The sequence below is a fragment of the Gobio gobio genome, assembly GCF_949357685.1.
Source record: "Gobio gobio genome assembly, chromosome: 23".
Taxonomy (NCBI): domain Eukaryota; kingdom Metazoa; phylum Chordata; class Actinopteri; order Cypriniformes; family Gobionidae; genus Gobio; species Gobio gobio.
In genome coordinates, this window is record NC_137119.1 from 34,489,848 (window position 1) to 34,605,741 (window position 115,894).

At 41.5% G+C, this 115,894-nt stretch overlaps 2 protein-coding genes across 2 annotated transcripts in view; one reads left to right on the forward strand and one right to left on the reverse strand.

Annotated features, from left to right (window-relative positions):
• Nucleotides 1-2,093, reverse strand: part of LOC307119553 (cyclic nucleotide-gated channel beta-3-like) — a gene marked incomplete at its 5' end in the record, with an annotated part of 15,288 nt that extends 13,195 nt beyond the window's left edge. The window contains one exon of the mRNA XM_079805895.1: nt 1,994-2,093. Within this exon, the coding sequence (XP_079662021.1) occupies nt 1,994-2,093 (100 nt within the window). The remainder of the gene's footprint in view (nt 1-1,993) is intronic.
• A 13,956-nt stretch (nt 2,094-16,049) lies between these two features.
• Nucleotides 16,050-76,211, forward strand: cnbd1 (cyclic nucleotide binding domain containing 1; the record flags this gene model as incomplete). The annotated part of the gene is made up of 11 exons (XM_079805627.1): nt 16,050-16,312; nt 17,283-17,410; nt 39,662-39,807; nt 42,511-42,602; nt 43,186-43,323; nt 51,923-52,055; nt 65,646-65,752; nt 65,915-66,065; nt 66,249-66,316; nt 68,636-68,695; nt 76,098-76,211. Exons 2-11 carry the CDS (start codon nt 17,310-17,312, stop codon nt 76,209-76,211), a joined length of 1,110 nt encoding a protein of 369 aa, XP_079661753.1. The 5' UTR covers nt 16,050-16,312; nt 17,283-17,309.
• Between the last annotated feature and the right edge of the window lie 39,683 nt (nt 76,212-115,894).

Consider the following 115,894-nt stretch of genomic DNA (forward strand, 5'->3'; position numbering starts at 1 on the left):
GAGCTGGATAAGAGAAATAGGTCACGATTTTATCCGTTTTGGGAGATGGAATCGTCTCGTCCCTGTGAGGTTCCGCCTTGTGACATTCAGCGAACTATATTGTGAAAGAATCTCAGCCATGTGGAAATGAGATTAGAAAGGGTAAAAAATCGCAAGCCCACAGCGATAGACACTCAATGGTGCCACGGGAAGCACTATCAAATGACCAAGGAGGGCTCAGGGGTTTGTTTTAAAGGTAATCAAAATAACTGATTTGGTTTAAAGTCCGCAAGAAATCCAAAATTACCCTGTTTACTTTTTTAAAAGCATCTTATTGGTCTCACTGTGAACGATTCTGTAGTGGATGTCATTTTTTTTTCTAAAAAAGCTTTTCTTTCTATCTAAATGCAACAACTTGCTTTGATTTTGAATGATATGCTCTTACATTTCAACACTACCATTTCATAGCCACATTCCAGATAGAGCAAATCAAAGATTTGGGATTCTCATAGAATTTCATTGTTAGTCCATGCTGTTAGATAGCCTGACGTCGTCATACTCAATTCTAGACAGAATATGAGTCTGATACTGCTCCATTGGGCTGTGATTATGGGGCGTGTTTCAACCGAACCAGGAAAGAAAATGCCTCTGCACTCAATTGGATAGACCCACAACCAATCAGAGCAACGGAGTAAGGGACGTGTTGAGCGACGCATAGTTGTCAACAGAACTCAACTGCACACACGCTGGAAGAAGTAGAAGAAGAAGAAGAGTGTAAACGATCTTTGCCGGTGTTGTAAAAAGAATTTAAGGATACACGAGTACTTACCAACACGATCATCATTTTTGAGAGAAATAGTAGGTGAATGCATATATGAACAAGTTCTCAGTTTCAACCCAAGCGCTCTTTGGTGATGTGGATGATTACGTTACTGTTGATCGTCTGTCCATCATTGTATAAAGCCCGCCCTGATAATTTGATTGGTCCGAACAGCTCTGGTTCGAGCATAGTTGCTCCACAACGGATCAAGTCCAGACCGAACTTCCCGACCTCAAATGTTGTGGGCGGGGCTAAGTTTGGCTTGCATCCAGGCTAGCTGTTAGATATTGTAACTGTACCTTTTGTCCCAAAAAGCCATTTTTTTCAAGCAAGCAAGTAACTTATAAATAGCATATTTTATTATAATATTTTGTTTTGCTGATGGCATTTATTTATTTATTTTTTTTAGGATTTACATTCGTCTTTGTCTGCTGCATCACAGCTAATTAACATGCATCAGAAATATTTGATTGTAGTACATGTTTTGCCAATGGCAGCTTTAGAGGCATTTATTTATGTTTGATTCATGTTTTATTATTATTAATAATAATTAATATTCTTAAAATCTTGAAATTTTGAAATTGACTTTTATATTTTTCTTTGTTAGCTGACTTTAGCAACTTAGTCATTAGTGAAGGGTTCGGGACTGTACTTGTTCATTGTAGTGCCATGAGCCAATCAAGCATTGCTGTAATGTAATTTTCTAGTGGTTTTAGTGTGATTAGTCACTTGACATTTTGTGGCTCAGCCGATTGACTCTAGAAAAAAACTTGGACGTGGAACTGAGTGCCCATGAGAAAAGAGAGCAGATTTTTAAATTGCATCATTCCAGGGTGTGAATGTAAATGTTAACGGTAGATTTTTTAAATGATAAATATTTTTTAATGTTGAATATCCTAAGAAGTCAAATGGGTCTCGAACTGCATTTTGTTTTGACTTTAATATGGAAAATGAACCTGAACTCGTAAGAGTTGCTCAGCTCTTATAAAAACATTTTAAACGCATCCAAAGGTCAGTTGGTGATCTGAAGTATATCCGGTGACCTGGTGTGTGTGCATACACTAACTTGGGTTTGTTGTCTAGTATGTCTTTACATCTGCTCTTGTCATGAAGCCAGTTTTCCCCATCCAGGTCTCATGGGGAGCTGGACCAACTGTGCTGGCAACTTACACTCACACACACACACACACACACATACTTCCTGCTCTTGCACGCTGTTCCCGTGAGAGCTTGTCTCTCTGCCAGCTCTGGAGGCAGGAAGTGCTTGGCTTCCCCCCATGCTGGCTTTGCCCATGTAGCTCTACGTCCAGGAGGCCATTGTAACAGTCAGAGCAGGGCAGTGATGGGGGGAGGGCTGCTCCAGGAACCAGCGGAAGACATTCAGCTTATTTAATGAAGGAAGCCAGCCAGCACAACCTGCTTTGTGTGCACTTTCTGAATGATTTTTTTTATAGTTCATGTATTTATTTTGCTCTGTGTTTCAGGGCTCTGACCCCTCTTCAAGACTTCACCCTTTCCCACAATCCTCCTCCTGCGTTTCCTGGGGATGTGTGCTGTACAGAGAAACATACTTTGACCCAGAAAAGTTTTCAGTGTTACCTGAAACTATAATTGGTGTAAATATGATATATATTTACACCAATTATATATATATATATATTAGGGATGCAACAATACAGTTAGTCCACGGTTCAATACACACCTCGGTTTTTAACCACGGTTTTCGGTTTGGTTCGGTTTTTTGCTATTCTATTCTTAGGCGACAAGAACAGCAAGAGACTATTTTTTTATTGCAATACTCTTTCTTTATTTTACTTAAAATAATTGAAAAACCTTACTTAAACTTTAAACTTTACTTTAAAAAAAAAACTTGTACACATTCCTAGTGTATTGTATAATATAAAATAAATATATATATAAAGATTTACACTGTCAGCTCAGAGCTGTACAGCAGCATTTAAGTATGAAATTGAATGAATAAATGTAAAAATAATACACTACATAGACTTCACTATAAAATATACATTGATTCTTATTAAAGCTACTGTATTAGTTTTTCAGTCAAGATTAGTGAGTGATTTTCTCTTTGTCTTTTGTTGTATTAACATTAAAGGGATAGTTCGTTCAAAAATGAAAATTCTGTCATCGAGCAATGAATACAGGTTTGGAACAATATTAGAGTGAGTAAATAATGACATAATTTTAGAGGTGAACTGTCCCTTTAAGGACAGCATGTAGGCTGCCTGCTGTCAATGTAAGACCTCCGTGCATCTAATAGACACACGCGATTTTACTTTCACTTTAGACATATCCAACTGTGTTTATGTTAACCGTGTGTGTATTTGACAGTATTTGCGCAGTTAGACGACTACTTAGTTCAGTAATCTCGTGTTTGACAGGCGTTTAGTGCGCGCGCTCGGAAAAGCGCATGTTAAAACCGCGCACGCGAATGAACCGGCAAGGCTTTAAAACTCATGCAAATAATGAACGTTCGTGATTGTGAATAATTACAGTGTTCCGGAGTTTAACTATACCACTAACGTGTGATGTGAATGTATGTCGCGTTGTTCAATATTGGGATGGAGGAAAATTATAGAATTTGCAGAAAAATAATGAATTCAATGCAAAACTGAAAAACCACAATTCACAAGTGCGTATTGAACCGTGAATGCCGTACCGAACGGTTCAATATTATATTGAGAATTGTGGCATCCCTAATATATATATATATAAATATATAGGGCTGTCAATAGATGCATTTAATAGTGATTAATCGCACCTTTGTTGTGCGATTAATCACACATTTATCGTGAAATTAATCATATGCCATTTATCTCATTAAACACATTCATTTAGTCATAATTTGCTATATCCAAAGCAAACGATCAGATTTAAGAGTGATTCTCACAAAACTGTATTTTCTGCAAGCTTCAAGGATCATTGGAGACTCCAAATAACCAAATATTAGGAATCTATATAAGTCTATTATATAATACATTCATACACACCTAAGCACCCATGGAAAAAAAAACATCACATAAAAAACTTTACAGAATTCACAGTGTATAGTATGTGTACAGATCAACAACAACGAGATTGTTTTCATTTTAGACGTCAAGCTGCGATATCGAACAGGACCACACAGCGACGCCAAAAAAGCTCCTAAAACAACCACTTTGACTGCATAAACCTACAATGACTAATCACAACAATGTATATATGATAAATCAAACATTGTCCTTCCTGAGTGTGTGTGGAAACAACACGAATGTATTGAAATGTTGCTGTACATGAATGCAACGTGAGATCTAGAGTGTGCACATACATGTTGTTTGTGCTAGGGGTGCACCGATCCGATATTAGGATCGGATATCGGCCGCGATACTGACAAAATAGCTGGATCGGGGATCGGAAAAATGAACAGATCCACAAGCCGATCCAGGTGTTTTTTTTTCCGTCGCAGCAGAACCTACGTCATTCGTCAGCTTCACGTGTGTGTCGCATGCTAGAAGCAACATGGAGCGAGCCAGAGAGTCGGTGTGGAGGAGATATTTCACGCTTGCCACGCCAACTAGTTCGTCGGCTGTTTGCAATGTCTGCAAAGTAACTTAAATGTTTCGAGGGGAGGTGGTATTACTGCAAAGTCAGGGTCTTTCCTGCATTGAACATTTTTTGATGGCCGCCAAAGCCTAATTTGACGAGTTATTGTATGTGGAACAGATGCTGCACTTGTGCCTGAGTGACAGAGAGACCGACCAGAGAGCTCCTCCCCCGCGCGCGCTCTCTGGGTCTTCAAAATAATCAGCGTTAGCTCTCTCATATTTCACATATTAATCCAATTCCAAATCTAAAGGTCGGAAGACCGAAACCATGTTGCACGTGACACATTCGGACAATTGTGTCTTTGAATTACCGCTGGGTGTGCATTGCGCTCAAAAAATGTTGACTCTTCTCTGACCAGCTGACATAAAGCATACTTTCAATAAACGGGAGACAAATTATATCCAGTTATGAAGTGTTTTCTGTGTGTTGACATCTTTCGCGATGTTCTAACAGACGGGATTCGCACACAACGCGTCTGCTAATGTCCGATTCGCGACCTAATGACTCCTTTGAACCGAGTCATTTTAAAGACTGGTTAGATTAGAACAACTGATCTGTCCAACACTGAACTCATGAATCAGTTTATTAATTTACTCAGAACGCATCTGAAATGAGAACACAAGTGTGCTTACCCAATTAAGCAAGAGTGGGTAGTAAGAATTATTTTTAATTATCAACAGTATTTCAGCTTATTTCTGTTGACAATGTGTAGTAAAATAAATAGGCCTAGCCTACAATCATTTAGACAGGAGTGAGGTGAAACCAGAACAAAGTTGTTATTAGCTAGCTGATCATTTTTATTAAATTGCATATGGCAGAAAATTAAGACTATTTGTTAATTTGTAATGCTACTTTTGAATATTGATATGATTATATACCAAAACAATTATCTGTAGTGTAAAAAATGTTTGGTAACTGTCAGATTACTATTGTATGTTTGACCAATACACTGTTTTTTGTTTCCACTGCTACATTTTATTTATTTAAAGAAGTTTGATTACATTCTATTTTAGATTTGAATGCACAATTGTTTTTTAAATAAATAAGAATTCAACACTTTACATACATCTGTTATTTTGTCTTAGTTATTTTTAGTTAGTAAAGTCTGGTGCCTTAGTCTCTTCAAGGAAGGTATAAGGTGGAAGATATACAGTTTATTATTAATTCAACAATAGTATCGGATCGGTATCGGGTATCGACAGATACACAAAGCCCAGGCATCGGTATCGGTATCGGGACTGAAAAAGTCGGATCGGTGCACCCCTAGTTTGTGCATCAGAATCGCGCACGCGCTTACTGTACGACTCTGGTACGTCACAAAAAATTGTGCTCTTCAGAAACAATCGCAGAATACGACAGAGCTCGTGTTTTAAAGCAAAGCACGCAATGGAATTAATAATTCACTAAAAACACAATGTGAGTCTCTATCCTCTCTGATGTCTCTGTTGTAATCAGCCTGGCCTTCTTTACATTAGCGCTATTTTGGACTGATTACTGGATCTCTGAATACTTTCCCAGAGTTTAACGGCTAAAATTGGCCTGATCACAAACAGAGAAGCAGAATCGAGTTAAAGAGTTAGAATGGAAATGTCACAGGTGCTGTAGATGCTCAGTGTGATGGTGATAAAGTCCCGACTTCTAACATCATCTAACTGCGTGTTGAAAATTACTTTAATGACAGGTTCACGTACTTCTGTAATCTATTTGCATTAATTGCGGTAAATTATTTTACGCGTTAAGGACTTAAAAAAAATTGCATGCGTTAACGTGTTAACATTAACAGCACTGTATATATATATATATATATATATGCACACACACACACACACACACACACACACACACACACACAAAGCTTGACATTAGCTTTTTTGCTAGTGGTTTTCCAAAGCTACTAACCACTCATCATTTTCACTGGCCACAATTTTGACTTTGATACCATGGGGAAAAACTGCCATATAAATATTTTAATATTATCTCCATAATTTGGCAGCAGGTTTATTAGGCTGCTGTCACTTTAAGACTTGACATACGGATCCATTACACTGTTACACATGCCTTTTCTTTCTGTTTACATTCACTTAGAACACACTGTGTTTACGTGAATACTCGCCAAGACTGGCATTTTGACATAATTTTGTGCATTTGACTTTGTTAGTGCGGCCCGCATGTTGTTCTGAAATGCACCTTTTAGCTGAGAATCTTTTAGAAGATTCTGTTCATGAGCGTTGCGCGCTCAACCCAGAATGCCCTTTGTAACATGCTGGTTCGAATATAGGCCAATCTGAAATAAGTAGCTAGGGCTGCCCCAACTACAGTTTTTTTCTTTCTTTCTAGTAGTTTAGCCGTTGTTCACGCATTTAAGCTGTTGTTCACGCGGCGCTGGGGCATCCATGTCATTGTCTGCTATATTTGCTTATTATTTATTAAATCCAGACAATTGGTTGATAAAACATTGATTAAAATTAAGATATAATTTATCCAAAACTAAATTCACTTTAAAGAAAGGCTTTCAACAACGTAATGAAGTGGTCCAAATCATTTCTGACCCCCATGTCTTCTGGCATATTGCGCATTTTATGTGTGATGTGAAATTAAAAAATACCATTATAATATTTAAACATATGAAACTAAATATGTGTTTTAATGGCAACAACAAGTTGTAGCTACACGTATAGCTCCTTTTTTTGGAATACTTTTTTTAGTGGAATATTTGATGTTGCCAGGCCCCAAGGTATAGTTTGAGACCCCTGGTTTAAGCACTATAAGCAGTAAAAAATAACTAAATTTAGTACTGAAAGATGACCATGTGAGCGCACTTTAGGCGTGAGCACAAATTCTGCGGGAATGAGTACAATTATGTGCAATACGTGCAGTCCCACATTGAAATTCAAGCCTTGTAACACCAACAATATTCATCTGGAGCAAATGAAATGAGTTGAGAGGAGGCAGGTTTGTGTGTCAACTCCCTATCGGAGAGATCAGAGAGCGAGAAAGCGCAGCTGGTATCGTGTATATATTCTGCAGAAAATGAGTGTTGGAAGCTTTCAGATATGTCCGTATCGAAAAATCTATTTTGTTTTACAACACTGCATTACTTAACTCTACCATGTTTATTATTCCAGATGCCATTTTAAAGGGCTTCAATTGAAAATTCAACACGCGAAAGTGGCTAGTAGGTTACACGCCACTGCTGAAATCCACCCACATTCGGCAGGTGTTAATGTCCGATATATAATATTTATGTATATGATATTAATATATTAAAACCCCAATTTAACATCCGTCACCATCTATTCAGCCAACAGCCATGATTATCATCTAGTGCAGTTCAGATGTGTATATCACGTGAAATGTTTAGTTTTATAGTGTTTTCTTAGAGTTTAGATCATTTGGAAAGCTCAGGGGCTTATGTGTGTGGAGAACGATTGGCCGGGTTCCCTATCAGCCTACAGTCCTAAACCACTGATGTATTTGCTGTTTAAGATGTTGTTATGGAAACGGCTGATGAGGGCTGTTGTGTATGTGAGGAGGCCAAATGAAAGCAGAGAAGGAAACCTCCTAAACTTTGTACCCCTTATGTGTCTAATTCTCAGTCCGTGGTGATGTTTGAATTCTTTCTTGATAATTTGTTTTTCTATATATTAAATGTCCAGTTCAAGGTTTTGGAGCTCAACATCAATCAACATGCCTTATTTCAGCCCAATAGTGCCTGGTGCAGCTTATTGGAAAACCATGTTATATTCGGCTCAGCTTAAGGTGGTAAAACGGATTTGTGCAATATGCTAGATGGTTTGTTTCTGGTCTAACTGGTCAAAATGTCTGGTAGTCCTGCCAGTTAACCATCTGTCCTGGAGATTGGAAGTATAGTTTCTCTACCTGTGCCAGAAAATAATTTCTTCGCACTTTGCTGTGGATTATTTTGTTCTTTTAGAAGACATTCATGATCGGATATTTAATATGTTGGCGCACTAAGAAACTAGAAACACCCAGGATTGCATTACTCTTCACAGTGGGAAAAGAGCACCAGAGAAATTAACCAGACTGTATTTTTTCTGGAAATATGACCAGCATCAGGTGCTGTTCACAAATGGTATCGCTGACGGTTCTGAGTGATGGAGTCGGGGGATAAGTGCACTGGTAAATCTCTTTACTGGAGGAGTGAGGTTTCTTTCAAGAGCAACTCTGAATATAACAACAGCTGCAGTGGAAACTTCATCATCATCATTGGAGAGGTCGAATGGGATTGGGAAGAAGGGAAAGTCCGGTTCTGGGCAGGTCAATCAAGGCTTGGTGCTTTGGACCAGACTTCCTTGTTGTCAGGCTTGAGAGCAACACTAACACTTAAATGATTTATTTGTCCCGAAGCTGTAAATGAACTCATTGACCTAACTAGCGTTCAAATAAACCAGGTATTGTCTGTTTCTAGGCTGTTACTTACTAGACTGGCCTGATTCTGTTGTTTTCATGTCAACTCCACAGCTTGCAGGAAAAAAAAATCACACATCACAATGGCTTTTGCTCCTCATATTTTTCTACTGAGAAACAGATGATTATCTCTTTTGTTTTCCTCTAGAGTTTCAGAAAAGATCTGAACAATGTTTCCCACTGTCTTCACATTTGAGCCCAAGATACCAAAGTCTGCAATTTAAAGGGATAGTTCACCCAAAAAATGAAAATTCTGTCATTTACTCACCCTCAAGATGTTCTAAACCTGTATGAGTTTCTTTGTTCTGCTGAACAACAAAAGAAGATATTTTGAAGGATGTTTGTAACAAAGCAGATAGAGCAACCATTGACTACCATAGTATTTTTTCCCTACTATGGTAGTCAATGGTTGCTCTATCTGATTGGTCTTTTGTGTTTAGCAGAACAAAGAAACTCATACAGGTTTGGAGGGTGCGTAAATTATGGCAGAATTTAAAATTTTGGGTGAACTATCCCTTTAAGGTCAAATTAAATGTGATCTCAGATCTTGTTTGTGTTCTCATATTCAATTTTAAATTATTTGGGCTTTACTATTGCGTTGTTTTTATATAAAATTTGTCTAATTATTTTCAGTTTTTATTTATTTAAGGAAATTGAGAATCATCTGAAGGAACATTCTGCTTTTTTGGGTCGGACCATTGAAAACTTTTGTTGGTGTATGTATTCAGGTTGGTTCAGTCATATTAAATTATGATTCACTTGAACAGTGTAGTTAATATTAACAAATAAAAAATTATTAAAAATATAAATTATAGATGAAAAACTTAACTTAAACAATAATTAGAAATGTTGCCTGGGCAACTAATGGAAATAGTTAAGTTTAAGTTTAACTGAACACAGCAAATTAAAATAAATTGTGCATGTGTAATAATGTTTTTCAAAATTACTTAAATTAAAATTAAATAAAAGTTAATTCAAACTATTAATAAATACTACAATGTACAAAAGTTAATTTAAAATATTAATAAATATTATAATAGTACAGCTCTGGAAAAAATTAAGAGAAGTCAATGTTAAGTGGTCTCTTTAATTTTTTCCAGAGCTGTATATAAATTCAGTATAAATACTATAATGAATAAAAGTTAATTCAAAATATTAATAAATACATATTATAATAGTATATAAATAATATTAAAATAACACTGGACGTGAACCAAACTGATAATTCAGGAGCTACTACATTACAAACGTTTTTTGGTTACCTGACAAAATTTATTTATTTATTTTTTAATTTAATTTATATTTTTATTTTATTTAACGTATTTTGTTTTAACAGGGCAAGTGAAGTCCATTAAGTCTCCTGAGCAATAAAAGAGCAACCTTTAATCAATAAAATTTTACTTTGGGATTTGTTGGACCAAACAAATGCAAAGCAGAAAGCACTCAATGTCTTTGCTTTTTAATATGATTTTATGGCAGAAATTTCAAAGAATGATTGATCCCTAGGGTAAAGCTGACAAACCTCCTCACTGTGCCTGAAATGTTTATGAGAAGCCATATCAAGTTTGAAAATGTGTTTTGTTTTGTTTTTTTAAACAATGACTTTAGTTTTTCCATTTAACAGAATCTCCTGCTAGGCGTGTGAAAGGGTTTTGTTTTCGCAGAGTTGTGATTTAGTCCAAAAAAACGTTCCCAGTTTTGATGACATACACACGTGTTGGCTGCGGAGTCTTATTTAACAGCTCTGACAGTTATAATTTGTGCTTGAGCTCTGTTTTTGTCAGGATTCGGTACTCTTTGGCTGTTAGTAGGAGAACCTCAGAACCAGCTGTGAAACTGAGACTTCTGACAGCTGCTACATGTGAGGAAACGGATCAATTCTTCCCTGTCTCTCTCACACGTCCATGGCAGCCAAGCTCTGGTTGGTGGATTTCAGAATCACAGAAGACCAACTAACTGTTAGAAGTACTTGTTTAGTTCTCTAAAACGTAATGGTACGTCTATTTTATTTAACTAGTATAACCAATAAGGGTGCATCTGCTAGTCAATCAGTGATGAAATTAAATTATTTACTCACTCTCATGCCAATCCAAACCTGTATGACTTTCTTTTTTTTCTCTGTGGAGCGCAAAAGAAGATATTTTGTAAAATGTCTTTTTTTTTGTCCATACAATGAAAGTCAATGGGGTCCAATGTTGTTACCAATATATTTTCCCTTTAAGACTAGCACTAAAACAGCACTAACCAGAATAAACCAACCTGGACCGCTTTCAGCAGGGATATAACACTGTAAAACCACAGCTATCTGATGTGCATGATGGATGTGGCATTGGACATTTCTGACAAAGCAAATATGGGAACACTCATTGCTGGATTTTACAGAGCTTGTCTATTCTGCCTTTCTTGGTGGTATAAAAAGAATGAAAAGAACAGGGACATTTCTTTCTAAATGCTGGCATGACTTTTTCCCCTCCTATTTTACCGAAAAGTGCCGCAGACAATTTAAGGAAAGACAGTGGAGGTTATCAGCAATGAGATTTGCAAGTTCAGATTGAATTGATTACCCGGAGAAGGTTTCCCTTTTATCTTCAAAGTAAAGTGGCACTTAGAATTTGAATTAAGTTTGCTGGCCATTCTGACCCCAAAACAGCTTTGTGGTGTAATGGCAAAAATTAATTCGTCGACATCACTAATAAGAGACAAACCAAGATCCAATTGTCTTTATAAAGATTTATTTTCCTTGCAAGGAAGAGCCACGGTCAAACGCAGCCGCTCGAGGCTACCTTGAGTGTGAACTGCTAAAACAAAAGAAAGCACAAACTTTTATACCCTCAACAACCCCCTCAGTAATTTTCCATACATCTGGCGAAACCCACTGAAGGTTTCGCCTTGAGCAAGAGGTGAGACAATACACAAATGGTCCCCCTCCTGTCTTGGATCTCATTTGAATTAAAAGCAAGAAACACAATGGTCCTTCATCTTCATCTAACAAAGCATGTTAGCCAGGAACTCAGATTCCAAGAGCAATAAAAGATAAAAGGGACAATGTATGGCTTCCACAGGTGAGGCCTCTTTGATCTGACTCATTTAAAACACAATAGAGAAAACAGGTCTGGAAGATTAAATCTTCTGTGATTAAATTTTTTCCCCAACAATTTCCCCCTTTTATCATTCTTTGATAACTTTCAAAAAAGAAAAATTTTAAATGTGTATATAATAAAAATAGAAGTAGTAATAATAGTCACTCATCACATTCATTAAAGCTGGGTAACAGCAACCTGTCGAGTCTTTCTGTGGCATGAAATGGTTTCTGTCACCACAAACCCAAATTACAGCATGCGAAGTGTCACTTGGTTTTCTAAACGTACAGGTAAAACCTGTTGTGATACTGCCTATCACCGCTGTGCAGTTCCCTGTGGTCGAATTCTTGATGTCAATTCTGACTCTGCAGTCAGAACACCCTGCTTTCACGTTCAGCTTCAGTCTCGTGAGCACACGCACACATCTCCTTGAACATGCATCACTCTCAATTTTGTAATCAACATGTCTGTGTGGTTGTACCGCTGCGTTCTCTTTCGAGCAGACGTTGGATGTTTTGTTGGAATCTTCCCTTGCTCGATGTCCGCTGCAGCTCTAAGCACCACCTACTGGATTCTGTAGGCTTGAAATAGGGTTTAACTTGAAAACTGGTTGGCTCAGCACCACGTTGTGCCAGTGTCTCTGCTCCTGAGATGATAACGGCAAATGATGTTTATATATCTGCTCGCACAGACGTTTGCCTCCTGCTTCTCTCTCCTCTTGGCTCCTCCTCCCCGATCACTGTTGGGACCTTTCTGCAATGGCTCGCATGCACCCACGTCGCTCTCTCCGCTTCTTTGATGGCAGTGTCGTCAGAAGCCTGACAAAAGGCCCTAGCCACCTTTCCGCCTTCCAGCTCTTCGTACTCAGGTCCTGTTTTACCACGTGATCTCCTGGCTTGATGTTGTGCAAGGGAGTCTCAGCCGGTTTTCCCCTGTAGCAGTTTTCGCCTGCACACATACACCAGACAACAGAGAAGACATTTCTTTGCAATAATTCACAATTCTATTGATGCAAGCTATTGTTTACCCCCTTCCATTCCCATGAATGGTGGTCTTCCAAAAAAAATGTCTCAAACGGGCTCAGATTTACTCAAGGCCTTTTCTCGTTTTCATGTATTTCAATATGCGTCAAAATGCGAAATTTTCAGCAAATATTGTAACCCCCTTATAAACTTCATTCATTTGAGTACCATTACCATTACCATTCCCCCTTTGGCTGCAGGCTCGCCCATGCAGCCATTTATCATAATCATTGAAAATATTGTTGGGGTAAACAAGGCTTGCCATCACTTCTTGTCTAGACGCCATTTTGCACATTCACACATCATTCATAAGTTTCCAGCCACGTCTCCACAGGTGCTTCTCCGCTGCTGTGGCAAATGCCTGGATACTCTGTAAGGAAATCAAAGCATTTGTGTTAGTTTCAGATAATAAAATGCATTCTGGTTCCTTTGACTGCTGTGCTGCCGTGGCCTTCGCAGCCGCATCTGCTCTCACGGTTTCCTGTTGAAATAAACTCTTTGTTGTTAGTTACGCTGCGCATTTAAGTCTTAACTTGAAAGTTTCCCATAAACATACTGAAAATATCCAATAAAATGAAAGACAAATCCGTATTTCATCTCTGTAAGCCGGGCTAAGTCAGTAATCACTGTCACTGCTCTCCCATCATGTTAGGGGTGTGTGATACCTACAAAATTCAAACATGCCAACTTTCTGCTATCAACCGTTTGACGACACACACATCCCTAGGCCAGACCCACAGTCACTCCTCAGAGACTAAACACTTTAGAAAACATATATGAAAAACCAACAATCAGTGGTTCTTTTGATTAATCAAAATCATAACAGACCTTTTTGGCATTCACTCAAACTCAAACTAAACAATACAAATAAGTAAGATAGATAATAATCCATCTTAGCGCCTTCAATCTCTGCATAAAACATCCTTCAGTTTACATTTTGTGCTTTGCCCACAGTTTCTCACTGTGCATCACATTCTTATCAACCTTCCTTCAGTCAGTCATTTCAACACAATTCTTCACAAACTGCCCTACTTACTATTTCCAACAGACCCATTTTCACTCATCATAGCCCACCTCATATTTAACCATTAACAAATATAAATCTAAATTTGTTAATGTTAAATATACTTCATCAAAATGACAAAATTATCAATTTGTATTACGTTCAATCAGCTCGTTCACTCATCTTTATCTCGTGACATCATACTTAATCATACTCAATACCCAATTCTTTATCAAAATCTTTTCAGCTCCTGTTATCAATAAACAAAATTAATTAATTAATCAATTAGGATTTCTTTTAAAGTACCCTTTTCTCCATGCCCTGTCCATTAAAACTCCTCTTACATCATGTAATTTGGCAGTGATTCTTATCATCAAACTTGCCACATCAATTTCTTTAACGCTGGTTAAAACCAATCTGTATTTTAAAAAGCATTCATATTTCAATATCCATTTTAGCCTAATTTGACTTTGATTGTTCACAATCCCTTTCAGAAATCCTAATTTTTATTTTTATTTTCTATTTATTTTTTTTTTGTTTCCTGTATGAATCAAAATATGTCTAGAAGTTATCTAGATATTCTTTTAGAAGTTATCTTTTTGGTTCGCCCTCCGGCCTTTCATAAATATGAGGGAGTCTCTAGATCATTTGGATAGTGACTTCGGTTAAATTGTCACTTTGTCTCTTAATTAATCCAAAGATAAATTAAAATAGTCTTCATCCATGACAAATTTGGTCATAATTACTAGTGACAGACAGAGCTGGATGTCCAATCCACTTAAAGCTCGTCCCATGTTCTGATCATCTTTTCATCAGATTCACTCAGAATAATCAACTTCCTCTAAAGTTTTTTTTGTTTTGTTTAACTTAACTCATCTGTAATGATAAAAAACACTAATTCCAGAGGTTACTGACACACTACACTCAATCATGACACATAAATATGAACTGCTCATTCTCAAGATGTGCTTTTACATGGTCTCTTAACCAGTTTCAAATATGTTCGTTCATTAGTTGTTTATTTTTAGAAAAGTCAGCTGGGTTGTTTTGTTCTGATATCATTGTTTTTGTGTAGTCTCAGCTTTAACTGAGCAATAACAGATATAGTACAATCCCTGTTTCCAGCCTCTCTCTCTCTCTCTCTCTCTCTCTCACCCAGATAATCTTTTTAACAGTCTTCTAAGACTTTAACTATAATGTTAAATTCATTAACCCTTAAATCATTAATCCTTCACAAAGTTTAGAAATTTCATAGTGTAACTTATTGTTTCAAGTTATCTTTAGTTTAGATTTCTTTGTTATTCAGACCTTCTCTTTAACTCCTTAACGTTCATGAGCACGTGCACGGGTTGAAGCGCTATTTTTAGCACGAGTGTAATGTTTGTTAATAGATTTAACGCAAAAAAACATCATTAATCTTGACAAACTATATATCATTCTAAAGGTCTAAACCTCAAGCATCGAGGACAGACCACTGTTTTTCAATGAAAAGCTTATAACGGCTGTATTTTTGCATGAATGTAAGCAATACACATCAAATCAAGCATAATTAAAAACAGAGCACCTACCTTTAATGTCCTAATTACGAGCCACACACGCATCCTCTGCTAAACATTCCAGAATGAATGGAAAGGTGAAGGTCCACTGAATAACATCCCATAGAGCATTTTAATCCAACGAAACAATAACGGTGTAATATTGATGGTTAATCCTTTGTTTACATCGCATTTCCGCGGAGCGAAGTATCATACTAGACTGTTATGCAATAAAATAATGCACCAAAAACAGTCTCCCGGTAGCATAAAGTGGCATGGGTTTATACCTTAGAATGTTACGAACAAAATACAACTAACCCCACTCAAAAACATGCAAAGATAGCCGCGATATAGTCAAAAATATCCAACCATGGCACTCGTTTTATCTGATGTCATGACGTGCTCATCCAATGATAATGTCTGTTTATCTGGAGCCAATAAAAGCATTGAATCGTCATGACTGACAGAAAATGTAGCCAATGAGCACACGATTCCAACGAGATCTTGCATGTGTATATTTGTCACATGGGCGTGAATATTTATTCATTTGAATGTGCCAATGTGGCGCAATCTCCCCACGAGATGCAGCGAGTTTGACACCCCCCACTGACAGCATAAAGCTAACGGGCTAGTAAACAAACAGACGGTCTCTTTGTAGTAACTGTTTGCTAATCTTACTAACTGGACGGAATGTATTATCCAATGGATCGTCAAAAGAAGTTTTTATTGTGTTGAAGATGCTTTATTTGAGCTCACTCGAAGCAGCGGTGTGGAAAACCATTGAGAAGAGTCAAGACAGCGATGACGGTGCTTGTTGACAGAGCTGATCCAATAACATACCGGTGAGTTGCTATGTGTAGTTGTTTATGTATATTGAGAATGTGTGTGAGAATGTATTTATTTTATTGTTTCTGTGTGTTAGAAAAAATGCAATATACCAGTATGCATTATACATATGCTGATATTTTGCATTTTTCCTAGCACACATGGGGAAAAAGTATATATAATTTTTCCCCATGTGTATGTAAATAAAACATATATATATATAACACATGTAATTGTTTATATATATATATATATATATATATATATATATATATATATATATATTGAGACTGTATTTATTTTATGTTTTTCCTGTGTGCTAGAAAAATTACAATATACCAGTATGCATTATACATATGCTGATATTTTGTATTTTTCCTAGCACACATGGGGAAAAAGTATATATAATTTTTCCCCGTGTGTGTGTAAATAAAACATATATATATATAACACCAGTAATTGTTTATATATATATATATATATATATATATATATATATATATATATATATATATATATATATATATATATATATATATATATATATATATATTGAGACTGTATTTATTTTATGTTTTTCCTGTGTGCTAGAAAAATTACAATATACCAGTATAGATTATACATATACTGATATTTAGCATTTTTTCTAGCACACACAGACGGCCGACCATCTGTGTGATTGTTGAATGCTCACTGTATCACCGGCCATTATATTGATTGTAGGACTGTGTGCGAATGTATGGGCCGCCGTCAATATGAATGCTCACTGTATAGCCGGCCGTTAGATTGATGCTTGGGCTGTGTGAGAATGTATAGGTGGCCGTCAATATGACTGCTGTCTAACCGACTGCCCATCAGTTTCATTGTTCATGGGATGGCCTGTAATTAGAGTGAATGATGACAGTGTGATTGTTGATTGAATGGGCAAACTATACAGAAATAGGACATGCAGTGCTAATTCTCTTTCCTTTCCTTGCCATTCTACAGGCATCAGGTTGAGTCTTCAGATGAGCTATGGCATCCAAGCACCAGCCAACCAGCAGAAAAGAGAAGAACGCTTTCAGATTCTTCAAGATCTGCACTTGCTGTTGTAGACCTGAATCCGCCAGTAAAAGGCCAGTAAATGTTTTTTTTTTTACATTTGCAAATTGTGTGTGTTTTTATAGCTATATATTTATATTATATTGTTATTTATATTACTAGTTATATTTATAGTTATTATACTTATATTACTTGTTGTATTTTCAGATGCAAAGAAGTTTAGCTCTTTTTTTATTAATATTTCATTTTTATTATATTTTTATAAGTTCTGTTGTACAAATAAATCACTAATACAAAGTCTTATGGTTCTGCCTATTATTTTATAGTTGAAAAAGCATTCAAGCATCATATATGATGGCTAAAACAGCTTGCAGTACACTTCATAACATTAGGTTATCAAGTCTCCTTTAGGTTTCTTGGCACCTGGACATATTCTTAGAAAAAAGCATGCAGGAACCCCATTTTTCATGATATCTTCGTCAAATTTTAAATATAAACTGATGAGACTTGTGCCTTTCAATTCATTAACTAACTGGATTCCTCCAGGCTTATTTTCATATATTTTTACATCAAATAATAAAGTGTTCATTGTAGCACAAATCATCTTCAAGACACTTCAAATTCTATAACTGTTTGTCTTTCTAAGTTTTTTCTACTTTAATGTTTGGGTAATAAACTCTAAAGTGTCTTCTTTTTAAAGATGTCTAAATTGTGCATGTAGTGCAAATTGTTCAGCAACTGCAATTGTTTTAGTTGGGAGATGTCATTTCTGGGGATGTGCCTCAAGCAGGCGGAGGGAGAAATGGAACAGACATAGTCTTGGAAAAAAGCTTGCAGGAACCACATTTTTCATTATATCTTCCTCAAACTTGAAATATAAACTGATAAGTCGTGTGGCTTTCAATCCATAACTGAACTGGATTCCTCCAGGTCTATTTTCATATATTTTTACATGAAATAATACAACATTCTGTGTAGTGCAAATAATTTTTGAGGCATTTCAACTATTATAATTTTTTATCTGTTTGAGAATTATCAACTCTGATTGCTTTTTAGTAGAGTCCCAAGTGTCTTCTTTCCAAAGATACCTTAATTGTGCCTGTAGCACACTGTTCTCAGGAGCTATAATTGTTTTAATTCAGGTAGGTCGTTTTCAGCTGTGAGCCCCAAAGTGGGGTTGCAGTTTAACAGGTTCAAAAGCCATCCTCATCTTAAAGCCATCACCATGTCTCCAAATTATCCTCTGCCATCCTAATGACCTGCAGGATTAAGACTATGATAGAGACATATTAGTTCAATATCATACAGTTTTACTAATCCAAATAAATTTTGTTCTGCTCCACAAAGTTATCAATCACAATCACAGCATGGTCTCAGCTGGCTCTTGAATGCCGATCTCATTCATAGCTCTTTTCCTTCAGGGTGTTTCCTGGCTCTCAATTTATGCGGTATTTGGTGAGCGGTATAGAGGGGCCAATATTAGGGCAGGGGCTGCTGTGTCCAGTCTTGACCTTGGCCCTTACGAAACACAGCTTCCCCCCCCAACAGAGATGCTGCTGGCCTCACAGACATCTGCCTCACCTCTCATACACACCTCACATAAAACCCCCTCCTCCTTTTTTTTTTTTTTTTATTTTTTTGGTAGGGGGTCCAAGGCGACTTATCGTGATTCCCCTGGCTTGGGTTGCCACCTGTCAGGCCGTAGGAAGTCTTACCCGTCATCGGGAACAACCACATCGTGCTCAACCTCGTCATCGCTTTGAGATCTTTGACCCTAAACAGGATCCGATATTTTCTAGAGCCTTTCGGAAAGTGCATTCAAGAGTCATCAGAGCCATCTGGTCTGCTTTCAAATTAGCAAAAACATGGAGACAGGTTAATTATAACACAACTTAATCACTAAAATCCATCATACTTCTTCAAAGACGCAACCTAACAGTGCGTGGATTACACTCAGTGAATTTAGCCAAAACAACTCTCCATTCCATTTAATGTTCTGCTACATCTGTGACTAAGGCCATCAGTTCTGTACATGGTGAAGGCTAAGAGTAGACAGAAGTTACTGGTCATATCATACATTAATCAAAATTTCAGTTCAATTTCCGTCTTATTGCCCTCTTGATGGCACCTTTTTTATATCTTAACAAATAACTGTCTATTGTGTTCACATAATGCCCTGTGCTTTTACTCATCAATATCTTCTATCATCTGTGGCACAGGCTCAGATATCAGCTTTGAGCTGGTCTGGGATCAGAGAGAGACTCTGAGGCCTTCAGGGCTGGTACACTGCATTTTCATAAACCTTTCACTCCTCACACTAGCTCAGTGTAAGATCTGGCTTTGTTTTCAAATAAATATAAGACATTTTCCTTTTAACTCTATCCTTAGACAGAAATCACATTTTCAAGTGATCATAACTTTATATTTGTCTTTTGCCCCCAAAATAAATTCAGAAGCTATAATTTTCACTCAGATTGAGTCTCTGTTACTCAAATTAGGCCACGTGGTGGCCGGATTGAGATTACAAATTGTTTATTTCAGCTCAGCACAGGCTTATCTTTTGAAACCAAAACATCAATTTCTAGGGTTTTCAACATTTTAACACCTATAGTTATTTCAACAACCCAATATTCAGTCAAATCATCATTATCAGAGTTTTGCAAAGGTGAGAAGAGCAAGAACATATTTATTATATCTTTTTCATTTAACTCGGTTAGTCAGGATTTATATATTTTATATATCTTTTACAACATGTTTTATCATCTTTAACTTTAATTTTAACCTCATATTAAAATTATCTCAAATCCTTCCTTCAAAAATAATCACTAAAGAATTTATCAAGTTTATTATTTTCTCATTTTCTTAGTGTAAATCTGTTTTATTCTTTTCTTTTTTTTTTTTTTTTTTTTTTACTGATTTCATTTACAGAATTTAGTCTGGTGGCCTGATTTGCCACACTTTTTACACCTTATGGGTGTTCAGACACAGTTACGCGCAAAATCAATGGCCCAGCTGAGCACAATTAAAACGCTCTCATCTTTAGCTTATGGAGCAACGTTCAGCAACCTGTGTGCTCCAAAAGTGGCAGTCTGTTTGAGAACAGAGCTCGCTCGAGGTCCAATAAAACAGACAATGGCTTGCAATTTATGGTGCTTTATCAAAGTTTATCTGCTTTTTCACCAACATTATTTTTAGTTACTCAAATTGTATATCTCCCTTCGGTTATGGCACCTCCCCCATTTTATAAATTAATGAATACGCACAAACATCTACACATTTGAATTCTCTTGTTCTCTCTTTGTTTGTAGCTAGTTAACTTCCAATTACAATAAAAACATTTCTGCCCATTATCTTCATCAGTCCAGCAAATGTCTTTGAAGTCAGGGTTTCAGAGCGGAGCTGCTTACAGCATTTGCTCTTGTTCATCTTACAATCTTTATACCGACTAATCAAATTACTGATCATATCACTCAAATTGTTAGCTAAAATTTAGTCAAAGTTCATACTCACCAGCGATCTTTAAACAGCTGTGGCATTTTAATTTCTCCGTTTCATTTCTCCACAGTCAATGCCTCTCACACCCAGCATTTCAGTGTCTGCTCACAGTTCTCACACGCGTTCTCACAACAGCCCATCGATTTATCCTTTTCCTTCAACTGACTCTTTCACAGCCCCAGTCCGGTCACTCAGCGGTGACACTCAAATCATGACATTTAATGAACTTCGTATACGTTGCATGCATTTCTGGCCATATAATTTTCTCATTTGATAAAATACCGGTGTCTCATATTCAGCTAGCTTGCTTTGGATTTCCCCATATTGGCAGTCTGATTCTGTGGCTTTTCGCGCTCGCGCTATTAATCTGTTGGACGTCTCCGGACAGATCTGATCTCTTCACCCAAGACCAGCCGGGCGGACACTCGCAATAGTGCCCGATTTTGTGCCCTGGTTACCTGACCGCGGGCGGAACCAACCCAATCTAGGTAATATGGTTCCCAGACCAATCTAGGTCTTATTTATTCTCAGACCAATCTAGGTCTTATTTATACCAATCTAGGTATTTAATCGCCCACGTGATTTCAGTTCTTTTTTCTACCTCGTAAAAAACATCAATTCACGCTGCATTTGCCACAGAGTCAGACTCGCCTAATGGTTTATCCCTATCAATTCAATTTTCAATTTAACCAAATTCTATAAAATAAAAAATAAAACATTTCCCCCTGAATTTAAAAAGTTTGTCTCTTACCAGAAGCGCCCCGTTGCCATCGGATTCGTTTTCTCTGATTCCAGTGTCTGGACCCTCCGGACACCCCCAGAGCAGTCAGCCCTTCTCCCTCAATTCTTCGGGGTAAGGCTGTGACTCTAAGTCCAGGATGATCAGGTCACTGTCTGCTCTCGGGGTCCAGAAGGCACATCCAAGGAATCCCAAACTTCTGACACCAACTGTAATGGCAAAAATTAATTCGTCGACATCACTAATAAGAGACAAACCAAGATCCAATTGTCTTTATAAAGATTTATTTTCCTTGCAAGGAAGAGCCACGGTCAAACGCAGCCGCTCGAGGCTACCTTGAGTGTGAACTGCTAAAACAAAAGAAAGCACAAACTTTTATACCCTCAACAACCCCCTCAGTAATTTTCCATACATCTGGCGAAACCCACTGAAGGTTTCGCCTTGAGCAAGAGGTGAGACAATACACAAATGGTCCCCCTCCTGTCTTGGATCTCATTTGAATTAAAAGCAAGAAACACAATGGTCCTTCATCTTCATCTAACAAAGCATGTTAGCCAGGAACTCAGATTCCAAGAGCAATAAAAGATAAAAGGGACAATGTATGGCTTCCACAGGTGAGGCCTCTTTGATCTGACTCATTTAAAACACAATAGAGAAAACAGGTCTGGAAGATTAAATCTTCTGTGATTAAATTTTTTCCCCAACAGTGGCTTTAACTTTGAGATAGCCCTTATCGATGTACCTCTTTCTCTGTGATTTATGTCAGTGGCTGCTCTCGGTTTAGTGGCAATTTTACCGGTGCATTCTCTGGAGATAGTTCACAGGAAAGTATTTGGTGGCTGATAAGATAGTGTTGTAAAGGTGGCCTGCTCCACAGATAAGGACCATTACAGTTATTTGTTGAAAGACAAAGCCTCTCGCTGTCCGACAGACCCGTGAAAGCTGCTCAGAGAAAGCGGCTGACCACTGATACCTCTTTGATTCGGCCATAATTGTCTCCTGAGCTGAGCAGCACAAACATGGAGAACGGTCCTTAACCCTTCTCACGGGAGGTGAAATGAGTGTCTTTGCTGTAGGCTCTTCGTGACACTACTTTTCTCTTTGTTTTGTTGAGGTTATTGTTGTTCATTCTTTGCTTTGATTAAAAAAGGGGCCATTTCATGAAACGCATGCCGTTTACAGTTTGATAAGGCTATTTTAAAAGACTTTTTTTGTGAGATTTGTAACATTGTTTTAAATAATTTAAAGGGATAGTTTACCCAAAAATGAAAATTGTCATAATTTGCTCATCCTCATGTCGTTACAAACTCGTAAGATGTTCGTTCATGTTCGAATCACTAATTGAGATATTTTTAATGGAATCTGAGATATTTCTGTACCTCATTTTTGACAGTCTATACACAGCTACTACTTTGACCCTTTAAAGAGATCCTAAAACTAATCCATATGAATTGAGCGGTCTGTTTATGAAGAGACATTATCATTTTATATGATAAACAGATTGAATTTAGGCTTTTATTGACATATAAACATTGATCAGCGAACATAAACAGAAGCTCAACTGAACCGGCTTAATGCATAAGAACAAACCTCAGTGGTTCTTGCCGAAGCTCAAACGTGCTGCGTAACACGAGAATGAACCTCATTGGTTCTTGCAGAAGCTCAAACGTGATGTGTAACACGAGAATGAATCTCATTGGTCCTTGCAGAAGCTCAAACGTGATGCGTAACATGAGAATTAACCTCATTGGTTCTTGCTGAAGCTCAAACGTGCTGTGTAACACGAGAATTCATCTCATTGGTTCTTGCCGAAGCTCAAACGTGCTGCGTAACACGAGAATGAACCTCATTGGTCCTTGCAGAAGCTCAAACGTGATGCGTAACATGAGAATTAATCTCATTGGTTCTTGCCGAAGCTCAAACGTGCTGCGTAACACGAGAATGAACCTCATTGGTTCTTGCCGAAGCTCAAACGTGCTGCGTAACACGAGAATTAACCTCATTGGTTCTTGCCGAAGCTCAAACGTGCTGCGTAACACGAGAATTAACCTCATTGGTTCTTGCTGAAGCTCAAACACGAGAATGATCCTCATTGGTTCTTGCTGAAGCTCAAATGTGATGCGTAACATGAGAATGAACTTCATCATTAACCCAAATCGAGCGGTTTGGACTTTGGAGCGGTGTAGGACATTTTTTTAACACCTATATGATGAATACAAATGCCACTTGTTTTGTAGAATGGGACGCTTTTGGAAGTTCAATATTTTTTTAATAATAATTTCCTCACTTTCTCAGCCGCCGCCTCTTTCCTGCTTTTTTCATTCCTTCTCTCTCCTTCACTTCTGCTATTTTTATTCAGCACCACAGGCTCTGTATGTACCGCAATCAGCAGATATTCACACAAAAAAAGTTCTTCAGTTTTTTCCCCCCATTCAGTGATAAGTTCCCTCCAGTTAATTAGAATCTTAGGGAGGGATTAAAGCTTGCAATTATTATTATTATCTACAGAGAATTCATAATTAATGGAAGTATATGGAAATGTCAACGAGAATCCTGGAATTAAGCCAGAGATCATTTCTTAGTCATCTTCTGTTATTCATCGGTTAGCAAAATTTCAACACAAAAAATGGTTTAGTGGTTTAATTTGGCCTTTGACATGAAATGCTGTTGTTTCGTAACAATGTACTTTTGTTAAAGTGAAGTAACATTTTATTCAGGTTTGAAGAAACTAGGATGAAAGAAAAGCTGGCTGGATGCATATCTGATTGGTTGGACTTCAGTTCCGTTTTCTTAGACTTACAATCAAAGAGAGATCTGACTTACAAAGCCTATGACTTTAGTTTCATACATAAGGCAATTCACCGTATGTATGACACTAAAGCCATTCTTTATATCTGAACTGATAAAGAAAACTCAGCCCGCCGGCCGCAGTAGCTAGTAAAACCAGAATTTTAACAGCTATTGCGGCTGGTGGGCAAAAATATTCTCCCACCCTGGTTTCCGATTAATACAATTGTCGGTAACACTTTAAAATAATGGTCCGTCATTAATAGGTAACTATGCAGGAAGTAATGCAGGACTAATGAGTAGTACTACATTAACACTTCAGCTACTACTACTAACTAATATAGAAACAAGCTTAACTACTCAGTAAGTAATATCGAATTTAGGAGATAGAACCCTGTTCAGTAAGTAATCAATACTTACTGAATGAGATTAGCCTCATTTATAACTATTAACTACTGACAAATTATAAAGAACATTATTGTGTGTCTGAGACAATCATCCTTTTTACTCTGAATAAATTCATAAACTGCATCACTAGTTACTCTATAGTTACCTAGTCACTATGCAGGAACTACTAGTGATCTGGACCATTATTTTAAAGTGCAAAAGATGGTTCTCTTACGAGAGGTTCTCTCGTATTGCGTAAGTTCCTTACGCTACGGGAAAGTATTCTTTCTTCGAGATTTCTGAAAAACCCAAAATTATCCTTAATTTTGTAACATTGTCAACGCAGTGCGGCAGCCTGGCAGACCATAGCAGGCTATTCCAGCGTGCTATTGGCTGCTCTGCTGGCAACTGCAGCAGCCTATCGGTGAGCCCGCGTGACGTGGCGACCTATGAGGGCGCTTCGCGCCCACCTGGCTTCATTTGCCTACAGGTGGGGCGTGGCCACGTGTATATAAGCAGGGCTCACGGGCTGCATATTCGATTTTCTTTTCTTCAGCGAAGCCCTTCGCATCGCTGGATCTGGAACCCGCCGCCGTGACCGCGCAGACAAGCAAGCAGAGGACAGCGCCTGAGGAAGCCGGCAGCATCGCGCCACCTTCAGCCTTCCGTGCCTGCTCTGCTATCCGGCAGCCCCATATCCTTTTACGCTCAAAGTGTTGTCGCCGCTGCGTCACACTTTTCACAAAAAGAGCCGAGCGTTGATACAAATGTCTCGTTCCACCTGCGGCTCGTGTCACGCGCAGCTCAGCTCCGGGGACCGCCATGTGATCTGCGCTCTCTGCCTGGGCCGTGATCACGCCGCCGCCGCACTCCACGCTGGCGGATGCCAAGAGTGCGAAGAACTGACGATGTCGACCCTGCGGGCTCGACTCGTCCTGTTCGAAGATGATATCCCTCCAGTCCCTGCCACGCCGCGCAAGAAGAAGCGCCGCTCGCAGCGGACTCCGGAGCTCGCAGAGAGAAGCTCGCCGGAACCTTTCCCGCCCGCTTCACTCTCGCCTTCCCCGCCCCCACCCCAGGCCGCCATTTCTGTTGCCGCCTCCGGGGATGAGGCGGATGCGGCCGCGGAACGCGCCGACAGCTGCTCCATCACGGCTTCCGACAGCGAGGACTGGTCTTCCGCGTCCTCTTCAGTCCGGGGCTCCGGACGCTCTCGAGCGGGTGAGGACGCCGAACTCTTGCGCCTTCTCACCCGGGCTGTCGAGCAGCTAGGCCTCGAATGGGCCCCGCCCAAGGTGGCAGCGCCGAACCGACTTGACGGATGCTTCCTAAACAGTCGCCGCCGTGCGCCCACCTCCAGGACTGCACCCTTTTTGCCGGAGCTTCACGAGGAGCTCGCAAAGTCCTGGAATGCGCCATTCTCCGCGAGGGTCTCGTCTCAGGCTTCTTCGACGCTCTCACAAGTTGACGGCGCGGCCGAGAAAGGCTACAACGCTATCCCTCCGGTGGAAGAGGCGGTCGCAGCGCACCTTTGCCCGCCTTCTGGTTGGCGCTCAAAGGCTGCCCTCCCGTCTAAGGCCTGCAGAGTGACGTCATCGCTGATCGGCCGCGCTTTCGCTGCCTCCGGTCAAGCTGCGTCCGCTCTGCACTCTATGGCCGTGCTGCAAATCCTCCAAGCTAATCTCCTCCGCGACATGGACGAGAAATGCTGTGACGCTGAGTTAATCACGGATTTGCGAAGCGCGACGGATCTCTCCCTTCGCGCCACCAAGACCGCAGCACAGGCCCTCGGACGCTCTATGGCCTCCCTCACGGTAGCTGAGCGCCACCTCTGGCTCACGCTCGCGGACATGCGAGAAACAGAGCGCGCGGCCTTCCTAAACGCCCCGCTCTCTCCGTCTGGGCTTTTCGGACCAGCGGTCAAGGGGATCGTCGACCGTTTCTCCGAAGTGCAGAAAACGACGCAGGCCATGAACCTTTTCCTGCCTCGACGCCCCGGCGCTAGCAATAGCTCCGCTGCTCGCCGTCCTCGTGACCAGCCGGCAACGAGCTCCGCGCAGCGCCCAGCGCGGCCCCCTTCGTCTCAGAGAAGACCGAGCGGCCGCCCCAGATCGCGCTCTTCCAGCCGTGGTAAGCCGCCTCCACCTCGGGGCCCCCGGCCTAGGATCACGCTGAAGCCCGAGCCTCCAAAGTCCTCCTAGCAAGAGGCGAGAAACGACGGTTAAGTCCCGCCGCGGCCGGACCACCGTCAAAACTCTTTTTCCTGTCAGCCCCCACCACTGTGGCTGCTGCAGATGGATTTCACGCAGCCAACGAGCCGGCAAAAATGCCTTCTCGCCTGTCAATAACCGCCGTTTTTACGGCGAACCAGAGAAATCACAAAAGTTGCATTATTTCTGGTCGCACGGCTCGCGCCGTATGTGTTTCAAATGCAGTAAATGTGCCCACTTTTCTGTGTTCACCCCTGCACACAAGCACTATAAACCCTGTGTCCCCCACTCACATAAAGCGGCCACCGGCCGCTCGAGTGCTAGAGTTAGGTCACGTGTCCGCTTGTTTGCGTCCACGACTAACCACCACACGCGCTGTCACACAGCCACTCTTAACCGGTCATGTTCCACGCGTAAGAGTTGTGCCCGCTCAAACGCGCTCACACATTTTCGCGAACATTATGCCTCAGGCGCCACGCGCCACGCCACACACCATTTATTTTCCGCCCAGGGTGGCCGGAGCGATGAGTGTAGGGCCGCACACAAGCCACTCCCCGCTCGAAGCGGCAGAGATGCAGTGTGTAGGGCGGCCAGCCATCGCGAGCGATCGGCTGGCCCACAGCACAGAGAGCGCGCGCACTGCGCCCGCCCCTCCTATACGGGCCGTCAAACCCGCGAAGCGCAGCGTTTCGAGCCCGGAGGCCGTTCTATCCCGTGTGGCGCACGCGAGAGCGTGGGAAGCCATTCCAGGTGTATCAGAATGGGTGCTGAAAACAGTGAAGCACGGCTACACTCTGCAGTTCGCTCGCCGCCCTCCGCGCTTCTGTGCGCGTACAGAGACGAGAGTGAGCGAGGAAGTAGCACATCTACTTCGAGCAGAAATAGCCACGCTGCTGTGCAAAGGGGCTATAGAACCGGTTCCCCACTCTATGAGCGAGTCAGGCTTTTACAGCCGGTATTTTCTCGTGCCAAAAAGGGATGGGTCGCTCAGACCGATTCTGGATCTGAGGCGTCTGAACAAAGCTCTTATGAAAAGATCGTTCAAGATGCTCACGACCAAGCAGATCCTCGCGCATATTCGCCCGAGAGACTGGCTAATCTCCCTAGATTTGAAAGATGCATATTTTCAAATCAAGATAACGCCGCGTCACAGGCCATTCTTACGATTCGCCTTCGACGGCCAGGCTTATCAATACACCGTCCTTCCGTTCGGCCTGTCACTAGCACCCCGTACATTTACGAAGTGCATGGACGCGGCCCTCGCTCCTCTGAGAAATCGAGGGATGCGAGTATTGAACTATCTGGACGATTGGCTCATCCTGGCGCAGTCGGAGGCCGAGCCCCTCGCCCACAGGGCAATGCTGCTCAGCCATCTGGACAGCCTAGGGCTCACGGTCAATTGGACCAAGAGCTCATTAGTGCCCACGCAATCAACCTCATTTCTGGGTTTGAATCTGGACACTGTGGCAATGTCAGCCCCCCTGTCACCCCATCGCGCGCGCCAAGTTCGGCGCATGGCTGCGTACTTTCGGCCAGGCAAAATCGCACCTCTCAAGCTGTTTCAGAGGATGCTGGGACGTATGGCCTCAGCTGCAGCTGTGCTCCAGCTGGGCTTAATGCGCATGCGCCCGCTGCAATGCTGGTTAAACGCCCGAGTGCCTCACAGGGCCTGGGCGTCCGGTGGCTTCAGGATCAGAGTGACTCAGGGCTGCGTGTCAGCCCTAGAGCCCTGGTTAGTAGCCGACTGGTACCAGAGGGGAGTGACGATGGGAGCCATCTCACACCGCAAGGTCATCTCGACGGACGCCTCCACCACGGGTTGGGGCGCCGTTTTCGAGGGCAGATCAGCCTCGGGCCTTTGGTCGAGCGAGGAAAAACTCCTACACATAAACTGTTTGGAGATGATAGCGGTAGAGAACGCGCTCAAGCAGTTTCTCCCGCTTATACGAGGACACCATGTGTTAGTCCGGTCGGACAACACCACAGTGGTGTCCTACGTGAACCGGCAGGGCGGTGTCAGGTCCAGAGGTCTGGGCAATCTGACAGAACGCTTGCTCGTGTGGGCACACAGCTCGCTGCGCTCGTTGAGAGCTGCGCACGTGCCGGGCCACCTCAATGTGGGCCCGGACAAGCTGTCCAGGGGCCTCATTCTCCCAGGAGAATGGTCCCTGCACCCCCAGACAGTCCAGCTGGTATGGCGCCTGTTCGGCAGAGCGGAGCTCGACCTCTTTGCAACAAAAGAGAACGCCCGCTGCCCGACGTTTCTGTCCAAAAGCGAGGATGCGCTGTCCCAAACTTGGCCCAGCCTCCCGCTGTATGCTTTCCCGCCGATCTCCCTATTGCCCCAGGTCATAGCGAAAATCAGGGAAACGCGCCGTCCGGTGCTCCTTATAGCACCGCGCTGGGAGAACCAGATTTGGTACCCAGAGCTGGTGAAGCTGTCGCACTCACCCCCCTGGCCAGTTCCGCTGAGAGCAGACCTTCTCTCTCAAGCAGGAGGCTCAGTTTGGCATCCCCATCCAGAGCGATGGTTTCTGCATGTATGGGTGACCAACGGATACCCGTTGACCTGCCCGAAGGGGTTATGAACACGATTTCACACTCTAGAGCCCCCTCGACGAGGCGGTTATATAGTTCTAAGTGGTCGGTGTTCACTGAGTGGTGTGTTTCCAAGGGATTGGACCCACAGCAATGTGGGGTCCAGCGGGTGCTCTCCTTCCTCCAAGAGCTTTTGGAATTGGGCAGGTCCCCTTCCACGCTCAAAGTGTATGTGGCGGCTATAGCAGCGTTCGCTCAGACGACGCTAGGTAGCACGCTAGGAAGGAACGAGCTCATCGTCCGTTTCCTCAGAGGAGCCAGACGGATGAATCCCCCGCGGCCCCCGTCGGTTCCTATATGGGATCTGGCCTTGGTCCTAGAGGCCCTGAAGGCTCATCCCTTTGAACCGCTCGAGACTGTGGAACCAAGGTTCCTTTCGCTGAAAACCACGTTTCTGATAGCTCTGGCTTCAGTGAAACGCGTGGGGGATCTACACGCGCTCTCAGTGAGCCCGACGTGTATGGAGTTCGGTCCTAATGACTCTAAGGTCATTCTCAGACCGAGGCATGGTTATGTCCCCAAAGCGATCGGCACTCCCTTCAGGGCGCAGATTATCTCCCTCTCGGCTCTGCCAGCATCCGATGAGGGGGACGGTGGCAATTTCCTCTGCCCTGTCAGGGCATTGAGGGTTAATGTCACACGCTCCGCCGCCTTCAGGCGTTCTGAGCAGCTATTTGTTTCGTTTGGTGGGCGCACTAAAGGTCTCGCCTCCTCGAAACAGACCCTGTCCAGGTGGATAGTGGACGCGATTGCAACTGCATACGCTTCCAAACACCTGCAGTGCCCGCTAGGTGTCAGAGCACACTCCACCAGAGGCATGGCCTCTTCGTGGGCTTGGGCCAGAGGGATTTCCATCCACGATATCTGTATGGCGGCAGGCTGGGCCTCCCCGTCTACGTTCGTGAGATTTTACAATCTGGAAGTTCCTGCCTTACAGGCGAAAGTGTTATCAGTTCAATAGGGCCGTTGGTTCTGCCCAGTGATTCTGCGCAGACATAGCTCACATACTGGTAGTAAGTTCGGTACTAGGCTCATGTGAATTTGAAGGAGACCGGCGGTGCCGTTCCCTCATTTACGAGACGAGCTGTTGTGAGTTTGAAGGTGACCGGCGGTGCCGTTACCTCACTCATATAACAAGATATTGTGAATTTGAAGGCGACCGGCGTTGCCGCTCCCTCATTCATGAGACAAGGTGTGGTGAATTTGAAGGAGACCGGCAGGTGCCGTTCCCTCATTCATGGGACAGGGTGTTGTAACCACCCGTCGTAAACCACCCGTCAGTTCGAATGAAGTGTCTGTATATGTGGTGGCCCGTTTTTTTCTTTACCGGCCACCCTGCCCGAGCAGTGTTATGGTCCCCGGTTCCCTGGGATACATATGCTGTATGCGAGGCGCGCACGGCGTTGACAATATGTTCCCGTAGCGTAAGGAACTTACGCAATACGAGAGAACCTCTCGTAAGAGAACGATACTCGGTTACTTAACGTAACCTCGGTTCTCTCTAGAAGAGGGAACGAGTATTGCGTTCCTTGCCGTGCGCCCCGCTGGCTTTTACGCTTCAGAACTAAGAAAACCGAATATGCAGCCCGTGAGCCCTGCTTATATACACGTGGCCACGCCCCACCTGTAGGCAAATGAAGCCAGGTGGGCGCGAAGCGCCCTCATAGGTCGCCACGTCACGCGGGCTCACCGATAGGCTGCTGCAGTTGCCAGCAGAGCAGCCAATAGCACGCTGGAATAGCCTGCTATGGTCTGCCAGGCTGCCGCACTGCGTTGACAATGTTACAAAATTAAGGATAATTTTGGGTTTTTCAGAAATCTCGAAGAAAGAATACTTTCCCGTAGCGTAAGGAACTTACGCAATACTCGTTCCCTCTTCTAGAGAGAACCGAGGTTACGTTAAGTAACCGAGTATCGTTTTTCGCTTTAAAATAATGGTCCAGATAACTAGTAGTTCCTGCGTAGTGACTTGAGTAATTAGTGATGCATTTTATGACCACATTTAGAGTAAAAAAAGACAATTTCTCACATCTCAGACACGTTAATGTTGTGATTAGTAATTAATCAGTAATTCTTTATAATTTGTCATAGTTACCTATTAGTTCTTAGTGATTCCAATCCAATTCAGTAATTATTGATTACCTAATAAGGAACTATCTTAGTCCTAAATGTGATATTACTTACTGATTAGTTAAGCTTGCTTCTATATTAGTTAATAGAAGTAGCTGAAGTGTTAATGTAGTACTACTCATTAGTCCTGCATTACTTCCTGCATAGTTACCTATTAATGACGGACCATTATTCTAAAGTGTTTCCAAATTGTCTCATAAATGTTTTCTGGAAGTGACTGGCTTGTTGACAGCAAGTAGCTTTTCTGTGTTTTTTTTTTTACCTTAATTTTGTGTAATAAATCTGTTGCATTATTTTTGTAATCAGCTGTCTTTTTGAGTAATTATCAAGCGGCAACCTCCTCCAGTTTCTCTTGAAGACAATACGGAAGTGACTTAAACTGCAATTCATAAACTGGTCACTAGAGACAGGCTCGAGAAGGGAGCAGAATCTCATTGAGCTCCATGTTAAAATGCCCAACTTTACAGCAGAAAAAAACATGTTTACAGCCTGGTACAAATTGTGGTTTAGATCTATATAGCAAATTTTGCCCTTCATGACAACTGTTCTGCATAATTAAGGGCATGGCCACTTTAGCCGCGTTTCCACCGCAGGAACTTTCCCCAGGAACTAGGAACTTTGGGGTGGTACTCGGTGTGTTCCGACCGCAGGAACCAGGGTCTAAACGAAGTTCCGGGTAAAAATGTCCCCCTCCAAACGGCCCTGCTCCCGAGGTAGTACTTTTACAAAGTTCAGGAACTTTCGGGGGTGGGACTTGGGCGCTGAACATGCTGATTGGTTGAGCTCACACAGCATTTTATTTCAACCGGCATTTTTAAAAGTCTTTTGCAAGGTTCGTTCTGCGTTCAGCAAATATCGGTCTTGCTCTTTCTGTCCGATGGCGCACGTTCGTCTCAGCCATCTCATGGTCAATGTCCGTAATAGCTGATAATAACCTACGTTGTGTTATTTTAAATCTAGCTTTACGAGCTTTCAGAATACACTTTAGTATCAGTGCTCGTCTCTTTTCCGCCGTTTTGTTAATGACCTCTTTAGTAAACCAATACATAACCAGCAGAAGCAGCGCTGCTTGAATCTCCTCCAGACTTGTTATTGTTGCAGACAGTGTCGCGCAAAAATTATTACTGTCCGTCACTGACTGGGAGGAGCAGTCGCGCGCTGTCCTACATCACCGGACTAATTTGCCTAATCTTCACGGTACTTTAGACAAAATGTGATATGCAATACCTTGTTAAATAATGCGATATTCGATATGCGATACGATATTGCTTTAAGTGAGTAAAATATATTTAAATTATATTACATTTTTTTTTTAAAAACTGAGAATGATACCATTTATGTGTTTCACATTCTTTCTGGAAATAGAAAGCATTGCTACAACTTCTGAAATTGACCAGCAGTGTTTTAGCAAAAATGTATGTCACAAATCTGACAATATAATTTTAAAATCATCGGTCACTTAAAGCATAACCGGCTGTGTTTATATGAATACTCATCAAGCCATTTTGACGTAACTGTGTGGATTTGACAGTTCGAGTGTGTTACAAGACACGAAACAGAACTGAAGGGATCACACGCTTTCAGAGAGGCGGCTTGTGCTCACGTTTCGGTGTGTGTGTCAGACGGCAGACAGCGCGAGACTGCAAGGAGTTGTTTTTCGTAAGTTATTGCGTTTAATAACTCTTTTTAATGTCAAGCAATCCACATAAGTAACAGTCGTGTGCCCAGTCTATTCTCTGATATATATGTGTCGATCATTCAGATATTGCGTGCCGTTGCGATATGCATATCGCGATATGTACATTTGCGATATTTCGATAATTTCGATATATTGTGCAGCCCTACTTTAGACTGCAGTGGAAACGCAGACAGTAGCAGGTCTGGAGGAAAAAAAGTTCCTGGTACAAATTGTACCGGGTTATTTCGGTGGAAACGGGGCTTTTGAGTGACAGGTGGATAGCCATTTATCTGTTTTCTGTTATCCGGGAGTGACGTGCAATGACGCGCTGCCAGGATGGCAACGGCCAGCTCGTCCCTACTTTACGCTTCAAAACTGCTCTTCAGAATCCTATGGGTGATGTCACGGACACTACGTCAAAAATTTTTTTACAGTCTATGGTAATGTATGAATTTTGAGAACGCCTCCTCCTGTGGGTGGCTTATTTTTCATTTTAAGGAAAGCCCTGCTTTGAAAGTGCATATTTATCAGCCAAACCAACTTGAAATATACAGATTCTTTTGAGCTAAAAATGCAACTGAAAAAAAAAAGCTTTACTTCAATGACCTTCAAATACTTCCAATTAGCTGGAAGATGGCCTCTAATTGGACAAATTTTCATTAAAAAATGATTTTCAAAAACAGTTACCACTAAACAGAAGCGGTTTGCTCATTTTGTGGAGGACAAATCACCTACATAACTTTGTAATTCTCATTAAATAAAACCTAATATGGCACTATCTTTTGAATCGGCTTGTTCTGTAGAAACCAGGAAGATCAGAACGGTCTCTTAATGACCTTAAATGTTCAAATCAGGGCTTGATCAGGTGACCTGACATGAACATTGGCTCATTCCCATCCATAGATAGATGATGTTACTGCTAATTGTATCTTTTAAAAGGCAGTTCTGCTCTCACGCCAGAAATGACCCACCGTGTAAAAGATGATATCCCATTATCTTAACTGCATAATGTGTTTCTTTTTATCCGCGTAGCTCTTTGGCAGGAGGATGGGGAATTACAAACTTGGTACACAGAGGATGTTTTGTGAACCCTGAAATTAAGACTGCCAAACTGTATGCGAGACGTTCCTGTAAATTGTAAACTCTCGCTTGTACATCTCTGCTAACGCTATTAGGACTAAGCTCTGCCGTCTGTGGAGTGTTTTACAGCGAATGCATTTGAGTTTATTGATTTGTAGTCTGGAGTGAATCAAAGATGAGAAAGTAAATGTAGGTGTATAATGCATTTGAGATGTTTGGAGACTGTTTGAGTCATTTCTGTTGTGCAGTACTGTTTGAACTCTCAAATCAATATGCTTGTGTAGTAATAGGAAGGTAAACTGACTTTCACATATGTTAGCTATTGTTTATTGGGTGATTAACAGTTAACATACTTTAAGTAAATTTTGATGTTTTTTAAAGGGTTAGTTCACCCAAAAATGAAAATTCTGTCATTAATGACTTACCCTCATGTCGTTCGACACCCGTAAGACCTCCGTTCATCTTCAGAACACAAATGAAGATATTTTAGTTGAAATCTGATGGCTCTGAAAGGCCTCCATTGGCACAATGCACGGTACACTCTCAAGACTCTTAAAAGGTACTAAAGACGTCGTTACAAAGTCCATCTCACTACAGTGGTTCTAAAATAACTTTATGGAGTGACGAGAATAGTCGATTCAGCAGTTTAGATCGCCAAATTTCAGCAGTTTGGCGGTTTGACACGCGATCCGAATCATGATTCGACTCACTGATTCATAACGCTTCGAAGCTTCATGATGCCGTGTTTTGAAATCGTCATCACTATATAAGTCGTTATTTAGGGTTTTTTTGCGCACAAAAACTATTCTCGTCACTCCATAAAGTTATTGTAGAACCACTGTAGTGAGATGGACTTTGTAACGACGTCTTTAGTACCTTTTAAGGGTCTTGAGAGTGAACCGTGCATTGTGCCAATGGAGGCCTTTCAGAGCCATCAGATTTCAACTAAAATATCTTCATTTGTGTTCTGAAGATGAACGGAGGTCTTACGGGTGTCGAACGACATAAGGGTAAGTAATTAATGACAGAATTTTCATTTTTGGGTGAACTAACCCTTTAACTATACAAACAGGATGGAATTGGTGAGACAGATGAGTTAATATCGTAAAATATTACAGAATTCCTCAAATACATTACTTATATTCACTGATGTTAGTGCTGTGGTTGGCTCACCAAAAATTTGGTCACTTCTTGGAGGATGATGTCACTCAGGAATTTACTTTTGTTTACTAAAGTAGTTAAAAATACAGGATGGAAGACACCTATTAACTGTTTACAAATTAAAATTTTTGTTTGAAAAACATACACTAGAAAAAGTATTAAACATTTTTAATATTTCATAATAAATTGCCTTTTCTATTTTTTTTTTAGAAGTGCAGTATATAAAAAAAAAATCACTTAATTGTGATAAATCTAGCAAATATATTTATTATATTTAAAATATTTGACCAGGGCCAAATTGTGATGGCTAGACAACTGGGTCAGAGCATCTCCAAAACTGCAGCTCTTGTGGGGTGTTCCCGGTCTGCAGTGGTCAGTATCTATCAAAATTGGTCCTAGGAATGAACTGTGGTGAACCGGTGACAGGGTCATGGGCGGCCAAAGCTCATTGATGCACGTGGGGAGCGAAGGCTGGCCTGTGTGGTCCGATCAAACAGGCGAGCTACTGTAGCTCAAATTGCTCAAGAAGTTAATGCTGGTTCTGATAGAAAGGTGTCAGAATACACAGTGCATCACTGTTTTTTGCGTATGGGAAGGCATAGACACAGACCAGTCAGGGTGCCCATGCTGACCCCTGTCCACCGCCGAAACCGCCAACAGTGGACACTTATATATATTTAAATAGTTTAATATTTTCTACAATATTTCAAGATTATAAACGATGGAGACATGAAAGGGTAATAACAGGATTTTTTCTTGTTTTTGGCTGGGAAAGGCTGGTGGATGTCAATCATACTTTAGAGATGGAATATTCCAATACAACACAGAATTGTTTGGGAGATTTTCTTCTTTTTGCCTGTCAAATGGCGGCTCTGTTGAGACTGACACTGATTTACCGAACACACAAGCATACGCAAACGCACACAAAGGATTGATTGATGGATTTGACCTTCATCCACCATAAGCAAACTTGTGCGCACACAGCCTATCGGCATTGTGATTACTCACTCATGCTGGCAGCAGTGTGGTCTTGATGGCTAAACTCCTCTCCGGCTATTGCGCTTGAGATTTTATCTCTTGGATGCCCATGGAACTAGAGACCTTGCTAAAACAATCATCATCATCACACTCTAAGACACTAGTTTTCCCTTAAGAATTACCTTTAAACATTATAACATGATGCAGAGGGTTTTCTTAATAGAAACTGTTCAGGTTACATTATCTAAGATGGTGCCTGTAGGACAGAATGGGTGTAAATAAGATTTTTTTGTTTGGGTTGCAGGGGGTTTGTCTAGGACATGCACTGACTTTAATGCAGATGAGACTAGATTTTGAGTCAGTTTATCCCACAGTTTTTTAAAGAATGTCTTTAATGGACTCTGAAGGTGCGATTTAATAGCTGCAGGTCGCCAAATCGTGGTTCTTTTGGTCACTAGGAGCTGTTTCTAGTAGACGGCAGTGCTCAACTGTATCAGGAGATGAATCAGTTTACCATAATATCAGTAGACGGTGAAGCCCATATAACTAGTCAACTGGTTAATGTGGATAGTTTTATTTATATATAATTATAGTTTTTCTATTTTACTTATAGACAGTTCATAACTTACGACATGACAAGACAAGATGACATGACATGACAACATAACACATTACATAACATAACGCATAACACAACATAACACAACTCATAACACAGCATAACATAACATATAACAACATAACATATAACGGCCCCACTTTATATTAGGTGGCCTAAAGTACTATGTACTTACATCAAAAAATAAGTACAATGTACTTACTGTGTTTAAATTGTATTGCAAAACACCTTTGCTGATATTGAGGTGGGATACGGGTAGGGTTAGGTGTAAGGGAAGTACCAACTGTGTAATTACAAATGTAACTACAGAAATTAATTACAGATGTAATTACATGCAGGTATTTTTTAAAATGTAAGTACAATGTAAAAACATGTATGTACACAATAAGTGCATTGTATCAAATTATTAATTAAAATGTTAGTACATAGTAGTTAAGGCCACCTAATATAAAGTGGGTCCCATATAACATAACATAACATATAACAACATAAAACATAACATATAACAACATATAACATAACATATAACAACATAAAACATAACATATAACAACATAAAACATAACATAATAACAACATATAACATAACATATTACATATAACATAACATATAACATAATATATAACAAATAACAACATACACTCACCTAAAGGATTATTAGGAACACCATACTAATACTGTGTTTGACCCCCTTTTCGCCTTCAGAACTGCCTTAATTCTACGTGGCATTGATTCAACAAGGTGCTGAAAGCATTCTTTAGAAATGTTGGCCCATATTGATAGGATAGCATCTTGCAGTTGATGGAGATTTGTGGGATGCACAAGGGCACGAAACTCCCGTTCCACCACATCCCAAAGATGCTCTATTGGGTTGAGATCTGGTGACTGTGGGGGCCATTTTAGTACAGTGAACTCATTGTCATGTTCAAGAAACCAATTTGAAATGATTCGAGCTTTGTGACATGGTGCATTATCCTGCTGGAAGTAGCCATCAGAGGATGGGTACATGGTGGTCATAAAGGGATGGACATGATTAGAAACAATGCTCAGGTAGGCCGTGGCATTTAAACGATGCCTAATTGGCACTAAGGGGCCTAAAGTGTGCCAAGAAAACATCCCCCACACCATTACACCACCACCACCAGCCTGCACAGTGTTAACAAGGCATGATGGATCCATGTTCTCATTCTGTTTATGCCAAATTCTGACTCTGGAAAAATGTTGCCTGGTCTGATGAGTCTCGATTTCTGTTGAGACATTCAGATGGTAGAGTCAGAATTTGGCATTAATAGAATGATTTCTTCAACTGTCTTCAACTGTCCAATTTTGGTGAGCTTGTGCAAATTGTAGCCTCTTTTTCCTGTTTGTAGTGGAGATGAGTGGTACCCGGTGGGGTCTTCTGCTGTTGTAGCCCATCCGCCTCAAGGTTGTGCGTGTTGTGGCTTCACAAATGCTTTGCTGCATACCTCGGTTGTAACGAGTGGTTATTTCAGTCAAAGTTGCTCTTCTATCAGCTTGAATCAGTCGGCCCATTCTCCTCTGACCTCTAGCATCAACAAGGCATTTTCGCTCACAGGACTGCCGCATACTGGATGTTTTTCCCTTTTCACACCATTCTTTGTAAACCCTAGAAATGGTTGTGCGTGAAAATCCCAGTAACTGAGCAGATTGTGAAATACTCAGACCGGCTCGTCTGGCACCAGCAACCATGCCACTCAAAATTGCTTAAATCACCTTTCTTTCCCATTCTGACATTCAGTTTGGAGTTCAGGAGATTGTCTTGACCAGGACCACACCCCTAAATGCATTGAAGCAACTGCCATGTGATTGGTTGATTAGATAATTGCATTAATGAGAAATTGAATAGGTGTTCCTAATAATCCTTTCGGTGAGTGTATAACAACAAACATAACATAACATAACATAACACATAAAACATAACATATAACATAACATAACATATAACATAACATAACATAACATAACATAACAACATAACATAACATAACATAACATAACATAACACATAACACATAACACAACACAACACAACACAACACAACACAACACAACACAACACAACACAACACAACACAACATAACATAAAACATTATATATAACAACACAACATATAACATAACATATAACAACATATAACATAACATATTAGATATAACAACATATAACAACATAAAACATAACATATAACAACATATCATAACATATAACAACATAGAACATAACATATAACAACATATAATATAACATATAACATAACATAATAGCCCCAAAGTAGTTAGATCCTTTTTCAAAAGGATAGTTTGTCCGTAGTTTAATTGCTTTAAATAATGAGTAACAGTTTTAGAGTAGCTTCCCTAACACTGGCGTGAATGCCCATTGAATAGAGTTTGGTGTTTAGTCTGCTGAAAAATGAATTTGTTATTCTTTGTGTGTTTTGCAGCCCTAGTGAGAGATCCCAGTCAGAGCATCATGTCATTTATAAACTGCTGAAGGGAATCCACAGTCTGACCTCACAGCTGGGCTCGCAGGAGCTGAAACAGATTAGTACCGTCACCACCGTCGAGACCTGGGACCGCGAACAGATCAGTGAGATATATCTACACACACACACACACACACACACACACACACACACACACACACACACACACACACACACACACACACACACACACACACACACACACACACACACACACACACACACAAAGTGGTTCATATCCATGCACTATATGCAGAGTCTTCTGAACTCATTCAATAGCTTTGTGTGATAAACCATTTGAAATGTAAGTAGTTATTGCTGAATATGTATTGTAAAGTAATAACCCATAAGACTTGGCATAACACATAAGTAAGTGAACTAATGATTTAAGAGTGTAGAAAATCACATGGCTGTTTGACAGGGATTGCCTTGGTGTCATTTGGAGATAATTTCATCTATTATTTTTCATCCACCATTTGTGCTTTTATAAAATGACTGTGCATGATTTCCCATCTGCCATTGTATAAATTAACTGTGCATTTTAGAAGTGTTCCTATTTGTAGCTCAGCAGGTTTATCGGCTTCAAAACAGTTTATCCATGACTGAAGAATATCAGCAATATTGCTCATGTTTTATTTTTTAAATAAATATCCTGTATGTGTATATGTAGGCTTCATAAACCGTATTACTACACTGGCTTCTTCAGATGCAGAGCCTTGCAAGACGCTCTCTGAAGAAGATTCTCTCATTCAAAATGTTAGTTTACATATTATATATCAGTGGCCTCATGCAACACGATCTATCAAGACAAATCGAACACATCTTTCATTGGCATCATCAGTCAGTCTTCAAGTGTTTGGATGTATTTCTAAAAGGTTGAGAGCCCAACCCCGCTTGCTTGATTTTCTATCGATTTGTTCATTCGTCTGCTAATCTGTGCTCAATAACAGCCACATATTCTTTCAGGGCCACTAAGCAAAAACATAAAGGAAAGACAATTTATGAAAGTATGAATTCGTGCCTCCACTCCAATGGTTAGCATTTTGCAAACGTCTGGTGTTTTGGAGATGGAGATTTCTTTATTGATTCGTCTGGAGTGGCGGTAATGGCTGTGGCGTGTTGTATGGCACAGATGGAGCGGGGAAGGACTTTGTTATGGATGCAAGTTTTAGCTGCAGATGATTACAGAGCATAAACACTGTGATTTGCTGTTGATAGCCGTCTGTGCCAGGCTGAAAAGTTTGCGTGTGAGGAGTGAGAGATGTTGTGGAGTCTGTTTTTCTTAGCATATATTGAGGGTTTGAGCAGGTTTTCATCTCATTCAGATCTTTGTGTCAATGTGATTTATTTGTCTTATAGATAGATTATATGAAAACTGCTCATTTCATATTGTATGTGTATGTGTGTGTGTATATATATATACACACACACACACACACACACACACACACACACCGATCAGGCATAACATTATGACCTAATATTGTGTTGGTTGAGATCTGGGGAATTTGGAGCACCTCATTGAAACTTGTTGTTGTGCTCCTCAAACCATTCCTGAACCATTTTTTGCTTTGTGGCAGAGTGCATTATCCTGCTGAAAGAGGCCACAGCCACCAGGGAATTTCGTTTCCATGAAAGGCTGTACATGGTCTGCAACAATGCTTAGGGAGGTGGTACGTATCAAAATAACAGCCACATGGATGGAAGGACCCAAGGTTTCCCAGCAGAACATTGCCCAAAGCATCACACTGCATCCGCCGCCTTGCCTTCTTCCCATAGTGCATCCTGGTACCATGTTCCCCAGGTAAGCGCACACGCACCCGACCATCCACGTGATGTACAATAAAAACTGATTCATCAGTCCAGGCCACCTTCTTCCATTGCTCCGTGGTCCAGTTCTGATGCTCATGTGCCCACTGTTGGCGCTTTCAGCGGTGGACAGGGGTCAGCATGGTCACCCTGATTGGTCTGCGGCTATGCAGCCCCATAGGCAACAAACTGATGAGAGGTGTATTCTGTCACCTTTCTATCAGAACCAGCATTAACTTCTTTAGCAATTTGAGCTACAGCAGCTCGCCTGTTTGATTGGACCACACGGGCCAGCCTTCGCTCCCCACGTGCATCAATTAGCCTTGACTGCCCATGACCCTGGCGCCGGTTCACCACTGTTCCTTCCTGCAGACCGGGAACACCCCACAAGAGGTGCAGTTTTGGAGATTCTCTGACCCAGTCATCTAGCATCACAATTTGGCACATGTCAAACTCGCCATCAACCAATCAACTTTGAGGACAAAATGTTCACTTGCTGCCTAAAATATATCCCACCCACTAACAGGTGCCGTGATGGAATTTAAATGTATTCCATCACGATATGTATTCCATATATTATATATATATATTATATATTATATATATATTATATATATATATATATCATTTAAATACAATTGTTTAGGTTTATTTCACAAAGTTGAATGCAAGAAAACTTTTAGAACCCAACAGCCAGCATCCATTTTTACATTTACTCTTTTAGGATGAGACCGGCTCCAAGTGACTGTATGACACCTCTCTAGTGTTGTTTTCCATTTTGAATCATTGTAGTTTGTGGAATCTTATTCTATATGTACATTATTTCTGCACATAACATATACAGTGATAGGATTCAGTTAGCCTCTTGCCCACCTGTATAATAGGATAAAGTGTTTTGACCCAAAACAGCTGAACCGTAACTGTTGAGTGGAGAGTTATCTAATCGAGTGTGTTGTCTTCTACCTTATTTATCTCTCCTTTTTTCTTTCTGATTACAGTTTTCGGACATAATGGCTTTTACCTGGTTCTGAAGGGCTCAGTGAAACCGTTCAGCCATGAAACCATTAAAGAGGATCAGGCAGCCTCTACGGTAGAAAATTACACCACTTGGCTTTCAGTTGTTAAGTTTAAATTGGCCCTCTGCTTTACCTAACCTTAAAAACATTACCGTGCCTACCTTGGCGATTGTTATTGACTGCCATATTCTCTGACATTCTTTTGCTCTTCTAATCTACAGCCGTGGCCAAAAGTAGTAGCAGTGACATCAATTTTGTGTTTCACAAAGTTTGGCTACTTCAGTATCTGTAGATAATTTTTCACGTTTCTAATGTATACTGGAAAAGGCTTTCAAAGGTTTTAAAGGCTTTTATTGGCAAAAACATTCCATATATGCAAAGAGTCAATATTTATAGCTTTGATCCTTCTTCTTCATAACCTCTGCAATTTGCTCTGTAATACTGATATCAGCTTCTAGGCCAAATCCTAGAATATGGTGATCTATTCTAGCCATATTAGTGCTCGGAGTTGGTCACAATTTGTGGACTTCTGGTTGTCCACTCGCCTTTTGAGGATTGACCACAGGTTCTCTATGGGATTAATATCCGGGGATTTGCCTGGCTACGGATCCTCCATTTTGAAAAGCTTTTCATACAGTTGTATTTGAATTGGTCTAGATTGCAGCCGGAGGTTCTTTCGGATCCTGTGAACCTGGAAGTGCTATAGATGGAGATGCCAACATCCAGAGTGTCCTGACACTCGAGACCTGCGAGATTCTCAAAATTTCTCGTTCTGGCTACGAGAAAGTAAAAAAGGTGCTGCAGCATGATACCTCATGTAACACAAATATATTATTGCTGAGAAATAAAAATTACATTTCATATTTATATTTTCCAATTTATTCATATTTTTAATTTTAATGTTGCGCATTAGTAACGATAAAGATTATCTACATGTAAAAATAGGGCAAATGAGAATGCACAATTAAATATTCAATTACAGGTATTATCCAAAACCAATAAATTAAATAATCTCTAATACCAGCCAATAACTAACACTATATTGCCAAAAGTATTGGGACACCCCTCCAAATAATTGAATTCAGGTGTTCCAATCACTTCCACGGCCACAGGTCTATAAAATCAAGCACCTAGGCATGCAGACGCTTCTACAAACATTTGTGAAAGAATGGGTCGCTCTCAGGAGCTCAGTAAAGGGGGGATTATGGTGGGAGGTTGTTTTTCAGGGGTTGGGCTTGGCCCGTAGTTCCAGTGAAAGGAACTCTTAAAACTTCAGCATACCAAGACATTTTGGACAATTTCATGCTCCCAACTTTGTGGGAACAGTTTGGGGACGACCCCTTACTGTTCCAACATGACCGTCCACCAGTGCACAAAGCAAGGTCCATAAAGACATGGATGAGCAAGTTTGGTGTGGAGGAACTTGACTGGCCTGCACAGAGTCCTGATACGAATAGAACATCTTTGGGATGAATCAGAGCGGAGACTGCGAGCCAGGCCTTCTCATCCAACATCAGTGCCTGACGTCACAAATGCGCTTCTAGAAGAATGGTCAAAGATTCCCATAAACGCACTCGTAAACCTTGTGGAAAGCCTTCCCAGAAGAGTTGAAGCTGTTATAGCTGCAAAGGGTGGGCCAACTCCATATTACAGTTCCCTTTCGAGGGAACTCGCACTGCATCGGGACGACGCTTTGGGGATGCTCCCTTAGCATCAGCGAATCTGAAACCAGAATGCCAACTAGGCCAATCCGATTGGCGTGCGTGATGACGTCATCGTGACGGCATACCCGGAAGTATAAAAGGGGTGCTGGAACGTAATGGCAGTTATTGCTCTTCAGCAAGCGCTATCTGTCAAACTGTCTGTCTATTTACTGTTGTATTGTCAGTGAAAGTGTGTGTGACTGAAAAATGGAAAATGTGAGAGTGTGAGAGAGTTTAAGCAGTGTGTGCATCCTTGCCCTCGCTACATGTCGGGCTCGGAGACACACCTGCTTTGTGTGCATTACCTGGGCATTCAGCATGCTCTCTAGGGAGCCGCTTGTAAGCATTACAAGAAGCTGACGCTCAGGGTGCTCCGCTCTCGGCTGGCCGTGCTCGATGAGGCCGGCCAGCCTCGTGAGCCCCGTGGATCGGTCCCGCATCCGCCGAGGCGGTGCGGTGAGGCTGGTCATGGGACTCACGGATGGACTGTCAGCGGGACTGGGACTGCTGAGGCATCTTCCCAGTCTTTATCTGACAGTTCAGATGTTCTCCTTCCCCGTGTGGAAGCCCGCGCTGCGGCTTCTTCCCCCGGGGCGGAGGACCCGATGTGTGAGCGGTCTGATTCTGAGGAATTAGACGTGCTCAGCATCGTGGCAGTCAAAGTTATAAGCACTTCTTAAATATGCAAGATTCCATCTCGCGATTGCAGAAAAAAAGGCAGCGCGCAGGTTATGGGTCTGCATTTAAAGTGAACACACGCGATCGGTGTGCATGAGATACTGGTTGGCTTAACGGCAAGTCCGTATAGTACGTTAAATCAGTATTGTCTGATATGGCGGCATTTAAGTCTGAGGATTTAAATGAGATATGATCTGACTCTGAGGAGTTAGATATTCAGTCATTCAGACCATGTTTCACCGTATTGTGTGACACTGTTTGGCTTTTTTCTCGAGGGATGAAAACCAATTGTATTATGACGGCTTGAACCACGTTGCTGAGGCAACGCGGGGTCAATGAGTCCGTATAATACAAATAAAACAGTGTTGTCTGATTAATTACGGCTACATTTAATTCTAAGGAATTAAATAAAATATAAATCTGACTTTGAGGAGTTAGATATTTAGCCTATCATTCAGACTATGTTTCACCTTAATTGTGGCTGCATTTAATTCTGAGGAATTAAATTAAAATATTATCTGACTTTGAGGAGTTAGATATATTTTTTATTCAGCCTATTATTCAGATCAGGTTGCACGGGTTTGGTGATTATGATGGCATTTAATTCCGAGGAATTGAGTGTCATGTTATCCGACTTTGATGGAGACCTTTGATGGAGACCTTGTGGCCTGCGGGACACATCAGTTTCAGGCAATTGCTAATCGCAGTGTCCGCTCTAGTGTTGTGGCCCTGTTGAGCTGCTCCCTTAGATGAGGCCCCTGCTGGCCAGCCCCCTCTCCCGGGTAGGAGCGATCGAGGTCGTCTCCCCTGTGGAGTTTTTCGGGAGTCGATGCTGTGTTCCCACCGTCTAGTACGCTTCGGGCCACATCGTTTCCCCGTGCACGCGTGCTGCATCAGCCGCCTCTAGCAAGACTTGCGGTGGTCCAGCAAACGCGTACGCACACCGAAAATCTTCCTCGATTTCGCCCTGCCGGTTAGCCGCTTCAGGGGGTCGGGGAGGAGGCTCGGTTGACACCCGAGACCGGCCTCGAGAGGCTGGTTCCCTTAGCAGATTATCTCGGCGCATGGTTATGCCTCCGAATATATCAGCTTGGGGCCTGCGACTGTAGGAAGGGGCATACAGACTGCAGTCCGGTTACCTTCCCCTGAAGTTCAGTGGGGTGGTCTGGACGGCAGTGGTCCCTGGGCAGGTTCGGGTAATGGAACAGGAAGTTCACTCCCTGTTGGTAAGGAGGCCACAGAATGTGCTCCTCCGCCAGACAGGGAATCCGGGTTCTACAGCCAGTACTTCATAGTTCCTAAGAGGGATGGCGAGTTGCATCCAACTTTAGACCGGAGGTACTTGAATCGTTCTCTGAGGAGATTCAGATTCAAGATGCTTAGCATTTCCTCCATTGTGATTCAGATCCAGTCTGAGGACTGGTCTGTCACGATGGGTCTGAAGAGGACGCATACTTCCCTGTATCCATCCTTCTGTGTCACAGGAAGTTCCTGAGGTTCGCTTTTTGGGGCAAAGCGTACCAATATCGGGTTCTTCCAGGCGGCCTAGCCCTTTGAGACTCTACACGCAGTAGCGTGTTGACGCCTTCTCAGAGAACTGTGTTCCTGGGAGTCGTATGGGATTCTCTACGTTGTGGGCACAATTGTCTCCCGAACGTATGGAGTCCATACGGGCGGTGGTCTCTAAAATGAAGCTAGGCCACAGCATCACTATGAAGCAGTTTAAGGTCTGCTGGGGCTCATTGCGGCTGCGTCCTACTGAATATCTCTTTGCCTGCTGCATGAGACCCTCACAGTGGTAGCTGGGAATCAAGGGTTTTTCCTCGGGGGGAAAACCATTCTGTATGATCAGGGTAACGCGCAGATGCCTTCGTTCCCTAGTCATATGGAAGAAACCTTGGTTTCTGTCCCAGGGGCCAGTGTTGGGAGCGTTCTGTTGCCGGTAATCCGTTTCAACAGGCGCCTCCCTCACTGGCTGGGACGTGGTTATGGGAAGTAAACCAGGTGGCTTTCCTTAAGGGGAAATCCATTCTGTATGATCAGGGTAACGCGCAGTGGCCTTCGTTCCCTAGTCATATGGAAGAAACCTTGGTTTCTGTCCCAAGGGCCAGTGTTGGGAGCGTTCTGTTGCCGGGAATCCGTTTCAACAGACGCCTCCCTCACTGGCTGGGACGTGGTCATGGCGGCCGCTTTGCGAGAGGTCTGTGGGAGACCAGGCATTTCTCCTGGCACATCTACTGCCTGGAAATGCTGGCGGTCTACAAAGCTCTGAGGAGCTTTTTCCCAGACCTCCGCGGCCACCATGTCCTGATATGGAAGTAAACCAGGTGGCTTTCCTTGAGGGGAAATCCATTCTGTATGATCAGGGTAACGCGCAGTGGCCTTCGTTCCCTAGTCATATGGAAGAAACCTTGGTTTCTGTCCCAAGGGCCAGTGTTGGGAGCGTCCTGTTGCCGGAAATCCGTTTCAACAGACGCCTCCCTCACTGGTTGGGGCACGGCAGGGGGGTTTGAGGTTGCGCCCTCTTTGCAGACTGGCGCATCACATCCTCCTGTGGTCCCAAGGGAAACTGTTGTCCATCAGGGCAATGTATGTCCCGGGGGTCCAAAATCAGGGAGCAGATATCCTGCTGAGGCAGGGGCTGAGGCCCGGGGAGTGGCGACTCCACCCAGAGGTGGTGGAGGCCATATGCAAGAGGTTCGGCCCAGTGGAGGTGGATCTGTTTGCGTCTCGAGAGACGTCCCACTGTCCACTGTGGTTTTCCCTCACGCATCCAGCTCCGCTGGGGCTGGATGCCATGGTTCAGACGTGGCCGAGGCTGCGTCTGTACGCATTTCCCCCGATTGCTCTGCTCCCGGGAGTCCTGGAAAGGGTCCGTCGACAGGGGGTCAGTCTACTTCTGGTAGCACCCCGTTGGCCGACTCGAGTTTGGTTCTCGGATATCATAGCTCTGCTAGCAGGTCAGCCGTGGGAGATTCCTCTGAGGAGGCATCTCCTATCTCAGGCGGCGGGTACGATATTTTACCCCCGCCCGGAGATTTGGAACCTATGGGTCTGGCCCCTGAGGCCCCACTTGGTGCAGAGAACGTGAGGTGGACCCAGTTAACTGCCCAGTGGCTTCAGTGCTGGAGTTCCTCCAAGATCGTTTTTCTGCAGGGCTTACCCCGTCCACACTCAAGGTGTACGTGGCTGCCATTGCGGCTTTCCACACTCCTCTGGGTGATGGGCCTCTGGGTAGGCACCAGCTGGTTGTACAATTCCTCCGTGGGGCTCGGAGGATGAGGCCTGCGGCTCGGACCAGAGTTCCAACCTGGGACCTGGCAGTGGTTCTCGAAGGATTGGCTGAGGCCCCCTTCGAACCATTGGAGTCGGCTGGACCAAAGGATCTGACCCTTAAGGTGGCTTTTCTCCTTGCCATTACCTCTCTCAGGAGAGTGGGAGATCTCCAGGCCTTGGCGGTAACGCCGACCTGCCTGGAGTTTGCCCCGGGAGGAGTAAAGGCCATCTTACACCCTAGGCCGGGCTACGTGCCTAAGGTGCCATCAAGGGTGGTCAGGTCATTGGTCCTGCAGGCATTTCATCCTCCGCCTCATGTGACGGCGGAAGAGGGGAGACTTCACCTACTCTGCCCGGTTAGGGCGCTCAGAGTTTATTTGGCGAAGTCTGCACAGTGGAGGAGATCACAACAACTGTTGGTGTGTTTTGGCTCACCTAAGAAGGGATTGCCTGCGTCTACTCAGACAATCAGTAATTGGATTGTCCAGGCGATTACCATGGCCTATCAGGTGCGCAGTTTGCCTTCACCTGTGGCTGTGAGGGCTCATTCCACCAGAGGCATGGCCTCTTCGGTGGCCCTTCTTTCTGGGGTCCCCTTGCAGGATATCTGCGAGGCGGCCGGGTGGGCTACCCCACACACTTTTATCAGGTTTTATAGCCTGGATCTCCCTACGACGCCTGGTGCTAGGGTGCTCCAGTCCTAGCTGTGCCCGGTTTCCGGCTTCACACTAGGGCAGGCGCTACCCTTCGGTGTGGCCTAGTGGGTACTCGTTCCCCAAAGCGTCGTCCCGATGCAGTGCGAGTTCCCTCGAAAGGGAACTGCTCGGGTTATGTATATAACCCTTGTTCCCTGAGAAGGGGAACGAGCACTGCATCCCGACGCCACACCTTGGCGCGCTTGGAGCGCATGCTTCAGAGCAATTACTACCGCCATTACGTTCCAGCACCCCTTTTATACTTCCGGGTATGCCGTCACGATGACGTCATCACGCACGCCAATCGGATTGGCCTAGTTGGCATTCTGGTTTCAGATTCGCTGATGCTAAGGGAGCATCCCCAAAGCGTCGTCCCGATGCAGTGCTCGTTCCCCTTCTCAGGGAACAAGGGTTATATACATAACCGAGCAGTTTTTCTCCATTGATTTGGCTCATTTCTTGAAACAGAAATTACATTCTCAAAACAACATGGACAAATCTCCAAACCACTTGGCAATTGTTCACAACAGAATAGCATTTCTCATTAATTTCATCAAATTGCAAATGTCTAAGTACATGTCTCAATGTCTCAGTACATCTTTGCAAATGATTAAGTACAGGTAGCCTACATTTAGCACAGTTTGCAAGTGATTAGATCTTTTTGATCTAAACTGATTGTTAGATTCTCAGTCTAATGGTCGTTCGCTCCAAAACGTATCAGCGTCATTTCATTGTATAAGTCATCACATGGACAACAGTCTGTTCAATTGTCAAAATTAGTCAAGAACATAATACCATGAATACCATATATGAATCCCTTGAAACATTTGCTAAATGTATTACAGCAATTGACAGTCAGGTGAAACTAGACTAATGAAGGAGGACTTTCACACATCTCAGATGACCAATCAAACAGTATGTTTACAGGTGCTGTCCATGACTGTGAATGCTGCCAAACATACATGTAAAGAGCTTGACCATGCAGAACCAGTACAATTTCTGAACATGGAGGCACCTGGCCAAGTAAATGAACAAGGGCAACTGCCTGCTCGAGGAAGAGGAAGAGAGGGGTGGGAAAGGGGAAGAGAGGGGTAGCGATGGGAAGGGGAAGAGAGGGGTAGAGAGGGGTAGAGAGGGGAAGGGGAAGAGAGGGGTAGAGAGGGGAAGGGGAAGAGAGGGGTGGGAAGGGGAAGAGAGGGGTGGGAACGGGGTAGAGAGGGGTATAAAGGGGAAGGGGAAGGGGAAGAGAGGGGAAGGGGAAGAGAGGGGAAGAGAGGGGAAGAGAGGGGAAGAGAGGGGAAGGGGTAGAGAGGGGTGGGAAGGGGGTAGAGAGGGGGGGAGAGAGGGGTAGAGAGGGGTAGAGAGGGGAAGGGGAAGAGAGGGGTAGAGAGGGGAAGGGGAAGAGATGGGTAGAGAGGGGAAGGGGAAGAGATGGGTAGAGAGGGGAAGAGAGGGGAAGGGGAAGAGATGGGTAGAGAGGGGAAGAGAGGGGTAGAGAGGGGAAGAGAGGGGAAGGGGAAGAGATGGGTAGAGAGGGGAAGGGGAAGAGATGGGTAGAAAGGGGAAGAGAGGGGAAGGGGAAGAGATGGGTAGAGAGGGGAAGAGAGGGGAAGGGGAAGAGAGGGGTAGAGAGGGGAAGGGGAAGAGAGGGGAAGAGAGGGGAAGGGGAAGAGAGGGGTAGAGAGGGGAAGAGAGGGGTAGGAAGAGGTATACCTGGAGTAGGATGTGGCCAAAGAAGACGGGGACCAAATTTATCAGATGCGATTCTACTGAGTACCCATGGGTTGACATTGAGAGAGACTGGACAGAGAAGTCAGCCCAACCTCAGCAGATATACAAAAAACAAACCTTTAAAAATGCATGAATGAATCTAATTATTTTATAAATGTGGAGAGAAATACATATTTTCATCAATATGCAGTACTGGTCTTGTGTGTACTGTTTGGTTAATATATTCATATACTTTACTCTAACAATATCTCTGAAAAAAAATCAAACCCAGATTATATAATTAGAAAAGTAGAAATTTTACAATATTACAAGTGTTTACAGTAAGATTGAGAACAGCAGCGTGTGGATGGCCAGGAGGGTGAGGACGGTAATTTTCATTGTTGTTTTTTGTGTGTGTGTGTTATATTACAGTATATTATGCTGTATACATTTTCTTTTTACTCTGATGTATGGAAGTTACTTTATGTGTGTGAATGATAATGGTTACATTTTCCTTGGCAGTATGAGTGAAATGTGTGATGTCAAACCTTGGAGGCTACTCTTACCCTAAAATCCTATTTCTTTTTTTTTTTTCAGTTTTATACACAATTGTATTCTGTTAGCTAGACAAAAATTAAGGACTGGGCTAAGACTGAAAGGTGGACATGAGGGATATTTCAATGGTCCTATGCCATAGTGACAAAACATCTAAACATTTTGACTTGCAGTGCTTACACAATGCCAAAGGGACGAAGCATTTTGGGGGCACTGACTGTTTAAATGAGAAGGAAATTTAGTTTTGACACATGAGTGAACTGTTTTGGGAGAGGTTTGAGCTTTTGTAGGTGAACCATGGTGTTGTGCCGAACCATCCACGTTATTTTGGCAAAAGCACCAAGAGTGTTGAGAATGTCCGGTCTGTTTCAAGAAATGAGCCAAAGCAATGAGAAGGATCTTTGCCATTTTGGTGGCACTGACTATTTATATGGGAAAGGAATTTAGTTCTGAAGCATGAGTGAACAGTTTTGGTAGAGATATTAGCTTTTGCAAGTGAGTTATAGTGTTGTGCTGAACTGTAAGACTGTTTTGCCAAATGATCTTACAATTTTGAGAATGTAATTTCTGTTTCAAGAAATGAGCCAAACCAATGGAGAAAAACTGTAAACCCTACGGATTAAGAATGGGATGTCATCAAAGTTCATGTGCATGTAAAGGCAGGAGTCCCAAAACTTTTGGCAATATATAATGTCTATATATATATATTGTACATCCCGATCTATTGTTTGTGTCCTAAAATTGAACCATCAATGAGACATTGTCCTCTATTTGTAGGACATCATGGCACAGGACCATCAAGTTAAAGTGTCTTTGATCCAGGGTTGCCAGCTGTACCTTCACTGGCCAAAGCTCTCCATCAACCACCTGGTCGACAGCATTCAACTAAAAACATTCCCTGCTAATCAAGGTAAGTGGGTGTCTTGATTGAATATGTTCTGTCAAAATGAATCACGGCGGCTTCTAACACGCTTTAGTTTAGTTTTGTTCTGTTGACTGATGTTTAGCACCTGGATGGCATAATGGTTTTCCTCACTTAGTACGATACTCGACACGTTTGCCCCTAAATAAATGTGTTTATGGGTGGAGAGCACTTGAATTTGATTAGAGAAAAATACAAGCTGCTCCATTACTCCACACAGCTGACTTTAATTACCAGGACGGCTGCTTTTACACCTCATTTGGGAAATATCGAAGCCCAGATATTCATTTAGGTGCATATGTTTATGTGTGCCATTGCTGGAGTGTTTAAATTGTGTTTGCATGTCTGATTTCACTAAACTTGAGCTGTAGGATGTATCAAAAGACTTTGTATGAATTCTCTCATATGCACGTCAGTGGTGTAGTCCTAAAAAAAAATAGTGGTGTACTATTACCCAGTAGCACCTCCCCCCCAAACCCCCCCCAAAACAAATGTAATAAAATAAAATTCACGGTAGTAAATTTTGTTGTTGTTGTTCACTACTAACATTTGTTTAATTAAAAACAAAAAAAATACAGTGCATTATAAAATGTGATTAATTTTCAGATTATTTTTGACCGCATTACAGTCCGGAAAATATTTTAAACATGTTTCTTTGGAATTATATTAATTGTGAAAAGTGATACATCTGAATGATTCATTATGCAAGTGGGTGAAAAAAAACTGAATATGAAATCAACGTTTCCAAATAATATTTTCTTACATTTGCTTAGGCATTAGGCTATACTATAAAAGCCAATTCTTCAAGGTTTTGGTTTGAACATTAGCTTATAGCATTATCTGGTAAAAATGTACAACAGGAATAAAACATAGAGGGAAGATGAAAAGAAAAATTCCATTAACACTTTTCTCAAGGCATGTTTGCATGAGACTGTTGCTTACTATCTGATTCAATAAGAAGTCAACTAACTTTTATTTAACATTTTTCTTTTTTTACGATTGCATTTGTTACAGTATGAAAAATGGCAACCTACACATAGAAAGGGTAGCTACAACATGTCAGTTGTAATATAAATCTATATGGAAAAATATATTCCCATTATACAACCCCAAATCAGAAAAAGTTGGGACAGTATGGAAAACGCAAAAAAAAAAAAAGAAGTGATTTCTAAATTTACTTTGACTTGTATTTCATTGAAGACAATATGAACACAAAATATTTCATGTTTTGTCTGGTCAACTTCATGTCATTTGTAAATATGCATCCTTTCCTGTCATTCAGACCTGCAACACATTTCAAAAAAAGTTGGGACAGGAGTAATTTAGGGCTAGTAATGAGGTAAAATGGTTAAATAATGATGTGATTTGAAACAGGTGATGTCAACAGGTGATTGTAATTATGATTTGGTACAAAAGCAGCATCCAAGAAAGGTCTAATCTTTTAGGAGCAAAGATGGGCCGAGGATCGGCAGTTTGCCAACAAATACGTGAGAAAATTATTGAAATGTTTAAAAACAATGTTCCTCAAAGAAAGATAGGAAGAGATTTGGATATTTCACATTCAACAGTGCATAACATAATTAAAAGATTCAAGGAATCTGGAGGAATTTCAGTGCGTAAAGGACAAGGGCGCAAGCCTAAGCTGAACAACCGTGATCTCCGATCCCTCAGGCGGCACTGCATCAAGAATCGTCATTCATCTATAAGCGATATCACCACATGGGCTCAGGACTACTTTGGCAAACCTTTGTCAAGTACCACAATACGTAGTTACATCCACAAATGCCAGTTAAAACTGTACTGTGCCAAAAGGAAGCCCTATGTTAACAGTGTCCAGAAGCGCCGTCGACTTCTCTGGGCTCGGAGGCATCTGGGATGGACCATCACACAGTGGAAACGTGTACTGTGGTCAGATTAATCAGTATTTGAGGTATTTTTTGGGAGGAATGGACGCCGTGTGCTCCGGACCAAAGAAGAAAAGGATCATCCAGACTGTTACCAGCAACAAGTCCAAAAGCCAGGGTCTGTCATGGTATGGGGTTGTGTCAGTGCCCTTGGCAAAGGTAACTTGCACTTCTGTGAAGGCACCATTAATGCTGAAAAGTACATAGAGATTTTGGAGAATAATATGCTGCCTTCAAGAAGACATCTTTTCCAGGGACGTCCATGCATATTTCAACAAGACAATGCAAAACCACATTCTGCACACATTACAAAGTCCTGGCTGCGGAGGAAGAGGGTACGGGTACTTGACTGGCCTGCCTGCAGTCCCGACCTGTCTCCAATAGAGAATGTGTGGCGCATTTTGAAGCGCAAAATGAGACAACGAAGACCCCGTACTGTTGCCCACCTTAAGACTTGTTTGCAGGAAGAATGGGACAAAATTACACCTGAAACACTTCATCACTTGGGCTGTGTTCACACTGCAGGGCTTAATGCTCAATTCCGATTTTTCGAAAAAATGCGATTTTTTTGCAAGGCTGTTCACATTTCCAATTAAATGCGACCTTTTGTGATCTCCTGTGTGAACGTGAAATGACCCAGAAGTGACCCGCATGCGCAGAAGAGTACTCAACGGTCAACGACGTCACTTGTTGTTTACGGAAGTAGCCAAATATGGGTGTCAGCATTGGAGTTCGTTTAGCTTTATTAAAGTTATTTTCGCAACGGAGCCAGCACCATTACAACCTTCTCATGTTAAGAAGAAAATTAAAAAAGAGGAGGAGAGCAAGGTTTTTTGCCATGGCGTTTTGTGGAGCAGTGGTAGCAACGTTGGTACAGAGAAACGTGTGAGTCGCAGCCAGGAGTGGTGGGATACTGATGTGAGTGGCTTTACTGATACCGAATTCGTCAGTAACTTCAGAATGACCAGATCCACCTTCAATTATGTTTGTGAGCGCCTTCAACTAACTTTGTCACGGGAAGAGACACGTCTGCGGCGGCCCATAACAGTGCAGAAACGCGTTGGAGTTGGAGAGTATTGGCTAGCAACAGGTGCGTACTTCTTTTATTTATAGTTGTTTATCTTCTCATTCCCGCCTACTTCAACGTACAATGATGACGTTTGTCGCGTATCAACGACGTCCGGGTCGGATACATGTGACCTGGCAGTTCAGACTGAAGACGCATTTCAAAAGATCGGATATGTATCGGATTTGGACCACATACCCAAGTGGCCTGGGTCGCATTTGAAAAGATCGGATCTGTGTCGTTCAGACTGTCATGAAAAGATCAGATACAGGTCGCATAAGGGCAAAAAAATCGGAATTGGGTCGTTTCAGCCTGCAGTGTGAACGCAGCCTTTGTGTCTTCAGTCCCTAAACGTCTTTTAAGTGTTGTGAAAAGGAATGGCAACATTACAAAGTGGTAAATGCTTTACTGTCCCAACTTTTTTTGAAATGTGTTGCAGGTCTGAATGACAGGAAAGGATGCATATTTACAAATGACATGAAGTTAACCAGACAAAACATGAAATATTTTTTCAAGTCAAAGTAAATTTAGAAATCACTTTTTTTTCTTTCTTTTTTTTTTCGTTTTCCATACTGTCCCAACTTTTTCTGATTTGGGGTTGTAGATTATAAATGATAAATTCTACAAGTTAGTCAAAATGTACCACACTAAAAACAATAAGCCGTGAAAAAGGTAGAATGATAGAAGTGCTAATACATCAATTACAACAAAGAATCGTGAGTTTACACAACAGCATTGGACACAGTTAAAGGGGAAGCAAACGTGACAGTAGATTATGGACTTTCAAAGCAACAAAACAAGTGGGCATACGCAAATATTGATCTTTAGAAGTCATAATACGCAAACAGCCCTGGGCAAAAAGTAAGTATACAGCGTGCGTATGGCCTCGATTACACCACTGATGCACGTAAATAAATCGGAATTAAACACAAAATCTTGTAGTCTGTTCAATCTCTGTTCCTGTCCTGGAGCTGACAAGCAGGCATATGGTGTGCTGTGGTTGCACTGAGATATTGGGCGGAGATCAGCTATCATGGCTGAAATCTTTATTTAGTTGCCGGAATCTCTCCTCTTCCGTGGCTGCATCCCATTATCCTTATCCTCCCTCCAATTATACGTCTTCTTTTGGATCTTCCTTTTTAATGAAAGGCTTCAGCTTTTCTGTACAAAGTAAATCTGTTTTCTTTCATGACACTTTTAATTGAGATCATTCCATGCTAGACCACATCTTCGAATGGGTTTTTGTGCAGAACGTGTGAACAGTTAAACACAAAAATAATGGTTCATAGATTAGTTCATACGCTAATATCTAACTCTTGACATATACATATACACACACACATAGTTTTTTTTAATCAAATTTACAATTTACAATTTATATATATATATATATATATATATATATATATATATATATATATATATATATATATATATATATATATATATATATATATATATATATATATATATATATATATATATATATATATATATATATATATATATATATATATATATATATATATATACCCAATTTGTATAGATAGATAGATAGATAGATAGATGGATAGATGGATAGATGGATAGATGATAGATAGATTATATTTTATATTATTATTAATAATTAGCCATACTAAATTAACAACTCTGATAAATTGACCCCTAAAATATTTTATAATATAATATAATATAATATAATATAATTAATATAATATAATATAATATAATATAATATAATATAATATAATATAATATAATATAATATAATATAATATAATATAATATAATATAATATAATATAATATAATATAATATAATATAATATAATATAATGAACAGAAATGGAACATGGGATCAGGGTACATCACAGGGCAGATTTGAACCTTGTGGTCTTAGAAATGTGAAATTATTAAATTTGAACAACTAAGAACAAATTACTTGCATAACTATTAGTTAGAGACCCAATGTGACTGCACTGGGGTTTTGTTCTTTGCAGAATGAAACCTGGTTGTATGTATCAGCGCTCGCTGTTTATCCGGCTCGGCTGAGGCTGAGGGTTGGGCTATCATATCATGGCTGTTCTTTATCAGACGGAGAGAGAGACCTATGGAACGAGATGCGATTAGAGAGGAAGACAGGTGTGTGGGAGAGGAGATTGATTGGCTCTTATCTGAGTGTGCAGCCGACAGCTGATGGATGGGCGAGAGCCCTGATCATTTCAGATGGCAGAGGGGTGGCTATTCTTGAACCAACTTAATCAGGAAATGCTGTATTTCATCCAATAGGCATCAACATGGTCACTTGGCATAAAACAAGTTTTCTTGTGAATAAATACACCAGGCCTGTCAATTGATTACAGATCAAACTGAATTAAATACATACTGAGTAAAATAAAATAATGATCATAAGTAACGGCTTGTCAATATTTGCCAAATGAAGATAATTCAGGCGTTAAAGTGGCTCTAGAAGTACTTAAATTGACATTTTTGGCCTTTGCCAAACACAACAATGCTTTGTTCTTTTCCACTGTCCCATGCTAGGTTTAAAGAAAAAGAGTAAAAAAAGTAAAACATGACACTAAAATTAGAAAATTTGATTCTCTGATCTGAATCAGTTCCAGCTCTGATGGGAATGGTATGGTTTCATTTAATTTTTTTAAACACTTAATTGTATTATTATTATATTTTGTTTTGTTTTATATAATATTACTATTTATATAATTGTTCGTATTATTTAACAAAATATTTTATATATTTATATATATTTATTAGTAATTAACCACACTACATTGTGTTAAATTGACAGCCCTAAAAAGTATTTGTCATCATACTGTGTGGTGTGTAGCCTAGAAATCTAGACGCACGCTAGTGGCAGCAAATCTAATTTGCAGCCAGGGTAGTCTATCAACTCTCCGTTGGCTTGCGAGCTGGAAAACCCAACTCTGGTCAGGCCAATCACATCGTGTATAGAGTCGGTGGGCGGGCTTAACATAATGACGGCAGAGTTGTGGTGGTTCCGCGTGCTACTTGTAAACAAAGAAGCTGGCGAACAGCGGTCTTTCGAATCGGCTTTGGCCGCGACTCTGGAAGACTTGGAGTTAAGCTTTTCTTTGAGAAAAGAACAAAGAACGGCACTGAAGTCATTCTTAAGAAAGGAATATGTGTTCGGAGTTTTGCCGATCGGATATGGCGAAAGTTTAATCTATCAACGCTTCACCTTCTTCGTTGCTCTGGTTGGTTGTAGCGCTATCCTATTGCGTGCAGAGGGAATTTGAAAGACAACCGTATATCCCGCCCCTCGGATTGAGCCCTGCCAATGGTGTGTTCCTGGCTTGTCAGTCTATGTGGTGTGAGCAATGTTCCTGTAATGTTTAGTTTATTTTACTGATCAAGGTATGCCCCTATTATGTTTTTTTCGGAAATTACCTTTCATGTACTGTGTAATATAGCTGTTTGTGAATGTAAAAGGTCTGTGAATCAAAGTGCATGATAAATGGGGTTATTGCAACTGAAACTGAAAACAACGCAGTATTTTTTGTTATTTAAAGGGCACGTTAGGCGGGTACACAATGCGTGTACACTCTGCTTGTTACACACACACAGGGCCACATATTGTGTGCAGCAGCACACAAACATGCCAAATATAAAAAATAAAAGGATTACAATGTAAAATATTATTATTGTGTTCATAAAGATAAAAATGACTACGTCATAATGGATTGTCATTGCATGTATCAGAATTACCTATTTGCAGTAATGATGAATATGGCTAAATTGGCTAATTATTTAACCAATCGTGGCAATACACATGTATTTAAACAGACTCGTCTATATTCCGCCATGTAAATAGCAATCCGCCGTTGTGCAAGCGCAACTGGCTTTTAGAGGGAATGGGAGATGAGACTCTGATTGGTTTATGGCCAGTGATGGGAATAACGGCGTTATAGATAAACGGTAGGGCTGCTCGATTATGGAAAAAATCATAATCACGATTATTTTGGTCAATATTAAAATCACGATTATGTAACACGATTAATTCACATGACTTTGGGAATGTGTTGCAGCCACTACCATGTAGCAAATCTTGCACGTAGCATGTTTCTGCTCGTCGTCTGATTCCTCGAAGCCAAACTGTTCCCAGACAACGGAGTTGGTTTTGCCTTTTTTGCTCATCAAATGCTGCTGTAACTGCCCTCCTTCTGCCATCTTCTGCCAAGTTTTTAAATTCCAGCGGATGATATGCACACGAATCACGGCCTGAGAGAGTTTGTGGCTTCGGGAGGGGTGGATGTGCGCATGCGCGTTTCATTCAGAACGCAAGACAAAATAAGAGTGTTCTTGTAAAACAGAACATGGCAAAATAATAGTTTTTTCTCGATTGTACTATTTTGGTGATCGTTGGGAGCCAAAATTCTATTAATTGCACAGCCCTAATTAACGGCGTTACTAACGGAATACTTTTTTTCAGTAACGAGTAATCAAACCCAACACTAGGCACGTTACGCCCAAAACACACCCATGACTCATTAAGAGAATAGATACAACCCTTTTGGACCATGAGTCTGGTGCACTGACCAATTTTTCCATTATTAAACTAGCAAAAGTGGATTTGGACACGCCCTAGTGCACCTACGCCATGCACTTCAGACCATGTGCTTAGATCGTTAAAATAAGGCTCATAGTTAAAATAGGGCCCATAGTTTCTCTGTTCTGAACTGTCTGAAACGAGTCGTCAGTAATTCCTGTCTTACTTCCTGCACAAACCTACCGGTATGTAGGTTTGTTACAGATTTGCATGATGCCAGCCTATGGTCTTCATTGGCTGCCTGCAAACAATGTCTACTTTGATTCGCCCTCAAACACTGTAGTTGTAGCTAAGGCTTGGAAGAGCTTGGTTGGTGTTGTCGAAATGCAGAGAAAACGTTTTTTTTTCTGCACTGCAAAAGCAAATCCACTTTCGCACGCAGTTCTAGGATGAGGACTTGGGCTCGAATTGATACAGTAAAACTGACACCATCGATACTGTTATTATCACTGTGTATCAAGTGCTGAGGAAGATTCAGAGCTAAAATTCAGATATGGTAATGGGCGTTCGACCAATCACAGCAGACTGGGCCATCTGACCAATCAGAGCATAGTAGACTCTCGGAAAGGAGGGGTTTAGAGAGACTGAATCTTTATCAAACCATTTCAGACACTGTGAGAAAAGAGGTGATGCTGCAATGTATAATATGAGAAAATATAAGGTGTTTTTTTTTTACCTTAAATGCCCGTAAACCTATTGTATGACACTTCCAAAACAGAATTAGGATCCTTTTAAATATCACAACTTTACAGCTCAGTGGAGGCACTGGTGTGTTTGTAGTCTCTTGTGTATTTGTGCATGTGTGTGTGTTTGGAGATGATGGCGCGGTGTGAAGTCATTCGCTTTTACACTTTCATTGCACACTGTTCAGCACCTTGGATAGCAGCACAACACGTGAACATGGCTAACAAACAGGTGTGAGAATGATGATAACTCACATGTGAACATGATGGACTCAGCATCCCAGTTCGGGGAGCATGCAGAGCAGGAAACCCCTAATGGGTTTTCCCTTTGGATGACTTCTTGTGGACCAAACTTGACCGCCTAACAACCCGTGACCACCCTGCCTCACCAAAGCCACTGTCCTCAATTGAACTTCCTCCCGAATGTGATGTATAATCTAACAGTCTTGATCCAGAGGCCAGTGCACTTCCCTGTTCAGCTGACTCTTAAGGTCAGCTAAACCTCAAACTTCAAACCATCAACACTCTCCATTACAGTTTTGCCTTCTTAGTGGTACCCAACTGCACCTATTTCTGTACTTGTTTCTGTAGTAAATATATCTTGTTTTAGAGATATAGTCCACAGTGTGGACAGATGTTTACTGATGCATCTCCACACTAACTATAGTTGTGTCTGATCTGATTTTGGCCACCTGTATGAATGTTCTCATGTCTCTTTCTCCCTTCTTCCCCAGTTGTTTTATTTTGTCCCCATGTCATTGAAGATCAGAAGTGAAATCACTGCTCCATTAGTTCATCAGTCTGGCTACTCAAGACGTCTCAGTTTGCCTCTCCAGAGACATGAGCTGTAAACTGTAATATCTTCTGTTTTACAGCAGGATCATGCCAAACAAAGCGCTGAACTGCATTACCCTGCGTCCAAAGCTGTCCTGTTCTCACTCATTCTAGCCTGGACTGCCACCCCTAGGCTATGAATCCAGTCAGGTCCAGGTTTTTCTAGCTATCTTCCTTTGCATCAAATTTGCAGTCCAAATATCCAGTCCAGCATGACTGTTTTTGATTATCTCAGCAGAAGTTTACTGATCTGTTGTTGTTTGGACCACCCAGTCATAGCGAATATTATCCACTGATGGCGTCAATGTTTAGGGTAACATTTAACCACCCAGAACATAAATTATTTATTTTTCTTTAAAAGCGATCTTCTACCCTCAACGTCTGCTTTTATCATAGGATGTAGATCAGTTCACAGTTTTATCACTTCCACTTCCAAGTTACAGGCTATAAGAACACTACCATTCAAAGGATTGGGTAAAAGATTGGGCAAAGTACTGAAAAATAAGTTTTTTTTTGTTTTTGTTTTTGAAAGTGTCTCTTATTCTCACCAAGGCTGCATTTATTTGATCAAGTAAAAACGGTAATATTGTGAAATATTACATATTAAAATAACTGTTTTCTATTTGAATATATTCTAAAGTGTAATTTATTCCTGTGATGTAAAGCTGAATTTTCAGCATCATTACTCCAGTCTTCAGAGTCACATGATCCTTCAGATTTATTTGATAAAAGGTGAATTTACTAGCCTAGTAATCTAGACGCACCCTAGCGGCAGAACGTTTATTTTGCCGCGAGTATAGTCTAGCAACTCTCAGTAGACCTGAGAGCTGGAAAAAACAAACTCTGGTCAGGCCAATCACAGCGTGTGTAGAGTCGGTGGGCGGGCTTAACATAATGACGGCACGTCACGGCAGAGTTGCGGAGGTTCTGCGTGCTACTCGTAAACAAAGAAGCTGGCGAACAGCGGTCTTTTGAATCGGCTTTGGCCGCGACTCTGTAAGACTTGGAGTTAAGCTTGGAGTTAAAGGCGGCATGAAATCAAATTTTACAATTCGTATTTTTATATTAATATTGTAGTGTTTACTATAACTGATTTGTCTCTGCACTTCATTATTTAAAAAAAATTCATTTACCATTATAATCTTTAATCAAATATGTTAACTTTCTCACCCCCATCGAAACGACCTCTCTTCTCTCCCAGTCATGTGCTATGGCGCGAGAGCGGGGTTATCGCCCCCTGTCTCGTTTCTGCACCGCCTCTCAGAAACCTGTCACTGATCGTAGCATGGTGGTTAGGTGCATTTTTCTCGGTATACACAATACCTTCTTCAAGAAGGACTTGAGGCAAAAAGAGAGAAATATATGAGAAATAGAAGCTTTTTTTTAAGTAAAAATTACTCAATATAGTCGGACGAACAGCTTGTGGTGACGGCTCGCACTGAGGAATGGGACATACGAAGGCCCACCCAAGTTAGTGCACACACACACATTAGGAGTAGTGAGTATTACACACACACACACACACTGCAAACTGTGGACACACACCCGGAGCAGTGAAGCCTAGTATGATACATAGTAAGCAGTCTCCGTCTTTAAAGGGTATATGGGCCATAATTAACCTTTGCCACTCCTGCCAATTGAGAAAATATAACACCATGAATATTACTTACAAGCCATGAAACTGTATTTCGCATCATTCTTATCACTTTGGGATTTTTAAAGTAATACTGCCGACGTATGGAAAGAAAATCTGCTGTTGGAAGAGTGTAGTTACGTAACGGAGTAACAGTTTTATGCTGTTCCACAGGACTAATTGTGTTGTGCAGTACAGAAATGCAGAACTCTGGATGTTAATGCCCTGCGGGAGGAGGCGTGACTGCGGCGTGTTCATCTAAGAAGACAAACGGCGCGTACCAGAGCCTGCTGTGATTTCCCAAGTGATCCAGACATTTGCTTTTTAATGGCTTGCGAAGACATGCGGAGTGGGCGAATAATATAGTAACGGCAGTTTTGCTCTGAAAAGAGGGAGAGTGTGAAGGATGAGATTAAAAACTCGCTGTTGAAACACGACTTCCTCCTGCCTCTAACACTTCTGAAGTGGAGGCCTGGGTTCTGTCACCGGCCAGACTAATGGACTCTGCTTGTCCCGCTCCCTGCTTCACAGAGATGGGATTTACCTGTCAAGGCTGATATACAGTGTTTCCCCCTGATGTTAAAGGCTCACTGTAAATCAATTTAATCCTCACCTCCACAAACCAACCTCAGGTTTGTCACAATAAGAAATAATCCACTGCTTTTGGGGCTGCTGCCAGAACATAGATTACTTCTGTCGTAAACAGTCTGCATCTTTTTTTTTCTCATTCTATCCTGCTTGGATCTCTTCTGTTTTACATTGAGATTGGGGAATGCCTTGCTTTTGCATAGCACCTTATGCAATGAGTGACAAACAATTAAAAGTATAGTTCACCCAAAAATCAAAATTATCCCATAATTTACTCACCCTCAAGCCTTCCTAGGCATATAAGACATTCTTCTTTCAGACAAATACAATTGGAGTTATATTAAACAATGTCCTCATTCTATTCATTTTCTGTCTGTCTAATTTATTTAAAAAATAAATAAAAAAAAAAAAAAAAAAACTGTCCTGTGTGTTCTGAGCTAGATTAACTGAGACTTGCTACAGCACTTGCATACTGTTGCCCTTGACTGTTCTAGTTGCTTCTTTTGCTCTCATTTGTAAGTCGCTTTGGATAAAAGCGTCTGCTAAATGACTAAATGTAAATGTAATGTCCTGGCTAATCCAAGCTTTATAATGGCAGCCCAAAACTTGAAGCCCAAAAAAGTGCATCCATCCATTATAAAAGTAATCTATAGGGCTCCGGGGGTTAATCAAAGGCCTTCTGAAGTGAATCGATGCGTTTGTGGAAGAAAAATATCCATATTTAAAACTTTATAAAGTAAAATATCTAGCTTCCGGTGAACCGCCTTCCGTATTTATTTAAAGGATTAGTTCACTTTTAAATAAACTTTTGCTGATAATTTACTCACCCCCATGTCATCCAAGATGTCCATGTCTTTCTTTCTGCAGTCGAAAAGAAATTGAGGTTTTGGATGAAAACATTCCAGGGTTTCTCCATATAATGGACTTCAATGGGCTCCAAATGGTTCAAGGTCCAAATGACAGTTTCAGTGCAGCTTCAAAGGGCTTTAAATGATACCATACGATGAATAAGGGTCTTATCTAGCGAAAGGATCAGTTTCTGCGAGAAACCGAGCAGTATTTATGCTATTATTTTACCTCTTAACAGACGGACGCGATCATCTCTGAGCTCAGCCATAACTTCCAGAGAGTGAGGTCAAATTAGATCGTAGTCATAGATATATCGATAGTAGATGCCTCATTCTACTGATCCGTGCAGTCGCTAATGAGGCATCTACGTATACATCTATGACATCTATAATAGAGGATCTAATTCGACCTCACTGCCAGTGTGAAAGCACCCTGAGACTACATGTAGGAGGTGGGACTGAGTTTGTGAAAGCCCCCTAAAACACTGAATTGAAGTGTTCGGAATGACATATTGCACAGTATGTTAAAAAATTTTATGTAAAACAATATTCACAGAACTTCAATACATTGTGTTTAATTCAGTAAGGCAGCGGCTATTTGCACTAAGTGAAAATAGCAGTAGGCTATTTTCTTAGTAATAGTATTTTTTTTACAATAAGTGTAAATAGTTGTTAGATACTATTTGTCAGTATTTTAGTATATTATAATTAATATTTAATTCCACTTTTTATGTGATGGGAAAAGGGAGAAGAACAAGTTTGGCAAAAGGTGGATTCGAACTTGGGTCTATCGTGTCAAAAAAATATCTACATGCTTTTGTCTGGCCATTGGTGGGCGGAGTTAGTGTAAATAGCCCGTACCAACAAGATGGGTTAATATAGACTCTCCGATTCAGTAAATAGTGTCCAATTATAGTTGCTCAATATTTATATTGGTTACACTTCATTTTAAGGTGACGTAGATTGTACTTACTCAGATAAGTACTGAGTAATATTAATTAACTACATGTATTTACTATAGAGTTAGGGTTTGGTTTAGGGTTAGTTACTTGTAATTATGCGATTATTACTATTGTAAATACAGTGTAACTAAATCACCTCAAATTAAAGTGTTGCCTTTATTTTTTGGAAGTTCAATCAAATAATGATGTAAGAAAAATATGCCGATCTTGCTTTTCATTTATCACTGTGGAAATGGAAAGTCAAGTTGAACGCATTGTAGTGTGTGGTAGATAATTCCCTGAAGTGTTCTCTGGTTGCATATATATTAGGTAAATATATATAGTATGTCATCCAGGTGCTCCATAGATACCAAAATTCTGTATATTGTATAATAACATAGAAAGCATGCATATGTTATATGTTTGTTGATATTGTTTATTGATTACAATTTTAATTTAAGTTGTTTCCTAAGCAAATTCTCACATCTGTACAGTGCTGGTGAAAGAGGGAAAGATCTGTCCATTTGTGGCCTTCATTGGACATGGGGAATGTAACATCCTTCAGGACGTGGGATCGTTGAAAAAAACTGTTGACAAAAAGGTATCAGAATGATCTTGAGGCTTCTATGCGCACAGCAACATTATACACTTTGCAAAGAAACATCAGTTCATGCATTTACTTATTTTCTTCTTTTTCTGTCACAAATAATAGTGTTTAATGCATTTTGTTCAGTGAAAAAGAGCAAAACTGTTTGAATTGCAGGGCTGCAGGATCAGATTCGTGTTGGTTGGTAAACTAGGTCCAAAGCAGTCATTTGGAGAGGTCAGCATCCTATTGAACCAGCCCTCCCCTTGTACTGTTATCACTGCCACTGAAGTTCACGGTGGAATCATTCAGCCGGAATGTCTTAAAGGTCAGTCGCTACACTTTACTGCTTCTACCTGCACAGAGTAGGATAACCATGACTTTACACCTCAGAGGTAATAGCTTTAAACTGACAAGCTCGCAGTAACACACACTGAGTCCTCAGCTAATTTAAAGCATGTGTTTTGTATTCTGATGTTTATCTGAATGAGGTTTATTTACCCATGCACAGGACTGGACTCAGTGACCACCTCTCTTATACTGCAGACTGCGCAACCAATGTGTGGAAAGCTCAGTGAGGTAAGAAAAAAAGGGGAACTTGGAAAACAACACACAGTTCAGTCATTTACGGGAGTGACAACCGCATTTACAGAATTCTACACAGTGTGAATGGAACCAAAGACCTTATATACAGAAAGACTCTCGTATTACTATGAATGGGAGAAAGTGCAACAGGCAATATGGCGAATAAGTCCCGCCTTCTAATTAAAAGAGCCAATCATCGATTGGTAAAATCATTGCATCACTGCATCTGCCGTTAGAATCTCCAGTTCCCATAGAAATATTCATTGTTCTGAGACACGCGCTTAGAACTGCGCATGCGCATTAGCTTGGCCCAGCCTGAAAAATGCAGTTTTTTGTCATGGTTTGACTGTTTAGAAACAAAACTTACAAGACAGTTGTCAGGGCTCACAAAATTCCAAAATCGCTGGTAGCCCTTTGGGCAGGCACTTTTCAGATTTTAGTACTTAGTAAATTAGTAAATTATTTTAACTAGCCTGAATAAAACCTTTTTTTTAAATGTAAAAAATTGGATAGGAGACGAGACATCAAACAAAACCATTTTTTTTTAATCACAAATATCGAAAACGGTATATAAATTAATCAAATTACAATAATCATTCATTTGGTTCTAAACAAGCGGCAACCTCCCGCAGTTTAAAGCCAGTCTTGAAGCCAATTCGGAAGTGACTTAAACTGTAATTCATCGACTGGCCGCTAGGGACAGGCTCCAGAAGGGAGCAGAATCTCATTGAGCCCCATGTTAAAATGCCCAACTTTACAGCAGAAAAAAAAACATGTTTACAGCCTGGTACAAATTGTGGTTTTGGTCTATACGGCTAATTTTGCCTTCATGACAACTGTGAGGGGGTGAATTTTTTTTAAAACTCATTCGTTTACATTATATAAAGCCTTAAAGTTCTGCATAATTAAGGGAGTGGCCACTTTGAGTGACAGGTGGATAGCCATTTATCTGCTGTCTGTTAGTCAGCCCCTCACCTCAGCTCCACCCACGTCCTGCCTCTTTGCCCATTTTCTGTTATCCGGTAGTGATGCGCTGCCAAGAGGGCAACGGCCAGCTCGTCCCTACTTAACGTTACAAAATTGCTCTTCAGAATCCTATGAGTGACGACACGGACACTACGTCCATATTTTTTTACAATCTATGATTCTAACTAGACTGAAATTATATGAATTCTTATCTTCTCCATCTTGACCTGTCTTTTTTGGCTGAGTAGAACTGTAACACCAACGTAAATCTATGCGCCTCATAACATTTTAACACACACACACTCAAACGGGTTAAGCATGATGATATGGTAACATGTTACACTGAAGTAGGCTGCTTTTAAATTAACATTTATTTGAATGCAAAATTGCATTTCCTAAATAGCCTAAACACAGACTTTACACAGTTTCCGTCACAGCAACTTCCCGAACACAAACACAAGATATTAAATACATTCAGCCCAAGCAAAGGCTGGATATAGGCTTTATTAATGTATTGTCATGTACATCGAGCGCTTCACAGTTGTTACACATCACATAAGCCTACCCAACACTTGATTCGTCCTGTTAAACTATTTCACTATAAAGCTCCCACATGTTACTTGACTTTCTTTCCTTTTGTTTCGTTTTTAATTCGGTAAATTCTGCAAATTAGTACCTGAAGGAAAAAAATAAGCGTGGTAATAAAAAAAAGCTTTGTAAGCTTTTGTAAGTTTGTAATATTTCCAATCATTATGTTGGAAAATTCTTATCAGAATAATTTCTGTTAACACAAGTGTATATTTAATAAAAGGGAATTTGACGAAACTGAGCTGAACAACTAGTTGTTAATGATGTATTTTAACATTTAATTGGAAATGTTTAATTATTATTTATAATAATAATTATAATCATTATTATTATTATAATTATAATAATTATAGATACAGTAATTCAATTCAAATAAAAATAATCAATTGATTGGTATATTATTTAATTAAAAAATTATATATAAAATAACAAAAATATATAAATAATTGTTTTATTGTTTTATTTTTTTCATTGAATTTTCAGCAGAAATAACTGTATGTTGGATATATTGTTTTCTGGCCAGCCATAATGTTTATATCAGTGCACCCCTAAAAGAAATTAAATGCAGTCATGCAACAGAGTAATTTTATTTGTATCATATTGTATTGTATCCTAAAATGGACTGCATTATTAAAGCATTCTGGGAAATGAAATGTTCTTCCAGCAAAGTCCATACAATGCAAGTTGCAGACATAAGATTGTTTCACCTTGAGGGCTGTTTGCTGCTTTTGTTTCTCATGTATGTTTTTCTTTGTGTAGGAGGAACTCATGAAGGAGTTCCTGACACAGGAGAGGATGAAGAAATGGGAACATGAGAAGGTTGTTCACTTATTCATTTTTCTTTTTGACCCTTTAACCCATAATACGATGTGTGTCCTCCTTTAGGGTGTGTTGTTCATGGAGAATGCCCAGCGGAGTGAATTATGGTGCCAAACCCTTCTGGAACACACTCTCCAAATTCTCCAAACAACTCTTAAAAAAAAAAAAAAAAAAAAAATCAAGCAGTGAGTTCATGAGATGTATAAACTGTACTTACTCCCAGACACCCGTTCAACTTTGACTTTGTTCTCAGAGACGCCAGACTCTGCCGTCTCTGTGTTCGCATGCCAATTTGCCAAGCAAGAGAGACCCACACGCTCTGATATTTCACAGCATGGTCTGGTCCTCTATGGTAAACACAAAATGCATTTGAAACACTTTTCATTTTGGATCTGTCCTCACATATACTGGACCGTTTGGCAGTCTATACCATGAATCAAACAGTACAGTTTTTGCTATATCGTTTATATCTTGTATGCATTTTCACACAATATTTACTCTTGAGAACGGCAAAAAACATGGAGGGAAGGTCCCAGACAAATCAAGACACGAAAACTTGTTATTAAGGGGTATAATGTGAAGCAGAGTTGCTGCATTAAAACATTTAGAGTCAAAACTATCTATTTTATGTTAGTTTTTAACTGAATTATTACATAATATGAAGCAATTTTTGCAATAATGCCAAACCTATCATTCATTTATGTATAATTGTATTTTTTGTTTGCATCCATTTTAAAAATATTAAGTAATGTACTGAGATGAAGTACCCGTCAGTTGTAAAGTATTTAATTCACTAGATTATCTCAAAATAGGACCTACAACATTTTTTTTTCATTTAATTTCCTGTGGAAATGTCCTATATCATTAATCATGGCACTCAAATATTCCTCTCTTGCAAGCAGGTTTCCTAGATTCCACCATCTAGTGGAGATCTCCTAAGTGTGTGTGGTCCGTGGAGCTCTATGGAGCTCCCGGTGCTTATAAAGAGAAGAGACTGGCGCTTTGTGCGTGTGTGTAAACATTTCCCAGTGAAATGCTCTGATCCTCAGAAGCGCTCACTAGAAATGTTTTTCAGATGTTTCCTATATTTTTCACAGTATATAACTGTGCCACCGGTAACTCCTTTTCAGGTGTAGCTTTAAAGTTACAGTTATGTGTTTGACAGGCTGCAGCGTCAAATAATAATATATGTCTATATTCTACCTCTATATAGTATCACTCCCTTTATATTCCATATAAAGCCTATGAGTCTATTATATAATTATGATAATGTAATTGTAATTAGATTTTGTTTCTATTGTAATAAAATGGAAATAAAATACTTATATTATTATATTATATTAATTATATCATATTACATAACATTAGTGTCTGTTCCGTCTTGATTTATGTGTAGATGGATGGATAGATGGGTGGATGGAGATAGATGGATGGATAGACAGACAGACAGACAGATAGCCTTTAAGCATTTCGATTCTCACATTCGATTAGATTCACATTAGATTTGATTCACATTCTGTCTATCACATTCGATTTGATTCACATTCTGTCTATCACATTCGATTTTATTCACATTCGATTCGCATTCGATTTACATTCCATTCACATTCGCATTCGATTCCATTCACATTAAGTTCAATTTACATTCAATTCGATTCACGTTAGATTCAATTTTAATTAATTCACATTTGATTAAATTCGATTCACATTCCATCCACATTCGATTAGATTCACATTCGATTCACATTCAATTTGATTCACATTCTGTCTATCACATTCCATCCACATTCGATTAGATTCACATTCGATTCACATTCAATTTGATTCACATTCTGTCTATCACATTCCATCCACATTCGATTAGATTCACATTCGACTCACATTCAATTTGATTCACATTCTGTCTATCACATTCGATTTTATTCACATTCGATTCGCATTCGATTTACATTCCATTCACATTCGCATTCGATTCCATTCACATTAAATTCAATTTACATTCAATTCGATTCACGTTAGATTCAATTTTAATTAATTCACATTTGATTAAATTCGATTCACATTCCATCCACATTCGATTAGATTCACATTCGATTCACATTCAATTTGATTCACATTCTGTCTATCACATTCCATCCACATTCGATTAGATTCACATTCGATTCACATTCAATTTGATTCACATTCTGTCTATCACATTCCATCCACATTCGATTAGATTCACATTCGACTCACATTCAATTTATATATACATATATACAAATTTACATTCTGTCTATCACATTCCATTCACATTCGATTTTATTCACATTCCATTCACATTCGATTCCATTCACATTTGATTCACATTCGATTCATAGTCAATTCACATTCGATTCCGTTCACATTTGATTCACATTCGATTCACATTTTATTCGATTCATTCAATTCACAGTCGATTCACATTCGATTCAAAGTACTTTTATTATTGAATGTTAAGCAGCCTGATAAATTAAATAAAAATGTTTAATGACAGTTACCAATTTTATAGAAGCTTTTTTTGCATCAGTATCAGCAGTGTTGGCCTTGTTGCAAGTACTTGGTATCAGATAAAAAACAAAGTAAGTGGTGCTGTAATGCAATGGGTTGTGGGAAATATTAGACCAATAAGGATGCCTACTTCAAAATGCCACCACAATAGTATGTCATCCAGGCATATTTCTATGAAGCACACCCTGATCCTAATCTCATGTTTTTGTTCAGATGAAATGCGATTTAGGATGCATTTATTCTTTGTATCTTCCATATGGTTCTTTACATACTCCTTGACTGACTTTGTATGAGATCCAGCCTTTCTAAACTCCCTGGAGTCATGTGACCTCACCCCTCTCTTTGCCCCGTGCGCATTCACACCTGTTTCTCATTCTCTCATCATTACACTCAACGAACAGCATACACTAAGCCAACAGAAACACACTCTTTATTAAAACACACACACATTTTTCAAACTGTTTTTGCGACGTGATTTGGAGCTTGTATCATCTGTTCCCAGTGTACTTTGCCTCCATCAAGGGTACCAGGCAGGAAAAATAGGTTAATGTAAATAGTTGCTGGTCTTCGGCAGCCAGTGATTATTCAGTTTAATGGTTAATCTGACAGATAAGCTATTAAGAGTGAGGTCTCCTATTAGTTGTCTTGATTTTATTTATTTATTAATTTTTTTAATATATATATACAGCTGATTATAGAAATACTATAGAAATAAATAGTTAGGTTAGTGCATATGTGGTCAAATTTTTCATTAAGTGGAGTACCAGACACAAAGCTATAATTATATATAACTATAAATATATATAAAAAAATACACACACACCGATCACCAGGTGAAGTGAATAACACACTCTCTTTTTCAGAGCACCTGTTAGCGGGTGGGATATATTAGGCAGCAAGTGAAAATTTTGTCCTCAAAGTTGATGTGTTAGAAGCAGGAAAAAGGGGCAAGCGTAAGGATTTGAGCGAGTTTGACAAGGGCCAAATTGTGATGACTAGACGAGGGGTCAGAGCATCTCCAAAACTTCAGCTCTTGTGGGGTGATCCCGGTCTGCAGTGGTCAGTATCTATCAAAAGTGCTCCAAGGAAGGAACAGTGGTGACCGGCCGACAGGGTCATGGGCGGCCAAGGCTCACTGATGCACGTGGAGAGCAAAGGCCGGCCCGTGTGTTCCGATCAAACAGACGAGAGCTACTGTAGCTCAAATTGCTCTAGACTAGAAGTTAAAGGAACACTCCACTTTTTTGAAAATAGGCTCATTTTACAAGTCCCCTAGAGTTAAATAGTTGAGTTTTACCAGTTTTGAATCCATTCAGCCGATCTTTGTATCTGGCGGTGGCACTTTTAGCATAGCTTAGCATACATCATTGATTCTAATCAGTCCATTAGCATCTCATTCAAAAAATGACCAAAGACACTTTCAATATTTTTCCTATTTAAAACTCGACCCTTCTACAGTTACATTGTGTGCTAAGAGCAACTGAAAATGAAAAGTTGCGATTTTCTATACCTATATGGCTAGGAACTACTTTCTCATTCCTGCGTAATAGTCACAGATCTTCGCGGCCGTACCATGGCTGCAGCGGTGCAATGATATTACACAGCGCCTGAAAGTAGCCCCCAGCTAAGTAACTTTCAATGTGACCGGCACTAAGTTTGTGTAGTTGCAGAGAAAGTTTCAGGCTTGCAGCCGATAAATTGTGTTGTGGATTTACCTGTGTGATTAGCCATGGTTCTGTGTGTTGTAAAGGGCTGTGATAGTAAGTCGAAGGTGTATACTACCACCATGTTTCACAGAATACCAACAAATCATTGCGCCGCTGCAGCCATGGTACGGCCGCGAAGATCCACGACTATTACGCAGTAATGAGAAAGTAGTTCCTAGCCATATAGGTGTAGAAAATCGCAACTTTTCATTTTCAGTTTGTCTTAGCACACAATGTAACTGTAGAAGAGTCAAGTTTTAAATAGGAACAATATTGAAAGTGTCTTTGGTCATTTTTTGAATGAGATGCTAATGGACTGTTTAGAATCAATGATGTATGCTAAACTATGCTAAAAGTGCTACCGCCAGATACAAAGATCGCCTGAATGGATTCAAAAATGGTAAAACTCAACTATTTAACTCTTGGGGACTTGTAAAATGAGCCTATTTTCAAAAAAAGTGGAGTGTTCCTTTAATGCTGGTTCTGATCGAAAGGTGTCAGAATACACAGTGCATCGCAGTTTGTTGCGTAAGGGGCTGCATAGCTGCAGACCAGTCAGGGTGTCCATGCTGACCCCTGTCCACCACGGAAAGTGCCAACAGTGGGCACAAACACATCAGAACTTCAGTGGTCTAGTGGAGTCCATGCCTTGACGGGTCAGGGTTGTTTGGGCAGCAAAAGGGGGACCAATATACTGTTTTCTATTTGAATATATTTTTTGAATATAAATTTGGATACATCCTTGACATCAAACCTACAGTAACAAAAAGTGTCTAGCAGCAAGTTTAAATATGCATGAGCGACATAAGGGTTAGCAAATGAGATAGCTACATTGAGTGAGCTATTGCTTAAGCAAGACGCTTTTTAACCTCAAGGTGGACTTTCACTGCAAGAAGTCTACTGTAAGTCACTTTGATGGTTTCTCATTATATACTTTATTGGATTATGCTCTCAAAGTACCTCTGGAGTCCCTGTTTAGAAATATGAGTATAAAAACAGTTAGTTCTGAATGAACTCAAACATGCCAGTGATCTTTGAGATGTAGGAAAACAAAAGACATAAATTAATGAATAGTGAACATAAATCATGCAGCCTCCCTAGGGCGACGTGAATGTGTGTTTACCGTCTGTGTAAGATATGCATGTTAACCTTTTTTGGCCATGTAGCATAAAGCAAACAATACTATTATAGTCAGATAATGTACAAAATATGTATAAACACCAGCGGCTTGTAAACAGTCTGTCTCTGGACGTACTCATTTGTCTTCAAGCAGACACAGTAAATCTCTGCAATCTGTGTCATGTATTTAGGGGTGTCAGACGAGAGGTTTTTAAAATGACTTATGGGCTTGATGCTAAACACATGGCACTGTGCAAATTATGCTGATGGAAAATAGAAACACTCCTGTTGTTGGACTTGATTCAGACTTTATCTGTGATATAATAAGGAAATTCTCTTTTCCTTATTATTTCACAGATAAAGTCTGAGGAAAAAGAATAGCACAGTCAAATTATCAGAAAAGCATTGACAGTAAAGACATCACCTGCCCAAAACACACCTCAGAGCCAGTGTGACCTTAATTATGACCTGGGCTGTTGTTGGGGTATCCGGGGGATCGGTGCAGGTTTGTGGGATTTCTCGGTTGAAATCGCAGGGAGCCCTAGAATCGACACCACCTTTTCCCCGCTAGTGACGGCCCTGGTTGTGACCATCTGATGCATATCACACACAAAAAATGTTGAGTGCTCATTAGAATCAACATGTTCACAATGTACTGGGTTAATATGAGAGCCTTTGAGGATGAAATACTCACTTTAATATGAATATTATGAAATAAGTTCATATGATTGTGAATTAACCAATTACTCTATGGATTTAACTAGCCACTAGCTTGTAGACTTGGGCCCCATCCACACGGAGACGCGTTTACCTGTATACGTACAATTTTGTATCGTATTAACGTTTCGTCCAGACGGATCTGGCGTTTTTGGGAGCCTGAAACTTATATTTTTTTCCCCAGAGTGGATAAATCTGAAACCGAGACCCTTGCGTTTTTGTGTGTACAGCCAATCCGTATATTTTGTGAAACACACCACGTCCTGCACGGTAAAGACAAGAAGGGATACAGCTACGGGCACTGGGCATGCACACATCAATATTGCGCCATTTAATTACTGTATTTGCATTATTGTAATGGTAGGTTTGGGGTAGGTGTATGCGTTAATAAAACACAATCTGGTAAGTAGCAAATTTATTTATAGTTATTTTATAGTGAGATTTTGCCTCACTTCCTACCACTGCTGTCTAGCCACAACTCTTCTTCTTTTTTTTGTGTATTTCTGTGGTAGAATTACAGCGCCACATACTGGTCTGGTATGTATACCACATCGTTTTGTTGGTTTCAGTGGTTTCGTGTGTACGCGGATATTTCTTGAGACGAGGGGAAAAAAAGATCGGATAGGGAAGGCTCTGGCTTCGTGTGGATGTGGCCTTGGTTGACCAATAAATTTGTAGGTAGATCACGTGATTATGTTGGTCCAAGAGCTGGACCACCACCATGCCAGCATATGTCAACTTTGACCAGCATCAAAATTCATTTGGTTTTACGCATTTGTTTACATTACACTGTCTACACTGGGCGCGAGTGGCGCAACACGACGTGACAAAAAAATCCTAGACAGTAAACTGATACCCAGCTCTATTTCTGATGTAATCCAACTGCCTGCACTACTTTTCACACAAAGGACAAATGGATTTGCAACGTTCGCTTTGTCCCGTCCAGTGTACACACACAGCCTTGAGCTGTTGCGGCGTGACACGACAATGGTCGCATCCGGTGTAGACATGGCGTTAGAGGCATTCTCAAATAATCTGGCCTTTTTCTTACATTTACCAAATTGAATCGTTCTGGGGCACTTTTTACCACCGAAAAATGTCACAATTATAATAAATTAGCCCTAATTAAACCCCCTTTTTGAGCTGATTAGACATTGTTCCACATGAAACTCATTCATTTCTTCTAACTAGTGTTGACATGATTGACAATCCTCATTGCATGTCTTATCAAAGGTTTTAAAATGTACAACCTTTTGAGAAAGTAGAATACATAATCTATTATACCATCAAAATGTATATATTCTCTCACTCTGTCTTTGTCTCTCCTCCAGAGGAAGATACTTTCCGATGCTCTCTTTTATAATGGTGTTCATCCAGGAAGAGGCAAATGGACTTTTAACAGAGGACCAAGAGGAGTAACTGGGAAATCCAAGAAGTCCATATGAACTTCAGCAGATAAAAATACTCTCACACACACACACACACACACAGATGGTTCATTGGTTGATTTGATGTTCATATACAAGCTTAAGTTCTTTCCCTGAAATTAATCAGGTGTCGCCCTATGAGCATTTGTGTTTTTTGTAACATTTATGACAGTGAAAGTTGCATGAAAACTGTTATTTTCTCCACTCTCATACTCTGTCATTGCTGCGTATAACACTACTTTTATGGATGCCTAGTCCGCTAGTAAACGTGAGAAGTCATGCAATCCCTAAATTATGTATTTCTGAACATATCTGATGCCTTCATGAAGAAAACCAGGCTTCTGAGCACATTCGGAGACCTGTCCAAATTGTTATCTTCTGTTTTCGCTGGAAGTGGATTTCTGGATCCCACAGCTGACACCCGCTCCAGAGACACAGATACTGAGAAACAGAACTCAAGGGGTTTATTTCACCACAGCATTATAATCCGTCACCTTCTTTTTCAAAAGCATTTAGTTTCTGACAATACACAGGGTTTTTGTGTACAGCTGGCTAGAGGGATTGAAATTACGGACACACAAGGATGCAATTAAACCCTCTTGGATCGTCAAAACGGGATGATCCCCAGGTGCATTTACTTAGCCCAGTCAAGGGTGATTCAAACCTGTGGGTGGCCGCAAAGATCAAGCCACATCACTGACTTCTGCTGACATCTCTTTACTTTTCATACAAAGCATTGTGCTCTTCCTGTCACAGCTTCTCATGTCAGTGTCAAAAGGACAAATAAGCCTTTCAGTTGCCATTCAGACAATTGCAGTTTACTACTACTCTTCTCAGCCCATAAGTCATCTGGGTGAATATTTGGAGACTTTTTTTGTTTCAAACATCAACATTTATAGTAAAGACTACAAAATTATCTTAAATTATTGCGTCGTGTCAACCAGACTGCCATGTCTCGCTGGCATGCTATAAACTTTATTTAGCAATTTAGTTCTTAAGCTGAATGCTTTCTGCAACTGCCTTGTGTCAACTCGCGTCTGACAGGCCTTAAATTAATAAATCCGTATGGAACCTCCAAGCCTAGAATACTTTAAGTTTGTTTAGGTTCAAGGAGCTTTAACTGCCCCCATTGGGTATGGCCAATCTCAGTTTCCTGAAGGAAAACAGCTATTCTAATTCTTTTTATAACCTTAAACTCTTATTTAGTCTACGTCTGTCCTTAGATGATTGTCTCCGACCTTAAATGACTGACCTTGCAGGGTTTCTATGATCTGGTGACTGAATATAAACTAATGTTTGTGGTTGATTGACTGGTTTTGATCATCCTGACGGCTTAATTTTATTAAGTAACTTCCGACAAAACAAATACTAAAACGGGTCATGTTAAATGTCTCAGCAGGATGCTAGATGTTTTGGGATGTTTTTTTTCCAAGTCTTCTGTCTTGGTTTTGACTTGCTAATGTAATAATACTCTTGCAGGTGAACATTCACAGCAATATTTTGGCAGGTGGAGCATGCATATTTTTCCATTTAGTGCATTTGTTTGGAAAAGGTCACGTGACAACCACAGAGAACAGATGTTAGAGATGATGTGAGGAATGTTTGCTGACACGCTTCAAATGATCTCTGAACTCTCATTTGCATGATATTCCAAGGTACTTCTAAGAATACATTGTGCATTGTACATATTCAAAACTAAATCAAGGTATTACCATGGCACCATGTTCAAAACTGTGGTGTTTACATGGTACTCTTAGGGATGTCAAAGAATAGCAAGGTTTTGTGGACATTTTCAATAGCAGTACAGTTATTTTTGAACATCCTTGGCATACCATGTAAATACTGTACATGAGTTTCAGTAGCATAATATGACCATTAAAGTATTACTGTCAGTATTTTTTGTAAGGAATGGTACTGCCATGGAACAAGAACCAGGGAATTTCCATAGTATCATGTCCAAAATGATGGTATTTACATTATACTCCATTTGAACTTCAAGGAATACTATAGTATATCTCCAGAAGCATGATATTGCCATAGTGTATATACAAAAAGCCGATATATATATATATCCAACAAGCCTTGGTAATACCATGATAAATCTCCAAAATATGGTATTTCCATAGTAAGATGCTATATTACCAAAAGTTTTGGGACCCCTGCCTTTACATCCACATGAATTTTAATGACATCCCATTCTTAATCCGTAGGGTTTAATATGGAGTTGGTCCACCCTTTACAGGTATAACAGCTTCAGCTCTTCTGGGAAGGCTTTCCACAAGGTTTAGGAGTGTGTTTATGGGAATTTTTGACCATACTTCTAGAAGCGCATTTGTGAGGTCAGGCACTGATGTTGGAAGAGATGTTGGCTCGCAGTCTCCGCTCTAATTCATCCCAAAGCTGTTAAGGTCAGGACTCTGTGCAGGCCTGTCAAGTTCCTCCAAACTCGCTCATCCATGTCTTTATGGACCTTGCTTTGTGCACTGGTGCGCAGTCATGTTGGAACAGGAAGGGGCCAAACTGTTCCCACAAAATTGGGAGCATGAAATTGTCCAAAATGTCCTGGTATGCTGAAGCATTAAGATTTCCTTTCACTGGAACTAAGGGGCCAAGCGCAACCATTGAAAAACAACCCCAAACCATAATCTCCCCTTCACCAAACTTTACACTTGGCACAATGCAGTCAGGCAAGTACCGTTCTCCTGGAAACAACCAAACCCAGACTCGTCCATTAGATTGCCAGACAGAGAAGCGTGATTCATTACTCCAGAGAACAAGTCTCCACTGCTCTAGAGTCTAGTGGTGGCGTGCTTTACTCCACTGCATCCAACGTTTTGCATTGCACTTGGTGATGTAAGGCTTGGATGCAGCTGCTTGGCCATGAAAACCCATTCCATGAAGCTCTCTACGCACTGTTCTTGAGCTAATCTGAAGGCCACACAAAGTTTGTAGCTATTGACTCTGCAGAAAGTTGGCGACTTCTGTGCACTGTGCGTCTCGGCATGCGCTGACCCCGATCTGTGATTTTTACGTGGCCTACCACTTTGTGGCTGAGTTGCTGTTGTTCCCAATTGCTGCCACTTTGTTATAATACCACTAACAGTTGACCATAGGATATTTAGTAGTGAGGAAATTTCACAAATTGACTTATTGCACAGGGGGCAAACTTTCACGGTACCACGCTTGAATTCACTGAGCTCCTGAGAGCAACCCATTCTTTCACAAATGTTTGTACATGGTAGTATCATGGTGAATCTCCAAACACATGGTATTTCTAAAGTATACATATATCCAAAAAGCTTGTACCGAGGTACTTTGGCCTTTCTTTGTCTGTGAACAGTTGCGAAAGCTAAATAGAATTGCAAAAAGTTAAGGTAATTCTCTTCACAGTTACTGGTAAATGTGCCGTCAGTGTTTTACAATGTTCAGCTTCATTTACCACAGGTCTCATGACCTCATAATTAATGTTTGCCAAACAACAGGAAGCCGATATTTCGCAGACACACAAACACACATGAACGCACCCGGTGACATCCACCATTGTTTTCCCTCTGCCTGACATGAACGGAAATAGTAATGGATAAACAATGCAATTATCCTGGCGCTGTGCCCGTCTCCTTCCAGACCAAAACCTCTGTAGCCTGCAGAACATCCATCATTCTGCCTTCGCCATCACCACAAATACCTCACATTCAAATACAGCAAAGACGCTGCGAATCCATCTGCCCGTCCTCCTCAGACCATTAGATGCTTATCATCTATGTCTAGAAGTCTCACGCCATTTATTATATTTGAATACATGTCGTCAGCCATTGTTTAGCATCTCTTGAAACACGAATCAGTGGTATTTTTCTTTCTGTAACAGTTCAAATTAAAGACAATATAAGGCTTTCTTTTGTGTCCCTTTGGAAAGATGATGAATGAACATAAATGAATAATTCCGTGCACTTTTATGATGCTGATTTCACTTGTCTTCTTGATTACTGTTCTTCATATGACTCAGTCCCATCTGTTCTGGTCATACCCGTCATATCGGGAAAGGTTGAGACTTCCTGTAATTTTAGATTCTGTCACCGTTTGATGTCCTCTGATGTGCTGTCATTCATCTCTACCGTCCGTCAATAAAGAAAAAAAAGATAAGAGTCGTGTGTTCACATTCATTTATCTTTATTGCACTTAGTTCAGTGTTAGCTAGCATTTACATGAAAAGGTGTGAAGGCATTGTGGGAGATTTTTGATTGATGTCAAAAAACAAAACAATTATTCAGCAAAGTTGCATTAAAATTGATCCAGATTGACTTTAAAGATATGTATGATGTTACAAAGTCCATTTCAAATAAATGCTATTCTTTTGAACTTTTTTTCAGGATTAATCTAAGAATCACAAAATTCAAAAAGAAACAAAAAATACTAAGCAACACAACTGTTTTCGACATTGATAATAATTATACCGGTTTCTTTAGCAGCAAATCATCATATTAGAATGATTTCTGAAGGATCATGTGACACTGAAGACTGGAGTAATGATGCAGAATATTCAGCTTTGATCCCAGAAATAAATTACATTTTAAAATATGTTAAAACAGAAAAGTTCTTTGTTGTAATAATATTTCACATTATTCCTGTTTTTACTTCCGTTTTGATCAAATAAATGCAGTCTTGGTGTGCTTATTAGACTATAATAATTTTAAAAAATCTTACTGTCACCAAACTTATGACCGGTGATGTACATTGTATTAAGTTGTTTTTTCCTAATAAGGAAATGTATTCAGCCTTGTTTTCTTTTTGATTTTGATAGTTAAAATTTCTATTTTTGAGAACATTTCTGGCTGGATTTACCTCAGATGAGAACATTAGCAGAATGCTTTTAAAATACTTCAAATAACTTAAAATTTGCTTTGTGGTCCATGTCTGTTAGCTTTGAGGTCATGTGTACTCCACAGTAAATGCTGATAAAAAAAATCTTTGTTTTTGCAAATATACACATTTAAAATGTACTCTTTTTCTTCCAGGAAAATACTGATGACTCGTCCTGTACTACACAGATTTCTGTCCAATCACATGCTGTCCAGAATGCGAATGTCCCTCCTCCTCACACCACCTGCAACCAAGAAATCATGGGCTGAATCCGAAATCGCCCCCAATACCCTTATATAGGGCATTATTTGAAGGGACAGCCATTTGTAGTGGTGTCCGAAACCATAGTGGACGTTATTGAGTGCACTCATTCTATCCCACATTGCACCGCAATAACGAGTGTACAGCCGATGTACACACAACGGCTGTCCGAATTCACTCACTTGTTTTCATTCACTCCTTCAAGTGAACTGTATTAGTGGACTAACGTAAGAAATAGTGATTGAGGGTTTAGGGGGAGATTTTGGATTTAGCCATGGTTTGTGGCTGATATTTGCCTGGCTATCACCAGACCAAGCTCAATTTAAGATTGAACATTGGTCTGGGGAGTCTGCTATGTATTTTCTACTGCACAAGAAGCGTGATAAACTAGCATTATTCAAATGACTCCCTATAATTGGATAGTCCTTCAACCAATCAGACCACAAGAGGCGTGATCAACGGGCAATGACCCATCACTTCTCTATCCGTCATCATGTTAAACCCGCCAATAGTGCACCAGGTGGATAAGCCAGTCTGTGATTGGTTCTCGCAAAAGTGTAACAGAAGCAGTAGAAATGAATGTACAGTTCCCCTTCGAGGGAACTCGCACTGCGTCGTCGAGTGACGACACTCTGGGGAACGCCCACAGCGTTACGCATCTGAAGTATGAATGAAATCAAGCCAATCTGATTGGTGGTGCGTCGTGACGTAGTAGATGACGGCATACCCGGAAGATACAAAAAGGAAGGTGATGCAAACATACACTAGCTTTTTTGCTCTTCAGCGAAGCGCTATATGTGAAATTGTCTGTCTATTTGGTGTTGTTTTGTCACAAATATTCCCTAAATAAAATGGCTAGTGAGCAACAGTTCACAAGGTGTGTGCACCCGTGTCCGCGATTCATTTCGGGCACGGACACACACCTTTTGTGTGTACAATGCCTGGGCGTGCAGCACGCTAAGGCGGCTCTCGAGGGAGCCGCCTGTAGCGAGTGTGAAAAGCTGCCGCTCAGGGTGTTGCGCTCACGGCTGGCTGTGTTCAGTGAGACCGGCCAAGCCCGCGAGCCCCAGGGTTCTGGGCCCGCTGTTGCTGAGGCACGGCGGCGCCGTAGATCATGGGGCTCGCAGCGGGACCTCGTGACAGGATATGGGACTGCTGAGGCACTTTCCCTATCCTCGTCCGAGGATTCCGATGTTCTCCTGGCCCGTGCGGAAGCCCGCGATGCGGCTTCTTCCCACGGGGCGGAGAACCCGACGTTTCAGCTGTCTGGCTCCGAGGAGTCGGATGTGCTGAGCGTCGAGGCGGGTGCAGTGGAGCCTGAGCCATCGCTTCACGCACCCGCTCCAGAGGAGCTAGTGGAGGTTTTGACCTGCGCCGTGGCCAAGTTAAATATCCATTGGCCACAGGAAGAACCGGAAATCCAGCCGCCCAGTAAGCTGGATGAACGGTTCTTCAGGCGCAAGCCTCAACCTCCACGCCGGGGTCTGCCTTTTTTTCCGGACCTACACAATGAGTTGTGTAGGTCCTGGGATAAACCCTATTCGGCCAGACTCACCAGCCCTCCAGTACTTGACTTCGGTAACGTACTGGGGGTGGCCGAACAGGGTTATGGGACACTGCCGAGGGTAGAGGAGGCTCTCGCGAGCTACCTCTCTCCCGAGGCCGCTTCGTCCCTGAAGACCCCGGTATTGCCCGCCAAACCAGCGCGCGATACATCAGTGCTGGTAGGGAGGGCATATATGGCGGCTGGGCGGGCTGGTAGTTGCCTGCACACTATGGCGGTGTTGCAGGCCTACCAGGCCGACCTCCTCAAGGAGCTCGACGAGGGCGGGGGCCCGTCTCCGGACGATGTCCTCGAACTCAGGAAGGCCACCGATTTGTCTCTCCGCATCGCCAAGGAGATGGCCCGTTCCATCGGCCGCTCCATGGCGGGTATGGTGTGTGTGGAGAGGCATTTATGGTTAAACCTGTCGGGGATGAAGGAGAGAGAGAAACACTTTCTCCTAGATTCCCCGGTCTCGCCTTCTGGGCTTTTCGGCGGCGCGGTTAACACCGTCGTCGAGAGGTTCCAGGAGGTGAGAAAGCAGGCGGCGGCCTTCCAGCAGTATCTCCCTCGTCGATCCAGCTCCTCGGGGAAGGCTGTCTCAAAGGGACAGCCTCGGCCGTCTACTAGCTCCTCGCACCGGCAAGTGCAGAAAGAGAGTGTTGCTTCTCGCGCCCCTCCTGAGGGAGCCTGGCAAAAGAGGCGGCGCTCTCGTGGCAAGCCTTCCGAGCCTAAGGTCGATCTGAGGACCGTCCTTCAGGCGAAGAAGGCTGCCACTAAGCGGTCCTAGCTGCGGCTGGAACGCTGAGAGCTGCCCCCCCCCCGGGACGGAACGACCAAGGTCGTCTTCCCCCCGGAGCTCTCGGGAGATCAGTGCTGTGTTCCCGCCGTCACAGACGCTTCGGGCCTCACTGATCTCCCGCACACGCGTGCTGTCTTCGCTGCCTCCAACAGGACTTGCGGCTGGACAGCAAACGTGTGCACCCACCGAAAATCGTTCCCGACTTCTCCCTGCCGGTCAGGAGCCTCGAGAGGCTGGTTCCCTCAGTAGATTATCTTGGCGCATGGACATGCCTTCCGAGTGTATCTACATGGGTCCTGCAGACTGTAGAGCTGGGTTACAGACCACAGTTCGGTTCTCCTCCCCCGAAGTTCAACGGGGTGGTCCGGACTGTGGTCGGCCCAGAGCAGGTTCGGGTTATGGAACAAGAAGTACAGGCCCTGTTAGCCAAGGAAGCCATAGAGCGGGTTCCGTTGGCGAACAGGGACTCCGGGTTCTACAGCCGGTACTTTATAGTTCCCAAGAAGGATGGTGGGTTGCGTCCGATAATAGATCTCAGGCTCCTGAATCGGTCTCTGAGGAGATTCAGGTTCAGGATGCTCACAATTCCAGCCATCATGAGTCAGATCCAGTCCGAGGACTGGTTCGTCACGATAGATCTAAAGGACGCATACTTCCATATTTCCATCCTTCCAACCCATAGGAGGTTCCTGAGGTTCGCTTTCGGGGGCGAAGCGTACCAATATCGGGTTCTTCCCTTCGGCCTGGCACTCTCCCCTCGCACCTTCACCAAGTGTATGGATGCAGCACTGGCTCCGCTGAGACTCCAGGGCATCCGTATACTAAATTACATCGACGACTGGCTCATACTGGCCAGATCGCGCGAGATGGCGGTTCGGCATCGAGATGTCGTTCTGGCCCACATAAGGTGCTTGGGGCTGAGACTCAACACGAAGAAAAGCGTGTTGACGCCCTTGCAGAGGACCACGTTCCTGGGAGTCGTATGGGATTCCACGTCGATGCGGGCACGTATGTCTCCCGCACGCGTGGAATCCATACTGGCGAAGGTCTCCAGAGTGAAGCCAGGCCGCAGCCTCACTGTGAAGCAGTTCCAGAGACTGCTGGGGCTCATGGCAGCAGCGTCCAACGTGATACCTTTTGGCCTGCTGCATATGAGACCCCTACAGTGGTGGCTGAGGGCCAAGGGGTTTTCCCCGAGGGGAAATCCGTTTTGTATGATCAGGGTAACGCGCAGATGCCTTCGTTCCCTCGTCATATGGCGGAAACCTTGGTTCCTGTCCCAGGGGCCAGTGCTGGGAGCATCATGTTGCCGGAAAGCCGTTTCAACAGATGCCTCCCTCACTGGTTGGGGCGCGGTCATGGAAGGCCGCTTTGCGAGAGGTCTGTGGGAGACCCGGCATTCTTCATGGCATATCAACTGCCTGGAGATGCTGGCGGTCTACAAAGCTCTGAGGAGCTTTTACCCGGACCTCCGCGGCCACCATGTCCTGATACGCTCAGACAACACTTCGGTTGTCGCGTATCTCAATCACCAGGGGGGTTTGAGGTCGCGCCCTCTATGCAGACTGGCGCATCAAATCCTCCTGTGGTCCCAGGGGAAGTTATCGTCCCTCAGGGCGATGTACATTCCCGGGGACCAAAATCAGGGAGCAGACATCCTGTCGAGGCAGGGGCTGAGGCCCGGGGAGTGGCGACTCCACCCAGAGGTGGTGGAGGCCATGTGCGAGAGATTCGGCCCAGTGGAAGTGGACTTGTTCGCGTCTCGAGAGACGTCCCACTGTCCACTGTGGTTCTCTCTCAGGCACCCAGCCCCGTTGGGACTGGACGCCATGACGCAGACGTGGCCGAGGCTGCGTCTGTACGCATTTCCCCCGATCGCTCTGCTCCCGGGAGTTCTGGAGCGGGTCCGCCGGGAGGGTATCAGCCTGCTCTTACTAGCACCCCGGTGGCCCACTCGAGTATGGTTCTCGGACATCATAGCTCTGCTAGACGGCTCTCCGTGGCAGGTTCCTCTGAGGAGGGATCTGCTCTCTCAGGCAGGGGGCACAATATTTCACCCCCGGCCAGAGTTGTGGAGCCTCTGGGTCTGGCCCCTGAGGGGGCTCGGTACCTAGAGGCGGGCCTGTCAGCAGAAGTAGTCGAGACCTTACTCAGCTCCAGGGCTCCTTCTACCGGGAGACTGTACAGCCTCAAGTGGAATGTATTTTCCACTTGGTGTAGAGAGCGTGAGGTGGATCCAGTTAACTGCCCAGTGGCTTCAGTGCTGGAGTTCCTCCAAGATCGCTTCTCCGCTGGTCTTACCCCGTCCACCCTGAAGGTGTACGTGGCTGCCCTTGGGGCTTTCCACGCACCTCTAGGTGATGGACCTTTGGGGAAGCACCACCTGGTTGTACAGTTCCTCCGTGGGGCTCGGAGGATGAGGCCGGTAGCTCGCTCCAGAGTCCCAACCTGGGACCTGGCGGTGGTTCTGGAAGGGCTGGCTGAGGCCCCCTTCGAGCCACTGGAGCTGGCTGAGCCTAAGAACCTGACTCTGAAGGTGGCCTTTCTCCTCGCCATTACCTCTCTGAGGAGAGTGGGAGATCTCCAGGCTTTGGCGATCACGCCAACCTGCCTGGAGTTTGCCCCCGGCGGAGTAAGGGCCATCCTTCACCCTAGACCGGGTTACATTCCCAAGGTTCCATCTCAGGGAGCCCGGTCTCTGGTTCTTCAGGCTTTCCATCCCCCTCCCCACCTGACGGCGGAAGAGGGGAGACTTCATCTGCTCTGCCCGGTCAGAGCTCTGAGTGTTTATCTAGAGAAGTCTTCCCATTGGAGGAGGTCAGACCAGTTGTTGGTGTGCTTTGGCTCACCCAAGAAGGGGCTGCCTGCGTCAACTCAGACGATCAGTAACTGGATCGTCCAGGCTATAGCCACGGCTTATAGGGTGCGCAATTTGCCTTCACTCATGGCCGTGAGGGCCCATTCCACCAGGAGCATGGCTTCTTCAGTGGCCCTCCTTTCTGGCGTCTCGCTTCAAGAGGTATGCGAGGCGGCGGGGTGGGCCACCCCGCACACCTTCATACGTTTTTACAGTCTGCACCTCCCGGTGACGCCTGGTGCTCGAGTTCTTGCGTCCTGAGTGTGCCTGGGTTTCCAGCTTCACACTGGGACGTGGGGGTGATTTGGTGTGGCCTAGTGGGTATTAACGTTCCCCAGAGTGTCGTCACTCGATGACGCAGTGCGAGTTCCCTCGAAGGGGAACGTCTCGGGTTATGACTATAACCCTTGTTCCCCGAGAAGGGAACGAGACACTGCGTCTCGTCGCCACACCTATCACGGTTAGAGCGCTTGCTTCATCGCAAAAGAGCTAGTGTGTGTTTGCATCAGCTTCCTTTTTGTATCTTCCGGGTATGCCGTCATCTACTATGTCACGACGCACCACCAATCAGATTGGCTTGATTTCATTCATACTTCAGATGCGTAACGCTGTGGGCGTTCCCCAGAGTGTCGTCACTCGACGACGCAGTGTCTCGTTCCCTTCTCGGGGAACAAGGGTTATAGTCATAACCCGAGACGGTTTCCAGACTGAGTTGCAGGGCGAAATCAAATCGCCGGCAGATCAGGCTGGGTTTACCCACCACCTGCAACCAAGAAATCATGGGCTGAATCTGAAATAGCTCCCTATACCCTTAAATAGGGCACTATTTGAAGGGACAGCCATTTGTAGTGGTGCCCGAAATCATAGTGGACGTTATTGAGTGCACTTATTCTATCCCACATTGCACCGCAATAACAAGTGTACAGTTGATGTACACTCAACGGCTGTCCGAATGCACTCACTTGTTTTCATTCACTCCTTCAAGTGAACTGTATTAGTGGACTAAAGTAGGGAATAGTGATTGAGGGTTTAGGGGGCGATTTCGGATTTAGCCATGGTTTTTGGCTGATATTAAATCATGAGCAAACAAAGGGGCCGTTTACATGACACCATGTTCAACTAAAAATGGAAAACGTTTTATGTGTTTTGGCCATTCATTCACACAACAACAGAGTTTTGTGGGCCTGAAAATGCAACCCTATCAATGCAATCGGGTTTCAAAGTGCAAGTTTATGAAAACGGTACCGTACCGCTATTGACAAAGTGCTGACTACTGGCCTAGCATGAATAACAACGTTTATAGTTGTTTTCGTGGATCCTCGTGAACGGGGATCATTTGGACAACTTTGTCATCTGTACACAAAAAATGCCGAGGAAAAAACGCTCTGTTTTTAGTACAATGATGTCATGTAAACATACCCTATATCTGATTGAAGAAAAGGGACGGGCTATTAGATATAAGTTCTATATTAACACAGGAAGAAAGTGGCATTGGGTCGCAGATAAAAGTTCCCAATTCGATATTTTCTTTGTTCATTAAGTCTGGAAATGCATAGTCAGGCAGTCATTTAGGAGCTTGGATGAGGAGCAGTGGGTAATGCACCAGGGCCTATACAAATGAGAAAAGAAGGACCGAGGGAGATTGATTTACCAGCAGCCCCACAGTTCAAATCCATCGAAGGATTCAAAAATAATTAAAAAGTTAGAGAAACAAAGGAAGACAAATCTTAATAACCCGCCTTTGTACTAATTTTCTCCATACACATTTATTGTTGTCCCTCTAAGTCAATAATAGCAAGAGGAGGGGGGAGACTAATGTAGGATTAGCTAAAGATAAAGAAGTGTTCGCTTTCACTCTTGGCTCCTTTCCTACATTTCTATACTCAATGGTGATTCTTCATTGTAAATATACTTTAATCTCGAGCTTAATTTTGTTCCCGTGCAGGAAACATCCCTCGGGTTGTGCATGCTGGTGCAGTCAGATTAAAATGCCTAGCTGGAAGCAAACAAGCTATCAGATTTGATTGTGTTTATTTATTTTATCTTGTTTTGCTTCATTAGTGGTACTTGTTAAGGGAACTAACACTATTTATACTAAGGTTAGAGATTTAAACAAACCTTTATTCTCGAGTATTAAACTTCGGTACATAATTCATCATACACCGTTTGTGTTACAGTCACACAAATGAGACTTCATGTGCGGCTCATTGACTGAATTGTAAAATCATATCTCCAAAGCAGTTAGGTTTATGGTTTTCATCTTATGGAGAATAAGATTTCTTTAGACTTACATTGATGGAGGTGCTCAAATATTAGATTAGATTAGATTAGATTAGATTCAACTTTATTGTCATTACACAAGTACAAGTACAAGTACAAGGCAACGAAATGCAGTTTAGGTCTAACCAGAAGTGCAATAGCAGCAAGTGCAGGATATATACAATGGTTGCGTAAGTGCAGGACATAAAAATGTTCTGAATATATATAAATATGTATAAGTAGAGAGATGGTTATTACTATAAGTAGAACTGAATTTACAGATGAATATATACAGTGAATAAATATACAGATGGCTATTACTATAAACAGAATTTACAGGTGAATATGTACTATGAATAAATATACAGATGGCTATTACTATAAACAGAATTTACAGGTGACTATGTACTATGAATAAATATACAGACGGTTATTACTTGAACAGAATTTACAGTTAGAGGTATACAATAATATGTTAGGCTAATATGAGGAATATAGCAGTGTATTAAGTTAGTACAATAAATTATGGACAGAGCTATCCGAAAGAAAGTGTAAAAGTGCAGTGGAAAGTGGTTGCATATTCCAGTTAGAAGTACGGTGCAAAATGCAAATGTAAACATTGTTACTGTAAATACAGTCGGCAGTGCAGATGAGCATTATCCAGTTACGGTATGGTGGTGCAGAATGCATAAGTAAACAGTTGTTACTGTAATAAACAGTCAGTAGTGCAAATAACAAAGTGAAGGCAGATGTGAGGTAGGAGAGTTATCAGTTTATGAGGGAAGTGGATCAACGGGGGTTTGAGTTCAATAAAGAGACAGCTCTGGGGAAAAAACTGTTCTTTAGTCTGCTGGTCCTGGTCCGGAGGATCCTGAAACGCCTGCCGGAGGGCAGGAGAGAAAACAGTCTGTGGGCTGGGTGAGAGGAGTCCTTGAGGATGCTGCGAGCTCGATGCAGGCAGCGTTTCCTCTGGATGTGTTCGATGGCAGGCAGTGGAGTCCCTGTGATGCGCTGGGCAGTTTTCACCACCCGCTGCAGTGCCTTGCGCTCCGCAACAGAGCAGCTCCCATACCACACTGCCACACAGTTGGTCAGGATGCTTTCTATTGCGCAGCGGTAGAAGTTCACCAGGATGGCCGAGGAGAGCTGATTCTTCCTCAGTGTCCTCAGGAAGAAGAGGCGCTGGTGAGCCTTCTTGACCAGGCTGGAGGTGTTGGTCGTCCACGACATGTCCGCCGAGATGTGGATCCCCAGGAACTTGAAACTGGAGACACGCTCAACAGCCATTCCATTGATGTGGATGGTGTCGTGTGTGCCTCTTGACTCCTTCCTGAAGTCCACGATGAGCTCCTTCGTTTTGGTGGTGTTGAGGAGCAGGTTATTATCAGCGCACCATGTGGCCAGGTGCTGGATCTCTTCCCTGTAGGCAGTCTCATCGTTGTTGCTGATGAGACCAATCACCGTAGTGTCGTCCGCAAACTTGACGATGGAATTAGTTCCATACACAGGCTTGCAGTCGGAGGTGAAGAGGGAGTAGAGAAACGGACTTAGCACACAGCCCTGTGGTACACCAGTGTTGAGTGTGATGGATGTGGAGCAGGTGGATCCTGATCGAACATTCTGGGGTCTGTCAGTTAGGAAGTCCAAAATCCAGTTACACATTGAAGTGTTGATGCCCAGGTCTCCAAGTTTGGCAATTAACTTGGATGGGATGACAGTGTTGAATGCTGAGCTGAAGTCAACAAACAGCATGCGTGCATAAGTGTTTTTACTGTCCAGATCGGTGAGCACAGAGTGCAGTGCCATGGAAACGGCATCCTCTGTGCTCCTATTGCTGCGGTAGGCAAACTGGTGTGAGTCCAATGTGGATGGTATAGAGTCTTTTAGGTGTTCCAGGACCAGCCGCTCAAAGCACTTCATAATGATGGGTGTGAGTGCTACAGGGCGGTAGTCATTAGGGCACCTCGGGCTGGAGTGTTTCGGCACTGGCACAATGGAAGTGCGTTTAAAGCATGATGGTACAGCTGCTTGGGCGAGAGACAGGTTGAAAATGTCTGTAAAAACCCCAGCGAGCTGCTCCGCACATGCCCTGAGCACACGTCCAGGGATGTTGTCTGGTCCAGCAGCCTTGTGCGCGCTGATCCGGCTCAGTGCCTTGCAGACATCTGTGGTGGAGAGTGTGATTGGTGGGTGGTCAGCTGAGGGTTTGAGCTTGGTGGCAGTTTCTCTGTTGTCTCTTTCAAAACGAGCATAAAAGTAATTTAGCTCATTCAGGAAGTTGACATCAGTGGCTGCGGGGGTGGAGTGGGGGGGTTTGTAGTCACTGATGGCCTGGATGCCCTGCCACATGCGTCGAGGGTCAGAGTTGGAAAAGTGACCCTCAATCTTAAGCTTGTAGCAGTGCTTGGCCTTTTTGATGCCCCTCTTCAGGTTTGCCCTGGATGCGCTGTAGGCTTGTGCATCTCCTGATCTGAAGGCAGTATTGCGTGACTTCAGCAGGAGTCGTACTTCCCTGTTCATCCAAGGCTTCTGATTTGGGTATGTGGTGATCTGTTTCTGGGTTGTAACACTGTCGATGGTGGTATTGATATGATCCAATACTGAGGAGGTGTAGGAGTCAATGTCCGTGTGAGCGCCACTGGTGGCTTGAGAAGCAAACATACTCCAGTCTGTGTTTAGAAACCTTTCCTGGAGTGTGGAGTCTGCCCCCGCAGGCCACACCTTGATGGTTTTCATTGATGGCTTCACGCGGTTGATGAGGGGTGAATATTTGGGTCTGAGAAACAAAGAGAGGTGGTCTGACTGTCCCAGGTGGGGGAGGGGTGTCGCAACGTAAGCTCCGGCCATGTTTGTGTAGACATGGTCTAAGGTTTTGTTTCCTCTGGTGTGGCAGGAAACATGCTGGTGAAACTTGGGTAGCACTGACTTTAAGTTTGAGTGATTAAAGTCACCTGCAACAATAAACGCAGCTTCCGGGTGATCAGTCTGTTGTTTACTGATGGCTGCGTGAAGTTCTTTCATAGCAAGCTTGGCATCAGCATCGGGTGGAATATAAGCTGCTGTGATAATAGTGGAGGTGAACTCCCGCGGTAGATAAAACGGTCTACATTTAACCATGAGAAACTCCAGGTTAGCTGAACAATGACTCCCAACAATAGCAGAGTTTGTGCACCAAGCTTTGTTAATATACCCAATATTATAAAGACTTCACTGCAGCATTGTTATTTTTAACTAAAAGTTCAAATATTTAAAAAATGTTTTAACTTAAACCTAAAAAACTTTAACAAAATTAGGAATTGAAATTACTAAAAAACTGAAAATAAAATAACTACTAGTGTATATATATATATATATATATATATATATATATATATATATATATATATATATATATATATATATATATATATATATATATATATATATATATATATATATATATATATATAACTTTTTTTAACTAAAATTAAATTGAAAATATAACAAAAGTATTGGTAAAACTACTATAAGTTTCAATTCTCACTATTAACTAGTTGCTTAACCCAACTGTCACCTCCCTTTTTGAGAATACTATCCAAACTTAAAGGGCTGTAATTCAAGAATGCTTTGGAATATAGACCTAAATATAGTCTTGTTTTAAAGAAGACACTCGGCAGATTATTGCTGAAGTGAAAGGATTTTCATTTATTCAAATATGAAAGTATGAAAAAGTTATGGAAGTTTACATTTACTGTAAATGAAAAATACTGTACTAAATATTTTTTTATTTTATATATTTTCCCAAAAAAATTACTCTAAAATTACTATAAAATCAAAGCCATATGTCTAACCAAGTTGTGTTCCAAATTTGAAGTTGATATCACAAAAATGTAAGTTTCCATGAGATTTTGTTTAGGCGCTGTACCAAAAATAGCCACCGGGTGTCATTCAAATTCCACTGATTGTTTTTTTGATGCATTTTCCTGTACAGTTCTGTCCAAATATCACTTCCATCACAAAACAGTCACCTTTCCGACGATATGTGTTTTGTCAAGATTAGAAAAGATTTTGATTATAAAGTATTTAAAATAAATTTTGTAATATGAAACATGACACCACCCACTAGGGTAGGAGCCCGCTAGAAGAATGTAGAGTACCGTTTCCATGGTAAAGAAACATCAGATTTCAAAAAGTTTTTCACAGAATGAATTTTGAGTTCGTAAGCTTTCGAATGATACCTAATTTATGAGGATTACTTAAAGATATGATATCAAAAAAAGAGCGCCAGGTGTCCTGCTAGTAGGACGGTGACAGTTAAGGGATGTAGAATATGGTCACACAGAATAAGGCATTAATATGTGCTTTATTAGTACTAATAAACAGCCATTGTCCTAGTAATATGTATGCTATATAAGCCTTCCAGAAGAACAACCATCTCTGCGGCAGGAATTGGGAAACTAGTCAGGATCGAGGGAAAGATGAATGCAGCAATGTACAGAGGCTGCTCCACAGCACTCTGGACCTCAGACTGGGACGAAGGTTCATCTTCCAACGGGACAACGACCCCAAGCACACAGCCAAGATAACAAAGGATTGGCTACGGGACAACTCTGTGGATGTCCTTGAGTGGCCCAGCCAGAGCCCAGACTTGAACAAGAATGAACATCTCTGGAGAGAGTTGAAAATGGCTGTGCAGTGTGCACTGACTCTTCCCATCCAACCAAATGGAGCTTGAGAGGTCCTGCAAAGAAGAATGGGAGAAACTGCCCAAAAATAGGTGTGCCTAGCTTGTAGCATCATACTCAAAAAGAGAGGCTGTAATTGGTGCCAAAGGTACTTCAACAAAGTAGCCTATTGAGCAAAGGCTGCGAATACTTATATACATGTGATTTTTTGCATTTTTAATTTTTAATTAATTTGCAAAGATTTCAAACTTCTTTCATGTCATTATTGGGTATTTTTTGTAGAATTGAGGAAAAAAATAATGAATTTAATCAATTTTGGAATAAGGCTGTAACATAACAAAATGTGGAAAAAGTGAAGTGCTGAATATTTTGCGGATGCACTGTAAGTAAGGCATTCATTTTTTTCAGTTATGTTAGGTGGCACCAATCAAGCCCATTCCATTGTTGTATATTGTACTATTCTTTACAGTATTACACACAATACTGTTCTGGTTGCGTACTACATTTGCAATTTTATATGCTAAAATGTTCATACTGTGCGCAGTATTCATTTTGCAATAATAGTGTGGAGAATGGTAGTATGTAATTCCAAATGTTCCCCTCAGCGTACATAATGTTTAGCAACTCTGGCGATGATGATGATGACGATCATCTGCTCCAAAACCTCAAGTACACATCATGAATGCATTCATGGTGGTATAGTTTCACTGGATGAGACTCACAATAGTGGATTTATGGCAACAGTGGCGACGCTCAATGGGCACCAGGTGCGGCTCATCAGGAGTTGCCAGCAATGTTTCATTTACGCGCGTCTACCCTTAGCCTCTGTTGTGAGCCTGGACACTGGCCAGCATCAGGAGGGCTGCAGGATGATTATTGGAGACATGGAGATTCCACCGGCGCAGGTGTTAGAAGCAGGAGGAGTGGTGTGATAAAGGATTATTTTCCAAGAATGAAAGGAGAGGAACACACACTCCCCTCCCTTTTCGAAGCATGTCTTCCATTCCATTTTTCTCCTGTGCAGTTTGTTCTTTTTTGTGGACTGATGAGGTTAGGATTAAGGCAAGACACAACAGGTAGGATAAAAAGTTAATAATAAAAAAAAACAAATAGATATCACCTAAAATCCCAAGTTGATTGATTACATTAAGAACTGTAATAAAAAAAAAAGTTCTGAAATGGTTTTAAAGGGTTAGTTCACCCAAAAATGAAAATTCTGTCATTAATTACTCACCCTCATGTCGTTGGACACCTGTAAGACCTCCGTTCATATACGGAACACAAATGAAGATATTTTAGTTGAAAGCTGATGGCTGAGAAAGGCTTCAGATAGGCCTCCATTGGCATTCAGTACATTGACACTTCCAAGTTCCATGAAAGGCACTTAAAACGTCGTTACAAAGTCTATCTCACCACAGTGGCTCTACAATAATTTTACGATGCGACGACAATAGTTTTTGTGCGCAAAAAAAAATCAAAATAACACCTTTATCCAACTTGTTCTCGACTTCCGTGTGTGCCTCCACGACGCATGCGCGAGAATATGACGTAGCGCCAGCGTTCGGGAATCCATGAAATACACACTTAAGCCCCATTTTGAGAACCACGCCGAGACCTAAAGCACGATCAATGTAGAATCCAACAGCTTAGACACGCGCGTCTTCCTCTGCTCGTAAACAAATTGCTTCTGGGTCATCTGTCCGAACGCCGGATCTGCGTCATATTCTCGCGCATGCGTCGTGGAGGCACACACGGAAGTCGAGAACAAGTTGGATAAAGGTGTTATTTTGATTTTTTTTGCGCACAAAAACTATTGTCGTCGCACCGTAAAATTATTGTAGAGCCACTGTGGTGAGATGGACTTTGTAACGACGTTTTAAGTGCCTTTCATGTATATTGGAAGTGTCAATGTACTGAATGCCAATGGAGGCCTATCTGAAGCCTTTCTCAGCCATCAGCTTTCAACTAAAATATCTTCATTTGTGTTCCGAAGATGAACGGAGGTCTTACGGGTGTCCAACGACATGAGGGTGAGTAATTAATGACAGAATTTTCATTTTTGGGTGAACTAACCCTTTAAATATGCAAATTATGCATTATCTATTATCATTTCCAAAACAGAACTCTGAACACGGGTTAAAGCCAGGTTCAAAATTCTTATTTAGTTTTGTTGATATATTAGAGTATTTTCCATAAATCAGAAAATACTGTCAACAGCCATAAAAAAATTCATCATGTTTTTAGATATAAAATGATATATGAATAAACAAATCCCTCGGTAAAATCCTTCAGAATATAGATAGGAAGAATGAGGGCCATATCATACACCCGGCGCAATGTGGTGGCAGGTGCGACGCAAGTGTTTTTTGCAAGTTTCCTCCCAATGCAGTTATCATTTTCACGTCCAGCACCACGTTGTTTTAATAGCAATGCATTTGCGCCCATTTGTGTGCCCATGGGCGTGCTGGTCTGAAGACGAGGTGTGTTCAGGTGGATTGTTGGCGCGTTGCTATTTTGAGGCAAAAAACGATTGTGCCATTGACCAACAAAAACCTGGTCTAAAGTCAATAGCGCAATATTTTTTATTTTTATTTAAAGAGTGCGTTAGTAATATGCGCCTATAGGCGGATGCACAACACTCTGCTTGTTACACACACAGGGACACTCAGCAGCACACAAACATTTTTATATATTAAAAATAAAAGGATTCCTTTCTGGAGAAGCGTTCACTCTTTGCACTCGAAAATTCCTCCATATAAATAGCAATCCGCCATGGTGCAACTGGCTTTTAAAGGGATTGGGAGAAGAGACTGATTGGTTTATTGCGCGTTATGCCCAAAACACACCCATTACTCATTACAAGAATAGAGCCAACACGTTTAGACCATGTGCCGGACTATTTTTCCCATCGTTAAACTAGCAAAAGTGGATTTGGAGACATCATAAATGCGCTGTTCGCCTTAGACCATGAACTTTAAAATAGGGCCCTATATTTGTAAATTTTTGTTTATCTAATAATTAAAATCTAATAAAAATAGTGATACTGAAGTTGAGATTTCTGACTCCAGGAGAAAAAAAAAATAATTTAGAGAAAATGGCCTTTAAAGATATGTATTGTAATTGAAATCTACAAATGTAAATAGATAAAGTGCAGTAAGATAAATAAAATAGAAGCCAAATAGCTCAACATTTATTTTTTTCCCTGTTGTGTCTTGCCGTAATTATAAGGGACAAAGATGAACTATTGCCAATGAAATCAGCCCATCTTGATGCAATTGCATGGCTTTAAAGGGGATCTAATTATGCCCCCCCCCCCTTCTTTTTCTTTACAAGATATAAAGTCTGTGTGTATAATCAGAACGTGTCTGTGAATTTTCAGCTCAAAATACCCCACAGATAATGTATTATTCCATGTTGTAAATGCCCATTTTGAGTGGAAGCAAAAACATGCTGTTTTCGTGCATGTATCTTTAAATGCAAATGAGCTGCTGCTCCCCACACCCCTTTCCAGAAGATGGCGGAGCCTGTACAGTGCCTCGGATACTCATCTATTTTGTTTTGCTTATCATCTTTGTGTGTGAGTATAAAACTAAGTTCTCTTTTGCGTATTATTGTGTTTAAACTGTCAACTACACACAAAGTTATGTCAAAAACACACAAAGTAACACAGTCGGTTGTGTCTGTGAACGTAAACAGCAGGGAAAGAAATCGGGACAGCAGCGTAATATACAATACCTACTGTTAATATGAATCAAATAACAAGAAAAACAGAAAATCACTCACTGCTCTTGATTGAATAACTTTAGTAGCCTAGTTTTAATATGAATAAATCTCTTGAATGCTGCTGTGAAATACTCTGGCAAGGAGATAAACATGGCGGACTGTGACTGTGTACAGCTCACTGAGGGTGACTGAAAAGCTCCCTATTTTCCTCAAAACGACAAGTTGTGTCGATATTCCGGAACGTTAAAGTCCCGCTTCCTATATTGTAAATAGACGCTGAATCTGTGGCTGAAATCGGTCACTTGTTTACACATTTAGTATTTTCTATATGGTGAATGGCACATAGTGTACTATATAGAGGAGAGGGAACAGACAGTGTAAATAGACTTTCCATTGGGGCGAATGAAGCCTGGTTTCAAGTTAGTGTCACGCAAACCGCCACAGCGCGCACACAGTCTGCTCCCGTCCAGAGACACAAGAGCACAGAGCAGATCATATGAGCTAGTCGATGCAAAAAGTATCGGACCCATTTGAATCCTGCACATAATTCTATATTTTAAAGCCATATGGATGAGATTGGAGAAGAAACTGTTAGAGATTAGGAGGAAACTGTGGCTTTACTGAGCTCAACAGCTTTGGCTGAGCTGTGATATAAATGAAACGCTATTGGCTAATTAAATAAAGGGGAGGAGCTGTTTGATATGCCCCATATGATATGATAGGCCAGCGGGGGAGTAGGGAGAGGGGGACACTCGTGCCAGGGCAAGGTACAAGGCAACCGTGCCTAACGTGAGTACGCCATAACTTTGAACCTGTAGCTCCAAATCACTCAGCATCAATTTTTTAGTCTTTAGTGGGGTTTTTTCTCCTCTCTTGGGTTTCTTCTTGTGTAGACCTTCATAAATGTTAACTAGAATGGTGTTCTGTCCAGTAATTATTTATAATTAGCTGGAAGGATGCCGTACTAAAGCACTTGTTGGAGACCCAAGCCAATTTTAAGCACTGTCAAGAGACCAGAGCATGTGCTAATAATTCTGACCTAATTCTGCCGTTTGCTGCATTGCATGAGGTCATCCACGACAAACAGGGATATGCTGTCCCTATGGCAACCAAGGACAAATTGCTCTGTAAGGCAAACGTACAGTACTTGTTTGCAATTGGCCCACGAGAGAGAGAGCGCGAGAGAGATAAAGACCTTGAAGCGCTTTGAATATTTTCTGGGTTTGGCTGGAGGCTGGTAGCCATTTAGTTGCTTTTCTATGAGATTAGATACAAACTTACACTAGGTACACCATTTTGAGACAGACACTGTTTGATCTTGTACATCCCAACTGTGGAAAGCTAATTTTATCTCAAAAATGTTTTATACACGTTTCAGGATGCAAGATTTTTTTAAATGTTTTTGAAAGAAGTCTCTCGTGTTCACCAAGGCTGCATGTATTTGAAAAATACAGTAATACTGAAATATTGTTACAATTTAAAAGAACAGCATTCAATTTTAATATATTTTTACATTTTAATTTATTTCAACATCAGTCTTCAGCTTAACATGATCCTTCAGAAATCAGTCTAATTTACTGCTTAATAAACATGTATTATTATCAATGTTGAATTTTTTTTTGTGGAAACCGTGATTGTTTTTAATTTTTTTATTTCAAGACTTCCAAATTCAGGCCTCTCGATCTGGTTTAAACTTATTTACAGTGTACACAGCGAATACAAATTATATTAAATGATTATTAAATTATGTTTAAATTTTTTTTTACTTTTACTAGAGTAGTTTTATTCAGCAAGGATGCATTAAATCGATCAACCGACAGTGAAAACCTTTATAATATTACAAAAGATTTTTAATTTATACAAACGCTGTACTTTAGCGTTTGTATAAATTAAAAATCTTTTGTAATATTATAAAGGTTTTCACTGTCGGTTGATCGATTTAATGCATCCTTGCTGAATAAAACTACTCTAGTAAAAGTAAAAAAATTTTAAACATAATTTAATAATCATTTAATATAATTTGTATTCGCTGTGTACACTGTAAATAAGTTTAAACCAGATCGAGAGGCCTGAATTTGGCTTGCAGGAAAAATAAACAAAATGACCCACAATCATTCCTGTGTTTTGAAGTCCGTATGGGGTGAAACGGGGTGAAATGTTTGGGAAGCGCTGTGATGTTTCTTTCCTCTCTCTAAGCGCAGTTGAAGATTAGCCACCTGTTAGAGATCCAACTCTCTGTCTCTCTCCCTACGGGCTGAACCGGGCCAGAACTCTACCCTGCCTCTCTTTAACATCCAGATCTGTCAGTGAGCTCATCTTTGGCTTTCATCTGTGTGCTCAGCACCACTCGCTTCTAAAACAACCACGCACATCTGGCGAGATATAAAATCTCATCTATAAATCTCACAGGAAAAAGAATGGACTTTATAAGATACTGTACCAGTTTATATGAGACTCTGTAAAGCTTCTACTCCTCACTCGTTTGCCAGAACCTTTAAACCTCCTGTTATGCAGCCATCTGCACTCCAGAAACTGTACTAACCCACTATACACCACTATCATGCATAACAGACTACCCTCTAATGCTACACTTCACCCTTAAACCGTACAATCAGAAATAGCATGCTAGCATTTATTTTGTGCACAATATGACAATTCTATGCATGCATAGAAACCTTAAAGGTGCAGTGGTAGTATGTATGAGGATCTATTGACAGAAATGCTTTATAATATACATGTTTTCAGTGGTGTTAGACCTTACATAATGAACTGTTATGTTTTTATTATCTTTGAATGAGCCATTTCTATCTACATGCACCGCGGGTCCCCTTACAGTGAAGTCGCCATTTTGCGCTGCCATGTTTCTACAGTAGCCCTAAATGGACAAACTGCTCTACAGAGCGCTAGCTACTCTCTGCTGTCTCCGATGACATCTTTGTCCTGTGTCGGCCACCGTAGCTTCTCTGTGTGCTTCAAAAGGGAGGGGTGAGCGTTGGGTGGTTGCAATTCACAACCGCTCTCTGCTGGATGCCACTAAAATTTACACAGTGCACCTTTGCTGTGCTACATTTGCCAAAATGTGCAGGATGGAACCAATGCGTCCTACTTCAATTCTCCATTTCTAAGGTGATACAATTCAGAGGCTGCCCCCTACGGAGGCTGAATTCACATGGTGCGACGAAGGCTGTCCCAATTTGAAGGCTCCTTCGAATGCAGCCTACAAATGCGTCCTTTGTTTCCTAGGCTGGGAAGGATAGAATGGCCTATCCCAAAATTAATTGCACAGCAGCAGGTTTTTTTGAGAGAAAATGCCGGATTACACTTTTACTTCATCTGGCCCACAGCGGAGGCACCAAACGTGGCGTGAGATTAAGCAGAAGGGGGGTAAGCGTGAGGGTATCCGGCTAGGCTAGCCAGCTTTCCCCACAATAAACTGGATTACATTCGATTACTGCTGTTGTGTCTTTGTTTGCGCTGTGTAAGTTACTCAATGCGCGTCACTGACGCTTTTCATATGATAGGAACATATCTAAAAATAATGCTATAATCAACACTTACTAACTCGTTCATCTCGCTGTAATGGTACATTGCATGTGTTACAAAGTTGGTAGAATAATGATGAAGACGGACTCGGCGTGACTGGGACTCGTGTTTATTCAGAACTCTCAGATACAAACACAATAAACTCGCGCTGACAGACAGCGCTCTCACAACTCAGTAGTTACTATAAATAACTTTGTTAGCAATCGCTCCGTCTCCGTGATGTCCGGTTCACAAACAAATCATTTTTTTGAATCGTTTTTTTTTAGTGAACCGAACCAGTTCACCAAATCAGACTGAATCGTTCTAAACGGTTCGCGTCTCGAGTCAGCGCTGATCCATAATTTTATATTTTAATAAATCCATAAAAGTTACTAACTTTCTGACATGAGTGACAGCCCCTCCGACTAGAAATAAACGAATAACCTGAAGTATATGCTAGTAACTACAACAGTTCACTGAACTGAGACATGCTGAGAACTGATGTGAAGTGAACTCAGGTCCATCCGTCGCTTTGGCAGCAGCTCGTGCGTCGTAGACCTCGTTAAACCACGCCCCCTCCGCTCATTTCAAATGCAAAGATGTCAGCCAATCACAACAGTGGGCGTTTTTACTGAAGTCTCACAGCAGACACGCCTCTTGAAGCAGGGCATTCAGCCACAGGGCAAACAGCAGTATAGAAAAAATGCCTTTTATTTCTAAATTATGACATTTTATGATGTAAAAATCATACTAACAATATAAGTACACCTCAGGAAACATTATAAAATAATAGAAAAATGCCATGCCATGGGACCTTTAAGAATGACTTCAGTGCCGTTCTTTGTTCTTTTCTCAAAGAAAAGCTCAACTCCAAGTCTTCCAGAGTCACGGCCAAAGCCGATTCAAAAGACTGCTGTTCGCCAGCTTCTTTATTTACAAGTAGCACATAGAACCGTCCCAACTCTGCCGTCATTATGTTAAGCCCGCCCACCGACTCTATACACGATGTGATTGGCCTGACCAGAGTTTGGTTTTACCAGCTCGCAAGCCAACGGAGAGTTGCTAGACTACCCTGGTTGCAAATTACATTTGCTGCCGCTAGGGTGCGTCTAGATTTCTAGGCTAGGAGGTTGGCGCTTGGTCAAAACTAAATGAAAAGCAGCAACTCTATTCTGTTTATAATTTCCATGTAGCAAATATGCCCTGTAAAATTCATAAAAATATTTATTTTGTCAACATTTTTGTAAAATAGAAATAGATATTTGTGAAATAAATCACTCTTATTGGTCTGAATCTTAAATTAAATATGTTATGTTATTTATGACTCAGAAGTGACATTTATAGTAATATATCAAATAATGCTGTTGTTTTTAATGTTCGATTTATCAAAGAATCCTAAAAAAAAAGTATCTCAGTTTCTACAAAAATATGAAGCAGCACAACTGTTTTCAACATTGATAATCAAAATAAATGTTTCTTGAGCAGCAAATCAGCATATTAGAATGATTTCTGAAGGGTCATGTGACACTGAAGACTGGAGTATTGATGCTCAAAATTCAGCTTTGCATCACAGGAAAAAATTACATTTTAAAATATAATCAAATAGAAAACCATTATTTTAAATAGTAATAAATAGTTTTACTGTATTTTTGATCAAATAAATGCAACATTGGACAAAAATATTAAAATATCTTACAGACCTCAAATGGTAAACATTTAAAAAGTGGAAAATATCTACAATTATACAGCAATATATTAGTCTAATGTTGCCTAACAGGTTTGGATTTCACAATAGAGGCAGCAATGCCAAATTTTAAGTTTGCATTTTAGTTGTAACTTATAATTTTTTCCATTTACTTTTTTGGATAATCAGTGTAACGAATATTTTTCTATCATTCTGTATTCTTTCTATTAACTGCACTGTTCTCATTCACACTCCAGATCTCCCAAGCTGACCTCTCATCAGCGTATTCATAGGCAGAAGTGAGGATCTTTACAGCTCCATGGCTGATTTTGTGCTTCAAAAACGAGGGCATCAAGTTGATTTAAAGCGCCTGGTGTCTGCGAGCAGCTGGCCAGTTGTATTCAGACAATCAATCCATCTGCCACCCAGTCCCAGCAGATCTAACCGACAGCGCGCCGGGCACTCTGTGCCGCCCGTGAAGGTTTGTTCCACAACATTACGCTCCTCTTTAAGAGATGAATGTATGCGAGAGACATTTATCAAGAAGGAAAGACGTGAAATGAAATGCATGATGTTGTGTAGCCTACTCTACACCATACTGAGTTTCATCTATATCTGTCTTTACTTTGCCTCTTTTCTTACTTCCTTCTCTCTCACTTTCTTAAAGCACAAAGGAAAGTTGATGAAGGAAGTCCACAGGCTGAAACTTTTGTGCTCGATTTAATCTTGCATTTCCAACCTGTCATGATACCAGGATAAACAAACACAGCACCTGACCTGACTCATTTAGACGATAATTTAGAACTTATGTGAGGCTGTGGAAATTCTGAACACAAGTGCCAAATCAAAATGTGACATTAAAACAGTCATATTACATACTATAAGGCTCCTTGAAAATGTCAGAGCTGCAATAACCCAGAGCTCTAATTTCTCCTTCTTAAGGTCAGCAGGTGTGCATGAATTAGAATGATCGATACCTCCATTGTTTTGAGTAAGGACTTCAGCTGTCCACCTCACATATGGGCTGCGCCATTGTGGCATCCGCCGGCCTGAGAGATAGAAAACCCTCAGGGTTCACTGAGGTTTTAAATATGCATCAGTTGGCATTTGTATCCCTGTATCACAAGGTGACACTTTCTGATGGTTATCAGAACATCTGTTATATTGTCATTTCCCCTCATCGAGTTTCTGCTCCATAATTTTTACACCTTTTTGAGGAACCTTTCAAAACACTTGCAGGATGCAAATGAGAACTGAATACGTTTACATTTTTTAAACATGGAATATCATCAATCAAAATATCAGATTTTTTTTTCTAGTGGAATAAAAAATAGGATAATCGACAGGTTGTGCAAAATTTATTGACAGTAAAAAAGTAATACATTTATAAAATAATAACAATTTTCTGTAATAATGGAACGTAAAATGTGTGTGTGTATATATATATGTGTGTATATGAAATTAAATATGTACATACATACATATATTTAACTTGCACTAAGTGAACAACACAATACTGTAAAAACATACATCCAATTGTAAAGAAAATACATATTTAAAAATATTTAAAAAATAAAATATTTTTTTGTAGTTCTTTATTAGGTTGTTTTTATTCAATTTATTATATATGTTTAGTTTTTTAAAATAAAATGTTCTATAATTAAATTTATTATTATATAAAAAATATATTTAAAAAATATAAAATATATAAAAAGTCCATATTAAAATATATTAAATTAGAATACAGTTATTTTAAAATAATTTTACTGTATTTTTAATCAAAGTCTCCTCTTTAAAAACATAAAATATGTAAATATTACAAACTTTTAAATGTGAATATATACAAAAAATACACCACTCGCTATAAGTGCACAGGACAATCAACTCACAATTGGTTCTATTACATATAGATATATACAATCAATGGTGAGTTGAGACTCCTGTGTGAGTGGTGTTTTTTTATGTGGTGTACATATGTAGAGCATTCAGAGTCAGTCGCTTCCATGATGGTCAGGATTCTGTCTTAGAAGGCAGCTGCCTATGTAGTCTGTAAACAGCGGAGGCGGCTCACTAGGTTTTGGAGTAGAGCTTGTGTCGTGCTGTACCAGGTTTTTTTCTCAACAGTCCACCCTTCATCAGAAGCCCCTCCACCACTCTCTATGTTCTCTCTGAGTAGGACATGTGATCCCACCCTGGAGGAAATGCATGGTTATATCTTTGAATGATTTATTTGTTGCTAATGACATCTAAAACCATCCTCTGACAGGGAGACCATCTGTACAGTCAATAAACAGAGCTGTCTCTTATTACGCATTGATTGATTGCGTATTGCTGCTTATTTTGCCTATGTTGTGGCCATAGTGATAAGTCGAAACATGCCGCATGAAAATAATTTTGTACAGAGGCTACATGGCGATGAATTACTGATATAACATTTACTCTTTCATTATTTAGCATGAGCTAAACTCAACTGGTCAGCATGTGCTTATATTATGATGACATTTGATATCAGTGTAATATTAAGGCACAAAATAATCTTTAAAAACCCCGGAACAATTTGTACCAGGAACTTTTTTTACAGGAACTTTTTTCCACCAGACCTGCTACTGTCTGCGTTTCCACTGCGGTCTAAAGTACCGTGAAGATTAGGCAAATTAGTCTGGTGACGTAGAGCTGCGCGGACTGAGATTCAAGCTGTGCTGCTTTTGCTGGTTATGTATTGGCTTACTAAAGAGGACATTAACAAAACTGCAGAAAAGAGACGAGCACTGATACTAAAGTGTATTATGAAAGCTCGTAAAGCTAGATTTAAAACACGACAACGCATGTTATCAGCTATTACGGACATTGACCGTGAGATTGCTCAGACGAACGTGCGCCATCAGACAGAAAGAGCAAGACTGATATTTGCTGAACGCAGAAAGATCCTCGCAAAAGACTTTTAAAAATGTTGGTTGAAATAAAATGCTGCGCCATGAGCTCAACCAATCAACATGTTCAGCGCCCAAGTCCCACCCCCGAAAGTTCCTGAACTTTGAAAAAGTACTACCTCGGGAGCAGGGCCGTCCGGAGGGGGAAATATTTACCCGGAACTTCATTTAGACCCCGGTTCCTGCAGTCGAAACACACAGAGTACCACCTCAAAGTTCCTAGTTCCTGGGGAAAGTTCCTGCGGTGGAAACGCGGCTATATATATTAAAGCACCGATGAAATGTAATTCTTTGGAAGTATATGTAGCCTATAAGAAATAATTAAAAAAATGGATTTAGCAAGGATGCATTCAATTGATCAACAGTGGCAAAAAGACATTAATAATGTTGCAAAAGATTTCTATTTAATATTTATTGTGTTCTTTTGAACTTTATGTTCATAAAAGAATCCTGACAAAAATGATCACAGAAAATTTAACTTTGCCACCATGGGAATAAATTACATTTTAAAATGAATTAAAATAGAAAACACTTATTTCATGTTATAATATTTCACAATATTCTTGGCTGCTTTTCTGATAAAATAAATACAGTCTTGGTGAGCAAAAGAGACCTCTCTCTACATATTATTTATCTATTATTTAACATATTTTATTGACCTTTTCTTCTAGAAACGCATTTGTGAGGTCAGGCACTGATGTTGGACGAGAAGGCCTGGCTTGCAGTCTCTGCTCTAATTCATCCTAAAGCTGTTCTATCTGGTCAGGACTCTGTGCAGGCCAGTCAAGTTCCTCCACACCAAACTCGCTCATCCATGTCTTTATGGATCTTGCTTTGTTTCCCACAAAGTTGGGAGCATGAAATTGTACCAAATGTCTTGGTATGTTGAAGCATTAAGAGTTCCTTTCTCTGGAACTAAGAGGCCACGCCCAACCCCTGAAAAACAACCATATATCCCCCCTCCACCAAACTTTACACTTGGCACAATGCAGTCAGGCAAGTACCGTTCTTCTGGCAACCGCCAAACCCAGACTCTGCTGGATGTCCAGTGTCTCTAGAGTCCAGTGGCGGCGTGCTTTACACCACTGCATCCGACGCTGTGCATTGCACTTGGTTATGTAAGGCTTTGATGCAGTTGTGCTGACCCCGCTTTGTGATTTTACGTGGCCTACCACTTTGTGACTGAGTTGATGTTTTTCCCAATTGCTTCCATTGTGTAATAATACCACTAACAGTTGACCGTGGAATATTTAGTAGTGAGGAAATTTCACGAATGCACAGGGGGAAACCTGGTACCACGCTTGAATTCACTGAGCTCCTAAGAGCGACCCATTCTTTCACAAATGTTTGTAGAAGCGTCTGCATGCCTAGGTTCTTGATTTTATATACCTGTGGCCATGGAAGTTATTGGAACACCTGAATTCAATGATTTGGAAGGGGTGTCCCAATACTTTTGACAATATAGTGTATAATCCAGCGGTATGTTACTCCCCAATATCAACCGGTAAAGACTGATAACACAGGCTCATCCGGGTAACTGTCACTGAAGTTTCCGCTTTACGCTTACTAGGAACGTTTTTTTAATCGTGGAAGTTTTGCATTTGGCGAACTTATAAAATATTAAACCTCAAATAAATTTAATTATGTCATCCGGTATCACAGACTTGCTCTCTTGTTTCATATAAACGCAGCTGCTGCCATTTTGTGACAATTGTTTTGTATACTGTAATGGATAATAAGATATCTACGATTTTAACAGTTTCATCTCAAATCAATATCTGTTATCCCCATAATTATTTATGTGGTGAAAAACCGTGTAATAAGTGACAAGCAACTCTCTCCGCGGAAGCTTTGTTTAAAGAGATAATAAAATATTTCGACTCAGATCAATATTTCATGTCTAATTATTTACTTATGTGGCAAGGAGCCGTGTAATAAGCGGGATAATGTACACCCAGCAGAATAAGCCCCTTTCTTGGTGTGTATATATACACTGTATCACCATTTTGTCAACATCAATATAACCTACATCTGTGTGAGAGAACTATCCAAGAACTATCCATGTGTTTCCTGTGCACTGTGTGAGATTGATTAAATGAATGTCAGCCCAGAGTTCCCTCGTTTCATTTACAGGAACATTTGACCCGTTTCCCAGCTTGACTCGTCGTTTCCAGTCTGGCATCAGCACACCGCCTTTGTTTCTTTGTTCCTCTCTTTATTCGTCTTTCTCTTCCTCCTCATTTCCCCAGCACACCTTCCAAACCGGGCCTAACCTCTAGAGCCAGTGGCCACCGTGTCCATCCTCCCATTCTGTTGACTCAGCAAAATGGTTCAGAGGCCACAAAACGAAAACAAAATCATCTCCTTTGGAAAATATTGTTGGGCCTTGGCCGATGTGTTCTTTCTGTCTGCTTCTGTAGTGCACACAAACACAGATGACTGTTTGCCGTCTCTTTGGCCCGCCAACAGCGCACGACTGGGAACGTCCTGCTTCCATGAGCGGAGTTATCTTTCCTTCTGTAGCCGGAAAGGAAGTGGAGGGTGGTGAGGGGAGTGTCAGAGGGATTTTAGAGGAAATTTGGAAACACAAAAGGCTTGTAAGTGGGGGACAATAATGAATCCTGAGGTGTGGAGAACAGGCGTACAGGAAAATGGGTCATGTGGGAGTTTCTTGTAAAGCTGATGAAGATTGAGTTATTGAAGAATCATCATTGTTCTTCTCCAGGGGAGCATCAGCGCTGATGTGACCGCCTGCAGAGACCAAACAAGCGTAGTTAAAGCCTGAAGGCTGTCTATTTATCAGGACTGTCTGTGTTTATTGAGATAATAGGGTGAATCTCATGGGGAAAAAATATCCAGGTCAGATTTTACAGGCTTTTTACAGTTGTATAATTGCTCATAATGATTATTACTGTAATACAGTAATGAAATATAATTATATGAGTAACTAAATAAAATAAATATATTGTTCTTGTGAGTAACCTGAATCATATCACACTTTGGACACTTTGGACCACTTATAATGTTAGTAAAGTTTTGTTTCGCACCAAAGTAATATTAGTCAAGTTTATTGCATCATTTAGTTTTACATGACCATTTTTCACCCTTTCTTTGACTGTTAGACTTAAACATGCCCCTTTTCTGTGTAAACATACTCTTTGTGAAAATAAAAAGCAGTGTTATATTATGGGATTGCAAGTCTTGCGTTCCGAAAGTTGCATCGTGTCCTGATTCATTCAACAGATGCTTTTATTCCACACAATCAAGGCAAATTTGGTTTCTTATGTGACAGTGTGTCTTCATTGTGTGATTAGGATTGACATTCCCAGGACGGTCATGCACATGACAGGAGTGCATTAATGTCATGCTTCCTGTACCTGCTGATGGTCTGGGATGTCCCACTGCACTCAACGAGACATTCATTTGCCTTTGGTGGTGGTTGAGGAGATTCTCCCCTTCTATGTAAAGCGCTTTGAGTGCCTAGAAAAGCGCTATATAAATGTAACAAATTATTAATTATAAAATAATTAATTAATTATAATTATTATTTCACTGTGAGGATTTAGATGTGTGTCATGGGGGTGAGTTTAAAATCACATACTAGCATTCTGTAACAGTTATGTTCTGTTTAGGTTAGATGTCATTGTTCCCTTTGGTTATTAGTCTTAATGTCTGTGCCTGTTTGATTCCAATCACCTGTGTATTTAGTGAGTGAGTGACGTGATGTGTAGCCAAGTATGGTGTCCCATACTCTCTGCATTTGACCCATCCTAGTGCAAACACACCCAGTGAGTATTGAACATTGGGTAGTAGGCAGCCATTTTTGCTGCGGAGCCCGGGGAGCGATCCCTTACTCAAGGGCACCTCAGTCAGCTGAAAGTCTAACGAGAGTATAGAGAGCACTGTTCATTCATTCCCCCCACACATTTCCTGCCGGTACTGAGACTCAAACCCATGACCCTCGGGTCTCTAACTGATTTGTTCTTGTTCTTTCTGTTCTTTGTCCTGTCTCATTAACACATAGTAGTTGTTTCTTCTGTGATTTCTCGTGTGATTCTCTGTGTTGCTCCATTGTGGATTTATTAAAGACTGTTTTGAGTTTGCTCCTACGCTGTGCGATTCATTGACACACAGCCATCCGTGACAGAAGACGGGACCTAACAGTACATTTTTGCGCCGTTTTTCCCTCTCTCTTTTTTCCCCATGGACCTGCCTGCTGTTCGTTTGTTGTGCCTGGAGCAGGCAGATTGTCTGCTGGAAGACCACACTCGGGACTTTCTCCATCTTGTGTGCCAAACACACTACCCGACTGCTCACTCTGTGTATTGTGCCACACCAGCCTGAGTGAGTGCACTCAAAAAAAAAAAAAAAGATTCTATATGGCACCAAAAATGGTTCTTGGCTCGTAATCAAAGGGGGACCTTTTTAAGTGCTATATAGCACCAATTTTGGTGCTTCAGTGGTTCTTCAGCGGTTCTCCAGTTCTTTGACTAAGGTGCTATATAGCACCGTTAACTAAGGTGCTATATAGCACCGCTACCATATACAGAACATGTTAAGATATGGTGCTATATAGCACCAAAAGTGGTTCCTCTATGATTACGACGAAGAACCCTTTTTGGTGCCATATAGAACCTTTTTTTTTGGATTGTGGTCTAAGGCACAGATTCCAGCGCTTGGTCGAAAGGAGGATTTCTCTGCATTTGTGGAGTGGGTGCTGGTGAACAACGATTTCCCATTCACCATCGGCCTGACAGAAGACCACACCAGACCCACTCCATGTCCGGAGACCTGCCATCCACTGCCCATGAGCCACACAGCGAGAGCCCACAACAGATTATGGAGATCGGCCTGCTGCGATGGATGAGCCCGAGCCTCTCATCGCCCTGGAGCCTGATTCACACGGAGAGTCTGACCAGGTGCGTGAGCCTGCAACACCTTGTTGCACAGAGAAAGTGGCCACTGTGGATGGATTTGTATGGCCTCTGGGAGTTATAGAATTATTGGACGTGTTTAAGAGGTAAATATCCCTTTTCCCCAAACCGCTGGTTCCGCTCAGCCCTGATTTCCTGTTTCCCTGCTGGTTCTGCCCAGCCTTAAGTCACTTGTGAAACCTCCCAGCCTCCCTCTCCTCTGACAGCCAGTTCCTCAGCCCTGCCTCAGCTGGTTCCCTTCAGCCCCTTTTCATCTCCTACACATCACTGTGAGGATCTACATCGGTTCTTCAAGCCATCAGTCCTGCCTAGTCCAGATGATCCTCTGGCTCTGCCTCCAGCCTCTGAATCCATCACTCCACTGCGGCCTGTCAAACTATTGGTTCTGCCTTGGCTCCTCCCTCCCTTGGCTCTACCAAAAACCATCCTGACGGCTACACCGGACTCCCTCGTTCCCCCTGGTTTCGCCTTCATCCTCAGTCCCATCGGCTTTGCCTCAGTCTTCAGGCTTCCTGGTTCCACCTCGGACGCTCGTCACTGCGGCTCCACCAAGGTCTTTAGTGCCAGCAATGTTGTGTGGGCTCTTCGGCTCGTCAGCTCCACCTGGGTCTCAATCTTCAGACGGATATCATGAAGTGGCGTATGTATGACACGCCAATTCGTATGCCATTTTGGCGTGCTATCAAGACGCATAATCGCTTTTTAGCGTGTTTATCAATGCCGTTTCATTCTATCTCCCTACACTGCCCCTACCCCTAAACCTACCCATCACAAGAAACATTCTGCATTTTTACATTTTCAAAAAAACATCATTTAGTATGTTTATAAAACCATTTACATTCACGCGTAGACATAGACGCGGAATCACACGGCATAGACATACACGCGGAATCACAAGGCATAGACATACACGCGGAATCACACGGCGTAGACATACACGCGGAATCACATGGCATAGACATACACGCGGAATCACACGGCGTAGACATACACGCGGAATCACACGGCATAGACATACACGCGGAATCACACGGCGTAGACATACACGCGGAATCACACGGCGTAGACATACACGCGGAATCATACGGCGTAGACATACACGCGGAATCACACGGCGTAGACATACACGCGGAATCACACGGCGTAGACATACACGCGGAATCACACGGCGTAGACATACACACGGAATCACACGGCGTAGACATACACGCGGAATCACACGGCGTAGACATACACGCGGAATCACACGGCGTAGACATACACGCGGAATCACACGGCGTAGACATACACGCGGAATCACACGGCGTAGACATACACGCCGAATCACACGGCGTAGATATACACGCCGAATCACACGCCGTAGACATACACGCCGAATCATACGCCGTAGACATACACGCGGAATCACACGCCGTAGACATACACGCGGAATCACACGCCGTAGACATACACGCGGAATCACACGCCGTAGACATACACGCGGAATCACACGGCGTAGACATACACGTAGGATAGCTCAAAATGCGTACAGATAACACGCCATTTGGCTTTAGAAAGTGGCGTGTATGTTTACGCAAAGTCATGAGGTCATGTTTCAATCTCCAGCAACTCTTTCTCTAGGGTGTCGTCTGTCCAGTTTCCATCATGGCTCCTACCTCCCTCGACTCCGCCCTGGAACTTCATCCTGGCTGATTTCTGGACCTCCATCTGGCTCCTCCTGCTCCTGGCTCCACCTTGGCTCGTCCCATCCTCCACTCACTCATGGACTTATATGTTGGACTTTGTTTTGTCTCGCCCCTGTCCAGTTCCTTTTCCTCCTCCAGAGCCTCCTCAATATCATGATAATATCATATACCATGAAAAAAGCTTCAGCAATTATCGCAACATAAAAATTTGATACCGTCACATGCCTTATAGAGATAAAGATAGAGAGAGAGAGAGATAAATATATATAAATGCTTGATATATGCAAATAGAATGTGTTATAAAGTAGCCTATATTGTATATAGTATGCAGTGAGTTAGTAAATTATTTAGATACTGCATATGGCCTGTTTGTGGCCTCAATCTCTCGTATCATTGTGGCTCATTCTTTTATGACCTGCTGTCTCAAAGTGGCTGATCTCTGAAGCTCTCATTGATGTGGCAAATTCACTGTGAAATGAGAAACTTTCTCCTGCGTGCTTGTATTGGTGAGTCAGATGGTCTATGCAAAGTCTCCTGCATGTAGAAACAGACAGCTGTCCCATTTGCAACTGATTTTTTTTTTTTTTTTTGACTAATTTGCACTTTCTCTCAACAGGACTAATTACCTACAAGCTGACTGATGGGGAAAAGCAGCGAATGAAATTAATAATGCTAAGAGTGATATCATCCATCTTTGGCAGCATCTCAGGGGAAGCAATTTAGACTTTTTATACACGCAACAAGTGTCAATTAAAATGACTGACTGTGACGCCTGTAGTTACAGATGCTGAGACGATTTGAACATGCAGTGAATGTAGAGCCCTGAAGCAATGATTGCAGTGTTTTTGAGTGTATTGTTGACACCCACCCATCGCTGAATATGCACTGCATAAAAGTTTTATTTATTTCTTCCATTAAGCAATTACATTTTTAGTGATATTGAATATTTTGGATACTTCTAAAATATCATAGTTTATGCTATTAGTCAATAACTTATAGACATAATATTCTTGCTGATTCTGATATGCCATTTGCAATGTTTTATGGGATAAGCAATTTTTTATCCCTTTTTTTCCTTCTTTTTCACCTGATTTTAGAATTCCTTTGCTTTGAATCAAATGTTGCAACAATTCATCTTGTATTTTTGGTTCATGAAATAATTTTTCAAAATGCCTTGGGAGAAAATAAATGGAAATGAATTTCCAGATCCCAGGCTGCTAAAAAAAATGTGACGGTCACAATTGTATTTTATTAGAAAATAGGGTCCATTTGATGACTGTGATATCAAAATAAGGATGCAATTATTATTATTTGAGGATAAAAAATGTAATTAATAATTAAAATAAAAGAGCAAAAAAATTCAAATCAGACTTAAAAGGGGGCCACTCAACAGAGACTGCATTACTGTCGGTCACTGAAGCCCTGCGGATTGCGAAAACTGATTCCAAATCATCAGTCCTCGTCCTCCTCGATCTATCAGCTGCCTTTGACACTGTCAATCACCAGATTCTTCTATCCATCCTTTCATCACTGGGCATCACAGGAATTCCACTCCACTGGTTTGAATCCTGTCTCAATCCGAGGTATCCAAAGCACATCAACTGACCACTGTGGTTCCTCAGGGCTCAGTGCTTGGACCTCTCCTCTTCTCCATTTACACTACATCACTGAGACCCATCATATAGGCACATGGTTTCTCATACAATTGCTATGCTGATCACACACAGCTCTACCTTTCATTTCAACCAGATGATCCCACAGTAGCTGCACGAATGTCAAGCTGTCTGGCAGACATCTCGGCATGGATGAGAAAACATCTTCTGAAGCTCAACCTGGCAAAGACTGAGCTTCTCGTCTTCCCTGCCAATCCGACTCTACAACACGACTTCACCATCCAGCTAAATTCATCTTTGATTTCCGATCAAAAATCTTGGAGTAACCTATGATGACCAGCTGTCCTTCAAAGACCACATTTCAAAGACAGCTCGGTCATGCAGGTTTGCGCTGCACAACATCAGAAAGATCAGACCATTCCTAACAGAGCATGCAACACAGCTTCTCGTCCAGGCTCTGGTTATTTCTAGGCTTGACTACTGCAAGGCACTTCTGGCTGGACTTCCATCATGTGCGATCAAAACGCTTCAAATGATTCAGAACGCAGCGGCACGTCTTGTCTTCAACGAGCCCAAAAGGGCCCATGTTACACCTCTCTTAACCTCTCGGCACTGGCTACCACTCGCTATTCATAAAGAGAATGCTCGCATCGCTGCTCGCATCAAGTTCAAGGCATTGACACTTGCTTACAGATCCACCACAAGCTCCTACGAATCTACACCCCCACCAAAAACCTTGAAATTAGCCTAGAAATCTAGACGCACCCTAGCGGCAGCAAATCTAATTTGCAGCCAGGGTGGTCTAGCAACTCTCCGTTGGCTTGCGAGCTGGAAAAACCAAACTCTGGTCAGGCCAATCACATCGTGTATAGAGTCGGTGGGCGGGCTTAACATAATGACGGCAGAGTTGCGGCGTTTCAGCGTGCTACTTGTAAACAAAGAGGCTGGCGAACAGCGGTCTTTCGAATCGGCTTTGGCTGCGACTCTGGAAGACTTGGAGTTAAGCTTTTCTTTGAGAAAAGAACAAAGAACGGCACTGAAGTAATTCTTAAGAAAGGAAGATGTGTTCGGAGTTTTGCCGACCGGATACGGTAAAAAAGTTAAATCTATCAACTAGCGCTATCCTATTGCGTGCAGAGGGAATTTGAAAGACAACCGTTTACAGGGCTGAACTGTGGCTAAAATTCGGCCCTGGCAAATCCAGCCCATCCGGCCCATGAGTTCCTCTTGAATGTTTTAACTGGGGTTAGGGCCTTAAATTGGAACTAATGATGGATATTATCGAATTTACTGCAAATGCAGATAACAAACGTAATATTGCACTTTTGTCACACAGAAATGCACTTGACAGTAAACCACTGATTTTGAGCTAGGATACATTAAAGTGAATTTACTGCTTTTAAAATCTGTCATCATTTACTCACTCTCATGTCGTTCCAAACCTGTATGACTTTCTCTCTTCCGTGAAACATAAAAGAAGATATTTTGAAGAATGTTTGTAACAAAGCAGATAGAGCAACTATTGACTACCATAGTATTTTTTTCCCTATGGTAGTCAATAGTTGCTCTATCTGCTTGGTTACAAACATTCTTCAAAATATCTTCTTTTGTGTTCAGCAGAACAAAGAAACTCATACAGGTTTGGAACAACTTGAGGGTGAGTAAATGATGACACAATTTTCATTTTTGGGTGAACTATCCCTTTAATGCATGGGATCCAGGCTTTAAAGCGGTTTTGTTGAATTATAATTTAATTACCCTACACTCTAAAAAAAAAGGTTCTATATGGCACCAAAAATGGTTCTTTGCTCGTAATCATAGGGGAACCCTTTTTAGTGCTATTTAGCACCAATTTTGGTGGTTCTTCAGAGGTGCTATATAGCACCTTAGTCAAAGAACTGGTGAAGAACTTCTGAAGAACCACTGAAGCACAAAAATTGGTGCTATGTAGCACTAAAAAAGGTTCCCCTATGATTACGAGCCAAGAACCATTTTTGGTGCCATATAGAACCTTTTTTTTTTAGAGTGTAATGACATTTTAACTGAGTTTAACTGTAGGTCAGTTTCATTTAACTGTATGGGCATGGTAGTCACAGGTAAAATCATGCTCCTCATTACCATAGGTATATGGTTTCGAAAATAAATAAATAAATAATAATAATAAACTATTGAATTTGGTTGTGCTAGAGTGACAAGTTTGTAGTTGTGTGTATTGCTGTTTTCCAATTTACCTCGTGATGTATTTACATGGTCGCGGCTGTTTTCAGCTGATTCACCACAGAACCTTTAATGTTCCCATATCACACGATTGTAAAACAACATTCTGAGTCAAAGTGCCGGTTCATCACTTCATGGAGCAGCACAAAC